At 36.8% G+C, this 111,858-nt stretch overlaps 16 protein-coding genes, 1 long non-coding RNA gene and 1 other non-coding gene across 35 annotated transcripts; 7 read left to right on the top strand and 11 right to left on the bottom strand.

Annotated features, from left to right (window-relative positions):
* Window positions 1–14,851: 14,851 nt before the first annotated feature.
* LOC125191082 (ethylene-responsive transcription factor ERF114-like) lies at window positions 14,852–16,168 on the bottom strand. The gene is made up of 2 exons (XM_048088543.2): window positions 15,802–16,168; window positions 14,852–15,556 (listed from the first exon to the last, which is right to left on the bottom strand). Exons 1-2 carry the CDS (start codon window positions 16,040–16,042, stop codon window positions 14,955–14,957), a joined length of 843 nt encoding a protein of 280 aa, XP_047944500.2. The 5' UTR covers window positions 16,043–16,168; the 3' UTR covers window positions 14,852–14,954.
* A 1,316-nt stretch (window positions 16,169–17,484) lies between these two features.
* On the top strand, window positions 17,485–21,260 carry LOC125187654 (uncharacterized). 9 transcript variants are annotated; one of them, XR_016130962.1, is made up of 9 exons: window positions 17,485–17,809; window positions 18,209–18,274; window positions 18,369–18,448; window positions 18,524–18,599; window positions 19,240–19,349; window positions 19,504–19,569; window positions 19,973–20,048; window positions 20,434–20,476; window positions 20,989–21,260. It is a non-coding gene; the product is annotated as an uncharacterized LOC125187654 (long non-coding RNA). The 9 variants fall into 9 exon arrangements; XR_016130959.1 differs by lacking the exon at window positions 18,524–18,599 and having other exon boundaries at window positions 17,486–17,809; window positions 19,189–19,349; XR_016130960.1 differs by lacking the exon at window positions 18,209–18,274 and having other exon boundaries at window positions 17,487–17,650.
* A 1,729-nt stretch (window positions 21,261–22,989) lies between these two features.
* On the top strand, window positions 22,990–31,048 carry LOC125191235 (ADP-ribosylation factor GTPase-activating protein AGD1-like). Of its 2 annotated transcripts, none has more exons than XM_089059600.1 (19): window positions 22,990–23,049; window positions 23,739–23,815; window positions 24,313–24,413; window positions 24,814–24,884; window positions 25,431–25,490; window positions 25,859–25,903; window positions 27,264–27,329; window positions 27,450–27,497; window positions 27,580–27,675; window positions 27,755–27,796; window positions 27,876–28,079; window positions 28,317–28,445; window positions 28,534–28,767; window positions 28,867–28,947; window positions 29,361–29,672; window positions 29,848–29,993; window positions 30,068–30,158; window positions 30,246–30,640; window positions 30,722–31,048. In XM_089059600.1, exons 1-19 carry the CDS (start codon window positions 22,990–22,992, stop codon window positions 30,834–30,836), a joined length of 2,373 nt encoding a protein of 790 aa, XP_088915726.1. In that variant the 3' UTR covers window positions 30,837–31,048. The 2 variants fall into 2 exon arrangements, with proteins under 2 accessions (XP_088915726.1, XP_088915725.1); XM_089059599.1 differs by having other exon boundaries at window positions 28,492–28,767.
* Window positions 31,049–31,266: 218 nt separating this feature from the next.
* LOC125188435 (uncharacterized) lies at window positions 31,267–32,361 on the top strand. Its single transcript, XM_048085284.2, has 2 exons — window positions 31,267–31,529; window positions 31,626–32,361. The coding sequence occupies exons 1-2, from the start codon at window positions 31,436–31,438 to the stop codon at window positions 32,300–32,302; spliced, it is 771 nt and encodes a 256-aa protein (XP_047941241.2). The 5' UTR covers window positions 31,267–31,435; the 3' UTR covers window positions 32,303–32,361.
* Window positions 32,362–32,573: 212 nt separating this feature from the next.
* LOC125188433 (Pentatricopeptide repeat (PPR) superfamily protein) lies at window positions 32,574–38,169 on the bottom strand. Of its 7 annotated transcripts, none has more exons than XM_048085277.2 (4): window positions 34,939–38,169; window positions 34,389–34,471; window positions 33,786–33,848; window positions 32,574–32,936 (listed from the first exon to the last, which is right to left on the bottom strand). In XM_048085277.2, exon 1 carries the CDS (start codon window positions 38,127–38,129, stop codon window positions 35,055–35,057), a length of 3,075 nt encoding a protein of 1,024 aa, XP_047941234.2. In that variant the 5' UTR covers window positions 38,130–38,169; the 3' UTR covers window positions 32,574–32,936; window positions 33,786–33,848; window positions 34,389–34,471; window positions 34,939–35,054. The 7 variants fall into 7 exon arrangements, with proteins under 7 accessions (XP_047941234.2, XP_047941236.2, XP_047941233.2 ...); XM_048085279.2 differs by having other exon boundaries at window positions 34,396–34,471; XM_048085276.2 differs by having other exon boundaries at window positions 34,389–34,443.
* A 1,603-nt stretch (window positions 38,170–39,772) lies between these two features.
* Window positions 39,773–41,272, top strand: LOC125188877 (GDSL-like Lipase/Acylhydrolase superfamily protein). Its single transcript, XM_048085949.2, has 2 exons — window positions 39,773–40,478; window positions 40,579–41,272. The coding sequence occupies exons 1-2, from the start codon at window positions 39,858–39,860 to the stop codon at window positions 41,086–41,088; spliced, it is 1,131 nt and encodes a 376-aa protein (XP_047941906.2). The 5' UTR covers window positions 39,773–39,857; the 3' UTR covers window positions 41,089–41,272.
* On the bottom strand, window positions 40,576–45,658 carry LOC125188879 (uncharacterized). Its single transcript, XM_048085950.2, has 5 exons — window positions 45,498–45,658; window positions 43,987–44,138; window positions 43,536–43,622; window positions 42,420–42,578; window positions 40,576–41,632 (listed from the first exon to the last, which is right to left on the bottom strand). The coding sequence occupies exons 1-5, from the start codon at window positions 45,604–45,606 to the stop codon at window positions 41,534–41,536; spliced, it is 606 nt and encodes a 201-aa protein (XP_047941907.1). The 5' UTR covers window positions 45,607–45,658; the 3' UTR covers window positions 40,576–41,533.
* A 1,446-nt stretch (window positions 45,659–47,104) lies between these two features.
* Window positions 47,105–53,539, bottom strand: LOC125187388 (glutathione S-transferase T1-like). 2 transcript variants are annotated; one of them, XR_016130263.1, is made up of 8 exons: window positions 53,390–53,539; window positions 53,231–53,304; window positions 53,100–53,160; window positions 50,821–50,874; window positions 50,601–50,680; window positions 50,314–50,519; window positions 50,013–50,239; window positions 47,105–47,481 (listed from the first exon to the last, which is right to left on the bottom strand). XR_016130263.1 is itself a non-coding variant. In XM_048083971.2 (7 exons), the coding sequence occupies exons 1-7, from the start codon at window positions 53,452–53,454 to the stop codon at window positions 50,063–50,065; spliced, it is 717 nt and encodes a 238-aa protein (XP_047939928.1). In that variant the 5' UTR covers window positions 53,455–53,539; the 3' UTR covers window positions 49,924–50,062. The 2 variants fall into 2 exon arrangements, 1 of the variants encoding a protein (XP_047939928.1); XM_048083971.2 differs by lacking the exon at window positions 47,105–47,481 and having other exon boundaries at window positions 49,924–50,239.
* TRNAG-GCC (transfer RNA glycine (anticodon GCC)) lies at window positions 49,374–49,444 on the top strand. The gene has a single exon. It is a non-coding gene; the product is annotated as a tRNA-Gly (tRNA).
* A 401-nt stretch (window positions 53,540–53,940) lies between the features above and the next one.
* On the bottom strand, window positions 53,941–58,040 carry SURF1 (Surfeit locus 1 cytochrome c oxidase biogenesis protein). Of its 2 annotated transcripts, none has more exons than XM_048082767.2 (6): window positions 57,737–58,040; window positions 57,535–57,635; window positions 57,094–57,332; window positions 56,811–56,985; window positions 56,430–56,713; window positions 53,941–54,383 (listed from the first exon to the last, which is right to left on the bottom strand). In XM_048082767.2, the coding sequence occupies exons 1-6, from the start codon at window positions 57,858–57,860 to the stop codon at window positions 54,314–54,316; spliced, it is 993 nt and encodes a 330-aa protein (XP_047938724.1). In that variant the 5' UTR covers window positions 57,861–58,040; the 3' UTR covers window positions 53,941–54,313. The 2 variants fall into 2 exon arrangements, with proteins under 2 accessions (XP_047938724.1, XP_047938725.1); XM_048082768.2 differs by having other exon boundaries at window positions 56,814–56,985; window positions 57,737–58,039.
* A 1,020-nt stretch (window positions 58,041–59,060) lies between these two features.
* REF6 (relative of early flowering 6) lies at window positions 59,061–67,068 on the bottom strand. The gene is made up of 7 exons (XM_048084684.2): window positions 65,924–67,068; window positions 64,515–64,593; window positions 63,582–63,649; window positions 63,302–63,452; window positions 61,981–62,597; window positions 61,032–61,565; window positions 59,061–60,759 (listed from the first exon to the last, which is right to left on the bottom strand). Exons 1-7 carry the CDS (start codon window positions 66,753–66,755, stop codon window positions 59,291–59,293), a joined length of 3,750 nt encoding a protein of 1,249 aa, XP_047940641.1. The 5' UTR covers window positions 66,756–67,068; the 3' UTR covers window positions 59,061–59,290.
* Window positions 67,069–69,439: 2,371 nt separating this feature from the next.
* Window positions 69,440–70,882, bottom strand: LOC125188552 (peptidyl-prolyl cis-trans isomerase FKBP17-2, chloroplastic). Its single transcript, XM_048085482.2, has 3 exons — window positions 70,593–70,882; window positions 70,034–70,078; window positions 69,440–69,920 (listed from the first exon to the last, which is right to left on the bottom strand). The coding sequence occupies exons 1-3, from the start codon at window positions 70,832–70,834 to the stop codon at window positions 69,572–69,574; spliced, it is 636 nt and encodes a 211-aa protein (XP_047941439.1). The 5' UTR covers window positions 70,835–70,882; the 3' UTR covers window positions 69,440–69,571.
* Window positions 70,883–71,109: 227 nt separating this feature from the next.
* On the bottom strand, window positions 71,110–75,687 carry LOC125188551 (zinc finger (Ran-binding) family protein). The gene is made up of 6 exons (XM_048085481.2): window positions 75,162–75,687; window positions 74,953–75,070; window positions 74,477–74,835; window positions 73,212–73,340; window positions 71,544–71,642; window positions 71,110–71,456 (listed from the first exon to the last, which is right to left on the bottom strand). Exons 1-6 carry the CDS (start codon window positions 75,536–75,538, stop codon window positions 71,348–71,350), a joined length of 1,191 nt encoding a protein of 396 aa, XP_047941438.2. The 5' UTR covers window positions 75,539–75,687; the 3' UTR covers window positions 71,110–71,347.
* A 4,337-nt stretch (window positions 75,688–80,024) lies between these two features.
* On the bottom strand, window positions 80,025–81,058 carry LOC148926901 (uncharacterized). Its single transcript, XM_089058017.1, has 2 exons — window positions 80,762–81,058; window positions 80,025–80,615 (listed from the first exon to the last, which is right to left on the bottom strand). The coding sequence occupies exons 1-2, from the start codon at window positions 81,030–81,032 to the stop codon at window positions 80,530–80,532; spliced, it is 357 nt and encodes a 118-aa protein (XP_088914143.1). The 5' UTR covers window positions 81,033–81,058; the 3' UTR covers window positions 80,025–80,529.
* A 5,912-nt stretch (window positions 81,059–86,970) lies between these two features.
* Window positions 86,971–92,525, top strand: LOC125188789 (ERAD-associated E3 ubiquitin-protein ligase component HRD3A-like). The gene is made up of 6 exons (XM_048085844.2): window positions 86,971–87,622; window positions 89,467–89,958; window positions 90,097–90,312; window positions 90,555–90,878; window positions 91,034–91,276; window positions 92,014–92,525. The coding sequence occupies exons 1-6, from the start codon at window positions 87,074–87,076 to the stop codon at window positions 92,227–92,229; spliced, it is 2,040 nt and encodes a 679-aa protein (XP_047941801.1). The 5' UTR covers window positions 86,971–87,073; the 3' UTR covers window positions 92,230–92,525.
* A 1,625-nt stretch (window positions 92,526–94,150) lies between these two features.
* Window positions 94,151–94,858, top strand: LOC125186992 (calcium-binding allergen Ole e 8-like). Its single transcript, XM_048083488.2, has one exon. It carries the CDS (start codon window positions 94,202–94,204, stop codon window positions 94,718–94,720), a length of 519 nt encoding a protein of 172 aa, XP_047939445.1. The 5' UTR covers window positions 94,151–94,201; the 3' UTR covers window positions 94,721–94,858.
* Window positions 94,859–96,900: 2,042 nt separating this feature from the next.
* EMB1345 (Transducin/WD40 repeat-like superfamily protein) lies at window positions 96,901–102,104 on the bottom strand. The gene is made up of 10 exons (XM_048083487.2): window positions 101,717–102,104; window positions 101,361–101,507; window positions 101,008–101,226; window positions 100,815–100,879; window positions 100,095–100,160; window positions 99,873–99,944; window positions 98,982–99,044; window positions 98,756–98,825; window positions 97,997–98,080; window positions 96,901–97,131 (listed from the first exon to the last, which is right to left on the bottom strand). The coding sequence occupies exons 1-10, from the start codon at window positions 101,912–101,914 to the stop codon at window positions 97,042–97,044; spliced, it is 1,074 nt and encodes a 357-aa protein (XP_047939444.1). The 5' UTR covers window positions 101,915–102,104; the 3' UTR covers window positions 96,901–97,041.
* A 509-nt stretch (window positions 102,105–102,613) lies between these two features.
* Window positions 102,614–105,967, bottom strand: LOC148926900 (uncharacterized). Its single transcript, XM_089059285.1, has 7 exons — window positions 105,484–105,967; window positions 105,263–105,442; window positions 105,024–105,202; window positions 104,318–104,785; window positions 104,132–104,265; window positions 103,428–103,874; window positions 102,614–103,310 (listed from the first exon to the last, which is right to left on the bottom strand). The coding sequence occupies exons 1-7, from the start codon at window positions 105,965–105,967 to the stop codon at window positions 102,614–102,616; spliced, it is 2,589 nt and encodes an 862-aa protein (XP_088915411.1).
* Window positions 105,968–111,858: the final 5,891 nt, after the last annotated feature.

The raw sequence follows: 111,858 nt of genomic DNA, 5'->3' as shown, positions 1-111,858 counted from the left end.
TCCAAAAAGACTTATAGTCCAAGAAGAAGAAAAAAAGCCTTTATCCAAACCTTTTTATTTTTGGCGAGTTTTCTCTCAAAATATAGCCTTTATCCAAATTGAAGTAGAGTAACAAAGGGCCTGTTTGATTCATATCATTGGGCTTGAATTTACGCTTTTGGTTCAGCATCTATGGCATATCTTAAAATTAGGGTGGAAATTCAAATATGTACGTGTTGAATGAAGGTCAAAGCATTCATTATGGTAAACGTTTCAAAATTAGTCAAGATTTTTTTTCTACTTCTTATTGTTTCTCAAGGAAGAAGTACTCCCTCAATCCGTCATTTGGATTTCCGTTTCTTGGCGCATGGATTCTAAGAAGTGTTAAGAAAATTTGATGGAAAAAAGTTAGTGGAATATGGATCTCATTTAAGAGTATTAATTTAAAATGAAATGTGGGTGAAATGGATTAGTGGAATGTGAGACCCTTATTATCATTTATGGTAAAAATAAATCGAAACTCCTATTCACGGTCGGACTAAAATGAAAAAAATGAGACTCATATTCGCCGACAGAGAGAGTAAATATTAAGATGATTATATTTTGATAGTTATTGGCCATCAATATGCAAATAGCAACGATTCATGTACTTTGACTGTTTTTAAGAAATGACCGATAATGTGGTCATAGTAGAGTGAAAGCCCCAGCTTATTAGTTGGAAACAAAATGTTTTATTAACTAAATTGTGCTTCGTAGTCTATTTTGAGAGTGTGTTTGAACGTGTAAATAATTAATAGTGTGGACATGATATTGCTGTTAGAGTTTGTATACTAGAAATCACGTTTCGAGTGATTGAATACTGTAAAACTCTTATTTTATTTTCCAATGAATAAAACAGATTATTTTTGTCATAATGTTGTTATGTTTTACATTTAATGGATGTTAATGCATGTTTAAATGTATAAGTTAACTTAACAAAGTCTAAGTCTTTGTTTTAGTAGACCGGTTGTGGGCGTCGTCCACTTTAAGGTAATACGGTCAGTTCTAAACAAAGAAAAATATGAATTTCACAACCTAGATGGAATTAGACTACCCATCGAGAAAGGTTGCAATGTCAGTCCGTATATTTCTAAGCCTTACTGAAATAAGATGACATTGGTGTGGTATAGCACTGAACGGATCTAACAGCAAGACTTGCCTTGGGCTATCTACTGAAAGGCGAGGTCTTGATAAATATTTATTTCTTAATCAATGTAGGTTAGCATTGAGCATACGGTATTGATTATGCATTGCTTTGACTTATCAAATGGTGCGGGTTTTTCGTAGCCCAATTATCCTGATATATTGGGCAGTGGTGATCGATATCTAGCGGTGCTAGGATTGCTATTATATTGAATCGTGCACGAGGTGAGTCTCGTTTGATAATGTCCTCAAGAGGAGCGCGAAACTAAGTTTTATTATTCGGAACCTAGCTAGTTGGAGTATGATTACTCTATGAATAATAAATGAGTGTTTCATGCTAAGTCCACTCTTGGAATTAATAAGAAGTTAATTAATTAAGTCAATAGCAGACATTAATTAATTAATGGACATATTAATCTTAAGCACGGGAAATGAAAGATAAACGGAAACCCGGATTACTTATAATTTCGGATTTGGATGGGGAGAGTTCAATATTACTTCTGTAGTGGCTGCTCGTAATATTCCAATTATAACTTATATTAAATTGTGGGTTCAATTTAATTAGTAAAAAGTAAATTGGATGAGCCCATATCCAAAGCCTTCCATAGATCCCTGTCTGGGCCCAAAAGGAACTTAATATAAATAGGAGAATAAAGGAGACAGAAAATACACAATATCTCATATTGCAATTTTCGAAAATTTCGATCTCTCCCAGCTGTAGGAGATTTCGAATTTGAGTCCTATTCCAAAAAGGATTTCTTCTGTCTTCTTTATTTAAGTCCTAGTATTCTAGTAAGATCAGCCCACACTGATATTAGAGTACAGTTCGGGAACCAGAGAGAAGATTTGTGGTCTAGTACTTAAAGCTACACGTGGAGAAGTCGCTAGCCATCTTCAATTCTTTGGAGAATTAATTAGGTATTATTCTACTCCGTAGAAAAGCATGTTTTAGGTTTTCAATATTCTTAAAGCATGATTAATTCAAGTTATGAGCATGATACATGTGATAATTACGCGAATAGATTTTGTCTAAATAATCTGCTAAATAGATCTGATTATTATGTGATTTATTTACATGCTCTTCCGCTGCGTGCACCAACAATTGGTATCAGAGCCAGTCTTTGGCTCTGATTATTTGGATTTAAATTTCGCGAAATTCATGTATGCATGTCTTGATTGATTACGAAGCATGTTCTTGTGTTTTTATTTTTTTTTGTTTATGCATGTTGAAATCAAGAACATTCGAATCATAGAACTTGAATTATTCGAACGAACTAGATGTGCGATTCGTCGGCGCTTGCGCCGGGACGAATTGCGCTATGATCGATCGAAGAGGGTTGCCAATCGAGTGGGAGCCGAGGGCGACGGGCATGGGGCGACGCGCCGGCGAGCAAGGGCTCGCGCGCGCCACCGGCCAAGCCCGCCAAACCCTAGCCGGCCCCGATCAAACGCGATGCAACGCGACAGGAGCCGAGGACGTGCGATCACGCGGCGACGCGCATGCGAGCAGGGGCTCGCGCGCGCCGCCGATCGAGACCGCGAGCCCAGGCGGCACCAGACGCGTCGGACGGAGGAAGCCTGGCACGGTGGCTCGTCCGAGAACCACCGAGGCGCCGGTCTTCTTCGCAAAACCCTAACCCTAACCCTAATACCGAAACCCTAGCCGACCCAGCCCTAGCGAGGCGCAACCGAGAGCAGCCGCCGGCTGCTGGTGCGCGCGAGCTCGTCGGGCAGTGGGAGATCGCCGGGAGGTCGTGGCTCTGGCTGCGCCTTCTGGCTCGACGACGACGGAGGGTGAAATCTCGGCGGTTGTCCGCCGGGAGGAAGAAGGGAGAAGGAAGAGCGCGCCGTAAGGCGCGGGTTTTCCGGCGGTCGTCGGGGGGCGAACACGCCGTCCCGGCGAGAATCTCCGGGGATATCTTCGTATCTTCGTTGTGTAGATTCGTGCCAACCTCGAATCTCTAGAAATTGACGAAAGATTATTTTAATGATTATTTAATTGTTTAATTAATAGATATCATTAAAAATAATATTATTTAATGAAATAAAACATTTTGGGAAGATTTCCCTAGATTTTAGGAATATTTGGATTATTTTCTATATCTATGAATATTTTATATCCTAGATGATATAGATAAGAATAATTTAATAGTTTCCTAATTATAATATATATCTAGAATCTATTATAAGATATGATATATATAAGAATACATTAAATAATATAATTGATATTCTTCCTAATCTTGAACTTGGAAATTATATGAATTTGATTTTTCATGTCTAATTAAGATTATAAATAATGTATTTTATTTTAGATATATCTTATAGTAAGACATGAATGAGAATTAAATTCTAGATTAATAGTTTCTATATTAAGATATTAAAGATTATAAAAGATTTAATTATCCAGTAAATTAAATACCAACAGAATTTAATTAGTCTTAATCTGCCTTAAGGCTAAAGGATAATTAATTAAAACCATAACCCAAATATCTAAGCGATAATTATGAACTAATGGTTTATATATGGTCTCCATCGGTTGGACTGCCAAATTTTGTGAAGCTGATTTTCTAATATTATCGCCACCTACAGAGTAGGGACAATAATCCTACGAAAACAGTAAGTTCATAAGGGCGGACTTCTCAAATAATGAATAGAGTGAACTAGAAAGTGATTCCTAATATTATCGCCACCTACAGAGTAGGGACAATAATCCTAAGGAATTGCGAGTTTCAGGGTTCAATCGGAATTTATGAGATAGCTTGATTTTGTTATCAACACATGAACATTGTTATGGGAGTGTGTTGTAGAAATAAAATACTGTAATGCTAAACCAGGTGGTCGTGCTTAGGAAGCATTTGACATGTCAACCTCCAGAGGAGGAAGCTATTGATATGCCGGTGTTGTGACCAGTAAATTGTCGAAATTTTAATGCGTATTAACCTCCTGAGGAGGATACAATTTATTAATTTTGCTGTTGTAAGATTTTGAAAAGTTTTATGGTTAATCTACTCAATTTCCTTACATAAGTTTATGACAAATAGTAAAATCTTCTGTTTGCAGTGCAATAAAATTCGTCAAGATGTCTTTTAATCCTCTTTCTGCCATTCTCAAAGAAAACAAACTCGAAGGCCAAAATTACATCGAATGGAAACAAAACTTGGATATCGTTCTCACAGCAGAAGAGTACAAGTTCGTACTCACTACTCCACGCCCAGCTGTCCCGGCTGCTAGTGCCAGCCAAGCATTGCGAGATGCGCATAGACGGTGGCATAAGGCGAATGAGATGGCTAAGTGCTACATGTTGGCTTCTATGTCATCAGTACTCAAGCATCAGCATTCTGCCATGGAAACTGCCGCCGAGATCATGACAAATCTCGCAAATCTTTTTGGTACTCAGAATCGAACGGCTAAGTCTCAAGCCTTTCGGAGTATCATGACGAAGTCTATGAAGGAAGGCTCGTCTGTGAGGCAACACGTCCTCGAGATGATGAGTCACCTCAACCAGATTGAGGTATTGGGAGGGACGATCGATCCCGAGTCCCAGGTTACTATAATCCTTCAGAGTCTTCCCCCTAGCTTCCAGCAGTTCAAGCTCAACTTTGAGATGAACAAACGGAATTATACTTTAGCAGAGTTGCTGACTGAACTTCAGTCGGCGGAGGACCTTATGGTTCAAGCTAAAGTAGCTATGATGAGTATCGCGCCTAATTCCTCTGGCTCTAAGGCTAGAAGAGGAAAGAAAAAGGCACCGAACCAAGTAGCAGTCAACAATGCTAAGGGAAAGAAGAAACAGCGGGGTGACAAGAAGCAAACTGGAAAATGCTTCAAGTGTGGAGAGAAAGGTCATTGGAAGCCAGATTGTCCTAAAAAGGGCAAGGCTACAGGTATGCACCATGCTCTAGTAGTCGAGTCATGTTTGGCTTTGACATCTACTCATACTTGGGTTATTGATACTGGAGCAACTGATCATATATGTTTTGATCCTGACTTGATGCAGGTGACAAGACGGCTACATGATCGTGAGATAGAGGTCCAGCTGGGCGACGCTACGAAAGTGGCGGCCGTTGCAGTGGGAGACGTTTATTTACGTTTTTCTAGTGATAGATTTTTGATTTTGAAGAATGTTTTGTTGATACCCTCTTTTAGAAGAAATTTAATTTCAGTTTCTAAATTGTCTTATGATGGATATTCGATTTCTTTTAATGACAATTGCGTTATTAAGAAAGATGGTTCTTATATCTGTCGCGGTATCATGGAAAACAATCTGTACACGATCACTTCTACACAATTTAATCAACGTAAATCAGAACTCAATGCTACATCGAAAATTTCTAAGAAAAGAAAAGAACCTTCAACTTCAATGAATGAAACGTACTTATGGCACCTTAGACTTGGTCATGCCAACGAAAGAAGGATTCATGCGATGGTTGATCAAGATCTTATTAAAGGTCTTGAGAAGGAACCGTTTTCGAAGTGTGAGTCCTGTCTCGAAGGCAAGATGACTAAGAGATCTTTTAGATCAAAGGGGAATAGGGCCAAAGAAGTACTTGAGCTCATTCATACTGATGTGTGTGGACCAATGTCAACCGAGGCAAGGGGCGGTTTTCGATATTTCGTCACCTTTACAGATGACTACTCGAAAATCGGATACATCTATTCGATGCGCTACAAGTCTGAAACTTTTGACAAGTTCAAGGAGTTTAAGGCTAAAGTAGAGACGCAACATGGTAAGAGTATCAAATGCCTGCGATCTGATCGCGGAGGCGAATACCTAAGTGCCGAGTTTTTGGACTATTTATCGGTAGCTGGGATTGAATCCCAAATGACTGCGCCGGGCACACCCCAGCAGAATGGCGTGGCTGAAAGAAGGAATAGGACCTTATTAAATATGGTCAGATCGATGATGAGTTATGCACGGTTACCTGTTTCGTTTTGGGGTCATGCTTTGCTTTCTGCAAACTATCTCTTAGACGTCTTACCTTCTAAATCTGTTCCTACTACCCCATATGAGTTGTGGAATGGGCGTAAGCCCAATCTAGAACATCTCAGAGTATGGGGGTGTCCGGCTCATGTATTGGAAAAGGATCCAACTAAGCTGGAATCTAGGACTGAGGTTTGCGTGTTTATAGGATACCCTAGAGGAACGAAAGCTTATGAATTCTATAGTCTCAGAGATCAGAAAGTGATTGTGAGCACTCATGCCACATTCTTAGAGGAAGACTATGTAATGAATCATAAGTCCAGCAGTGAGATTGCTCTAGAAGAGCTAACTCAAGTTTCAACTTCCATTAACCAAGAACAATTACCAAGTGTAACAACAATTCCAGAAACTTCAACTAATACTCCAGATATTGTAGTGCCGCGCCGCAGTGGGAGGGTCTCTCATGAGCCCGATAGATACATTGGTTTGGGTGAGTGTATGGATCACTCCTCGGACAGCAATGTACTGGATCCCTGGAATTTTGCAGAGGCGCAGGCTGATGTCGATCATTGCGAATGGGTGAAAGCAATGGATTCGGAACTACAATCTATGTTAGACAAAGACGTCTACGATTTGTCTGTCCTACCCGAAGGCTGTACTGCCATTGGGAGCAAGTGGATATACAAACGTAAACGTGGACCCGATGGACGAGTTAAAGTCTTCAAGGCAAGACTAGTGGCTAAGGGGTATACCCAAAAGGAAGGTATCGATTACGATGAGACCTTCTCCCCAGTGGCCATGCTCAAATCGATCCGTATACTTTTGTCTATAGCAGCTTACATGGATTGGGAAGTATGGCAGATGGACGTTAAGACTGCGTTTCTAAACGGGAGTCTTGAGGAGACCATCTACATGGAACAACCCGAAGGCTATGTAGTGAAGGGCAAGGAACACATGGTTTGGAAGCTTAAGAAGGCCATTTATGGTCTCAAGCAAGCATCTAGATCATGGAACCAGTGTTTCGATCAAACTGTTCAAAAGTTTGGATTCGAAAAATGCCCTAATGAAAGCTGCGTGTATAAGAAGGTTGAAAAAGGAAATGTTGTGTTCTTAGTTTTGTATGTAGATGACATTCTTCTAATTGGAAACAATAAAAAGATGTTGTCATCAGTGCGAACTTGGTTGTCCAGCCAGTTCGAGATGAAAGATATGGGTGATGCGGGACACATTCTCGGTATCAAGGTTCTTAGGAACCGAGGTAAGAAAATGTTGTGCTTATCCCAAGAATCTTACATCGAAACGGTACTTAGACGCTTTAGCATGCAAGATGCCAAGAAAGGTTTCCTACCTTTTAGACATGGCATCCAGTTGTCTCAAGAGATGTGTCCTAAGACAGCATCTGAGATAGCAGAGATGAGAAGAATACCATATGCCTCGGCAGTTGGTAGTCTCATGTATGCTATGCTTTGTACTAGACCCGATATCTGCTTTGCTGTTGGCATGGTAGCAAGATATCAATCAAATCCCGGCCAAGGACATTGGACTGCCGTAAAGAACATACTCAAGTACCTTAATCGGACTAAGGACTATGTTCTAGTTTACAATGCAGCCGAGCTCTGTCCTTTAGGATATACAGATTCAGACTTTCAGGCTGATCTGGATTCGAGAAAATCAACTTCCGGATATGTGTTTACCTTAGGAGGTGGAGCTATAGTTTGGAAGAGTGTAAAGCAGAAATGCATTGCAGACTCTACCATGGAAGCCGAGTATGTAGCCGCTTCGGAGGCTGCAAAGGAGGCTGTATGGCTTAAGAACTTCCTTCTGGACTTAGGTGTGGTTACGAATATGCCCAAGCGCATCACCGTTTATTGTGATAACTCTGGTGCTGTGGCAAATTCGAGGGAACCACGGGCTCATAAGGCGAGCAAGCACATAGAGAGGAAGTATCATATCATTCGAGATATAGTGCAGAGAGGAGACATACAAGTGGTCAAGATTGAGTCAGAAAACAACCTGGCAGATCCTTTCACGAAGGCGTTAGCGGTAAAGCCGTATGAAAGCCATGTTGAAGGAATGGGAGTTCGACTAATTCAAGACCTCAATCCGCTTTCAGTATAAGTGGGAGATTTAGACGTTAGCACATTTTGTATACTCGAAAGTGTTTTGAGTATAAGTGGGAGATTGTTAGAGTTTGTATACTAGAAATCACGTTTCGAGTGATTGAATACTGTAAAACTCTTATTTTATTTTCCAATGAATAAAACAGATTATTTTTGTCATAATGTTGTTATGTTTTACATTTAATGGATGTTAATGCATGTTTAAATGTATAAGTTAACTTAACAAAGTCTAAGTCTTTGTTTTAGTAGACCGGTTGTGGGCGTCGTCCACTTTAAGGTAATACGGTCAGTTCTAAACAAAGAAAAATATGAATTTCACAACCTAGATGGAATTAGACTACCCATCGAGAAAGGTTGCAATGTCAGTCCGTATATTTCTAAGCCTTACTGAAATAAGATGACATTGGTGTGGTATAGCACTGAACGGATCTAACAGCAAGACTTGCCTTGGGCTATCTACTGAAAGGCGAGGTCTTGATAAATATTTATTTCTTAATCAATGTAGGTTAGCATTGAGCATACGGTATTGATTATGCATTGCTTTGACTTATCAAATGGTGCGGGTTTTTCGTAGCCCAATTATCCTGATATATTGGGCAGTGGTGATCGATATCTAGCGGTGCTAGGATTGCTATTATATTGAATCGTGCACGAGGTGAGTCTCGTTTGATAATGTCCTCAAGAGGAGCGCGAAACTAAGTTTTATTATTCGGAACCTAGCTAGTTGGAGTATGATTACTCTATGAATAATAAATGAGTGTTTCATGCTAAGTCCACTCTTGGAATTAATAAGAAGTTAATTAATTAAGTCAATAGCAGACATTAATTAATTAATGGACATATTAATCTTAAGCACGGGAAATGAAAGATAAACGGAAACCCGGATTACTTATAATTTCGGATTTGGATGGGGAGAGTTCAATATTACTTCTGTAGTGGCTGCTCGTAATATTCCAATTATAACTTATATTAAATTGTGGGTTCAATTTAATTAGTAAAAAGTAAATTGGATGAGCCCATATCCAAAGCCTTCCATAGATCCCTGTCTGGGCCCAAAAGGAACTTAATATAAATAGGAGAATAAAGGAGACAGAAAATACACAATATCTCATATTGCAATTTTCGAAAATTTCGATCTCTCCCAGCTGTAGGAGATTTCGAATTTGAGTCCTATTCCAAAAAGGATTTCTTCTGTCTTCTTTATTTAAGTCCTAGTATTCTAGTAAGATCAGCCCACACTGATATTAGAGTACAGTTCGGGAACCAGAGAGAAGATTTGTGGTCTAGTACTTAAAGCTACACGTGGAGAAGTCGCTAGCCATCTTCAATTCTTTGGAGAATTAATTAGGTATTATTCTACTCCGTAGAAAAGCATGTTTTAGGTTTTCAATATTCTTAAAGCATGATTAATTCAAGTTATGAGCATGATACATGTGATAATTACGCGAATAGATTTTGTCTAAATAATCTGCTAAATAGATCTGATTATTATGTGATTTATTTACATGCTCTTCCGCTGCGTGCACCAACAATTGCTACATGGTATAATAATTTCAGAAAAATAATCTTCTTACCCAATACAATTGTGACAATTATATGTCAAATTTTTAGTAGTATTTTATAGTTATGTTGATTGAGTAAGTCAATAGTCAAAGTCTGAAGAGTTATATACAGAAATACATGTTTCTAGTATGCTACGCACGTTGTAGGCAGCGTGAAGAAAAATAGTGAAACTGGAGGACGACAATAACCATATATGATGATGCTGTAAACTGATGGGTCAACAAAAAACACGAAAACGCAGGCAGCAAATTTAGAAATAAAGAAGGGCGGGCCGAATTCGGTGACCTTTTTCCATTTCTTGATTTTCACATTTGCTATATTACGAGTTACTAATCTGCAGAAAACAAAGCAAAAGGCAGCTCTTTCCCTTTCGCTGCAGCAACCATTTTTTCTTCTATAAATCAGTGGATATGATACCGATATCAACTCACCTTTAGACTTTTTCATAACCTCTCTCTCTTTTTTTTCAAACTTTGAAACTGCCGAAAGAGTATCTTAATTGGCTTCCCAGGCAAGTCTCCCTCTCTGCCCATGCTCTTTTATTTTATTTTATTTTATTTTTCTCCTTCAATTCCCTTTTCTTTTTTTAGAAATACAGGACATGCATAAATATACTTTGCTTCGATTGGAAACATAAAAGTATATATATCGTGTTACTTATTTAGATGTTATAACTTATAAAGTAGGTGGGAACGTGCTCTGATCAAAGTGTTCATTGTTTATTTACAGCTTATCTAGCTAAAAAAGATCATTCCAAAAAGCAATATATCTATGTTTTTCCAACAAAAAGTTTACAATAAATTGGAAGCTTCTTTGGTTAAGATTTTATTCCCTTGTTACATAGGATATGAACATTCACTGAAATCTAGAACATCGCTTACTTTTTAAAATGAAATTAGTTTTCTGCCCAGAAACATGCATTTAATGAAATACTGTATGAAATGGTCCGCTATATAATACACATAGGTGAATAATATGCAGTGAGTTATTGTTCATCTACGAAAGTCTAAATAACGTGTGCACACATTTTCCCGGACATTAATTTCAAAAGGAATTAGAGTGGGGCTACTGAACTATAGTTACTTTGTTTCATAATAATAACACCAACAACCAAAATTCAAAATAATTGTAGTTGAATAATAAAACAAGTAATTAAAAGTAATAGTAAAAAGGAGGGGAGTGGGGTAGAGATACCATTCTACTGTATTACAGTGAAATTAATTACTGGGTAGTAGTACTACTAATTAAGGATTTTTTAGCAATACATTTTAAGAGGCGTATTAGCTCACAAGTGAAATGATCATATAGTAATATAGTATTTGATTTTTATGATATTAATTTTACTCAAATAATATACTACTGTACTATCTTGGATTTGAGGTGATCCCTGAAAGGCTGAAATTCTGTGTCAATTCATTCCATTACCGAAAGTGATACTTGAGTTGAGATCCAGTGGACCTATATAATTATATATGAGTTAGTATTTCAATATTTCGCTCTGCTTTCTTCGTTAATTCATCAATTTCAAACATTTATGGAGTACTTTATAGTAAATTGCAATCATCAATCAGGGTTTATTCCACACCGTATACATGATATATAATTATTTTTTAGTAGTATGATTTCATGTTGCTACTATTATTAGTTATTGTAAATATAAAGTTAGGGCATTTATTTTGTCCCATTTTACTATTTTCATTTATCCCATAAAGTCTGTCCCAATTAAAATCTTTCTAAAAATAGACATTAATAATTACATCTCTAATGTGAGACTCTTATTCCACTACACACTTTCATTTAATACAAAGTCAAACAATTTCTTAAAACTGTGTCAAATTAAATTGGGACAAACTTTGTGGGATGGAGGGACTATATACGTATATACGTAGTAGTAAGATATGGTGGCACAAGAAAATTTGTGGAATACAATAATTAATCTCTCATTCCCCAAATGAGAACCAATTAATTGTTTAAACAACCAGTCAAATTTATATAAATTTTAATTCGTGGGACTTTGCGGAAATTTTTCTTAAATGTATGGTTCCAAATTCTATCCGAAATGAATTAGATTCTATCTTTTGGCGTATGAAAGGGTCAATGACGCGTTTAACAAACGAATAATGCTTTTCTGTATTAATTAATTAACACAAAAAAAATTATCTGACCGAATTAAGCTGGTTTGAATTTTTCCATTGGTTGTTTAGTTATGTAATTTAATTTTAAATACAAATTTTAAATTTATATGCATACATTCTCCTTATTTACTTTAAATGCTTTAATTTCATTTAGAATGTTACAAGCCATTCATTCGTATTTATCAAAACTCAAAACATGCATATAGATCGAATAAAGTCCGAGGACAACATAAAGTATAAATTATAAATTACTCCAGTACATTTATACTTAGTTTCAAATTTCTAAAAGTACGTAAATTTAAATACATTTATATATCAAGAAATGTATCTTGGACAAATAAGAGGAAGTTAACTTAATAGTACAACATTTTTAACTCAATTAATACATAGAAATGGAAAAGAGACCTTAAAACACAATGAACGACGTAGTTAAATACACCTGGTCTAGAAAAAACAATCATGTTATTCCATTTTAGATTTCCACTAACAATAATACTTCAATATATTTTGTCTCTATATCTTTTATTTTATCAATTTAATAAAAACTCAATGTAGTAATATATTGGTATTGGTATACATAAATATGTATGCGTTTCCATTTTTTTCCATATTATATGTAATGACGCTTGTATATATGTATATATATATTAGTTATAGAATTTTAATTATATATTGATATTCATGCAGATATTGATAAGTAGTTTCACGAAATTAATACTATGTGGTTGCATATCAATTTCACAAATAAAATGTTCAAATGATTTAGAAAAAAGGTATGTCAATGGTTTCGTGTATTTCATCGCTGTAATTAATTTAATTTCTAATTACCACTAATTGATTTACTTTCGTCGAAATACGGTGGCCCACATACTTACGATATTCGTTTAAACAATTTTTTAGTCAGTTTAATGGGTGGATTAAGTAGACTTATAATTATCAACAAGCCATGACTTCAATTTATTCTCATTAATGTTATTCTTTTTTCATTAATTTACCTATGAACTTTAGCCCGCTTTAGCTTAACTATTCTTAAGAGCGCAATTGGCTGTAATTCTACAACTAATTAAGATCTTATTTCAAAAGATAGTTGGTACGTACGTGTGCTATCCTTGCTTTTCAAAAAGAACCTCATTTTAAGCTTTTAATATCTTTTCTTTTATCAAATAAGATCTTTATCTAGAACATAGTATTATAAATTAGTGTGACATGATGTCATCTCATGGTCAAGATTGTTAAACAATATTTATATACTACTATGGATTCAAGCATATAGATTCAACTTGTTAATTAATTTGCTAGTAAAATTCCAACGTTTGACCCACCCACGCATGGAAAATCACATAAGATTAGCCATTCAGATCAGTGATTTTATTAATTAAGTAATATTTTTTAAAACCTATACGCTCCAGCATAAATGTTTTATACGATATTATTTTAAAAATAAGTTGCTGAAGTAATGCTTGTTGATTGAGATATGAGACTTTGCATATATTGTGACTTGTTTTCTATAAGTGATGTATTCTCTTTAAAAAATGTTGGGGCCCTTCATTTATCTAAAAGATTTTACAATCAAGCTCCTATGATCTATCGAAGTTGGTGGATGCAGATAACAACAAATCATGCATGTGTGTGTTATTCATTTGCTTATGCTTTTTTATATTTTTCATCTACAGTGTTTTGTTTTGGATACAATGTTTGATTTTATCAATATGTTGATTTTGTTGTTTTTTATTTTGAACTGTGTCTATTCTTCTCCTTGTTGCTCACCATTTTCATGGGCATTTGTACAACATAAAATAAATATTTCATCCGTCTCAAGATAAGCGAGTCGCTTCTTTTTCGCATTCGTTTTTGGAAAAATAATAGTATAAAATAGTTAAAGTAAGAGAGATAATAGCTTAGAGAAGACTTTTATCTACATTATTCTCTCTCTTACTTTATTTTTTCTCTAATTTATTTTATATTATTTTTTCAAAGCGAGTGCAAAAAAAGAAGCGTCAGCTCGCTTATCTTGACTAAAATTTGATTAAATAATTTTCGTCATTTTTAGTCTATCCTACAATAAGAGTCCACTTTTACTTTTATATAAATAGTAAGTAGGTCACACATTCCACTAACTCATTCAACTCACATTCATTATGAAACTAATAAATAAAAGTGAGACTCTAACTTTTTCAACTTACTTTTCTTTACATTTCTTAAAACATGTGCGGAGTCAAATGTGGACTCCTATTGTGGGACAGAGATAGTAGAAATTTGTCACTTGAAACCCTCGTTCAAGTTATATATCGCTTGATAATATATACTCCATGTATCTAGGGCCAACATGCATGGGATATTATGGTTACTAACTAGATCTAGCTAAATTCAGCCTACGATACATAGGCTTCTAACTGCTCTATATGCGTAGCTCTACATATCATAACTAAACCTTATAACTTTTCATGGTTACATGGTACATCAGTAAATGATTTAATTAATATAAATATATACTAGTAATCCATATCTTTGAGACTTTTTTTAATTAAAGGTGGTCTCCAAACGGGTCTCATGTGCCTGAACACTGAACCTATACATGAGTCAGCCTTTAAATCGATCCTAAGCCATTATTAATGTAAAAATTTGACACTAAAAGCACGAGGCATAGTAGTTAAAAGTTAAAACACACCTTTGGTTTAAATATTAATGCATACGCAAACTGAAATTCTACGTGTTACATATAACGGACATGTTATGATATTACAAGATATCCCCAAAAACCAAAAACATAAAATAAAAACACAAAAAAGGAATAGCTAAGAGATATCTTGTGAAATACCCTATAACAAACTCGGATACACTGAGAACATTCATCGATGCACACCCGAACTCACATTAGTCGTCACGTTTTGTTCTTGAAACACTTTCAAAAAAAACTTCGGAGTTGATTAGGTACGTAGTCCTTACAATTCTTGTGTGTGGGATGTTGTTTGCAGCCCAACAATTCATTCATTATAAACTTTCGATATCTTTTACATATGAGAAATCAAAATTCGACACACATTAATTCCCTCAAAAGAAATAACTCCTTGTACTCTTGCTTTCATATTCCTCCCAGCTTTCAGCAGAGCCCGAGTTAGACCCAAAGTGCGACTGAAACCCCACACAATCTTGCTCTCTCTGCCCATCTTCCTGACCAGGCGCAAGCGAAGACGAAGAAGCCGCCATCGGCATCGAAACAAAAGGCAGCCCTCCTCCATAAACCCCTTGTGAGGAAGATGATGATGATGAGTTCCCATAGCCATAGCTGCTATTGACATGGCCGCCGCGAAGATATTCTTCATAGTGATGAACGTTGAGGTAGTTCTCTTGGCTCGGATGAGCTCGGGTTTGAGTTTGAGTTTGAGTTTGAGTAGGCATGGTGCCGCGGCTAGTTGTTAGGTAGCCGAATTCAGTCCGGCCTTGAACCCTCTCGGGGAAGTTGAGCTTGGCCTTGTTCCCTTTGAACCTTAGCGCGGCCTCGTCGTAGGCCAGGGCTGCAGCCTCCGCGGAGTCAAATGTGCCGAGCCACACACGCGCGGCCTTCTTCGGGTCGCGAATCTCCGCCGCCCATTTCCCCCAAGGCCGCTGTCGGACCCCTCTGTAGTGTCTCCTCCTTGGATTTTGAGTGCTCCCTTCATCATTTCATGTGCAACAATTATTCAGTGTATGTAGAAAAAAAATGAGGGTTTTGCAGTAGTATATTTATGGGTAAATGAATATAAATTTAAAGGCCGCGCAAGAGTAAATTTGATGGTTTTTGCAGTATTTGTTTAGATGCTTTGAGATTGCATAAGACTTCTCCTGTAAAAACACACAATCACACACTACTAATTACTATTAAATACATATATAATTTGTACATAAAATAGCACCACACCTTGTTCTTGAACTCGTTGAGTTTGGGGTTCGGTTGACGAGTGATGATGAGGAAGTGGTGGAGAAGTGTCGAGGGCGGACTCCGGTGGGTTCTCGCCGGTGTAACCGAGAACCTGAGAGAGGGCGGTGACCATGGCGGACATGTCTAGCTGCGATCTGGCGGATGAGTAAATAGGGAAAAATGGATCGACGTCGTTTTGATCCTCGGATTCATTGGAAGGAAGGGGCCTCTTCCCATGCATCGTTTCTGCCTTCACCTATTCTGCTCAACTGTTATATATAGATGGAAATTAAAGACAAGGCTGAGCTTTACCTCCAAAGTCGTCTGAACATGATTTTTTATCACGACTATTTTTTCTAGGATTTTCGTTTGAATATGTGTGTAACTATAATATAATCTGTCAGCGCCTTTATCATTAGTCTAACAATGTAAAACGCTCTCCTCAAGTATATTTATTTGAGAAATAGAGAATACTCGTCATTTAAGTTCGTATAAAGTTAAATTAATTTATGGTCAGTCTCATAATTTTTTAAATTGTAATTTTAAATTATGAAGTTACAATTTTCCTTATTTGTGAACTAATTGATATTTTTTGGTAATGTTAAAAATAACATTGTTTTAATAAAATAAAAATATAAAGGAAAATATAAAGGAAAATATAAAGGAAAATAAAAGAAACATTAATGTAACATCTCAACCTTATAATGAATGCATATTTTGCCTTTTTGGGTATTCTATAATCATTTGCATTATGCGAATACATTATAAAGTAAACATGAATCAATATATTTATAAAAAATAATTAAATAATGTTTACAAATACATTTTTTTCTAATAGTGTCAAAAAATTTCCTTTAAAATTAGTCACGTAACTTTTGGTATTATATAAACAAATTAAGTCGACTAATTCAACAAATTTTTTTTTGAACAAGAATTCAGCCGAAATGTGCACCTAGTTATACATTGAAATACATATATTTTCTCCAATGTGATTAACGCATGTATAGAAGTAGTTTGAATATATAATTAGCAGACACGGTGCACGTGTGATTGTGTAGAAAAAAAACTTAGATATAAACTTTTGGTTGGCTAATTAACTTACCTTTCAATTTGCAAGGAGAAAAGTTCATTTAAATGCTGGGCCGAATCACGACACTTAATGTAACTTTTACTATTAGTGTCACACATGACACATCACACATGGACACATGAAACACATACCTATAATCAATTCATTAATACGAACATATAGTATAATTATATATTAATTGCATGATAATATTTATAAATCTTCAAAACGTAGATAATTCATAATTAAATTAAACTTAATAAGATGGGTATAGCACTTACTAAACCACTACAAAAAACAAGGTAATTACCAAGGGATTTACTGACGACAATACATCCATCGGCATTTACCGATGGATTACCAAGGGATTAGCCATTGGTAATTTTACCGACATCATTTCCAACGGAGTAGGGACGGAGTTTGGCCAATTATTTTACCAACGGTGAATTCCGTGGGTAAAAATATTATTTTTTAATAATAATTATTATTATTATTATTGTATTATATATATTTCCGAGGGAATTTTGCCGTTGGAAATTTAACTATTTACCTAGGATATGTGCCATTAGTAATCATAATTAAATTAAATAGGCTAATTTCACTTTTTACTCTTCTTTTCAACCCTAGCTCTAATTTTACGGCATTCTTCTCTTTCTCCTCCATTCTACGACGCCGACTGAGTATAGATCTCTCCTCCAATCTGGCGTTCTGTCCTCCAATCCGGCATCCTTTCCTGGAGCATCTCCGGTGGAAGAGATCTCTGGCGGATGATTCGTGGAGGTAAGATATTTTTCCGTAGATTTTTTTGAACTTAGGTTAATGATCTTTGTTGAACACGATTTGGGGAAAATTGGAATCGGAAGCCCCTGTTGGTGCTTATCAAAACTGTTACATAGAGGAAGAAAATGGCACTTCGCAGCTAAGAGAGAGAGAGTTGTGGTGATTGTTCTGTCCTTTTCAATTTTGCTTTATCCCTCTTTTTTGTAGTTAATTAGGAGAGATATGTTAGTATGTTTCGTATTTTGAGATCTGGAATCAGAATTCTCATTTTCTCTCTATCGTATTTTTCACTCCTTGATTATGGAGTTGGTATTTCCATCTTCAACAACTTTTACAAAAACTTTAAGTTATTGCACCACGATTTGTAGATGCGCCTGCTTCAAAACTTTCATTTCCACCATTTCCACTTGGATCTATCAGGCTCAAATGCTGCTATTAAAATCATTTAATCAGTTTACTTGAAGTGCATCAATATTTAATTTTAGATTATTAGAGAACATGTATAATGAATTGAGCTGGAGGAAACTGTGATTTGATTCATTTTCATTTGCACTTTAGTTTGTCTGATATGGAGTGAGTCAATATTTGTGTGCTTCACTTCAGATTGGTTTTTCAAGTTCTCAGGTGTGGTTATTATCTCTGTTTTACTTCATCTGATTTTAGTAGTTCTTGAATGAGTTTGGCTTGATTTGTTGTTTATTTGTCTGATAACTTACAGCACTACCAATAAGACCAAGCTAGATGAAGAACTAACAAGAGCATCCTGCAGAATCCGTGTTAGCTTTGAATCACGATAAGGTATGTGCTGAGCTTAATGCATTTATCACATTACAAGTGTTAACGATGATCTGATGTAGTCTTTGCTTCTTTAAGGACTCTTTCTTTAGCTCCAGTTTTCTCTCTTTCCTTTAGCTCAAGGATCAGGTTTTCAGACCTATGAGATTACTGAGTATGCATCCATATTCCATACTCATGCCAATTATCTGAAAATTTTAAGTTTGGTAGTTTATTACCTTTTCTCTTTAAGTTCCTGACATAGTACAAAGATATATATGCAATGACTTCTACTGCTGGCCATATTCATTTCTAGATATGTTAAGAGTTACAAATTATGGACTGTAACACATAGGAAATGTAAGATATTAACTTATGCACACAAGGAACAGAATTAAGTGCCAAGATATGGATTAAATTTTTTTTCTGTACTTGATGTTCCATTTCATGAATTACTTGGAGAGTTGGAGTAAGTTGCAAGAAAATTATCCGCACACGGACTACTAGTCGATTTCTTTAGCCCAGATCACTCTGTAAACGGCCGCAGTCACATTTTTATTATTTGGGGCTTGCTTGAGTAAGCTGTGATGTGTGTAATTTGTGCTAAAGATTGTTTATCTGTTGCTTCTGATATATGTTGTAATGAGTTTGGGGTAAATTCTAGCTGTTTAGGGAGTCTGCTTGCATGCAAGGAGTCTTTATGGTTTCTTCTGTGAGATGTGAAATCATTTAACTGTTTTTTTTGCAATCTTCTTTTTTCTCAGAAAAAGTGCTTGCGTTATAGTCTGACCCTAAACTCTGTTATCTGGATGAAGGCTATTCTCAATGGCCCAAGGGACGGGTTGGTTGATTTTGCTGAGTCTCGGGCCAGTAGTGATAAAGAAGTTGATCTTGTCCTCAATGAATCTGTGGTAGAAACTATACGGTCAGTATATGGAAAGATCAGAATTGGAATTCCGTTCATAGATGTATATACGAATTGTCGTTGCTTTTTTCATACTCATCCCTCTATTTAGTTTTAATTGAATTTCCCCCTTATTTCACTAAGAATCACCATCTTTTCATTTCTTCCTAATTAGTTTGGAGACGAGGAGTAGGAGAGGGTACAATAAATTATTCTCGAACTTCTTGCTGGTGGAGGAAAGGTTAGTAATATTCGGTTTGCCCAATCAGGCAGAGGAAGAGTTAACTATTCTTGATATTGAACCGTTTCCGTTTTTTTTTTTTTGTTGTTGTGAGCGATGTAAACTAAATTATGAGCAAGTGGAGTACTAATTTTTAAACTACTTGTAACATTAATTTCACATCTCCTTGGTTATCTGTGGAAATTACCAGCACAACCTGCCCATTGTTGGCTCTTGCCTAGCCTTCTGCCCATTAATTTTTTGTTATGCACTGTCAGATGCATCTTCTTTGGTGATATAACTGATAAGAAAAACAATAGTTCATACATACTATCACTTTAGTGGAATACCATGCAAGTACTCATGATCTATTAAAGCAGCTTATGTTACATAAGATAATATAAGTATATTAATTTCAATACAGGGTTGTCACACTTATTTGAGGAGCAAAGTTAAGAGATTTAGAGCTTAAAGTTGAAGTGAAGATATAAACTCTAAAGGTGAATCTCTTTTATTTTTATTTTAGTTATTTTGGGACATGGCCCAATTGTGCCATGATTTCATTATTTAAGAGCATGCCTTAGGGTGTTAGAAATTGGTGGCTAGCTTTGGGGTGGAGCTTTGCTGGCTCCACCGACCTGTTGTGAAGAAGTGGTTTAATAATGTTAATTGCAATTAGTTATCTTTGACGCAATTAGGAATGTGTCTCTAATTGTTTGTACACATCTAGTCTGCAAATAAAATAATAGTAGATGTTTTGAGAGAAACAAGTTTTTTTTTTTTTTTTTAATGTTTCTAGTTTCATGTTTTTATAAATAAACTATTTCTTTATCTGTACTATCGATTTTTTTCCTGCTAATCATTACTTTGCAATTATGTTGGCAGATATTCTTTCAACCTTTTTGGATAAATGCTAGAATCAGAGACTGTAAGTTAATGCTATGACTGTAGTTATATGCAAATTATAAGTTTTGATGTTTTAAATAATCAATATTCTGCAATTTGTTTTACCTCATATACTAAGATTTCTGTCTGGTTACTTAAAATCACAAGTTTTTGGTCATTATCTGTTATATTACATAACCAGAGAGAGCATCCCATAGGTAGATTTCAAACTAACCGTAAAATTACAAGTTTTTGGCAACATGCTAGAACCAGGGACTGAGTAAAAGCTATTACTGTAGCTATATGCAATTATAAGGCTTGATGTTTTAAATGATCAGTCTTTTTGTAATTAATGTAGCTCTTCTCCCTCCTATCTTCCCATTGGGACACAAAGCAGAATCTGCTCATGAAATGAGCACTAGAATTAGTCATTTAAGAGTGAAAAAAGGAAGGTAAAACATGTACTGTTGTTAATTCTTACTTGTGTTAGAGAAAGGAAGGCAAAATGAACACTAGATTTAGTCATTTAGGACTAATTCTTCACCCTTTTTGCAGCAAGAATTATTCGAGCAAAGGCGCGGGAAAAAACGGGAGATGGAAGAGATGATGAAGCAGTTTATGACTAATACTTGTGAGGTTCTATCATGATTCTATCCAAGCAGCCCCAATAATCAAGTCGCGCTCCAGATTGTGATGATGATGTATCTGCATAGAATTGATGTCTCACGAACTAAGTTCAAAACTCGATACTTTATGTTTCTTTTTGCTTTCGTACGTTAGTTGTATATTGACTAATACTTTTGAGGTTTTATCTATCATGTTTCTCATTTTGTTGGCCATTATTTATTGGTTTTTGCTTTAATGGTCTAGTTAGAAATATGATTTTGTGTATAGGTAAGTTGAAAACCAATAGAATGTGGTAATACAGATTCTGGAAGATTACCAACGGTAAAATGCCGTTGGTATTTGAAAATATAAATATCAAGAATTACCAACGGACGATTATCGTTGGTAATTATCCTAAACCCTAATCATAATCACCAACGGATTTGCCGTTGGGAAATTTTCCGACGTCTAAATTCCCTTGGAAAAAAAATTAGCGTCGTGCATTTTACCGACGTCCTATAATCATTGGTGATCCCTTGGTAATGCTGTTTGCCAACGGATAAATTGCTATTACCAACGGATTTTTGCCGTAGGTAATTTGCGTGTTTTTTGTAGTGAACTAATCATACTAAATTATATATTTATATTTAATTATATAGGATCGAAGATTGTAGAGCTCGAATTTCCATAGATTCTCAGCTATAAATCAAGTGTGTACAAATCATACTAATGACATCATGATGTAAAAATTAAAGTTTGCAAGTTCTTGAACAAAATATCAGTCTTGAACATGGTTTACTCACTTATCAGAATTACTCATTAATTTTGAATGTAAAAAGTGTAAACAAAGTTTACAGACTGAGATCATGCGACCATGCATCTCTTAATTAAAATAGCAATTAATTAGTACTTAAACAATTATTTTTTTAATTAATTAATTCCTAATCATCTTAACAACCTCATGTATCATACTATTAAAATGAAGAGTTTTGTCCGCAGTCCGATACTCTACGAGAAAAAATCCAATAGGCCATCCATACCACGATGAGTCGATGGCAATATGAGGTGGTGTGTCCAATCAATGATTCTTTGACAAATTAAAATATATAGGCTCACATTCAGTTTAACAACAAACTAATGGAGTTATTTAAGAAATACTACTACATTATATTTTGTGAAAAATTTTATAATCTTAATTATAAAAATTAACAATATTTTTTCACCTCATATTTATTGCATATTAATATATACACATAATATTAATAATATCTCATATGTACCGTCAATAAAGTATAATCATACAACACTTGTTAGAGCACCTACTTGAATACTCCATATATAACCAAAAAAAATTTCACCTCCTATATATTGCATATTAATATATACACATAATATTAATAATATCTCTCATATGTACCGTCAACAAAAATTACTATAATCATACAACACTTGTTGAGCATCTCCTTGAATACTCCATAAAAATTGTGTATCTTATTTTACTCCGTATACTATAATTTCTGATTTGGTATATATCCGTGTAATATAATAAAACATTGATTATATAATATCGCAAGACTTCCCGCTCACATTATTGTACAAGATTGGAATATTAAAACAAAAATAAAAATATGCTCACAACAATCACACTGTTTTACACACTCCCCTATCCACCACCCATTCATCATTTTCTCCTCCGGAACCATAATCGCTCCTATTTATTGTTCATCATATTTGATTTTCCTGTTTACATTTGTTGTATTAATCTCTATTATTCATTCCAGAATTGATCTGTGAGGCAGTTTTACGTCATGATTTTGCACAGGAACATGATCTTTAATTTAAAATTTGCTGATCGCATTGTGAGGAGATTGTGCCATCCTTTTTTTTTTTTTCCCTCTGAGATGAAGTGATCAATTAGAGTAATTGATATAGTGTTTGAAATAATTCGATATGCAAGAAGAAAACATGTTTTTCGCTCGACTAGACGATTCGCCCATGTTCCGTCAACAGGTTTTTGTTTTTTGTTCTTCTATAAATTTGTTTCTGTACATGGTTATTTTAGATTTTTTTAGCATTTGCTTATTAATGTTTTATAGATTCAACATGTTGAATGAAGTTTCCATTCTGCAATTTGTCTCTGCATTGTATAGAAGCGTGGTTCATTTTTTTCTTCTTATTTGGCGAATGATGCTTTTCAGCCTGGAGAATATAAAAGAGATTTGAAGGATATAATGAACTAATGTTTTGTGCGAATTATATGAAAGGATGTTTAGTCTGTAATATTTGTGTAATAGTGGGAACATTATAGTTGAAAAATGCCCAACCAAAGTTGACAGTAGTTATTGAGTTATCCGATTTTTGTATGGAATTATTGAGTTATTGGATTTAACCTGTGTTCTATGATAATTTATTTAGTAGGGAACACCGATTGTGAATAGCACAGAGTTCAATCAGTTAACAACACTGTATAATACGGAATGGTTCCTAATACAGAGTTCAGTCACCCAAGTTTTAAGTGTTTTATTGAAGTTCAGATTTCCTAATACACAGACTACATTATTTTCCTAAAAATTAAGTGTTTGTCTGATTATTATTGCAATTTTGCATGGAAGATTGTGAATGAATAAATGTTAATAGCACATCTTGTGGTTTAACTATGAGCACTTGATTAACATGGATTATCTTGTTTAACAAAGCAGATCCAGTTGATGGAAGAAAGTGCCGATACAATAAAGGAAAGAAGTCTAAAGTTTCATAAAGGTTGTCGAAAATATGTGTAAGTCCTAAGCCATGCTTTTTACTCATGTATCTAATATTGTTCTTTACTGATATCTAGTTCTTCTAATAGTATAAAATGTGAACATGCATATATCCTATACACATAAAACTGATAACCTATTATGCTCGAGGAAGGAAGAAGCTATGTTTTTCTCTGGCATTGGCATATATTTGTGCTTGTTGGGTTGAATACTATGGCTTCAGATGTTAAGAAGTAGCTTCACTTAATTTCCTTCATATTCGTTTCTTGAAGCCTTAAGCCGATATAAAAAGTACTTCTTAAAAGTGTTAACTGGTGCTGACTGATTAAGCCGTGGTTGTTTTTCTCTGTTGTCCATGCAATCTTTTGACACGATGAGTGATTTTTTAATTACATTGTTTTATTTGGCATCGTTATTGTTAATTATATGTTGATTTGCAGTCGAATCTTAATATTTGTTACTTCTTTGTAGAATTTGCCATTTTTACACTCTTTTTATTTGGTGGGATTCACAGAGATGGCCTTGGAGAAGCATATGATAGAGATATATCGTTTGCAAGCGGCCTTGAAACATTTGCTGGAGGACATAATGATCCTATCTCTGTTGCATTTGGAGGTAGGAAAGATATCTGGGAAAACAGTTTTCTTCCATTTTGATGGGGAAGCTCTGAAGTAGAAATTTTTCATTTTAAAAGTTACTTAATAAATTTGCTCGCAGCTTCTATGCAATAATTGGTTTGATGTAAAGCTTTGAGAAATCATATGTTTTGCCATATGAGCTTAACAAAACTAATTCTGGTTTTATTGTTTTTTTCATCACTTGAGTCATCACCATGACCTTCATAATGTTGTGCTGCTTTGGTTTTGGTGAAAATTTTGCCCCAATTAGAGATACACAATGAAAATTTTCATAACTGAACACAAAGGTTCTCATAGAACGAGGAACTGTTGTTTCTGTTGGTGTAGTAATTTCCAGGCCCATTGTACATCTTAATTAAGTTATGTTGTACTTTTAGGCCCGGATATGGAAAAGTTTGCAATTGTACTGAGGGAAATTGGAACATACAAGGAAACTCTTCGGTCACAGGTAGAGGCTTCTCTCTTTATCATTTCGATGCACCAGCTTTTTGTGAGGTTGAAATAGATTTCTTATCCTTGTGTATCATTTAGAGCTATTCACTTAGTTTGCAGTAGATATCAGTACACCCGGTTATTGCAAATTGTGGGTTCCGTTCCCCTTCTCACCCCAAACATCTGGCTCAAACCAAGTTCGGAGTACAACTGAGTGCATCCATACTTAGTGTCGTTTAAAATTTCTAAGCATGATCTGAGCTTTAGCTTGTCTGTTTGTTTGTTTTTTCATTAAGCATACCATGTCATTACGAGATTGCAACTGCTGAAACCTTTTCATCATCTAAAAGAGATGCATGTCCATCATTTGAGTAGTGGCCTTCTTTTATCCATTAATTTAATCTTCAAATTTCAGCCATCTTATACATTTTCCTTGAGCAATGTGACTGACTCTTCATGTTACCTTAGCTTCTTTAGACAATATATTCTAGTCTGAACTCATTTTACGAAGCAAGTTAAGTGTTTTAGTGCCTTCACTATTTTTTGCTTCCGTATGTATCAGGTAGAGTTTGTGCTGAATGAGAAACTTACGCAATTCGCTAATGTTGTCCAAGACATTAAGGTACTTCCATTTCATTTCAATTCCATGTATATTATGTAAATTCATAGATTTCTGTTATTGTATTCTTTGTTAACCTTCGATGATGATAGGCTTAGGGATTTTGTGCATGCATATGGCCAGCCTTTACTGTATTAAGCATGTCCCTGTCAAGAAATCTAACATTTTTCTGAAGTTTTTTATATGTTTGAGGTCATAAAAACCAGGATTTATGCCAGTTAATAAACCATTAGATTGATCTTTTTATAGTTGACCAAGGTTGCATTGAACTAACTGTTTTCTCACTAATTGCACTCTCTTTAGATTTTTTCTTATTCTTGTTTAAGTTTATGAATTTTGGACCTCACAAATGATATTGTGAAAACACTCAGGATGCCCACAAGCGCTTTGACAAGGCTACTGTTATTTATGATCAGGTATGTGCGATTAAAATTGGATAAAATGTAGCAGTGATGACGCAAGTTGGTGCTTTTCGTCTTTCTACGTATATCATAAGATTTTCTAATTTCATCAAAATTAGTTCAATCTAGTTATTGTGAGCCCATAGAGCTTATATTTTCAATTATTTAAATTTCTTATCTCAGATGAACTACTCATATATGTATTTATGTAATGATCTCATTAATCTATGATCATTTGATACAATTTCAATATAGAGAACATTTTTGCAAAGCCATGCATATCTGAAAATGATCTCTTACAAGAGAAGTTATTTTCATTTTCTTTATAGCTTCAATTGTTGCATGAAAACAAAGTTGCATACATGCATTATTGCTTTCATCTGTATAAGAAGATTTATCAAACTTCTGATATCTCAATAACTTAGAAAGGGCACTGGAGAACATGGACTCTTGATGCATCACATCTTAATAACATTGTGATTTTATTCCCAAGTTATGCAACACTCAAAGTAATAATTGAACAATAAGAATTTTATTTTTTAAAATTTGAGAACATTAACTAAAACACTATAAGTATTGGATAGTTGTCTCCTCTATATAAGTTTGGATAGTTGTCCCCTCTTACAAGGCCTCTTAAGGGAATAAGTGACCCATTTTAACATGGCATTAGGCCCAAGTTCATGGATTTCTTTGTTTCACGTGTGGAAGTCCGATGATCATTCTGGCCACACGTGTGGGGCGTGTTGAGACCCTTATCCCACGTGGACTTGGTAATGATCATGTAACCTCTATATAAGTTTCAATAGCCCTTCCCTCTTATAAGGCCCTTTAAGGGAGTACGTGACTGATTTCTACACAAAATAAAGGAGAGAAAATACTAATCTCACCCTAAAATCAAGATCCTTAAAACATAATACTAGTCAGAATCCCTAGCTTTTTCATTCACAATTTGTTTTCAAAAGAACGATACGAAGCTCAAGCTAGCTGTGAATGTTTGTTAGGCCAGCTGTAAGTTAATCTCCATAAAGCATGTTTCTGGTAGAAATATTATACTCCCTTCGTTTCCTAAAAATAGGAACTTTGGAAACGGCAAGGGTTTTAGTGCAAAATTGGTAAGGTAAGAGAGAGGGGGGAAATGGATAAAGTAAGAGAGAGGATCCATTATAGGAACGAGATCTTGTAAACTACAATCTATACTGATAATATATCCAAGGTCCAACAAGAACGGAAAAAAATATGACAAGAATCATTGAATTTTTTTCATTGGCATGACCTTTTTTTGTGTAGTACTCTGAATTTTAGATTCACCATAATCCAAACTCATGAGTATGTAAGCTATTGAAACATGATGGATGAATTAATAATTACATTTCAGGTTCGAGATAAATTTTTGTCATTGAGAAAAAGTGCAAGGATAGACATAGCTAGCACGCTAGAAGAGGTATATGATCATTTCCCATATTTACAATTGATTACACTTCTCTTAAGTGGCTATAAATGTTCAGATAGTTGTCATGGGTAACCATCAGTTGTTAACTAATTTGGTAGAGAGACGTTCCAGGAACTCCACAATGCAAGATCAATTTTTGAGCAAACACGCTTTAATCTGGTATGTTGATTGTTAATGTAAGTAGTGACCTGGACAGGAAGTAGTAAGATGTTTTGAACAAAATACATGTTTACATTTTTAGGTTGGCGCCCTTTCAGCTGTCGAGGCAAAGAAGAAGTATGAGTTTGTAGAGGCCATTGGCAACACAATGGATGCCCATCTTCGTTATTTCAAGCAAGTATGATGTATAATCGACATCCCCCCATATTGATTGATCATAATGTTTATATTGATGTTGGTGTTGTTTCCATTGTCAGGGGTACGAGCTATTGCATCAAATGGAGCCCTGTATTAATCAGGTTATACATGTTGCATCTCAGATATCATTTCTTCATTTTTCATGGATACAACATTTCCTAATCTGCCGCTCTACTGCAGGTTTTGGCTTCTGCACAAGAGGCAAGGGAAAATTCGAACCATGAGATATCAAATCTCAATGAACGGATGCAAGATTACATAAAGCAAGTTGACGAAGCAGGAAAAAAGCCTACTGAATCTCCACGTGTAGATGCCACACAACCTGTTTTTAGAAGCTCTCAGAAAGTGATAGAAGAAGTGATGCATGCTGCTGCTGGGGGAAAGGTACATGTTATGGAAATATATTTGATATTCTTAGCAGCATTTGGTTTGATAGATGGAAGGATAATAATGATAGAATTGACAGTATTGGAAGATGATTAAATAATCAGCCTAATTTAGGGTGATAAATATTCATCCAAACAATACTTTTGATTAAGTTTGATCATTATATCAATCATACTTTACCGGGCAAACTACTTTTAGTTTTGTCACACTCTAGCTAAGACTTCTGTAGTTTAGGTACAAACCATCAAACAAGGATATCTCTCTAAACGTTCCTCCAATTTGAGAGGAGACTGGAAGAGAAGATTTTTTGTTCTTGACAGCCGGGGAATGTTGTACTATTATCGGAAGCAATGGAATAGGCCAGTAAGTCATAGAATAAGAATTGAATCGCGTTAGCCATTTCTGTTAGCTGAGTGCCGTTTCTTTTTACAACTTAATTGTTGGGCCTCAGTTCTATGGAGGCAGCAGCCAAACTCCCATGCACAAAAATACCCCGTCTGATTCAGGCTCCGGGCTATTGAGTAGGTGGCTTTCTTCTCACTACCATGGCAGTGTAAACGATGAGAAATCTGTAGCACGCCATACGGTGAACTTGCTTACATCAACAATAAAAGTGGATGCGGAGCAGGTTGACCTAAGATTTTGTTTCAGGATTATTTCACCTTCAAAAAACTACACTTTACAGGTAATCTTTTGCCAAACTTTGTTTGTGGCTTTTCCTGATTCAATTATATGGATAAATAGACATGATGTTTATGTTCTTTAAAGTTTTTCACTGATGCAGGCAGAGAATTCAGCAGAGCAAATGGACTGGATCGAAAAAATAACAGGAGTTATTACTTCTTTGCTACAAGCACCCGAAGTGGTAAGAAATTAAACAAAAGATGGATAACTCTTTGTTTTATATATGTTGCGACAATTTTTATGCTATGAGTTGTCACTAGAACAAAATGTTCTATCAGTGACATAATATTTTTGAGATTTCTAAATGTCACTAGACTCACTGCATAATATTATGACATCTTATAAGACTCACTAGATTTGTAAATGTCACTAGACTCACTGCATAATATTTATGTGGTTTGCAAATGCGTAATTTGATTGTGTAGCTAATTTTGATACATACAAATGTTTGTTAATGTTATTTTTATGGCATGTGTAGTTCTTGGAAAAATTTATGTTTTTTAATAATAAAAGTAATAAAATAAAATTTTGTATTTGTGTGGGTCACCTGGACTTTGCATCTGTTTGTACCGTGTTTTATTTGTGGATCGACAGTTCTGTTTCAGTCCAGGTAGTGAGTGCGGTTCAGTAGAAACTCCAGATCATGATTTAAAGACTACCCAAAGCTTTAAAACTAAGAAAGATCGTTCAGCAAGAAGTATAATGCAAGCCACCAGAAGTACTCTAAAGTTTCAAGCTAATTTGAAAAAGGAGAAGCCAATCGACGCATTGAGTAAAGTGCCTGGAAATGATAAATGTGCCGACTGTGGTGCACCTGACCCTGATTGGGCATCCTTGAATCTTGGTGTTCTTATATGCATTGAATGCTCTGGCATTCATCGTAACCTTGGGGTGCATGTATCTAAGGCAAGTAGTTACGAATTAATCTCCCTTTTGTTCTTATCCAAGGCTAGTTAACTATTTCATTATGTCCACCAAATGTATGTTTATGCTCTCACACAATCTCATCTTCATTGGTTCTGGTCCTTGTGGTTCATGGATCTGTTAGGTTCTGATCTTGCAGCCTTTTCTTAACTAACAGATAAGATCCTTAACACTTGATGTGAAAGTCTGGGAACCTTCCGTCATTTCTATGTTTCAAGCGCTGGGTAATGTCTTTGTCAATTCCATATGGGAAGGGTTATTGCGAGCAAATAGAACTATTCAAGCTGATGAACTACCAATACGGTAAAGATTGCAGTGATTGGGGTGTTTGTTTCATAATTTGTTAAGTATAATTATAGTACTATATGTTATGACAGGTCGTTTGAATCTGAGAAATACAGACAGTTTTTCACCAAACCTCATCACGCTGGTCAAACAGCTCTTAAGGAGAAGTACATCACTGCAAAGGTATTAGGCTTTTGTATGTTTTGGTTCTCTTGTCTTCTAAACATGGAAAATCTAGCTACCTAATCTTAGTGTTGTCTCGATCTGCAGTATGTAGAAAAAAGTTTTGTTCCCAAACTAAAGGAGAGTGAGCAACTTGTTTCAGCTGCTGAGCAATTGTGGGAAAGCGTCCGTAAAAATGACAAGAAAGCTGTCTACCGCCTTATTGTTTTGTCAGGAGCAGATGTCAATGCAGGTTATGGTCAAGGAATGAAATCAAACAAGCAGGAAAATCCTGATCCGAATGTCCCTGCTATGGAAGAAGACGAGCTTTTTGATGGTTGTTCGTTGCTTCACCTGGCCTGTCATTCAGCTGATATCAGCATGGTGGAACTGCTCCTCCAGAATGGGGCAAATATCAGTGCTTGTGATTCCAAGGGTCAAACACCATTGCATCATAGCATTTCAAGGGGTGGAAATGCAATCACCAAACTCTTGCTCACAAGGTATAGCCTTTTTATTCTCTAAACTACTAAATTAGTATTTCATTATCTAGTTTTTACTAAAAATTTACCTACATTATGAAGGGGAGCCAACGCAGAAGCTGTCGACAAAAGTGGTAAAACCCCTCTTCAGCTCGTCACAGAATCAGCCATCGATGACGCCGAGATCCTTGCTCTAATGAAAAATGCTGCCAGATAGCACTTTTGCTAAATTAATGAACATCGATGACGTCAAGATCCTTACTACTTTATGTTTACAAGTACAAGAAGACAAAGTAATTGTAGATAATGTAGACTAGTTTATTCTTTGTTGTATATATACTGTCAACTTATATTTGATTAATGAACAATGTAAAGATTTTTATAATCGTTTAGTTTGTAAATCTATAAAGGTCAATTGGTACTTTTCAAGGGATGGGTACTTCGATCCCTACCATTTTAATGCACTTTTCCAGCCAACAATGAAGGGCAAAATGAACACAAAGAATGGCTGGAAAGGAGCCACATACTATCACTGTACATTTACACCAATTATCGGTAAAAATATTGTTTTGTGGTCTACTTAGAGCCTTTACATAAGATGATATATCCACTTCAAAGTATGGGGCATGGAGCCATATGTGGTGTAAATTGAATCTCACTCCACATCTCAGCAAGCACAAAAGTTTCTCTTATCCATAGATATGTAATATTATTATATGCTATGTCCATTTCTTGCATGCATTATATAGTGAGTGATCATATCTAGACATTAGATCATCAATTAAAGCTTGGTTTCTCTCGTCATCAAGCACAACCATGGACCTTGTTTCTCCAATCAGAGGCAGGATTTCCACATTGAAAAAGTGCAGCAACTTTGAAACTAGAAAGTTAATTCCATTTTCTGTAGCATGTAATGTTCTTATTTCTTTCCGATCTTCATTTTCTTGTCCTTTAAATTCAAGAACAAGAACTAATTAAAGTTGCTATCTTTGGGGGGAAAAAACAGGTTGCATGCCGGGTCCAGCCCAATACGAAGAAGGCCCGTCCGTCAGCACGGACTGGCGGGCCTTCCGAGCCAAACTGGTGGCCCAAGAACGAGCTCCGCTGCTGGAGGAGCTCTCCGGTGGCGAACCGACTGCCGGAAACAAATGGGCCCACAGCATCTACAAGCCCGAGAGAGGGTGCCTGCTGATCGCCACGGAGAAGCTAGACGGAGTCCACATCTTCGATCGGACGGTGATCATGCTACTGTCTACGGGCCCACCGGGCCCGACGGGCCTGATACTAAACCGGCCGTCGCTCATGTCGATCAAGGAGATGCGGCCTTCAGCGTCTGGCCTATTCTCAGAGAAACCGATGTTCTTCGGGGGGCCAGTGGAGGAGGCCATGTTCCTGGTGAGCCCTCGAGGAGAAGGCGTGCTGGAGAAGGTGATGGAGGGAGTGTACTACGGGACTAAGGAGAGCGTGGGGTGTGCGGCAGAGATGGTGAAGAGGAACATGGTTGAGGCGGAGGAGCTCAGGTTCTTCCATGGCTACTGCATTTGGGAGAGGGAGCAGCTCAGTGATGAGATTCAGGCCGGATATTGGACTGTCGCAGCCTGTAGCCCTACTGTCATTCAGCAGGCTACCGTCGGGCTTTGGGAGGAGATTTCGGGCCTAATGGGCCCGACGAGAGTTCTGTGAGTAATGCACATGTATACGTGTATGGGGATTATTTGTATTGAGTGAAGATCATTGTTATATATAGGTGTTTAATTACTTGCATATTTTCATTTGAACATGTTAGAAATTGAGTAGTGTATTGGGATTTACTAATTTATAAATCGTTTCCACAATAACATAATTTCAAAGTACAGCTTGATTCTGGTTTTATCCACAGATTAAGAAATAACAATCTCCAAGATCTTGTCTTCACAAAAACAAGTTGGTATAGATTGTAAACGTAAAACTAGAGTTAGGCCAACTCACATATCTATATTTAGCAATCAACGAAGCATATAAAACTCATCAGAGGTGATTCCTCTTGATACATAACTTTTATTCACAGAAACTCAATAAGCCATCAACATAGGTAAAATTAATACCTTGTGATCTCGTCCACTGTAAATTTTATGGAAAAAACTGATTTAGTTCAAGGTGCAGTTCCGTAGATGGCTGGGGTCGAAACCATGGGGAGCGAACAGGATCGAATACCCTCACTCTGGTAGACCATGCCATAAAGGATGACTGTTCACCCTGGGCCTACGCGGATCAGGTCCCAGCTAACGCATGAAACACTCTGCCCGAGCCGAAACTCAAAAGGGGAATTAACTGGGGCCTGCAAAAAAGCAGAGGAATTTGTGGTTTTACTCAATACAACACGCAAAACCTTGCCAGCCCTTGACATATAAACCAGTCTGAAAAAAAAAACTTCAACGCAAAGAACTTTAGACTTGCTTGAAAATGAAGGTAATATTGAAATTCACTTAAATCCAAAACTAAAAATTATCAATATTAATTTTCTACAAGTAGTATTATTAGAGAGAGAAAAACGCTATTTTAACATCATCATCGATAGTTAACAAAGAATCCAATAGTCGAATGTTTATATCACTGAAACCAAATCAAGTATGAAGCAAATAGAGTTTAACAGGATTTCTGGTACACTAACTTATTCTTAATTATAAAGTGATATTCAATTTCGAGGAATGGTAGTTGAGTGTTTGAACTTTGAAAATTAAATTTCTTTAGTGCCTGAGATAAGCACGGGAACTTTTGAATCATTGACAAAACATTGAACATTAAAGTTCCATTAATGGGTTTGGCTTTGTATCAAATACCACTATGAAAGAGGAGTCAGAACAAAAGAGAGATGGCAAAGAGTAGATGAAGAAGATCTGAGAACTGAACATTATAATAAACATGAAATAGATTGAAATGACATAAGAAGTACTCCCTCCGTCCCGGGTTAGTCGCACGTTTACTGTTGGGCACGGAGGTTAAGAAATTATATTAAATAAATAGGAGAGATGAAAAAAGTAGGAAAGATAAGAGAGAGTAAAGTAAATGATAGAATAAAAAAAGAGTGATTAGATGTTTTGTCTTTTGTTAAAAAAGGAAAGAGTGCAAATAACTTGGGACACCCAAAAAGGAAACTAGTGCAAGTAACGCGGGACGGAGGGAGTACCTTAATATCTTGAACATCAACATTAGTGAAGTGCATAAGTTTGTCATTCAGCACAAGCTCTGCCTGATATACAAATGTGAAAAATATTAAATGCAGTAAATTACTTAACTTTCATGCTCAAAGAGTTCAAAATAGAATAAATTAATGGATCATCAATTGATAAAAATGCATCTAGTGATAAAAATGTAGACAGCACTTGCGATTTCAATTCAACCTCACACTAATTGTGATGGAATTCCAAATCCTTAAAGATAAATGCAGCTCAAGGGGATGTTTGGTTAGTAAAGGGAACAACAATGGGAATGGGTGTAGTCCAGGAGAATTAGGACGAATATACTTTGGTTCTTCCAAAATGCGATGATAGAGAATTTCCCAGTTTAGGGATATCAAGCTGATAATACTAATTGAGGAATTGTTCCAAATTATATGAAGCCACAACATTTATCTCCATTCCCACCATATCAAATTATTAATTACCAAGCTCCCTAGGAATACAACAGAAACTTTATCACCAAATATAGCATTGGAGAATAGACTTGTGAAACTATTGCATACGAAAGAAACCGTATGAGAAATAATAATGGTAAAGAGAGAAGCCTCTACCTGTTACCTGTGACAGAAGAGTTTCGTTGTACGTTCCAATTTCTCTCATCAGGGCCTAACAGTACAGCTGAATTTGTAAAGATCTACCAAAGGGAATAAAGTCTAGTAACAAAATATTCTTCTTTTGGTCCAGTTACAGTTATAAGTAGCTTCTTTGTAGCTCATAACAGCTAGAATAATTTAAGTAGTGGAGTTTTTACTAGGTTTGTAACTTGCAATCAGAAAATAAACTAAATTGCTCTTTACTGAGATCCTCTCCTGTTGAACAATAAACCTAAGAAATTGATCTGAGTGCTTTTTCTCAGATATCATGTTGTTTGAATATTATTTTCCAGCCCATTTTTATAATTTCTGTTAAAAAAGCATTGGAATCTGAGAAGATAGTAGCATTTCTCACACACAAAAATATTGCTCTGGTCCTATAGATTTGAAAATTTAGCAAATGTGAAATACTAAATTGTTACTATTTGAAGGATGGGACAAATTTGGGGATCCGGTCAAATATATGTTCTCAAGAACAGTAGTTATGCAAATTGAGAAAGCAGCATACCTCTGGAAGAAAAGTGATGAATACTCAATGCCAATATGGAGAGAACAGCAGCATCAGATGCTTTATGAAGCATCTGATGGTAAAAAATTTTGAAAGCCATATCATCTCAATTAAGATTAAATCTGACAAGCAACTCCAGGTGCTCCTTGCAGGGGATGATCACTTTGGATATCTTCTCGTTGGTATTGGTTGACCAAGTCAACTAAACTCATTGATGGAGGAACCCAACCGTAGCTCACCATAGCATCAATAATGTTATGTAGTTCTTCTTTGTATCCTACTCTTTGCAAACCATAGGTCAAGATACTGCATGTAGTAACACTAGGCTTATACCCTTGCTCACTCATTTTAGCAAGTAATGCTAGTACAGTCGAAATATCTTCATCTCCAGACCATGCTCCTATCAGTATTTCACTAACCTTTCCTTTTAATACACCATTGCCCAAAAGTTCATTCCAGTCTTTTAATGCTTTATCCAAATTCCCACCTTCATAGAATGCATCAAACATCAGTTTGTACACAACTTCATCAGGCTCAACACCCTTTGCCACCAAGTCCTCAAATATGGCTAACATCTTGGATATGTCCCCTACTTTGCTGTAACCATGTAAAAGGGAAGTGTATGTTAGATTTGTTGGCACTATATTCCTCTTCTGCATCTCTGAAAGAAGCTTCTCTGCTTTTTCCATCTCACCTATCTTGCTGCAATGACTGATTAAGATTGTGAAGGTCACATTATTAGGCATAATTTTCTTATCAATCATATCTTTGATCAACTCAAATGCTTTGGTCAAAACTCCTGACTTACAATATCCATCAACCATTGTGTTGAATGTAAGTACGGATGCTATACCTCTCTCTTTCATTTCATTAAATAGAGACAAAGCCTTCTGTGTATCACCATTTTTGCAACATCCATTGAGAAGAGCATTGTAAACAAACCCATCAGCTGGAACAGCCTTGAGTTGCATTTCTTTAAACAAACGAAATGCTTCATCCAAATCTGCAGACTTGCAGTACCCGTCAATCATTGTAGCATATGTAACCTTGTTTGGTATCAAACCTTTATCAGACAGTCCGGCAAATAGCTCCTTGGCTCTCTCTATGTCACCTGACCTAAGCAGCCCAGCCATCAAGGCATTATAAGTGACAATGTTAGGAGTGATACCTTTTTGAGACATCTCATTGAAAAGACTGAAAGCCTTTGACATATCACCTTGCTTACAAAAACCAGAAATGAGCGAAGTGTAAACATATATATCAGGGACAGACCCCTTATCACAGAAGCTGGAGAAGATTCTCATTGCTTCTACCAGTTTCCCATTCTTTGAAAGGCCCATTATAAGCACACTGTAAATGTGTGTATCTGGAAGTAGACGTCGTTCTAGCATAATATTGAATATGGAAAAAGCATGCACTATGTCCCCATTTCTGCAAAGCCCATCAATCAAAGCTGTATAATTATGAAGATCAGGAACGATACCTTGATCAAGCATTTCCACAAAGTACTTCTTTGCAATCTCCATCTCACCAATCTCCAAATATCCTGAAATTAAAGCCCCAAATGTATAGGCATTTGGTATCACTCCCTTCTTCTGCATTGCAATGAGACAAGTTTGTGCCTCACTCATCCTTTTGGATTTGCTAAGACCAATAATAATAGAGTTATAGCAAAAAACATCAGGAACCATTCCTTTCTCCCACATATCATCTAATATCCTCATACCCTCTTCATATTTACCTTCTTTCATGTAACCTTTTATAATGGTAGTGTAGCTAACAATATTAGGTGTGACACCTCTTTCAGTTAGATTGCGCAATAACAGATGAGCTTGTTCGAGATTTCCCGTGTGACTCAATTCATCTATTATAGCATTAAAGGTGTATATTGAAGGTGCCAAGTTTCTTTCATTCATCCAAGCCAGAATTTCCGAGACCTTCTCCATATTACGCACTCGGCTATGCCCATAAATCAGGTAATTGTATGTCTGGATTTCAGGGTTTATTCCTAATTTAATCATCTCAAATACTAGACTTTCTGCCCTCTCCATGTTACCTTTGTTGCAAAGACCATGTATTATAGCATTATAATTTAGCAAATTCAACTTAATTCCTCGCGAAACCATTACATCCTTGATTTGAAAGGCCTCATCCACAGCACCCTCTTTCATGAACCCATTAATCACTGCAGAATATGCAATATGATCAGGGTTTATGCCTGTCTCATACATCTCTTGCAAAATTAACTTTGCCTCAGAAGCTCTCTTATGCTGGCAAAACCAGTCAATAAATATTGAGAAAGTATATTGATCAGGAGCCAACCCCTTCTCAACCATTGCCATCTTCAGCTGCAGAGCATCATCAATGGCACCACTTCTGCATAGCCCTTTGATAACGATGTTATAAGCAATCACGTTCGGATCACACCCATTCTCCTCCATCTCTTTTAGAACCCTTTTAGCTTCTCTTGCATTCCCAACCTTACAATGAGCAGTGATAACACTCACATAAGTGTAAACATCTAACTTGATTCCCATTTCCAACATTCCCCCATAAACCTTCCAAAACAACTCCGTTCTCCCACACCTCAACAAATCCTTCAACAGAGAATTACAACACAATAAACTGATACTAAAACCACCGCCCTTTATCCCCAAAAACACAGCACCAGATTCATTCCACATGCCCTTTTTCCTATAAACATCAATCAACAATTCAAACACAATCCCCCTCGATCGAAACCTCTCAGATTCATTGCAAAGTTTAAGAATTGAGTCGATAATATCGGACACAGGGACCTGGGCCTCAGCCAATTCGGAGAGCAGAGTTATGGCAGGTGCATAAAGGTTAGAAGTGCACAAAATCAATGCAAGAATCGAATAGGAATGGAGACTCTGAGCAGTACCCAGATGATGAGTCGACCAATGGAAGAAATCGAGAAGGCGCCGCGGATTAAGCGAAAAATGGCTTCTTTGCAGCACCGAATGGACCACGTCTGGATTCAAGTCTCGTGGAAAATGCGACGATTCCAACAGAAATTGCCAGTTGTTATGCTTCAATGTCTTGCAGATTTCCGCAACTGCGGCTTCAATCTGTGGAGAGCTGTGAGAATAGTGGTGGGATTGAAAGGAGAGGGAGAGGAGACCAGTTTTCTTGATTATTTGCCTGTGACAACTCATGAGTGTATACATTTTTCGGCAAGAACAATTGCAGAATGTCTACCTTTTCATTCTTGGTGAATATATTCAGGAACGTATTGAAATTGATTGAAAATGGGAAATAGAAGTAAATGGGCCCATATGGGCCTGCCATATTTAAATGGGTTTTCAAGGTACATTGTTTAGCCCATTTAACAATTGTGGCACAACATATTCCATTCAACAATTTTAAGATATAGTAACAAAATTTAAGAATAAGTTAGATTTATTGAGGATCTCATGTTGGTATGGATATAAATTTAATTATTTTTCAATTTTTCATTCTATCTTACATGTTAATAGAGAGATCACAGGTGCATGCATGAAAATCTCATTGGAACATAGGTGAAGCCTTAGTCATAAATGAAAGGGGACAAAATTATATAGTATGAGGAAACTTTGAGGAGTAAATATAAGAAAATTTTAAAAATTATGCAAAATTTTAAGATATTTGAGTAGGGTGGCCTCGCCCTTGTATTGGAGGAACCTAGCCTCCCCACAAGAACTACAAATCTGGTTCATCATACAAGGAAAGACTCAATACCAATGAGAAATTGGTCAGATTTAGAGTTTCAAGAGTAGAAGACAATTGTTGTGTCCTAATTTAGCATAAATAAGTTACCGAGCATAAATTAACCCAAACAAGTTCATGCCTTGGCAAGTGCTCTCTAAGCATGATAGATATACCGAACCATCGATGCTTGTTAAGTTCTCAAAAATTTCCCTCCTCCAGTTCAATTATTTGTGTCCTAATTTCTCTAGTGCAAAGTGCTTGTACGATATATGGGGGACAATAGTTGCATTATTCTCGTGTAGTTGAAACCGTGAATTGCAAAATTGTGGACCGTATATTAGTGCACGGGTTATTTAATTTAATTCAGATCTTGGTAAAAGCTTATGAATATGAGCACATAAATTTAGGTAAAAAGTCGTTGAATCATTAAGTTCCAATGGGACGCCCCAATTTGAGGTTAAGAACTAGTACTCCCCACCGAATAAAGCAGCTACACATTAAGGTACGAATTTGCTTCTCAACTACTCAGATGAATCACCCCATTCAATTCCCACCATTTATTCCCACTCATTAAACCTCGTTCATACGCCTATTAAGTAAACAAAGTAACTTTCATTTTATGTGCATTTTAATAGGACTATATGGAGTAGTTTTTCAATTTAACACAGCTAAGTACTATTATTAAAAAATTAAAAAATATATAATATTAAAATGGTGGGTGAATATGAAAAAAATTGTTCTAATTCTAGTGCTATTTAATATATCAATGGAAACATATTAATTTGTAGCTATTTTTTGATAATGTGAATTGTCTATATAGTTTATTCTTTCTACATTTTTTTTAGTTTCAATTCTTAATAATAATATATGTTTGATTATATTAATAAATATTCAAAATAAAAAAATCTCGTCAATAAAACATATATACGTGACGTGACTCACCAAAATGCAAACAAACGTCTGACTAACAAGGAAATAGGTGAAGTTATAGACTTTCAACTCATTCTTCACAACCAGAAATTAATGAGACGGTTATGACGATCAAAAATAAATAGTAGTACTAAAAAAAGGTAGATGAATCACAAATAAAATCTCCATCACCCAGCATTATTTCCACATGCATTGCTCCCATCACTCATTAATTATGTAAACCTTATAAAACCAACCACACTACCAATTTACACACACACACACAAAAAAAAGGAAAGATGGCGATCGCTCCCATCTTCTTCATCCTCCTAATCTCAACCGTTAGTTACAGCAGCTTAGCTAACGCCGCAGATCGCCCATTCAAGACCATCTACGCCTTCGGGGACTCCTACACCGACACCGGCAACACCCACTCCAACAGCGGCCCCAGCGGCTTCATGTTCGTCTCCAACCTCCCCTACGGCCGCACCTTCTTCCACCGCCCCACCAACCGCTACTCCGACGGCCGCCTCGTCATCGACTTCGTCGCGCAGTCGCTCTCCCTCCCGCTGCTCCCGCCCTACCTCGCCCTCAGGTCTCCCTCGACGACTGGCAGCGTCAACTTCGCGGTGGCTGGCTCGACCGCCATCGTCCACAGCTTCTTCTCGAAGAACAACATGACGCTCAACATCACGCCGCAGTCGATCTCCACGCAGCTGGGCTGGTTCGAGAAGGTTCTGGAAGGAAGAGGGTGCAGAGAGCAGAGCAGCACGCCAAAGGAGTGCGAGGCTGTTTTCGACGACGCGTTGATTTGGGTTGGTGAGATTGGAGCTAATGACTACGCTTACAGCTTTGGATCTTCCGTTACCCCTCAATCCATCCAAAACCTCGCCATCAATAGCGTCACCACTTTTCTTCAGGTAACCACGTTTTTTTATTATGTATAGCTCAATTATACTAGTAGTTGGTCGTAAAATTATGTTAAAAATGATTTGTTGTACCTTGTATAATATTGAACAGGCGTTGATGAAGAAGGGTGCCAAGTATGTCGTAGTTCAAGGGCTACCGCCAACGGGGTGCCTAACGTTGTCCATGTACTTAGCGCCTCCCAACGACAGGGACGGCGCTGGGTGCGTGGGCACTGCCAACAAGCAAAGCTCGAGTCACAACACAGTCCTCAAATCGAAGGTGGATGCGTTGCGGCAACAGTTCCCTCACGCGACGATCGTCTACTTAGACTACTACAACGCCTACCTCAGCGTGATCAGCAAACCCAAGAGCCACGGCATCACAGAGCCTTACAAGGTGTGCTGTGGGCACAGCGGTGGGACCTACAACTTCGACTATCTGAATGCCTGCGGTTCGCCTTCCGCCTCGTCGTGTGGCACGCCTTCTCGGTATATCAACTGGGATGGAGTTCATCTCACTGAGGCCATGAACAGGGCCATGGCTAGCGCGTTTCTCAACGAAACTTATGCTCAGCCGCCTTTCACTCATCTCTTGGCTAAGAAACACAAGTCATCAGCATGAAAAGGAAGCCCTCGTTTTCGGTTTGCAAGTTTGATGAAATTAGATGTTTTCCAACTGAGATGGTTGCTGCGACTTTCCGACGATGAAATCAAGAAATTATCTAATTCACCTGTCTAACTCTTCTGTGCTGGAATTCAATAAATTCGATTATTAATAAAGTGAAACTTGTTGACAAACCTAAAAATTATTTTATTATAGTATATTGTTAGTGGTTCGTTTTTTTATGTAAATATTTATTCTATTTTTAATTTATTATGAACTTCTGTCCCATTTCATAAGGGTATCAGCGTGAAAACACATCAATCTTCTGTAATACTATTCACTACCTTGTGAATACAAAAGTACTTGTAACTCATGAAGATGACTTTATACACAAGTTTCAGTTTGAAGAGGTTTCATGCTGCTCTCATTCTATTTTCATATGCATATAAACTACATGAAACTACTATTTAACCTGTTCTTCGCCTGTCAACCGCTGCTTTTCTTCCTCAACCTGTTGAAGCAATGCTTCTATCTCTGCCTCTGTTAGACTCTCCAATCTTTTCTGCTTGCACAAGAAACTAATGTTTATGCGTGTTATGAAACCTTAAATTTTTGGGAACTTAAGTTCCACATCAAAATAGAAAAAATATATGAATTGATATATGAGACTCCTGTGATAAGAAACTGTTAGTGATACATAAGAAATGTGAAAATTTAGCAAATACTCCCTCCGTCCCAGATAGTTTGTCTCACTTTGACCGGGCACGAGTTTTAAGAAATATAATGAAAAGTGAGTTGAAAAAGTTAGTGGAACGTGGGTCCTACTTTTATATATTAGTTTTATAATAAAATGTGATAGGAATGAGTTAGTGGAATATGAGGTCCACTATCAAAGATGGTAAAGAGTGAAATGGGACAAACTATGTGGGATGGACCGAAATGGAAAAATGGGACAAACTATCTGGACGGAGGGAGTAACAATATTGAAAAGATATTACTATTTGGTAGAATGTTCAGTTGGTCATTCATTTCATATGAAGGTAAGAAGGGGGGAACTGTGTTGTCCCTATCAACTAATTGCGTGTGAAAGTTTTTGTGCTTTGTCGTGGTATCTACGATTTCAGACATCATCAGACTTTGCCACTTACTACTATTCTATGTCCAATATAGTTCGTACACAGGACTCTAAACAATTTCTTTGTGCATGATACTACTTAAATCATTCATGTTGTTAAAGGAGATGATGAAATGTAATATTTATATTTGGTTGATTCATGGCTAGAAGGGAGAGAATGAACATTGATGGAACACCAAAAACAAAAGAAACAAATGAGTTAATATAACTTCACCTGCATCACTTTGTCTTCATAGTCACGTAGCTGTTGGGCATATGTCATTTCCTTGTTTGAGACTCTGAAAATATATGTTGAAATCCATCCTATTGTAAGACCTAAAACCAGAACTAACTGAACAACATTGCCAGCCTGCAAGGGATCAACTCCAACATACTGCACAGAATTCAGAAGGAGATCATGAATTATACTTAACCAAGTTTGTCACACACACAAGGAGTTCAAGAAAATAGAATTTTTTTAATGGGGAGGCAGAGTCCATGACATCCAGGTGAATACTCATAGAGTTTTAATGATATCACTGTTCAAGCTTGGAGCTCTTTATTCAACCTCTTCAATATGATTTATCAGAGTGCTCCAGTCACTATTCGTTAAAGGAGTCGCACCTTTTGCATCATTATCTTCATGATTTCTTTACAGGGGAAGTATTTAGACAAGTGGGGAGAAATGATGAAGGCTGATAAGGATTGTTAGAAATCTGAACCATGCATATCTTCTTGTCTCCTATTAGAATTACATTGCTTTCTTTCTTTACATCCTTAATTTTATGATACCCCAAATATATGGGCTCTGTGTTGTTGTAACCTTGAGTAGGAGTTGAGGGGGGTTTTTGCCTTTTCCTTTATGGGATAGACTATTGTTCTTTGATTACTTAATGTACATTATGTATACATAGAAATAGATTTCTTGAATATAGAATGTCAAAATGAAACAATTTCATACCCCATTCATCCCGATATAGTTGATGTGATCCTTTGGGCGCGAGGTTAAGGAATGAATTGTTAATGAATTAAGTGAAAACACATGGAATTCGCCAACAACACACAGCTTGCGCTGGCAAAAAACTCAACTAAATTTCTGGGCACTTTAAACTGAGAAACATAACCCTATTTATAGACTCTGCTAAAGACTCCAACTTGAAATAAAAAAAAAAAACTAACAAACTAAAGACTCATGTCTCCTAAAATACTAAAATTAGGAAATGATAAACTAGTAACTAAAGACTCCTAATTATACTCCAACTAGGAAAATATAATCTAAGCATACGAAGATAAACTTGATTAGATTTGCAAAGTAGGAACAAGATGTGTATCAATATATAAGCCAGGTTACCTCCAATCCACTTTTCAAGCCAATGCCAAAAACGGTAAGCCCAACTCCTATGAGTATAACATCCTTCCTTGAATATCCAAAAGGTTTCTGCAGTAAGAAAATAAAAAAAATTACCTGACATGAAAATTCCCAAGATAAAGCATTCAGATGATTTCTTAGAGACACCATCTATGATATGGTTGATAGTTAAACCATGATGGGATAAGGTATCATTTCTACTAGACCTTCAACTCTAAGTAACCTGACCCAGTGATTGATGCTTTGTCTATTTTATGTGCAGTTTCTGGAGGAAAATTCTCATCAATCAAAGTGAATAATCTCTCATGGAAATACAATGCTGTAAGCTGAAAATGGTGTTTGGGGAAAATTATGGAATGAAAAATTCTCATACATAAAGAATTTGAAGAGCATAGACAACAGTAAAACTTCAACTCATGGTGTCTAGACATGCCTTCTCCGAGTTTGAGGTTTCATCCTCACTTAAGTTAGAAGAACCACTGCATCTTGGGATTGTAGAAATTGATTTCTTCGACATTGAGGAGAAAGAAGATCTTTTCAGGCAAGGGGAAAGTGCGTGTGAGAAGATTTGAGAGCATATCCTTTCTGTAAATACATTGGACATTTAAAGTCAAACTGAACAAGCAAGTAAAGAGAGCGCTGAAACTGGCAAGGAATCAATCAAACTGTTTTGTCAAATTAACAGTCATGCACACAATACTTACAAAACAAAATAAAATAAAGTAAGCTAAGTATGACGAACATTATTTGACTTCAGTTTATAAAGCCAGAGTAATCTAATATTTGAGTCTCTCTATTGTTTAAGTTGAGAGCAATAATCTCAGTCTTCAGTTTCCAAACTAATTAATTGGTAGATTTTATTTCTATGAGCTCCTCCTTTATTATATTTCCCCCTGACCCAACCTGTTCTTGGGATTTTCTTCCGAGTTTGCATTTCTACCATCTTACGGATGCTTTCAGGCTTTGGTTTATTCATTCTCTTTGCTTTCTTCACAAAGACAGAGAAAACCATAGAGTCTATTAATTGTGAGTCAAGCTTCACTGGTAGCAGTGCTCCTTTTCCCACTCCAGTGTTTCTCCCCTGGGATTTTAGCCAGAAGTGTTTTAATGAGGCTCGGTCTTAAGTGTACTCTAAGATTTCTTTTTCTTCTTTATATCATTACTGTCATTTTCCATCACAGAGGGTAACCATATGCATGTCTTTTGAGAGACTTACAAGCAATGCTCTGTAGTGGAGTTTAAAGTCAGATATGTAGATGATGTGTTAGATGGTGTTCGACTGAGCTTATGAGCTGTTTAGCAAAGTAAGCTCCTAAATAGCTGTGAAAATTAGTTCCAACATCTTACAAGCTCCCCAAAATAAGTACTAGTACTGTACAATCTTATACTAAGCAACAACCAATTTATTAAAATAACCGTGGTTTATATTTCCAACATATACTCTTCCAGTTTCATCTCTTTAAATTTGTTTCTTTAACTAGGATTTTCTTTTTCTGATTAACAATCCTTTCTAGTTTATGAGCTCAATTTCTTTAACCACTTATAAGCTCTCTAAATAAGCTTAGCTTAAGCATAAAGTAGACAAAATTGGACTATTACTGATTTGGTTGAGGGCAAGGACCCCTGACGCACAATTCAAATCAGGCATTTCTCGCCTCAATCTTTAGTAATCAACGGCTCAGTTGTATCAGATTTCTTACTGTGCTACTTTACTGAACAGAGTTATCTAACAAAACACAAGATTCAGCCATCCTTCCTCACTTCAGTGGCAATCAAGCGGTTCAAAGCTAAAGGAAGAAACAGTTACAATTGACGAAACAATCGATACTTAAGACCAATGAAATTAAGTATTAAGTGGAACATAAGCTATCCTAATGCCACAAGAAATTCATCAATCTTCAACTAGATAGAGAGAGCGATTAAGTGAAGTAGCGAAGAACTGACCTTTGGAGAAAAGCAGAGTCCTGGGTTGCAGAAATGGACATGTCAATAAACCCACAACAGAAATCGAGCTGTTGCTGATATAAAGATTTGTGCATGGCGTGGAAGCCATTGCTAAGCTAGAAAAGAGTACTGAGTTTGTTGTGGAAGTCGATATGAGAATGAATGGCGCAAAGAGTTTCAACTTTCAACGGACCCGGCTAGTGGGACCCGTCGAATACAGATGAGAAAAATCAAAGTATAAATATCATCATCAATTTAAGCCACATTTAGTAGGGTAGATGAGTTATCACTCCTACCATAGTTCATCCGGTCCGCAATTTATATTGATATGGATTTTAAAATTTTTGAACGAAAATGATAGGAAAAAAATGAATCTATTTTTATATATTCAATTTATAATAATATAGAGTCTGGGGAGCATTAGGGTGCATCCTTAATTAAAATGCTAACGTACATCCAATCACGTGTTGTCATGTGGCACATAAAATGCAATATTATAAATACAAAAATCCAATCCACATTTGTGAAGTTGTACATGCATTTCCATAGATTGCATTTTAGTTATAGGCAAATTGCATTTTAAATATATTGTTAAGTTTTGCATTTTAACATAAATTATCTATAATGCAAAATAAACTATATATAAATGCAATCCGTCTATATATAAAAGACTAAAGTCCACTTTTGGTCCCCTACATTTGCCATAAAATTCTTTTTGGTCTCTTACATTAAGTTTGTGACCTTTTGGTTTCAAACATATTGTTTTGGTCCAAAGAAGTCCTTTTCAGTTAAAATAAACGGTCAAAGTGTTTGACCAACTTAATAAATTAATTAGTATAATCTAATTAACATACTTAACTATAATTATAAATTAAAAGATTTTTTTTTTAAGAAATAGAGTATACGGGATCCTCTCCATTCATACACCCACTTTCCCCAATTTTAACTTATTAAATTGAAATGGGCAAAATACATTCTTAGGTTCTTATACTTTAGTCAAAATATTTATTAGGTTCTTGCACAATTTTTTGCGTTTTAATAGGTCCTTGTACTTTTCACAATATTTTTATCAGGTCCTTGTACAATTTTTCGTTTTAGTAGGTCCTTATACTTTTATCATAACTTTCATTAGGTCCTTGTACAATCTTTTATTTTAGGGGCTTTTTTACATTTATCTTAGATAATAATCTAAATTTAATAAAACTTAATGAATTTTTTAATATTTCATTATTTAACTTAGCATAGTCTATAAAGATAATATCATCTTGTTATCCAATAATCTCAATAAGTTGTAGAGAATAATAAAAAGATTAGCCGCGATGATTGAAGATTAAAATCGAAGTTTTTTTTTTAGAATAATAACTATCTGAATTTTCAATTGATTATTTATATTTATATTGAAAGATACATCCCTGAATATTAATAATTATAAGATATGTTTAATAATAAAATTAAAAGGTTCATTAAATTTAATTAAATATAAATTATTATCTAAGATAAAAGTAAAAGAATATCTTAGAATAAAAAATTGTAGAAGGGCCTATTAAAAGTTATAATCAAATTATAAGGACCTACTAAAACAAAAAAAATTGTACGAGGATGTGATGAAATTTATGAGAAAGGTATAAGGACCTATTAAAACAAAGAAAATTGTACGAGGATCTAATGAACATTTTGATTAAAGTATAAGGACCTAAGAATGTGTTTTGCCATTGAAATTTCACCCAAATTCATAAAATCCCTACCATCGTCTTATCCACGACGATGAATATGGAGGGCTGGTTTAACTGTAGCGGTGGCAGCGAACGAGACCTCCGTATAGCATATGATACAGGAAAGGCGAAAGATGGAAGCGTCGAACCTCTTCCTCCGCCGCGAAATCCTTCTCCTCCACCACGAAATCGTTCTCCGCCCGTGAAAGCCTCCTCCTCTGCGAAATCCTCCTCCGCCGAGATATCGGCCTCCCTCGCCAAATCTTCCACAGCTGCTGAACACATGTTAGTTCAGTATAATACTATCAAGTAAATTTGTAACGATTTGTGGAAAGCTTTGTGACTATTTGTGGAAAGCTAATTAGTTTGTATATTTTATTATTTATAATAGAAAAAATGAGCAAAGTAAATTTTCTTTTAATCTGATTAATTTTTATTTGAAGTAAGAGAATATTTTATAAAATTTAATATTAAATTAATTAAGTTAATTAGGTTAATTAGATTATAATTAAGTTATTAAGTTGGTCAAACACTTTGACCATTTATTTTAACTGAAAGGACTTTTTGGACCGAAACAATATGTTTAGGACCAAAAGGTCACAAACTTAATGTAAGAAACCAAAAAAAATTTTAGAGCAAATGTAAGGGACCAAAAGTGGACTTTAGTCTATATAAAATGCAAATTAAAAGTTAATATCTAAAATGCAAAACTCAACAATGAAAATTGCACGTGATTGATTGGATGTACGTTAGCACTTTAAAATTAATTAGCATATTAGTATATCTCCATAGAGTAGGGCTTAATTATTTAGTAAAGTGTGTAGTCTATTCACTCAAAAATAAAAGTAAAGAGGATTGAGATATTATTTTAGGGACGGATAAGTCCTAAATATAATATAATGAATATTCCATCCACCCTCGTCTACCATATAATGAATATTTTATTATTTCAATATGTCCACAATTTAAAATTTCAATTAGCTTTTATCAAGTTGGATTAGGAGAGGGGAAAATAGAGACTATCAAAGATCATTGTTCCACACAAATAAAATATCATACTCGTTTTGTCCCACAAAAAATGTCACACTTTTTTTTTAGTTTGTTTCATAAAAGATGTCACATTTTCCTTTTTGGAAAAAGTTCTCTCTCACATGAATATAAAAAAACTATTTTCTCTTTCCATTTAACACACAAAATAAAACTTTCTAAAATCTCGTGCCGTCCTACAAGTGTGACATCTTTTGTGGGACGGAGTGAGTACCATTTTGGACTGATTAATTAATTGTAGAGAACGATGAAATTGGAGGGTCCTAGAACACGAACTATGGTGAAACACATGTTGCATGAAAAGATATTCAATAGTAGCACATGGATCAACTCACCGAGCTAACCCATCGAATTTTGGATCAGGCCTCATCAAATTGCAAACTTGAGTGAGTGTGGGCTAATTAGATCAAAATTTTATCCGGTTATAAATTTTTCTAAATCTAATAAACTATATAGATCCACTCGTGGGTTTCAGACTTTCAAGACATCCCTAATGAAAGTACGTTAATTCCCCATCATATTCTATGTCAAAATTTATATTCTTTTATTACTTTTATAAAACTTCGTCAGGTTCATATTTTATACTTACAAAACGGAATCTCTATTCCCTCATTTATAAATAAATTTAACTGAAAATAATAGTAGTTCAGATTAATACGAGTTGAATTGTACCACTAGTTTAATTAGATCAAATTAAATTACTTAAATGAAGCATTTACATAAAAGATGCATACATACTAAATTTAACACCCTATTATAATGATATATGGTTCACCTCGTCCGGGAATTTCTCTTGAATTTTCAAAACTTATGTTGTTCCATTCCGTAGAGGTAAAGAACCCATTACTCATAGTTGTGTCAATTGTGCTAACGGAAGCTATAAGAAAAAAATCGATCTAAAAGAGCGTTCATATTTACTCCTTGTTTATACTTGCTTATTTATTGTGCATATTTATATTCTTTATCATTATCATATCATGGAAAATTGATAATTGACAATCATTTTAAAAATCAGACTCAAACCCGATGCTCGACTACGAGCCACTAATCATATTCCAGTTAGAACAGCCATGTCTGTAAGTTTGAAATAACACATATATCCTCTTTTAAACATGAGGCACCAGTGGTCTAGTGGTAGAATAGTACCCTGCCACGGTACAGACCCGGGTTCGATTCCCGGCTGGTGCAAAAAGTACTATGATGAATATTGCAAAGTGGTTATTGGGTTAACCCTCTTATCCGACTCTTGTGAAGATATGCAATTTCTCTGAGTACTTTAATTTTTTGAATTTCGTAATCAAGTTTTTCTTTTTTGGTTAATTAAGTGATTTTTATGTTTAGCTAGCCTGTAATCGTTTGAAAATCATAGAGTGGAATAGTTTTTCATTTACTTTATACTCTACTCCTACAATATTCTATGCATAACTCTCTATTTTTAGATGATGTATCACTTGAGAAATTGATAAATTATTATGTTCGCACTTGCTACTTTCCTGGCCTAATCAAACACGCTCAAATAGTCATATTTTGTTGTGTTAATTTAACTCATCAAATAGGTGGATTAATTTATTGTATAGAAAATTCTGAATTTAACTATTATCAAGATTGTACTGTGTGTATGTATGTATGTATATGTATATAAATAGGAGATGCAAACGAGGCGAAAATAGGGAAAGACGCAGCTCAATTTGGCATCTCCAAATGAGTAACAAATTGTTTGGTGTTCAAGTGGTTGAAGAAAGTGTTATTGTCATACCTCGTTTATTATTTGATCACACCCCTTAGGAAGTTAACTACATTTTCAGATCACTCTGACTTTTCAATAGCTTGGATCTTCAATTGCTTTAGTTTGTCTCTCACCGGACCCATTATCGCATGAACTTCCTCAAAATGAGGTGCACTTGCAATCTTCACATCCTCCATCCACTTCACTACCCTCTTGTGGGGACTCAGAATACGATCTCGATCATCCTTGTCTCCAGCCTGAATCATTATCCATATCACAAAAACTAAACTAAACTAAACACCCCTGAATTAATGATCACACATTTACTCACCTCAAGTTGCATGATCTCACATACTAAAGCCAAATCAGCAATTGTGGGCTTTGCATTTCCAAGCAAAAATGGTCCATCTTCTTGGAGCCAAAATGACTCAATTCTTGCAAGAGATGCTGAGAGAAGTTTTTCGCCTTTCGCTGCTGCTACAGGGTTCACAGGGATTCCAAACGCCAAACATACAGTGTTGTTGAAGATAAATCCAACTGAAAAGAATAATAGTACTCCATGAGACAATATATATTGATATGAATCACTTGAGACAATAGATATAGATGTAAACTCACTAGAGCCACGGCGCAGGTTTGTGTGATGCCAATCTAGCACTGCGTGGACCTTTGCTCTCTCGCGTATATCTGCCGGGTACCTGCTCAGAAATCACTGGCTCCGTATAATGGATTGTAGTTTATGCTCAGATCTTGTAAACCGATGTTGAGTATAGTGCTTCCAAACATTCCTAGATAGTGTGGAGTACAAATTTAGACAAGAGAGAAGAGGTGAGCATACCAATGATGAGCAACTCCAGGAAATGCAGAAGCCAGATAGATAAGTATTGCATGACTGCACAGCACAAGAAAAAAAAGATTGAATAGATATACCAAAAACGACAATTAATTAAGGTGGTGTTCGGTTTGCAAGATTGTATCCGGGATTAAATTTGTAATGGGTTTAGTTCATTACATTCAATCCCACAACTCAATCCTAGATGGATAATCAGTCATAACTAATCCCCTATGACTAAAATAATCTCACAACTCAATCCTAGATTATATCTTGATACTCCCTCCGTCCCATTAAATATGCAACATTTGAGAATTGACACATGTTTTTATGTAGTGTTGTATTGTGAGTTAATGAAGAAAGAGTAAAGTAAGAGAGATGAAAAAGTAGAGAGAGATGTTTCCATTTTTAATAGAACAAACTAAAAAGGAAAACGTTTCATTTCTAATGGGACAGAGGGAATATTATTTTATCTTGTAAACCGAATACCACCTTAAGTGCATGTGAGACTTGACTTTAATAGGGAGTACCTAATTTAGTAGGTTTGGTTTTTCTTATCTTATATAGGAGTAGCAGCAGCCATAATTGATTTATACAGATATGAATGTTGAATTCTGGATAACTAATTCAATAGGGAGTACCTAATTTAGTAGGTTTGGTTTTTCTTATCTTATATAGGAGTAGCAGCAGCCATAATTGATTTATACAGATATGAATGTTGAATTATGGATAACTAATTTAATAGGGAGTACCTAATTTAGTAGGTTTGGTTTTTCTTATCTTATATAGGAGTAGCAGCAGCCATAATTGATTTATACAGATATGAATGTTGAATTCTGGATAACTAATTTAATAGGGAGTACCTAATTTAGTAGGTTTGGTTTTTCTTATCTTATATAGGAGTAGCAGCAGCCATAATTGATTTATACAGATATGAATGTTGAATTCTGGATAACTAATTTAATAGGGAGTACCTAATTTAGTAGGTTTGGTTTTTCTTATCTTATATAGGAGTAGCTAGGCCTGCTTAACCGGTTCTCCGGTTCTCGGGTACCCGGAATCGGAACCGGAACCGATCGGGTAATTGAAGAACCGGAACCGAAGAATCCGGTTCCAGTTCCGGTACCGGTTCTAATGTTTTTATAAATTCCGGTTCCGATTCTACCCGGAACCGACCGGTTCCTACCCGAAACCGAATAATATATATTAAATTTAATTTTTTTTTACTAAAATTGAAGTATAGTAATTAACGGTAATTCATTTATTATTATCAAGATTGGTTTTGATTCTTTAGTATTACTGAATGTATTCCTTTGCTACTTTGATATTGCTTAAAATAAATGCTACTCTTGGTTTGACAATATAATTTTCCAATTTATGTGTTTGGATCATTATTTACCATTATACTTTGAGTTCTTTAAACAAAAATAATTTTAACAGATCATGAAAGCTCTTAGAGGAGTCAAGGTGGAGGTTACCAATTGAGGAAACATGCGAAAGAATATACCGTAATTCTGGTTTGATATCACAGACAACTCGTGGGCTAACGTGAGAATCATATTTCTTGATACTAAGTGGAGATAATGTAATTGTTGTTATATATAAGTTAAATCTAGTTTGGTGTCAGATTAAAAATAGCTAAATAATAAACAACTTTTCGTTAATTAGTATACTTAAATTAAAATTAAAACTACAAATCGGTTCCGGTTCGAAACCGGTACCGGCCGGTTCTTACCCGGTCGGTTCCAAACCGGAACCGGACGATTCTGGATCCGGTTCCGGTTCCGAGATTCATGAGATTTTGCAACCGGGTACCCGGTCAACCGGACCGGGTAGAACCGGAACCGGCCGAATAAGCAGGCCTAGGAGTAGCAGCAGCCATAATTGATTTATACAGATATGAATGTTGAATTCTGGATAACTAATTTAATAGGGAGTACCTAATTTAGTAGGTTTGGTTTTTCTTATCTTATATAGGAGTAGCAGCAGCCATACTTGATTTATACAGATATGAATGTTGAATTCTGGATAACTAATTTAATAGGGAGTATCTAATTTAGGAGGTTTGGTTTTTGTTATCTTATATAGGAGTAGTAGCAGCCATAATTGATTTATAATTGATTTATAAAGATATGAATGTTGAATTCTGGATAACTAATCCAATTAAAAATAGAGTCAGTCAACCACTTACTATATATATAAAATAATATATTTGCTTCAGTGGTAAGCAAATTAAGAGGAATATTCGTTAGACAAACTAAACAAATTAAAATTGACTAGTGTACCTCTCAAAAAGCTTGAAATCACCATGTACAATAGCTGGAACTTGTTTCATGGGATTGAGTGCTGTAATAAGAAAGCACAAATTTAAGTGAAATCGAAAAACAGAAGGTAATTAATTGCAAATAGAAGGAACCTGCATATTCAGCAGAGAGGTGCTGGCCTTTGCCAAGATCAATCTTAACCTCCTCAAACTCTATCCCATTTGCTCTACCATAACAAATACATGAAAAGAAAATATGTTCATCTCATGAATAGACAAGAAGAAAGGGTATTACAGAAGAGTAAATATTACTTGCAGAAGATGAGGATTGTGCGTGATGGCTGAGACAGGCGATCGCTGTAGACTTTCAGTTCCATTTTCTTCCTCCCTCTATACTATGTCTATACACACACAGAGCAAGAGACAGATTTTCGTTGATTCTGTATATGATTATTAGTTATTTAGTTTGTGTGTGTATATATAGTACTTATTATGTTTCTCTGCCACTGCCACGTGTTTCTCTAACTAATAACATTTCTTTAATTAAGCTATATATATTCCCTAAGTAGAGTCGTAAAGATTGAATATAAAAGATATTTAAAATAAGATAAGAAATGCATAATTCGTATAAATAAGAACTTTTCGATATTATTTGATAGAAAAGAAATTATCTAAATTTATATAGTTGTGTGACAATTGCTTAACTTGATAAATTAATGGGTTATATAATGATTAAAGTTATAAATTTGCAATATTGAAGCAGAAGGGTCGGCTTTGAGCTAAGGTTACATGCAATATCAAACAATTAGAAATGTCCATATTGCTCTAAGGCAAACCAAATGGCTTGACTGCAATCAACCAAATAATGCAAACTCGCTGTTTAGTCATGCTGGACTTTTCTAAATTTAAAAATAAAGAATTTGTGGTAATACAACAATTCGATCTCGAAAAATAGCAGTTTACCAAAAGATTAAAACTATTATGTTAGTGATGTATTAAGACTGGAAACATCCATGGCAAAGCTTTTATCAGCCAATTAACAATGGAAACAAAATTTGCAACTTAAATCTTGCAGGAGCTTTATCGCCTATTTGCTGCTTCTCAAATTTATTCCACCAACTGCAGCAAGCAGCAGCAATATCATATCATACTGGTGTTTCTATTGTGCTTGGGCAACAAAGTACAAAGCACCATTTGCCGAGGTTTGAGGGTGCGGATAATAATGAAAATGGTGCGCTATCTTCTGCTTCTCCTTGGTTTGACTCTCTGAATAGCCATGATAGTTACTGCAGCTGAAAGAGTGTACCTGCACACACATCTGTATTAGGGCGATAGAGATATAGTGCAGTTCGGCAGTCATTTCATAAAGTCGAGGGCTCTTTACTATGACAAATACATAGCAGTTTCATACCATATAGCAAGATAAATCCACCAATATCACCTACAAGTAAATTTCTATTTCAACTTCAGAGACATTTCGTTCTTCCTTTTTATTCCTATTCTTCCACTGACCTTGTTAAGATGCATGATAATCATGACCAGAAAAAGAAGCGACAAGGAAGTTCGTAAGAGGCAACATGAGTAAACAGGGAGTGTCATAACAGTGAATTTTGTAGCAACTAGCATGTCACCTATATGAATAGCAAATGCACTTGTTTAAAGAGAAAAAGCTAGATATCAGCCCACTGCATGCCTTAAATACATGCTTAACAGAATCAACTATAGCAATCCTATGAACATAAGTAGCTAAGAACATCTTGTGCGTCATGGAATTCATGGAAGGAAGAGTGCTGCATAAAGGACACCACGAGCATCCCCAAAAGGTATACACGGATCAATTATTGCTTCAACGAATCCAATTCAAACAAAACTAACGTAAGATTGGTCATGAACTATTTCATCAAACTGAAGTTATAGGAGATACCACTACAATGATCATGACATCTCCAAATAAACAACTAGCTGGTGACTTCAATCCCTATTTTTGGACTGCTCTTTGCACTTAAGTCTAAAACTGTGGTGAAAATGACAAAATGACAAAAAATGACGACAAGTTACGAATATGTATAATTACATATTCCCAGTTGTAACATACTTCAATCAATAAAAATATTGAAATGTTTATAAATAATCATTTATTTTTTGTTGAGCTGAATATTTCTATTTTTTAAATAAACTATATGACTATAAATGTTAACATTTTCTTATAATACGCTTACATGTGGTTTATTTCTATAGAGATACACTATATAGATATTTGTACCTAATGGAGAATTGTAAACATTTTTAAGCTTCAAAGTCACATAGATATGAGATGTTAGTAGGCACATGAACATCATGATCTGTAACACTCTATGATTTTTATAGGCCAAATGCTCAAATAAGTTCCAAATATCACACATTTTTGAATTATCTCCTAAACTATACTTTAACCAATGAATTACCCAAAGTACAAGAAACTATGTAAACATATACCCAGAAATTTTTTTCGGGCTTGCTAGGATCATTGTGAATTTAATGTGGAAATACATGTGTACAAAATAATATTTAAAGGCTATGTGGGCTCAAATTTTCATACTTTTTCATTACAGCCTCTAAGCAACATCATTTAAACTTACCTAATGATAAGAAAGTTCATTTTGCGCATGTACTCCATATCCAAGCCAAATGCGCAACGATTATAATCAACATTCAAACTATTGAAAATTTGACTGTACATAGTTTCAATTTGGATATTAATTGGTCCTAGTTGATAGTTCAAGATAGATTTTCTAAAAAGGGTGATAATTTAGCATATATGAGCATTCGGCCATTTTTATGCAACAAATACCAATGTGTAATGGGGCAATTTAATTCATTATATGACAACATTTTTTTTGAATATATCACGACTAATATGATTAAACTTCATTCAATAAAAAAACATTCTAAAAACCAAGGATAATCTAGACTTACGGTACACAGTGAAAGTGCTTTTACTCCTTCAATTGGAAAAAACATCTATTTAACTTCTACTACTTCACAATTTTGCAACTCTTTTTCTACAATAAGCACTTTTCCAAAGAGTGGCTGGACATTCCCTCAATTTTTATGCTTACATACACACCACCAAGACTAGGTAAAGCGTATTTTTACAATCAGGTGCGATTAGACACAAAATATGATGAAAACAAGCTATGAACTGGGTTTGGCAAACATTAAAAGAGTTGCTGACTGACTCTATTTAAAATAAGTGAGCAAGATACTAAAACGGCAATCGATCAAAACTAATGAAAAGACAGTCATCATGATGCAGCAAGTAGATAGTGATCTGCATGCAGATATTTTTAAATACAGGAGGGATGATAAATACCATGTCAGTACGTAATTAAGATGGTCTTGCGGCATCCTAGAGGTTTGAATTAGCATATTATGATCCTTTTGTATGGGATATGGACTTCGGGGATTAACATGTTCATTGATCTCTTCAATATAGAGTGTTCTTTCTGGAAGCCCACAAGCATCAGCAAGCGCTGGAACATCCACATAAAACCACTGGGCGGCATTAGGATCATTAGAGGGAACAAAATTGCTCGGCTTCTCACTGCCACGTATAACACCAATGACTTCAACAGGGATGACAGATGGAACACGCTCCTATCAGATTAAATATACTTTGATGTGATACATGGACATCGTCCAATGACATTGATAGTAAAAGGTGAGGGAAGTGTAGTTAGTAGTTACAACTTACAACCTCAAGATCTTTACGCTTAACAGACCCAAAACGCCACCAGGAAGTGGTAGGACTCTCTTCAGTTGAGGTGGGTGTGCTACTATTCTGAGGTTCATCTTCTAAAGAGTTTAAAGCCTTGTCCCTCCAACTCCGCGGAACCCATCCTCTATTTACCAGTATAGGTGATTGTATACTGCAAAAGGTTTAACCAGAGCTAAAGAAGCAGAGCATAATGTATAGTTAACCCATCAAAGAACAACTGATAATCACCATACAATCAACAAAGCATGGGCAATGCTACCTTTCAGGATCACCAGGGACTGGAATAAGAGGAGTTATCACATAGTATCCATTTTCAGTCACACCAGAAATGCTCCTGGAACGTGGGCCTACGTAGATAGACTTCTTCTCATCAAAAACCCCTTTACACTGCACTTTCCTGAACTCCAGTGAATCCGTGCTCTGAGTAGAAGCCACGATCTCATTGGCCTTAAGAGGTTCATTTGCAAGTCTACTCTGCCTATAATCTAGCAACTTTATCTGTACAAGGCAACCAAAATAACTAAGAGAATACCTATAGCAGATCCATAAGAGAAGCTAATTGCAACACCGGGAAACTCAAAAACCATGATCAACAAAAATCATTGCCTTCATTGCAGTCAAACAATTGCATCATACAGTACGATTATGAGAATTTTGAACAAGAAATAGTCGAAAGAGACATTCAAACAAAGAAATTAACCTTGTCTTGTCTTCTGAAGATTTGCCAACTGCCAAGACCAAAAGTGATGGCTCCCGGTATGAAAAGGAACAGCTTTGACCATGTCGACCTGCTTATTTCCTCTGAAATAGATATAAATCAAAGAACAAATCTCCGTAGAATAAGTGGTTTTCGCAAAATGGGAGCATAATTGGAAGAATAAAGTAGAAGATAAATGTAGAACCTTGGTCTCTTAGAGGGAGGGTGGAGAAGGCAGGTGCAGAGGTGGAGATTAGGGATGAGTGCGGGATCCTCTTTGAGGGGATTACGCGCTGCCGAAGATTCCTACAGATGGAAGCCGCTGCCATGTCGGAGATGGTGCGGTTAGCATCAAAGTTTCTACAGCCTTACTACAAGGGTTTTTGCCTGCTGAGTATTGAGCAGAAGGGGCGCTCTGACTGGTCGGCTTGCGACGCTGGAAGGCGGTATGCGGCGAGGCAGGCAGGCTGGGTATCAGTCTCACTGTTTTGGGGTATTTTTTTTGTTTATACAAATAGAATGGGTAATTTTTTTCTTTTCTATTTCTTAAAGAATTGTTGCATAATATAACTTAGAAAAAAGGATTTATGTTCAAATTTTATTGGAGGTTGGCAAAGAACAATTTAGAAAAAAAGATAAACATGAAACAAATAAAATTAATATAAGGTTAACGATGCATAAATATGTTCAAATTTTTAATGGTCATTTTACAATTATAAGAAATAGTCAATTATTGTAATCTTGAATTTTTTCTTGTCGCGTGAAAAAATTCGGGCGTGCTATGTGTCAGAATTTAATTACGTACATGTGTAAAAATTAAACACACATCTGACTAAGTATGTTAACGACATTGTTATCGTTTAAGTAATCCATATTTTGTCCACGTAGTATTTTTCCATTTGCCACATCATACATAATTTCCTTCAATCTGAGTTTATGGGATAATAATATGTTTTGTTGTTTGCTATAAAGAAAAATAACGCAACTAATTTAAAATCTCGAATATAAATACAACTCAACTAAGTTATTATGGAGGAGGTACATAACCACATATCTTCATCTAGTCTATCAGTGTATCAAATGCATAATCGTTGATCTATAAATGCATAATCGAATAGAGTCGTTGGAGAGCTCGATGTGGATCGTAGTCTGCATGCGTGGTATTCTTCTCACACAACCAGCTACATCAATCTCGACTTAAGATTTTAAATAAAATTTATAAATTATTACTTCCGTATTTGAAAAATAGAAACATTTGTAATGATACGGGTTTTAATGTACAATTGGTAAAGTAAGAGAGAAAAATGTGTTAGTGGATTGTGTGTCTACATCCAAAAATAGAAAGATTCTAAAGTCTGTATTTTTAAGAGACGGACTAAAATGAAAAGACTTGTTATTTTTAAAATACGGAGGTAGTTAGATAAAATTTGACTAAATCACTAAAATTTGGAACAGATTCCCTTATAATCCTAAAACTAACTAAAAACAAACAGGCAAAGTATTTTAAAGGTAAGAACAAGTTATGGGACTGTTAAAAGGTGAAAACTACACTGGGGAGATGAATAAACAGTTGCACAAGAACGACTGCAGACGCAATGCTACAATTTCTGCTTTTGCAGAGAATAAAAATACTTTTTTGACATCAAAGCAATGGCCTAAGTAAGCTGATAAATCGGCCCGAAAATCATCCGAACCCCCAATAATTAAAAGAAACGAAATAAGAGTTACAAAGTCTAGACCTACCATCTGTTAATGAGAATTACCCCCTGGCTTTCTTGGGAGCATGGCCTGTCTTACGCTTGTGGCGGCTAAAATCAGACACAAAACGAAAGGTCTGACCACACCCAGTCTCGGTGCAGACATACGGACGAGCCCCTGTATGAACACGGATGTGTTCCGTACGTGCCCACGCCCACTTGAATGTCATCTTGCATCCTTTCCACGGACATTTCAGAGGGCGATCCTCCATGTGAACGCGCCTGTGCTGCACAAGATACTTGTGAGAGAAGAATTTTTTTCCACATCCTTTCATAGGGCAGATGTTTTTCTTATGTAAAACGAGCTCCTGTTTCGAGCAGAAACTCATTGCGCATCCCTCAAAGTCGCATGCGTACTCTGCTTCCTCATCCCTCATTTTGCCTTTGTTAGAGCTGGTCGGTGCTTTTCCTGCTGGAGTGTTCTTTGTTGTCGTATCTCTTTGCTGCTTCTTCACCACTGGTTTTGGTTTGGTCGTTCTGGCTCCTGAATCTTTGGAAGGTTTTTTGGTTCTTTTCCTGAGTCGTGTGCTAGGCCCGCCTTCCATCTCATCTGCGTTGTGTGAGTTGGACTCTTCTGTCTTGCCTTTCTTTTGATTTTTTGCGGAATCAGAAGTCTCCTTTTCCTTTTGCCTCGCTCTCAGATTGCTCTTAATCTGCTTCCAGGATTTACTCAGAGGATACTCTTCTTCTAAAGAGTCATATTCATCTTCAAGATTCTCCTGCTTCAATCTCTTGGTTCCATGCTGGAGTTGAGATTCTTCAGATGATTCATCTTGATTTTCTACCTCAGGAGTATCTTCTTTTGGCATTCTGGATCCATGTTTTCTCTTAACCTTCTTGTGGCAATAAAAACTTCTAGTTTTATCCGATTTTTCAGCTTCCGTAGATTTTTCTTCCATGAATGAGCAGCTTTCAGCAATACTCGTCTTCTTTCTACTAGTTTTACGGACTCCAGACAATTTTCCAGCAGCTAGGCTGCTACTTTCTGATCGTCTGACATATTTCACATCAGGTTTGGTCCAGGAAGCAATGGCCGGCTCCTGCTCCTGCTCTTGTGAATCCTTGTTGACCAGCAGTGGATGAGCCTGATTCGACATCCAGACTTTTCCACACCATTTTCCAGCAACAATTATCTTCCTTTGCCTGCCCAAAACCCTTCCTTCCAGCTCATCCTCAGACGTGGATCTATCAGTTGTCGAACTGCGCCCAAAGGCATTGTATATAATAGAGTTGTAATGCATTTGCTTGCTGTAAAGAGGAGAGCGGCTAAGATTGGCACTGTAGAATAGGTTGAGGCCCATCTTCACAGCCCAGTCTCCATTGCCGTGTATTGCATTCTCACTTTCTAGAGCTCGTCGTACAATTTCTTCATCCTCATCTGTTGCCTCCCGAAACGAAACTTCATTCCAGATGTAATCACTATTTAGTTCTTCTGCAACTTTCTTGGCCTGTGATTCCAACTTTGGATAGTCTGTATATTGGGAAAAGACTAACAAATCAGGGGATGCTCGTAAAGACTGATCAAAATAAATTGGGAATAATCTTAAATGATAGTCTGTATCTAATTATCCTTTTTAGCCACCATAATCATCACGAGAACTAATTATAAAGGATAAAATTTCTTATTCATATATGACCACTTGTGTGATAGAAGCATATCCAGACCCGTTTATTTTAATTCGTACAAGCAGAGCATATGAAAATATTTAGGCATCACTTCACATGTGATCTGCAAAACCTCACCTGGATGGCAGACAAGAAACACATCAGCTCCACCAAGCTGACTGAGCCGCTTGCACACTTGCATAGCATGCTGAAGACAGAAGACATGCAAACGAGAAGAGTCTTCATCTAGTCTTGGAACAAAAGGCATAGTTGCGGGCTGCCGTGGTGCTAAACCACTTCTAGGTGTTCCTACAGCTTTACAAGTTAAAGAATCCGGGATGTCAAATTGAGGTTCCGTCTGATGTCTACTAAACCTATTGGTTAAAGAATTTGACTCGATCATTGAAGAATTGTTTCTATCAAACTCATAAGAAATTTCTTTCCTGCAGTTGATCTTTGCTTCAGTTTTCTCACAGGCATCTCCATATCTAAAGTCATCAGATTTACTAGTTCCACAGCCTTCAATGGGATCATTTTTAACCTCACAATCTTCGTCCTCAGAGTCCAAGGAGTCACCATACGCCAAAGCTAATAGGCCCAGTGAAGAGGGCTCATTACGAACGTCACTATCAGAAGCAGAATGATTATTTTGGCTATTCATATGCATCAATCCTGCAAATGAACATAAAAAATATACAGGAAACAATAAGTTGCTTCTATATTAATTTCAAAATAAAAACAAGAAATCCTGCATATTAATAAATTACTTGGTCTTCTTACCTTTCCTTCTCAATATTATTTTTTCAAATCAAATGCAGTACAAAGCATACAAAGCCTTCAGATCTATTTAAAGAAAGATAATTGGCAGTGCATTGTTATGTAACAAAGCACATATGCATGGAATAAAGTTTTAAATATGTTCTGATATTTCCACGTATATGATCATAGAAATCCTGTAAACAGGTAAAGAAAATTGACCACACTCCTGTACTAACAATGAGATAAGGAAAAAGAATTCAGCTGATATCTGTAAGCGAAATAAAACATTAAAGTAAAGAACATTCTACTAAAATTTTCATATACATACCTAAAGAAAGATTTGTGTTAGCACCCTCGTTATCACTTTCTCCCAAATTCTGAAGTATGCTGTAATCAGCTGACATTAGGTACTGCGCAGTTACTTCCTTCGGTTGAACAATGGCCACACATGCAAAACATAAAATCCCACAAGTGACACATGAAAAAAGTCCTTGCTGACATTGTGAGGCTTTCTTTGATGCAGAGTATTGTTGCTCTGCATCTGGAGCTGGTGAAGGAATGTTAATACCAAACAAAGAAGAAAATGTTCTTTTATTAGCCACAGAACTCCTCGCTTGTTTTGGGCTCTGATTCCTCTCTAGTGTAGATTCATCATGAGAACTGAAGCCTGTATTCCTTAACTCCAGATCGGGACTGCATAAGCTGGGGAACAACTTGGTTTTGGTTGTTGACTGAAACCCAACCATCGTCTTGGAACGAAATGAGTAACTCAGAGCATTTTGGGGAAGAAGCACAACGGATGATCCTTGCCCAAGAGATCTGAGCATATCATTGTTCTGTATCATGTCCTGAAAAAATTGTTCTTTGATCAATGTTTCACCTTCACCTCTTTTCCTATCCCTTAGGCGGGAACTCCTCGGTTCCACTGCAATGCTCTTTGGCACACTGCGTAACATATGTACAAAATGAAGAAGGAATTAAATTCACACTTCGTATTGAACAACTAATGGAACTTTGCTACATGATGTAATAAGAGAACAAGTAATAAACCATCTTTCCCAAGACAAAAGGATCTTAAAACAAGTAATGAAAATGCATACTCTACCTCAATATATTCAACTTGCTATTTAAAAGTGGCTGCAGAAATTGAAAAACCATCTAAGACTAAACAAGACAAAGTTGTGTGATCTATAATGATGACTGACATAATGCTGCCCTGTAGTTGGTATCATACCTAGATCCCAAAGTGCCTATAGACACATTCATGATAGAACATTTTATACAACAGAAGTGAAGGTGAAAATAATAAGCTTGTAAGGTAAATATGATGATGATGATGATGATGATGGACCGGCTGGGGAGTTAAAAGGACCTAGACACAAATATGCTGAAAATAAAACCCAGTTGACCATAGAAAACAGGTTGTAACTTATAAGTACAAAAGCACTACAATCTCAACATGCACAAACACACACACATGATTGGTACAATAAGTCAGAAATATTTTAAACAATTAATCAAAAACTAAAAACTATGAACTTAAAATTTCCAGGACAGAAATTAACGACCAAGCCTGTAAGTAATAAACATTCAGGACAAAATAGCTAAACTCAAACAAAAAAGCATTCAATTTCAAGGAGAAAACAAACCTTGAGCATAATGAAAGTGCTAGGTCATAGAGTAACTGAAAATGAGAAACCATTGGAGGACAATTTATAGCTGCCCTACGAATTGCGGCTTCTTTTGCAACCCTCAACCATTCTGGAGTAGCAATATTAGCAGCTTCTCCACAATTGAATCCTAGAATTGATATATCAAATAGGCAAGTTAAGCATGTCTCTATAATCATGAATATATTTATGTACAGCAAAATGAGCAAACTTGATGGATTTAATACTGGAACAGGACAAACTCTGATGAGTGCCTTACCGTGACTGAACCCTGAGTGATAAGCCCTTGGGAAAGTGACTACAAACTCTCCGGCATTTTGAACCAGCCTAAATCCACAAGCAAACATGCATAAGTATGACTCCAATGTAACCACTGACTGGAGGAGTAAAGATATCATGACCAGTAATTGGTAGTAAACAGCCATACAATTGAGTTATTACTGTTTAATTATTTATCTTTTGGGGAAACTAATTAATTTACTGAAGTGTTATTCAAGTAGTGAACATTCCTTCAGCTGGAGGTATTAGGCAGTATATAACTTCCCCCTCCTTTCCATCATAAGTGATTTGTAGTAGGAGTATTAATTTTTGTGACGTCCCATCTAAACTGAGTCATTTCCTTTTTTGGCAAAAAATAACATCTTCCTTCCCTCTTACTTTATTCTCTCTCCCCTTTATTCACTCTTTACTTCTCTACTTTATTCTCTCTCTTCTTAACTCTTTCACATCACTTTCTTAAATCTCGTGCCCAATGTTGAATTAGTGGGCTACCAGTAAGGCTCTGTTAGCTAGGCTGTTTGGTTTAGTTTTTAGGTTCCCCAGAGCTGCTGGCAAGGTGTTATGCATGATATAAATAAAATTGAAGGTCTTGTTAGTAAGCTAAGTCCTCAAGAGTACTTGCATTCTTTTATCACACACCTATGTTCAATATATTCTACAAATAAAATAGTAGTACTATAATCTAATTTAAGAAAAACACATACCTAAGCGCCAGGGGTTAACAAACTAAATCCTTCTCCTCAAATAAGAACACAAATCATACTCCCTAAACAGTAAGGAAATAAAAACATGGAAGGCTAGACATGCCATTGCCTATTCACTGTCATTGTTTTTCTTTGTAAGATCTAGGAATATCGAATATTCTTCTATTAACATTAAATGATACACGGGAATACAGAGCAAATACAGTTACCTGCAGCACGGAACTCCAGCATTAAGAAGCACTTCTGGGGACATGACTGTGGTCTTCTCACCAAGAGTAGCAAAAGTAACTGAAAGAAAATGCACTTGTAAACTTTATATGGAGAGTTAAACCAAGCTCCAAATACAAAACAATCTGATTTTTAAGAAAAGATATTGTCAGTTGAAAATTTAATTGACCTTCAGAGAAAAATCAAAAGGGAAAATAGCAGTTAAAAATTTGTAACATTTATGAATATGCTTCATGAGTGTCATCTCTCATTCATTCGTTAACCATAACAGCTAGAACTATCTTTCTAAACCACTTTCCTTCAGGCCCACTTAAGTGGACGACAAACCTAACAGTTAAAGGTGTCAATATGTTGTAATGTAGAGCACCAACAACTATAAATGAAGAAGCAGCTACTACCATACTATTAGGTGGCTACTACAGTGGCCAGCAAAAGACCATTCATTGATCAACGTTCTTTTTGGGACAAATGCAAAAGTGCTTCTTTCCATTCTACAAGCCATTGGAGGGGGGGGGGGGGGGTTTATGGTGCTTAAGAAACTGAGGCTGAGATAGATAGTAATTCATAGTTAGTGGTGCTTAAGAAACTTGGGAAGTGATTTGTTTCCATTCCACTCGATTATCCATTTATCATTTCTCAGAACATATGGCACAATTCATAGTTCACATATAGTAATCAATAAAGATTAAAGATACTTGCAGATAAGGAAAAAATCGCTCTAAAATGGCCTCATTATCACTTTAGTATATAGAGCAAGTAATCTAAGTTTATAAATCCTAAAACATTTCCCAAAAGAGGTGTGACTACATATTCTAAATTTAGAATACAATGAATAGTTTTAACCTGGCTAAACATAAAACAATGAAAAGAAGGAGCCTAGTCAGTAACTGTCATTTACCTTTTAAGGAACAAAAATTAACTAATTGACAAATGAAACTGGAACTAGATATAAATTTATTCAGGTTCTACCAAACCAAGCTGGTTAAGCCTTAGTGCCTTACCATCAACTTTTTTAACACAAAACCTACCAATTGAGCATTATTAAGAAAGTGACATGACTGACATCTAATATGTAACATCCTGTAGTAACTGAATGAATATTAAGTTATCTGTCAAACACCTGGACACATCATTCTAAGATATGTAACATGCATAGGTTCGAAATTGACTACAAGAAAACTATTATGCCATATCATATGTTCTTACTGCAAGAATACAAGATTATATGCCGACACTGTTGTCAGCTGATGCACCTATTTTGTAGTTACTATCTCAAGAACTTTACCTAATTTGAGCAGAATATGGTGATTTTGTGCGACCAAAAGCATATATCAAATTATAGCAGCCTTAAGTCTGCATGAAGGGGTAAAAGTTAAAACCATGTTGTTACCTAGAGGATTGATCTCTCCACCATATCCATGCTCCCTAATTACTTCCTCAAACGCAACAGCAGCCTCCTTGGGCACGCCATACCATGTCTTACCAGAGCCAAGATGCAAATAGTTCATGCTATGCAAGTCATGATCCTCAACATGCCAGGCAAACCAACTAAACATCATAGCTACATACACCATAGGCGAAGTCACCCCCGGTATCTCCTCCTTCATAAACCTCAACAGCGACAAATTCTCCCTCGGCAATTTCCTCATATTCCACTCAGTCTCCCCAACCGTCATCGCCCCCTCGCTCTTCTTCCCTCCGCCCTTGTTCACCACAAAAGCCGACCCGGGCATGTCATTAGCGTACTCCACCGAAAGGGGCTTATCAACCATTGCGTTCCAGTAGAGGGTCTCAATGTCCAGAGCACTCAACACCTTCTTCGCATACTTTTTCAGATGATTTTTCTCGAAATTTCTCGCCTTGGCTTCGAATTCAGCTAGGGTGTACCTTTCCCCACTCTGCCACACGGGTTTCTGGGCAGGGCGGTGCTTCCTAGGGCAGAATCCGACTTGCTGCTGCCGTGTGGTGAAAGTGGGGCCCGATTCGGAGCGGGCGAGGAGGGATTTGTTCAAATTGGAGACAACCGTTTTCCTCGGAGCAGCAGGGACAGGGGGAACTATCTTGCAAATACCATACTTGGAGGCCTCCTTCTCAATTTTAAAAATGTAGGCGATTGGATCTTGAAACTCAGCGAGAGAGGGATGGTACTCTGGAGCCACCGCCATCGATTTCAGCCATGGAGAAACCTCAATATTACCAGCAGCACTCGACTCCACAGCCATTGTAAAACCGACCCGCACAAAAGAGGGAAGAAGTTGCTTCGACAATCACACAAACTCACCCAGAAGCAAGTAATCGCTCAACATTTGCATATGCATATGAGTAGAAGAGAGATCTGAAGGGTTCATGAAGGAAAAGAGGAATAAAAAAGAGAGGATAGAGCAGTGAAATGATACTTGTTGAGAATCTCTAGTGCTCTATTTTTCCATTTTTCTGAGGTGGGGTTTCGTTTTTGTAGCGGTTTTTTTATTTTTTTGGGAGTTTTATTTTTTTTCGCCTCTGTTTTTGGCTTTGGGGTTTCCTCTTTTCCTCTGTTTTGAGGGTGAGAAATGAACAGAGGAGAGAAGGAGTGGTAAAAGGGTGGGAAGCGGAGGGAGTTAAATGAGTCAAATACCGTTTTACTATTTACCCCTTTTTATTACTCTTTTCTTTTTTTTCTCAGTCTTATTCAATTTAATCCGGTGTAGTTTATTTATGATAAAAATGCATCTTGAAATGCAAGTACTTTATGTTTTTCTCAACGTAAATATGCCCTAGCATATGTAATTGATATAATAAATATGTTCTGACTTAAATTATAGTATTGAAATAAATATAAATGATACTTTCTCCGTCAAACAATAGAAGTCATCTTTGACGTGGACACGAGTTTTACGTAATGTAAAGAATAGTAGGTTGGAAAAGTTAGTAGAATATGGAGCCGACTATTTTATATTGGTTTTACAATAAAATGGACTCCCTCCATCCACAGTAATAGAGACATTTCATTTTCTACACTTATTTTAAAAAAATAATATTAAATAGTTAAAGTGGAGAGAGAGTAATGTAAGAGAGAGAATAATATAGAGAAGAGTCTTATCTAAGAGAGGGAATAATGTAGAAAAGAGTTTTATCTACAATATTCTCTCTCTTACTTTACTTTTTTTTCCACTTTAACTATTTATAATTATTTTTCCAAAGTGAGTGCGCAAAATGAAATGTCTCTATTACTGTGGAATGGAGGGAGTAAGTGAAGTGAGTTATTGGAATGTGAGATCTACTTACCATTTATGTGTTTCTTATTATGGGACGATCCGAAATGGCAAAATGTGACTCCTATTGTGGGACGAATGGAGTAATTAGTTTTTGAAATACATATACATATGGATGTTTAGCGTATTTGGTGTTTTTGTGCTTTGTTTCGTGCTCTATGTCGCAAGCAAATGCATTTCTTTTGAGCACGAGATTTGAAAAATTGATATTTAAAGGTTAAATAAGAGAGAATAAAGTAAGAGAAAGAGAGATAAATATAGTTTTTGCTAAAAAATTACTCCCTCTGTTCCAGATAATTCGTCCCAGTTTTCCATTTCGGTCCGTCCCATATAATTTGTCCCACTTCACTTTTACCATTTTTGGTAGTGGACCCCATATTCCACTAACTTATTCCTACTCACATTTTATTATAAAACTAATATATAAAGGTAAGACCCACATTCCACTAACTTTTTCAACTCACTTTTCATTATAATTTTTAAAACTCGTGCCCGGTCAAAGTGACCCAAATTATCCGGGACGGAGGGAGTAAAAAACTAGAACATGTAGTTTAGGATAATAAGAAATGGAATATGGAGCAAGTAGCTTGGAACAGGGGAGTATTTATTTATTATTATTTCATAAACAAATTACTTAGTACTTTATTTTAAGTATATATTGCTTGGGCACATTTACATTAATAAGAAGATAAATAAACAAAATATGATAAGAACAAACTCTAAAATAGATGAATTATCTACCTTGAAACGGATCCTAAAATAAACTGGTCGTTGGTCTCTTGCAAGGGTTAGTGCAATATACACAATTTGAAACCTTTTGAAAAGGATTTGACTCTTCCTGTTATAATAGTAGTCGGATATTTGACAGTATATCGGTAATAAAATTTAGTACTGAAAAATCAATTTCAATTTTCAACACTTGGTCAAATTATCACTTATCAATGAGAGGATTCATTCAGTAATAAATGACTATTGAAATGTTAAATATTGTCTTACTAAAAATCAATTTGAGCACTTAGTTGAATTATTGCTTAGTCAGTAGTATTAAATTCTTCAATAGTAAACGCTTACAGAAAATATTTTAAAGCAATGATGTGTAAGTGTGCTGAAGATGATGACAGCTCAATATTACAATATATTTGGATAGGATAAAAGCACATACGGAGTACATGATATTTACGTGGTTTGAGTTATGTTATGTCTCGGCAAATGAAATTAAAATAATTATAACAATATCTCATATTAATATAAAGCGAGAATTGAAATTATTATATAAATTTCATGGATTTATCCTCTATCACCAAAGGATTTTAAGATGGATATCTATGGACTTCTATCATTGTATTAGTGCAAGTCACCAACTATAGGTCAAATTTAACTAACTGTATATCTAGATTGAAACTAAAAAAAATGATTGATCCAAACAACAACATATCATGCCCTTTTAAAAATTATTGACCCAAGAAATAAGTTTCAAGTTTGAGGGATATAAGTCTTATAGACCAATTGAATTTAAGATGGAACCATATGAACTTCAATTCAGCAAGCCTAGCACGCAACAATATATCCAGACTAAGGTTTGAACTTTGACGGATATTAGTCAAGTTTTAAGGATATTAGTCTCATAGGCTAATTGATTTTAGGATGGAACAATATGAACATCAATTATGTTTGTCATATTTTACTTGTTGACATACCCTTGTTTCAATGTACAAAAACAAACAAACAAATAGCATTGCCCCTCTTGAACAAGTACAAGAAATGTAGATATATGTATGAGTTGTATATCAGGCCGGTGCACTCAAAACATTGTGAAGTTCAACGACATATTCAAGGGTGGCTGAGGGAGGAATTTGGAGAGCTTCACCCATATCGGCACCTTCTTCTCCGAACCCCAGATTTGGTGGAACGATCACTCTCCTTTTCCCGCCTACTTTCATGTCTCTGAATGCATATTCCAAACCTTCACACATGCCTCTACCATAAGGCCTTGACCCCAACACAACACCCATTGCTCTATTTTCACATCTGTCCATAAACACCTCTCCGCTGCCTTGCACCCTTCCCTTCGCATTGATCACCACCAACTCCCCTCTCCGCGGACTAGAACCGCCTCCCACTCTCACGTCATAATACCTAACTTATCAAAAACGTCTTCGTTGAGTGTCAAAATGTATATGTCTCTAATGTCATGTCTAAGTTTTATTGATCAAGGAATCATAACATTAACACAAGAAAATATTGTGTACCTTATGCCGTTTGGCAATACGACCTCTTCTTCCTTCTCAACATCTCTGCAAAATGACCCAAAACAAATTGAACCATCAATTACCAAAGTGTTCTAGTTTCTCTCCCGTGAAAAAAAAAATCCCTTTACGAGAGATGGCTAATTAACAAGTGAATTTCTTGGTTGAATCGAAATTGATTTAAAAAATTATCTTAATTTGAGTACTACTGAACTGCATTACTATTACCAAATTTTTACTTCTTTCTTGTTTTGCATATCTATTTATTGGAATATATAGTCGAAACAGAAACATGACATAATTGGCCATAAATAAAATGACTCCGCATGTTCCATCCCTTTCCACATTAATTTTTCATCAGAACACACACATTCTGCAAAATAAAATAAAATAAAATAGAGTAATTTATACGTTAATTTGTAAGTTGGCACGTACAATAAGAAAATAGTAGGAAAAGTTAAATAAATTAGTGTAAATAACCGTAAATGCAGTGTTGTGAATGTATAGACGGTTATCAAATGCAGTGTTGTGAAGTGTTGAATTAAGAAAACTGGAATCATACCTTGTGCGTTGTGATTGTTGAGAAACGACTCCAGCAGCGAGAAAAGCAAGACCCGCGCCGATGCCGGACCGCCTCGTCAACGTCGAAGCAATCCATTCAGTTGGCTCCGCGGGCTCTGCTGAGTTTGCACAGATGACATGCTGAGTTGGGGAGGGAAGTACTGATTGTGAAGTTGTAGAGTAGTAATTGCCTCTTGTTTTTGGGAGTGATAGAAATGGTGGACACGAAAAGTAGGAAGCCATTTTTTACCTTCGCAAAATTTTGGATATGAAATGAATGATGAATATTTATGTAACTTGGGAGTCTATATATATGGCCCTGCCTTATCTTAATATCATGAGGATTTTTGGACTATTGAGTATTGAGGCTTTTGTGAAACCAAATAGCACGAAACTAATAGTACTAACATAGTATTTTTATATAAATACGAATTTGGGTTAAATAATGATATAACTTAATAGCTCAACTATTAAAACAAAGGGTACTCGAAAACCCTCAGCGTAAGGAAGGGCAGAGCAAACAGAAGCTGGTCGTTCCATTTCAGTAGCTTCTCTTTCAACTATAGTACTAGTATTTCTTTTGGGAAAGACTAATCTGTTGTTACATCACATAATAAATCCATAGAAGAAAATATGGTGATTAAGACTATCTGAAGACCACCAACGTAAACCTTGCAGGAATATATATCACCTTGGAACCAAGAACACAAACCATCTTCAGCAGTTGTATTCTGCTTTGGCAATTCTAAACTAGACTTAGTAAGGCTTCCTTGTGTATAAATCATCTTCCATTGCAGAACCCAGGGGGCGTTCACGCCTGCATGACTTGCAGACGGTGTTACGGCTAAAATTCATGAAATCGCAGCTGCACATAGGAAAGCAACGCATTACAAATCAACCTCATCGATCAAAACACTAGGCTAAATATGCACTTGCAATAGACTGGACTTACTTGGAGCACTCCCAGTCCCCAGGTTTTAGTTGCCTCGGGGGACGTGGTCCTTGACAACGGAAACACTGCCTGTTGCTTGCGAAGTTCATAAAGGAACATCTGAATCACAGGAAGACAGAAAATTAAACCACCAGCCAAAAGAGTGATACCCAAGCACCCAAAAATTGACTAGCAAGATAACAATGTAATGCACTGTAAAGCTTATTCCAGGGGCAGCAAATCTGGTTGGGGTAGGCTGACGCATTATTCACAAAGGCATCCCAAACCTGACCTATTCAATTATTCTTGTCGAAAACATGACCATTAACCAGAATCCACCATCATCTATTGGAGGACGGGGTTTAACTCTCAGCCCAAGATGCCAAGAATCTTTAACAACCAAGACTAGATTCCCTTAAATCAAGATTTTTGTGTGAAGTATCATAGTCAGCGCCAATAATTAAACCTTTCAGTAGTGACATCACCTTTGCCTTGTCAATCAATCTATTCGGAACATCAATTAAAGTAATTCAGGAGGGATCCCCTTGCCATTTGCCAACCAAGCACCACATATGAATTTAACTCCGGCTTAAATTTATCTTTTAGAACCCTTCACCAAATCTATCATTTTTAAATTTCTATAAATTAAAACCATCTAATTTCTGCATCGAACCAAATCTACCATATCTTATTGGCCCCAAGGCCCCCATGCAGAGCAGCAAGCACTATAACTTTTAAATCAATTTAGTGCAATTGGAAGGCATAGAAGGCATCGGAATACAAAAAGTTAATGCATGAGCCATATGACGAGATCATCCCGTCGACATACCAAAACATCGATTGCATGAAAACTACCATATAATGATACAAAACATTAAGACAATCCAGACACCATAATGGGTATCCCAACTGAGCTTTTTGCTGCATAAAAAGTGTCAATACATAATACCCGTGAAACAGGGCAGCTTCCATAAAGGCCCTTGCCTTAATATTTCTGATTCATACTAACGATTCAGCTAAACATTTGGTTTTACTGGATTAGTTCATAACCATAGTATTGCGGTAAGGTTTTAGCCAAATTGAGCCAAGCCAAGCCAAGTAGCTTGGCTGAACTCATTATTAAGCCAAGTCCAAACTCAGCTGAGCTTAATACATAACATACTAAATTAAAATATTCATCAATCATTCAAAAAATTAACTATACAGTTTAGGTAAGAATAAATACAAAATCAGTTCTCTTTGTAAGGTATATCTACAAAAACTATAATTTAATTCTAATAGTGCTTACCTACATATATTGCTCAATCTCAAGCAGACTGACGAACCAGCTCTAAGCTTGACGAGCCAAATCTTGTGAATACAGAGTTTGTTAATCTTGTTATGCCTCATTAAATAAGTTTTACAGGGTCAAGCTTCGCATAGCTAATGCGAGTTTCATTCATTTGCATCCCAATTCGGGCACATGCATGACTCCACATATAATTACCACTCCAAATCATTGCACATTGTCTTTTATGATGACAGATATGCACAACGTATGATGTACAAACTACAAACATAATACATAGTTCACAATTTCTAGCAGAAACAGTAGTCAAGTTTGTAAGATTATAAAATATAACCAGTATGGCCAAATTAGATAATCAAATCATCAATTTGGAATCAAGGAAGCAGAAACTTAGGACTTACTGAGCGCAATTCCAATCACCCTTTTTCATTTCAACACCACCTCTACCTGTAGACATGCTGCTGCCCTTGGGTCCAATTGCTTTACACTTGAGACAGCGTATATTTCTAGCAAAGTTCATGAAATTGCACCTGAAATTGATAGGTATGTACAATGATGTTATGCTAGGGATTTCAATATTTTTGAAGAATTAGTGAGAATAGCTGTTGGTAGATTGTGGTAAATGCAATCAGAATTGCCAAAGTAAACTCAAATGCTTCCGGACAGGAAGTTCACCAACCAAAACACATAGAGAACAGCAGGAAGAATATATCAATGTATCACTTAGTTGAAACTTTAAGAATACACAGCAGAAGAGAACTGTTAGACATTACAAATGACCTATTTACAACTGACCCCACCGAAAGATGAACTCATAACGATGTCAACATTCCAAACTCCAAACACATAAGAGACTAATATGGTGACAAGAAGAACCTTTAGCCACCAATAGATTGGAATAGAACAAAAAACTGAAACTATGTTAAAACCAGAAGAAGTATTATATAAAAAGAACTTTTTGGTTTTGCATACTTTAAAATCTGCTTGTAAATTATTCAACCATTGCATTCATCTGATTTTGCAACCATAAAAGATTCTGGTTGATGGTTGTGCTGACATGGATAGACAGAAAATTGGCATGGAATGATCAATGATAAATAAAATGACGCCACTGCATCGGATACTTTCCCACGTCAATTTCCGAGCTATCCATGTTGGCATGAACGTTGACCAGAGTCTTCTATGGTTGCAAATTAAGATAAAATCAATAGTTGTGTAACCTACAGGCAGATTTTAAACTAGGTATGAAAAAAAAAAAAGTGTTGAAAGTTCAGTAGGTTATAAGCAAATTAACTTAACACAAATAACTCAATAATCTACATCGGCACTAGTTTCATCAGAAGAACAGGAACTAATCAGTGTAGTCTCTAATGTATGATAGCGATTGTAGTATCAAGAGCATACAGAAAAACCACATCAGAGAGGTTCAACCAGTTCTTTTGAAAGTAGTTAACAAAACTGGTACAGTTCTAGAAATTTTATGGTATCATCGGCTAGTACTAATACTTGACTTGACAAATATGTGCAACAAAGAATGTCTACACTTGGATAAATTTATCAGTTAATGCAAACTGAGACACAAGAAACCAAACAGTTAAAAAATTATTATACTAAGCAAAAGTGATTAAAAAAAATTCAGAATATAACGTTTCTCCTTAGTTCTTACTCAGTGCACACCCAATCTCCTGGTTTCATATCTATACTTTTAGAGCTTCCAGTATCTGGTGAATCATCAAACTGCAACTGCTTCTTTTTTTGATGGACTACAGAGGCAGGCTTTGGAAGTTCAGGGTCAGCAGGTGTTTCGCTAAGCTCGACCAACTCTGAGAGCAATCTCCTAGCTGATGATTCGACAAGCTCCCTACCTGCGGGTTTATCTTCTACTTCTCCAGAAACAACAAGTGGGTCTAATGCAAAACTCATTAACATACGAACTACATCTACTGTACGTGCAGAAGCTTCAGTTTCAGTTAGCAAAACATATGCTCTATCACATGAACTGCGAAGACTGCAGGAACTGCACACCTGCAATCATCCATATTCCAGACCAAAACATAAATGATAAATCCTCTTTAAAAGTACTGATTCCCTCAATTTTTTCCCGAATAAACAAAAACTTACATATCACAAGTATAAACTTACATCTCCTTCATCAATTTGTAGATGTGCCCTCAACCTTTTAGCGGAGTTAACCGGTTTTCTGAAGACACTAGGACATCCTTGCTCTACTATCGCTTGAATATCTGAAGTCCGCAACAACCTGAAAAGTGAAAACCATAACGAAATATACTCTTCAACACACTACTTACATAGCCATAACGAATTGATAGGCCAAGGAAAAAAGGAGCTACTTGAAAATGTCGAAACGGTCACGCGCAAAGCTCATACACGCGTCCTTGACCAACGTCAACTCCTTGTAGACAGCAGCACTCTCTTCATCTGTACTGCCGCCGTTTTCCGAAGCTCCGGCGTTCTGAGTAATGTATCCTTTGACCTTCAATTGGTCGATAAAATTAACCCATTCCGGCCACGGGTGGGCAGAAATCGCATCATCGGAGAGAGCAGGAGTCTCGGATTCGAGCGTGACAGCGGAGGAGATGCAGCGCTTGATGCGGAGGGAATGGGGAAGGCATGGTATGTTCAATTTCAGGAGTGGGGGTTGTGAAAAACTGCGAGGATGGCGGAGGATTGAGTTGCCTAGAAAGATAAATAATCTTGAAGCCGCCATTTTTTGTTCTTCTTAATCCGTCTGTTGTTCTTAGAATGTATGGTTGCGAATCATGAGATTTTGTTAGGGTTTTAGTCTTAAGATTTTGATGGAGTTTCTGGCGGAAGAATACAGAGGATGTTGTTTGGGGGCTAAGGGTTTTAGTTTAACGTTTGAAATGAGGGTTTTAAGAGCATCCACATGGGGGAGCCTGGGCGGCAGCCGACTCCGCGGCGGCTCCCTATTGAGGTGGACACATCAGCAGGCCACCGGTGGGTAGTCGGCTGGGGTAGGGCCCCGGCTTTGCCCGCGGCTCCCTATTGTGGGGCGCCGGCGGCTGCGGTGGCCGGAAAACTAATTTTTTTCGATTTTTTGTGATAAAATATTCTGAATTGTGATAATATAATGTGATTTGTGTCAATAATTGATAAAATAATGTGATTTATGGCTTGGGCGTGTCCACTATTGCTATGGACAAGTTTTTTTTTTTTTTGATGTGGACAATTTTTTGTGGCTGTGAAAAAAAAAAGAGGCTTGTCCACCGAAGTGTCCTCTAAGCTTTCGAATTTTTCACGAGTGATAATTAATCCATGATAACAAAGGGTTATTATTTTTTTAATACCAGTATCTTTCCTTAGTACTAATTTTTTTATTATTAGGCCAAGGGTATTCACTAGCAGACTTGAGACAATTCTCTGTTTTGATTTGCAAGTACTTCGAAAGATAAAACAGTTGACCCAAGGATTTAAGGTTATTTATTGGTGGCCCAATGACAATTCTATGTGTTGATTTGTAAATACTTCGAAAGATGTGACAGTTGACCCAATGATTTAAGACTATTTTATATCCAAAGATAGAGATCGATCCCTTATAATTTTGATTAATAAAGAACTGAGCTTCATGTCACTCAACCACACTAGGTTTAATATACAAGTAATTGTATGTAAAAATGTCTCCATTATTTTTTACAGGTATGGATCTAAATGCTCTTGACTTTTTTGCCGATATATCCTTCTACGTATTTTGCGTCGTTGGTCTTAACTAATCCTTGTACTTCTAGGTTTTGTATCACTAGAAGTGGGGGGTCCGGATTTTTGTTGTTTAGAATGTCGTAAATAACTTAAAGCTTTGAAATCCAATCAATCCTGTTTCTTATCTCTTTTTTTTGTTTCATCACAAGTGTTATGAACCCGCCCTTAATACGATTAATTCTGCTCGATTGGGATTGCGTAATAAGGCCGAAAGTATTCCAACGGATGGTGTAGTTTGCACTCGTGGTCTCAAAGTCACCACAACTCCGCGTCGTCTACTGTGCTATAATCCATTGGTGGATAGCTTTCTAATGTTGCCGCTTAGGGTATGTTTGATAGCCTATAATAGAAGCTGAAAAGTTAGAATATATTTATGAAAAGAATCCATATTTTTTAGAGTATGTTTATATACACACGTTTGATACAATTCTGAATATATTTCAGAATTGCTAACATGCGTTTGATACAAGTGGGAGAATTTATTCATGATAGTATATTCCCTAATTTACACTCGCTTTTTTGTTGTGGCTCCAATTTACCCTTCACAACCCTAGATCAACATAAGCGGGAGACAAAATAAGCACAGCCGACATTCCCAACTCTTCACTCCAGCGGCGGACAAATCTGAGAAATCAAGAGGTTTACCAACAGGTATTTCACTCTTCTCTTCTTCCTACAAGTTTTGCTGAATATTTTCTTGAATATTGAAGTAACTCATCTAAACTAGATGTCAAAAATTGGTTAGGGAAAAAATTGAGAAGTATGAAGAAATATTGGAGTATATACAATGTACAATTTTTCGAAGCTTGATGTCACACGAGTAAAATATAATTTGGTTAAATTTTGACCAAAGCTTGATGTCACTTGAGTAAAATATGTTTTTGTGTATAGTTTGTTAAGCTGACACACCTTGTAATATTTTGGTTGAATTGTGACTGAATTAATGGAGTTTGATTTGTATCGGACTTGTATGTCTCTTTCACCTTCTGATATGTATTGCACTTGTATGTCTCTTCTAGTTGTTATGTTAATATCTCTATCGTATTTCTATCAAATTCTCACTAATGTATACATTCTTTCATCCATCTCAAAGAGTCAAAGTATAACAACATTCAGAAAAAGTTGTGTTTGTGCAATAAAATAAAACCAAGTATGACCCTCAACATTTTAACTTTCTTGTAAGTTCGTTAACCATGGAAGACTCCTACATATCCTGTGACAATGACGATCCAGATCAGACTCAAAATGGTTAGTTAGTTTTGAACTTCCCTTTTATACATGATTTGGTTAGTAGCATGCCTGGGGCTTCGATGTGTTATGATTATAATTGATGTAGGCCTAAACAAGGGGAGGGCGGCACTCAAACTGACGATTGATCGTACTCGTAGAAGCTGGTCTCCTCGTGAAGAAGAGGTGCTGCTGTCACGTTGTCAATGGATGGAAAGCGGATAACGGTTCCGTGGTGGCTACCTGTCTCGTATTATAGAGGCGTTGAAGCGTGAATTCCCTCGAACTGACTTGAAGGCAAGCCCCCATATCACATCCAAGATTTCCCAATGGAAAAAAAGCTACAACTCTCTTTGTGGAATCCTCGGGCGAAGCGGTGTAGGCTTCAACCTGCATAATGACTACAAGTTTGACTGTGACAATGACCAGTGGGAACAAATCATTAGGGTATGTATCGTGATGGTTATGTGAATGCTATATTTTTTCGTTGAAATTATAACATGGACAGTAAATAACATTTGATCAAATTTCGTTGTTTACTATTGTGGTGTTAGGCGGATAAGGAAACCTGCAACATGCGTTTCAAGTCATGGCCTATGTGGGATGCATGGAAGGAGATCTTTGGAAAAGATCGTGCTATAGGCACTACTGCAACAGGGCTAATATGTCTAAAGAAGTTGCCCCGAATGGTATCCCAAACCATGAAAGTGGAGACAGTGAGTATGTTGCAAGTACTGGTGCACCTTCTGGTGCTAATCCACAAAATAAGAACTCTCCTCAAGACCTGGATCAAAGTGCAAGTGGCACTAATCACGAAACCGAAACTCAGTCAGCTAAGAAAAAGAACAAGAAGCGTAAGGTCATTGATAGGTCTGATATCCTTCTGGAGATGCTTGCTAAAAGTAATGAAGACATTAACTCAAGGCTTGATAAGTTAACCAATAGGATTGGCTATGAGTTTGATGTTAGCAAATCAAGGAAGGAAGTTTTTGCAATTTTCAGAGATATTCAAGGCCTCACTCTTGGGCAGCAGCTCGATGGCGCTGGGATAATTCTTCAGAAGGTGCAACGCTTGGACTTGTTCATGTCTCTTCCTAAAGCTTTTCGTCATACGTATGTGGTGCGTATGTTGGAGAAGCACACTTGATCAAGGATGTAGGTGATGATCAAATATTGTTTTGTGTGATAAGAATGTGTTCTGGTAATGGTAATTTGCTTTTTATGTGTAATCCTAAAACTATTTGGTGGGTAGGAATCTGTAATCCTCTAACTCCATTGTCTATGTAGATGTATGTTTAGCTTTTGGTGTGTAAGCCTAAAACATTGGCATTCAATTTTTGTTGGAGTTGATATAATTACATAATTTAGATCTGTAATCCTCCAACTCCAATTATTTTGGGTAATATATGATCTGTATTTAGCATCTACTATTTTTGGTGTTCAGCATTTAACATCTACTATAATCTGAAAATTATTGATGACATTGTAGATAGTTGATCACATTACTTGTTTGCAACTTGCAGCAGTGGCTTTTTGCCATAGATACAATCACTAGAGAGAAGAGTATTTGCTAGGAAACATTTATAAGCATCATGAATGTTATTTGGCATTTACCTGAGCTTCTTTTCTAATGGCATCAAGATCTTATTGTAACTTGCTCATGTTCATGCTCCCACCATAGAGGATTGCAAGTTTGGACTCATAATCAGTAGCTTTTCTATGCGTTCTGTCAGTGGCTCGGACTTTTTCAGCTGTTCGAAGCTTGTGATAGCTTAAAGAGTTCATCCTCCCTTATTTTGAGGAACAACACAAACATGTTACTAACTCTAGGTATAGCAATATACGGAATCTATGAGATAAAGTAAAACTTGAACTATGTGTTGCACTAGAGATAGAAGCATAAGGAATCATCTTAGTGGTAGAGATTGAAAACAACTGTTCCAATAGTTTAACATGGGAAATCAGCCTAAGCAAACCAGCTGGTATCTGTGAGGATAATTTAAGAAAAACATCATTTACAACACTTTCCAGCCATAAGCAGACCAGCATATTTGGCTCAAATGAAAGCAATAATCATGTGGCATTAAGACATTATTTTACGAAATTAAATCATGCCTTCAACACCCAGCAAAGTGATGTAAATTAAAGAATACACAAACTTCTTTCAAAGGAATATATAAAGCCATGATCTTCTCTTAGGTGAATTCAACTCAAGTTGCTGCAGGAGAGAACATAGGAGCATAAATGGTACTAGTTACAAAGATGTAAGAAGCACTAAGAATAGTCATTATAGTGGAATTGCTTACATTCTACTTTTAGAAGTTCATGAGTCCAGAAATCTTACATTCAAATACGAGTACATATCTTACAACATCCACATTACACACATATGCATAAGAAAATAGCATGTCATAGTGACTTATTATCCAAATGGATATCCTAATATTACATATGGAAAGTTGCATGTTGGACATTGATTTCATTCATACGAAAGACGCCAAGGTGCATTCGGGCTAGATGAAGCACACGAAGTAGCTGATGATCTAGTTGTTCCTTTGCCATTAGTAGATTCGCGGTCAGAGGCATTTCCGACACCGTCGAAAAGCTTGCGTGGATTCATCTTACCCTTTTGTTTACCAGCTGCTGAAGAAGATTGCCCACGAAGGTGTGCTTTACCCAAACGGGTTGTGTCATCAAAATCAGCTTCCAAAGTGGTGTCGGAAATGGTGATGACTTCTTCATTATTTTCCAGCTTTAAACCTTCACCACCAAACCACATTTGCATTTGCTCGTATTCGGGTTCGCCATCAATAGTGTATGCTCCAAGAAATTCGTCAGCCAAAAGATATAACAAAGGTCATATGACAAAAACTAATACATTATAATGTGAGATGGTTCAAACACAAAAAGTAATTGTATTGCACCTTCAAAATAGCAGTCCATGTTTTCTCTGAAGCAAAGACCTTATTCGTTGGCTTATCTCACCTTGTACCTGCATGCTCAACAAGTCCTTTGAAGGCCCGATAACGACGTTCCAGAAATAGCATACGATTGTAGATGTCATCCCTATTGACTTGCACACCAATATCCTCTTCAAGAGTTGCCTCAGCCTCGTACAAGAACTCCACATGAGGGACAGTGCCCACAAAATTATGCGCTTGCTTCTCTCTCGGAATACTACTGAGTATTATGCTATCCATTTCAGGTGTCCACCCACCATGGTAGAAATACTCATGTTGAGCTTTAGTGGGATCCATACCAAGTAGGAGCTAATATTTTTCTTTGAATTTGGATGAGTGTATATCGAATAATTGACAAACATTACTCCATATTTATATATCTAAAAGGATGAAATTAAGTACAGAATAATTCAACATGAAAATTATTCTAACTTTGATTTTAAATCACTAATTATTGGCATGGATAAATATTGTGCTTCAAAACCATGTCTGAGGATATGCTGACACCTAGCTATAGAAAAGCCAAGTATTACACAGTTAAAGTTTCTTTACTTTCATGCTTTTTACTTCATAAAATATTACTCTCTCCGTCCCATTAAATATGCAACATTTGTTTTTTGGCACGAAATTTTATGTAGTGTTGTTTTGTGAGTTAATGAAGAGAGAGTAAAGTAAGAGAGAAGAAAAAGTAGAGAGAGTATTGTTTCCATTTTTAGAAACATTTCATTTTTAATGGGATAGACCAAAAAGGAAAACGTTTCATTTTTAATGGGACAGAGGGAGTATAAGAATTTTTTAGAAACACTTTAATAAAGCTTATGTAAAATTGTCATTTATCACTTCAAAGGTACACTGATTTTCTTATTATTCAAAACATGGACATCATTGATAAACTTTGGATTGAGGGACAACTCTATGGATTTGTTGAGACTCGACTTGACGAATCAATGTAATTTTTGTGAAATATGACTTGCCTAGTTTTGGATGTATCCGTAGAGTAGTCTTTAACTTGAAAAGGCTTCACAACTGGAGGAAAAAGACGCCACAATACAAAACTCACGGTAGAGTAGCTACATGTGCTAATAGATGACAAGTCATGAATGATGGAAAGGCTACAAAGCTGATAATTCAAGCCAAGGTGATTGTATTCTTATATATGGCACTGCACAATTTGAAGGTACTATCCCACATTCTACAATATCCATCAAGAATTCAATCATCATCTCAGCATAGCTTTACTGGAATGAAGAGGAGAAAATCAAGTTCATATCAAAACAACAAGTTTTGAAATCATGCAAATACTTTTTTTATCCGGAGACTGAACATAAATAGCCACAATCTGGAAGTTATCGCTATGAGTGTGTGAATAAATTTTGAAAGCTGAAACAGGAAATAATAAATCTATGATGGTCAATTCATCTTTTTCTGAAAACAAGAACACTCATATGGAGAGATGAAGTGTTAAGACTGCCAAAACATCAACACAAACCAAAATTGAGTGTGAAACCAGAATTCTAAAACTGTGAGTCGAGCTATACTAACCATCCAATTGCATAACATATGCAATACAATGACAAAGTTTTAGCATCAAAACTAATACAAATATGATAAATAAAGCTGCTGAAGCTGTCAAAAATAGCTTTAATGTTTGTGGATCAACATCACTTAGATACATAAGTTAGTAGAAACTAAAATGCAAAAGCCAATATGCAAAGTAACGGCCAGGGTTATTGGAAAATTTCCCGCTACATCGAACCACCATCTTCCCTTGCCCACATCGGCACTGTGGGGCATCATGCCGATCATGAACTCCGTGGGACTTCATCCTGTATCGAATACGATATACAATATATTTGTCACAAATTGATTTAAAGATGGACATTGGTAGCAAATGTGTATATATTGTGCATGTAAAAAAACAGGGGATATGCTTATCAACACTACAAATAAATATGCCCCACGCACCCACATTTCAGCAGCAATTTGATCCCGTAGGTCATTCCATAGAGGCGTTGGTTCAATAGAATCTACATACACTGAATTGTCATGCTCCTCTTGCAATCCAATGTCGTTCACATTGTTGTCAACTAACTCCTCGATTGGATCTACAGTCATCTCACCTCGAATGTAATTATGTAGCAGAAAACAAGCCATAATCATCCTAATTTGTATTTTTATCGGGTAGAATGATGAGCTGCGGAGAATCCCCCAGCGCATTTTAAGTACCGCAAATGCCCTTTCAATAACATTTCTTGCACTCGTATGCCGCATGTTAAATATGATGGAACTGGCAGCGGAAGCGTTCGCATAAATAACAATCACATAATAATCAGATCTATTTAGCAGATTATTTAGACAAAACCTATTCGCGTAATTATCACATGTATCATGCTCATAACTTGAATTAATCATGCTTTAAGAATATTGAAACCTAAAACATGCTTTTCTACGGAGCAGAAAATACCTAAATAATTCTCCAAAGAATTGAAGATGGCTAGCTTCTTCTCCACGTGATGCTTTGAGTACTAGACCACAAATCTTCTCTCTGGTTCCCGAACTGTATCCCAATATCAGTGTGGGTTGATCTTACTAGAATACTAGGACTTAAATAAAGAAGACAGAAGAAATCCTTTTTGGAATAGGAGAGGAATTCGAAAATTCCTACAGCTGAAGGGGCTGAAATTTTTGAAAAATACAATAATGAAAATTGTGTTATTTCTGTCTCCTTTATTCTCCTATTTATATTAAGTTCCTTTTGGGCACAGACAGGGATCTATGGAAGGTTTTGGATATAGGCTAATCCAATTTACTTTTTACTAATTAAATTGAACCCACAATTTAATATAAGTTATAATTGGAATACTACGAGCAGCCACTACAGAAGTAATATTGAACTCTCCCCATCCAAATCCGAAATTACAAGTAATCCGGGTTTCCGTTTAACTTTCATTTCCTGCGCTTAAGATTAAAATGTCCATTAATTAATTATTGTCTGTTATTGACTTAATTAATTAACTTCTTATTAATTCCAAGAGTGGACTTAGCATGAAACGCTTATTTATTATTCATAGAGTAATCACACTCCAACTAGCTAGGTTCCGAATAATAAAACCTTGTTTCGCGCTCCTCTTGAGGACATTATCAAACGAGACTCAGCTCGCGCACGGTTCAATATAATAGCAATCCTAGCACCGCTAGATATTGATCACCACTACCCAATATATCAAGATAATTGGGTTACGAAAAACCCGCACCATTTGATAAGTCAAAGCAGTGCATAATCAATACCGTATGCTCAATGCTAACCTACATTGATTAAGAAATAAATATTTATCAAGACCTCGCCTTTCAGTAGATAGCCTAAGGCAAGTCTTGCTGTTAGATCCGTTCAGTGCTATACCACACCAATGCCATCTTATTTCAGTAAGGCTTAGAAATACGCGGACTGCCATTGCAACCTTTCTCGTTGGATAGTCAAATTCCAACTAGGTTGTGAAATTCATATTTTTCTTTGTTTAGAACTGACCGTATTACCTTAATGTGGACGACGCCCACAACCGGTCTACTAAAACAAAGACTTAGACTTTGTTAAGTTAACTTATACATTTAAACATGCATTAACATCTATTAAATGTAAAACATAACAACATTATGACAAAAAATAATCTGTTTTATTTATTGGAAAATAAAATAAGAGTTTTACAGTATTCAATCACTCGAAACGTGATTTCTAGTATACAAACTCTAACAAAATATTTCACGAGGATTGTTGGGCCTCTCAGTGTTTGGACCCCATTCTTTTAGGTGGTATGTAACTCCTTTATAGGGTGTTAAAAATCCTTCACTATTCGCATATCCATTGTCATATAGATAATAGTTATCTACAAGTAAATTTGAAATGGTTAGTAGAATGTATACCCTTGTTTAGGAAGTACTATGTGATAAACACAAGTGAAAACTAGAATTATTTTTAACTGACTAGAAGTGATACATCTAGGTACTTTAAGTCCAGAGTCGCATGTCACAGCGTCACGTAGGACTCGTGCATCACCAGCCGACTCCTCCCACCCCGACAATACATATGTAAAACGCATGTCTCTAGTGCATGCATCCAGAGTGTTTGTCGCTATATGCCCTTTACTAGTTCGATATCTTGGTTTTTCAGCCATGTCTACCCGCACAGAGATATATGTGCCATCTAAAGCACCAAACAGCCCTACAAGACACACAGAACAAACACATAGAAAGGATTAATACAATTATAAGGTGGGTATGTGCAAGATTAATAATCCTAATTGCATGTACCATTTCCACCTATTGTCGACACAATCAGCTGGTACTGGAGTAGGCTTCACAACAAATAGAGCATGAATCTTTATGATGGCGTTGAGGACTACATGTACATAGTGTGAAACCGTATGCCCGGAGCGCCAAAATTCAAACCTAACTACCCTGTTTTTTTATGGTGTGCTAGTACGCATAAGAAAATTACTACTTGCTCTTCCACTTTAACAAACGCTCCATCTTCCAACCCAGCTCGTTCTCTAAAAAGTATACAAAGCCTCCCAAAACAATTACGATCCATACGCAAATTATCTAAGCAAGAACGGGCAGTGACACCTACTAATCTATTTAAACGCTTCACTTGGGTGGGGATGCGGTCTAAACGAGAAAACAAACGTCGTGGATTGCTTGAGCTCGACCGCCTACTGACATTGTTTAGTTGGAAAAACTCATGGAGAATGATAGAGGTTTGTTGTTGGTGTGTACGAATGATGTCCTGAATCAACAAAAATAATTCCTCGTTCGACAAGAACTGTGTACTCATTGCAAGTAACTAAGATTCTTTTTATCACACAGCTATTTCAAACTCAACTGCACAAATAGAAGAAACATTCATATATGGATATTTCATGACTACACATTATAACAATTGAGAAAATTCCTCTGCCTAAAATTGAGAAATTGAGAAAATTCATCTGCCTAAAAATGAGAAACAAAAAAACAATTGTCGATTCATTGCTATCAATGAACCGTGCAAAAAATAGTAGACCTCAGAGAGAGCACCGCTCCTCTCTTCTGGAGATAGAGAGCACAGATAAGGCCATACAAAAAAAAAATTGTCGTTGAAAATTAGGGCTGAAGTTGATTTCTCCTCAGAGAGGTAAATTATAGCACAAAGAAGGCCATACAAAATCGTGTAGGGAATTATTATGAACACATACTCAGAAATTGTAAGAATTGACAGGAAGTGAAGCTTTTACCTATGCAACTCAGAACGTTGCAGAAGGCGACAAGAAGAAAGAAACTTCTTCCAACTTGTAGCTTCGTCCTTGAAAATTAGGGCTGAAGTTAATTTCCTTTCAGAGTTCGTGTTCTATGGTGTGAATCTGCTAAACAAAAATTAGGGCAAGAAGCTTCGCATCAAATCTCTCGTGCAAAAATTGAGGTCTAACAGAGCTGAATTTAGATAGAATCCAACCTCGTGTTTTCGTCCAGTGTTGTTTGTTGCTTTCATCCAACAAAAGAGCTTGAATTTTGGGAACCAGAAGCAGCTTGAGAAGAGATGAAAGTGGCGTAGAGAAGAAGAAGGTTCTTTTTGGAAAGATGAATTTTTTATAGCAAATATTTTGAATGCAGAATATAATCATAGCATTTTTTTTGGAAAAGTTATCGGGTGAAAGCTATTATTGTTCATCGGGCTTTTTGCTGGCCGAGTGTAGTTTAGTGGGCTTTGAGAAAAAGCAAATTGGTATCAAACATTGGAATAATTAAGAAATGAAGCTCTTTTCAGGGCTATTGAATGGCATCAAACGTACCCTTAATGGGATTCAAACTTGTTAACATAAGTGGTGCAAATGAAATGAAGTGTAACGAGTCGTATATATAGAGTTGGAATTAAAAAAAAGGGAAAAATGAGCTCGCCGATCGCGAACGCACAATAGCGGACAAGCGATCGGCTAACGCCCTCCAACCGCGGGCGACCGCTCGTCCACTACGCATTCGTCCGTCCCGTTTGCCGACTCCAATAGCGGACGAACGCGACACCCGAGCCGCTAGACTATGGCTAAGGGTGCGTTCGTCCACTACTGCGGATGCTATTGCTGTGAGTAATCTTTATCTCCTTCATCGGCTAAAGAATCTAAACTTTCCAAGAATATGGAGCTGCAAAAATTAGGGCGTGACTGTGTTTGATGACATGTCACATCCTTATTGGCGGACAGAAACAACATTGACGTGGAAAACCTCTACATAAATTTTTCTCCATATTCCATCGACATCCAAAACAGAGAATAGGAACAATTCGCAAAGCCCAAAGTACTACTTGGTGTTCGGAAATGTTCTACCGGAAAACCCAGCATCTGAGCTGCGCTCTTCTGCTTCTCAGCCTCCTGCCCGCCGCCACTCTCGCCCGCCCATTCGTCCTCGTCCTCTCTCAGGACGATCTATCGGACCCCGCCGCGGCGGCGGCGGCGGCGAATCTGCCCGACGACGTTTCCGATTTCGATGAATTCTCCGATTCCGAATCTATGCCAGACTGGGTCCTCGATCCCGGCTCCTGGTCCCCGCTTTTCGAGCCTGATCCCAACTCCAAAATCCCCAGCCCTAATGATGGCGACGAGGTAATTTACTATAGCGGGGTGAGCAAATTGGTAGAGGCGGCGAGCAGAGGGGATTTTAGGGTTATTGAGGAGGCGGTGGCAGAGATCGAGACGGCTTCTACTATGGGGCATCCGCATGGCCAGTCGGTGATGGGGTTTTTGTATAGCATGGGGATTGGGAGGGAGAGGAGCGACGCTAAAGCATTCTTGCAGCACTATTTTGCTGCGCAGGGCGGAAATATGCAGTCTAAGATGGCATTGGCATACACTTACTATCGCCAAGAAGTAAGATGTCCATTCTGTTTTTAATTTTTACGTAATTTGTTGAAATATTGCTTCCAGAGCTATGGATGATTGTTGTAGTCATGATAAGATTATTGTGTTTTTGCCCTGCTGGTAAGTTATGGAGTAGTAAATCTTATGAAGGACGAGTAGAAACTTCTTTGTCTGTTGATGACTTTATGCATAAAAGATCAGGCTTAGATATCGAGGGATGACCTGGAAGTTAGCCTTTACTTTGTAAACATCATATATTCATTTGGGAGAAGCTCTATTGGAATGTAGTGATGTAAGAATCAATGTCTTGTCAGAGAGAAGCCTCTAGACCAGAATGAGATGAGATAGTTCCAACCTTTCATTTCCTGATATCCAGTGGGCAATAATCGGTGTAATGCATAAGTATTAAGTCAACAAGAAACATTAATAGTTTGACCACTTGTAGAGGTTAGGAGGTTGGAGATGTTGGGATGGTATATACACCTATATATTTGGTAGATGAATAGAAGGGGTATATGTAGGGGCATGTAAAAAATGCACCTCATCTTGTGTATGTACGAAAGTACTCTAGTCGGGAGGAATCGGGAATGTTTAATTGAACATTTCAAATATGTCTGTTTCCTGTCATTTTTTTACTTGTACAACTGAAGAAACTGGAATTTATCTTCTCGGTCTCCTATTAAATGACATAGATGATAATCTGCTTATAATGTACTCGCTTACAGTTTGTAAGGATTAAAAACCTGATCCCTCTACCTGAGCAAGAAAGTTGCTCGAGTCCATATTGACCTAGTCATGTACTATTGCAGGTGTTTAGACCAGTAGTATTAAATTATGTTATAAGATGTTAAGTGGTTAAGTTGAGACCACTTAAATTGGAGATGTACTTACTATCTATAGAGAGTTCATTGTGTACAATGTGTAGCAAAACTACCTGATGTATCCATGCTGGTTACGTATTGACAACTTAATGACTGCGGAATTACATCTTGCCTGAATTTCAGGTGTCTATAGTTTATCCTTGTAGTATAGAGCTTCAGTGCTATTAATTGACATATTATTGGTAATAGGGAAGTAGTTCTTGAAGTCTAGGAAGATATTTATATCCAGACCCAGAATGGTTACAGACAGGTCAAAGAAGGGTTGCTCAGTTGGAAATTGGAATAGTTAATATTCCATAGATGAAATAATTAAAGACTGCTGGAGTATTCTTGATGTGTTGAGTTTTTTTTATTTTCCCAATAATTTTACTTGATGATGACACAATGACATTGCAGAATGTAAATAGAGGTGATGGCATGATGTACGCTTCTATAAGTCCTGATGTTTCAATTGCAGAAATGATATTGTATTTTTTTAATTTAAACATTTTAGTTTCAATAAAAAACAGGGACAATTGTGATTCATGATTATCCTCTTTTGATAGTATTTCAACTGCTTTCTGCTTTAGTTTCAACTTGTGGACTAAAGAATTTTAATTTTTTAGGCACAAAGCAGAAAGTATGTTCCTTTAGGATTTTAGAATTGGTTGTCTTAAAGTTTTGTGCTTTGTACTTTATTCTAGGATAACAATTCAAAGTATAATTGAACTCAGAAGTGATTGGACCATATCTTTTTGTTCGAAATTTTGACAAATAAGCTTTGAGACTTGTCAAACCAAGTCATGGAAAGAGTAATCCATTCCAGAAATCATGAGTTGTCTTGGAGGAAGATATATAATGATTAATGAATTAAAAAGAGAACCTTTTTTTCTCAATAAAGAACAAACCAGAAATGAGGTAGAAAAAAAAATTAATGGAAGTCATAGTGTAAACTTTATGTTGTTGTTTTAATCCATGTTTATTTTGTTGCAGATGCATGAAAAAGCAGTTAAACTGTATGCTGAACTGGCTGAGGTAGCAGTGAATAGTTTTCTTATTTCAAAGGATTCACCTGTTATTGAACCTGTCAGAATCCACACTGGCGCTGAGGAAAATAAAGAAGCTCTCAGAAAGTCCAGAGGAGAGGATGATGAAGATTTCCAGATTTTGGAATATCAGGCTCAAAAAGGCAATGCAGGTGCTATGTACAAAATTGGAATATTTTACTACTTTGGGTTGAGGGGTGTGAGGCGTGATCATGCTAAGGCATTACGGTGGTTCTCAAAGGCGGTAGAGAAGGGAGAGCCTAGGTCAATGGAACTTCTTGGGGAGATATATGCCAGAGGTGCTGGGGTTGAACGTAACTATACTAAGGCTTTAGAATGGCTAACCCTGGCATCAAGACAACAACTTTATTCAGCTTACAATGGCATGGGGTATTTATATGTAAAGGGTTATGGAGTGGAGAAAAAGAACTACACCAAGGTATTGTGTAATTGTAGTTCACTGTTTCTCCTGTTTGCCTTCTGTTCATATTTAGGTCATTCTTCCAATCTTTCCCTGTCTATCACGCAGTCACAGAGAGCTCTGACATGTTATTTATGTTCCAAACTTCTGTCACAGGCAAAAGAATACTTTGATAAAGCTGCTGAGAATGATGAACCTTGTGGGTTCTACAACCTTGGTGTGATGTATTTAAAAGGACTTGGGGTTAAGCGGGACTTGAAGATAGCAACCAAGTACTTTGCACTGGCTGCTAATGCTGGTCAGCCGAAAGCATTCTACCAATTAGCAAAGATGTTTCATACTGGTGTGGGTCTCAAGAAGAATCTTCATATGGTAAGAATTAAGAATATGCTTCCTCTCATCCTAATCTAAAGTATGGTTATCTTTCTTGGATCACCTTATGACAATATTGAAGAAACTTTTAGTGCCTGATTTGCAGTAGTTCTTCAATTTCTACATTATCCTTCGTGGTGGACTACATCTCCCTTCCACTTCTTGAGTGCATCGTCTTTTTCTTTTCACACGTACCAAGTTCTTTTGGTGCCTATAGTAATTATATTCTGCACTTATTTCAGGCAACAGCTCTGTACAAACTAGTTGCAGAGCGTGGGCCATGGAGTTCGTTGTCTAGATGGGCACTGGAATCATATCTGAAAGGTGATATTGGCAAAGCATTCCTTTTGTATTCAAGAATGGCAGAGATAGGGTATGAGGTCGCACAAAGTAATGCTGCTTGGATTTTGGACAAGTATGGGGAACGCAGTATGTGCATGGGTGTGTCTGGGCACTGCACGGATGCTGAAAGGCATCAACGTGCTCATGTTCTATGGTGGCGAGCTTCCGAGCAGGGGAATGAACACGCTGCTTTGCTGATAGGGGATGCATATTACTATGGCCGAGTATGTAATGGCATTTGACATTCTATATATGTCGATAATAAGTGATTATTGGTTAATGTTGTGATACTCCTTGGACATCTTATTTCTTAAGATATATGCATCTGTGGGGCTTTCGAGAGGTCATTGACACTTTTCCTCACTCTTGTACACTATAGGGTACAGAACGGGATTTTGATCGTGCTGCTGAAGCTTATATGCATGCTAAATCTCAGTCCAACGCACAGGCCATGTTCAACCTCGGATACATGCATGAGCATGGGTTGGGACTACCGCTGGATCTTCACCTTGCCAAGCGTTACTATGATCAAGCCTTAGAAGTTGATCCTGCTGCAAAGTTACCTGTATCCCTTGCCCTTGCTGGTCTGTGGATTAGAAGAAATCATGCCAACAGTTTCCTAGTGAGTCTTATCAACTTTTATCTCTCCTTGTTTCATATTGGCCTGTGATGTGGAAGTGGAACTGAACTTGGCTTCATGTCTTCTAGTTACATACAGATCGATTTATAATGACATCAATTTGAGTACCCCCCCTCTTTTCCTAATTATTCTTTTCTGGTTGTACCATGGATATATAAGTTATGGTTTTGGTAAAAACTATTTTTTCTTGCATGATTTTTTGTGCTGTCGTTAGTGCAAGGTGATCTTGGCAGTTCAATCTCGGAAAATACAAAATTCTTCTTTTTTTGGTTTATCATGGATAACTAAGTTTTGATTTCGGCAAAAAGTGAGTATTTTGTAATATGATTAAATGTTGGTTAATATCAGTAAGCAGCATTGGTTACATAATGAGCATGCATAACTTTCCGTTGCCAATATCCTTGGATTGTGTTGTTTTACTGGATTTACTCTTTACTGCCTGCATTTATTTTTTGAATTTAAAACTTTTAGTTCCGTAATCCAGTGAGGCTTATGAGTCAAGTGTACTTATGTCGGCTCTTCTGTTTTGTGCATGGATGCGCTGTTTTGTATACATATCTTTTCCTTTCTAGAATTAGATTATATGTGATCATAGCTTTTGATTCTATTGGGAAGAGAAATGAAGTATTGGTTTTATTTTTATATATTTCTTTAATGAAAAGAATGATGGATATTCTTTAATGTGCCTAATTTTTTGTTTGGCGACTGTGTTTCTTCAGGTTGGTATGATTGATTCTCTCCCGGAATTTTATCCAAAAGTGGAGGCTTGGGTGGAGAACGTGATCATGGAGGAAGGCAATGCAACAATTCTGACGCTCTTCGTCTGCCTCCTTACAGTTCTTTACTTAAGGGAGCGGCAAAGGAGACATGCTGCTGTCGGTGACATACCCCCACATCAGCAGCCCGGTGAACAGGCTGCACCTCTAATCAATTGAACTTGTTACACGAGATCTCGTGTGTGTAAAAAAAGGAAGGGTGGGATGTGTTTTTTTTTCTGGCCCAGAAGTGCCTGATTCTTTTGCAGGAAAATGTATAGGAGTTTGATTGTGCATGAGCTTGGTCACAGAGGAATTTCTTTTTCTTGTGCTTTGTTGTAAAATAGAGGAGAGGTGGGTGGAAACGAACATAGAATCTAGCTTTAGAAGAATATAACCCAGCAGATAGATATTCTTATTTAAGGTCACTATCAATAAATTACCAAGAAAAAGGAAAGAAATGAGATATTTTGCTATGCATTGTTTGTCGCGTTACTCTTTGAACTCGATGAAAAATATTCATTCCGTAATTGTGTATTGCCATAAGTTCCTTTGAATAATTGGCTTGTTTTTGCTTTACGGTTTTGCCTTTTGCAGTTTTACCTTTAAGCTAACGAGGGTTGGGACATTACTCATTAGGTAAGATTATTTAGGCCAGGATTCTTAACTTCTTCTTAACTTCTGTTGATATTATTAAGTTAGTGAGAATTTGTTATGGGTGAGGTGTGTAGAAGCTCTGTTTGTTGCATATTGTGAATAAGTTGATAATTTATTTTGTTGCATCTACGGAAGGGTGTTTTAAACTTCATTTGCTACACAGTATCAGTTTTTAAAGATCTTGTAGTCCTAGTTAATGTTTAAATAAAATAACATAAAATGTATAAATTGGATAACCCTTTTGGGGATGAAAGATGTCATTCTAAGCTTTCTATGTTTCTGTTTAACGATACTCTCTTCGTCCCCCATTACTTGACACAGTTTGTCCGTTCCCCATTACTTGACACACTTCACTTTTTCCATTTTTGGTAGTGGACCTCATATTCCACTAACTCATTCCTACTCACATTTATTATAAAACTAATACTTTAAAAGTAGGATCCACGTCCCACCAATTTTTTCAACACACTTTCCATTACATTTCTTAAAACTCGTGCCGGGTCAAACCATGTTAAGTAATAGGGGACGGAGGGAGTATATTTTACTATATATTTCCAGTAGATTTCTTATTTTTGTCGCAACTTATGGCGTTGAAAATGGTTTCATGCGTGTTTTCTAGTTCATACTAGTATCATATAATTATATACCATGTACCATACAAAATGTCATTTTTGTTCATTGAATTTATCTCTAGATGAATTATCTATCCTACCAAATATGCTTTAGTACACAAATAGGTCGAGCATTCTTCATGGAAGAGGAGGTAATCGAGTACTATCATTTACTGTGGTTTCTACTTTATAATGATATTACATCGACAATCATTCCAAATTTTAATTACCACTTATTTTCTTCACAATGTCACTACCATACTTTTAATAATTTGATGAATCAAATTATGGTAATACTACCTTTTCCGATATTTACACAAATATGGAATGTATAAATACATATACCCTCATACCTTTTTTGACACAGTGAAAAAATGCCAACATTTGTTTTGGGATATTGTATTTAACTTTGTATGAGAGTAAACATGTAAGGCATGTTTAGTTTTTGTGTAAATAAATTTGATTGAGTGAGTAAAATAAAAGGAGTTAATAATAGTGGACAAGTTTCAAAAGGTGAAAAATCAAAAATTTGTTATGGGATGTTGTATTTAACTATGTATGTAAGTCATGCTTAGTTTTTGTGTAAATAAGTTAAATTTAGGCACACTTTTAATGAAGTTATACTATTCCGATGCATGATTTTGTTTTTGTATATTCAGTTTTAGTAGTATTAAAATACTACTATTCCGATGCATGATTCAAGTAGACCCACGACGCGTAACACTTGATATCTTAGAATAAAAATGAATTGGTAGTCACTGTCATTGAATAGTATAGAACGCGTAACAGAAGAAAATACCACCGCCTATAAATACACACAAATCCCCAAATCATCTCTCAGTCTTGGGTCTTCACAATAAACAAAATATCAACCGACTGCAGAAATGGCCTCCAATAATAGTAATGCCCCAACCTCCAGCCCCTCAATGTACCTCGAAGACATGAGCGAGGTCGGCAAAGTCTTCGCGCGCTTCGACACCAACAGCGACGGCAAGATCTCCGCCGAGGAGCTCGCCGGCGTCCTCAAAGCCCTCGGATCCTCCACCTCCCCCGACGAGGTCGACCGGATGATGCAGGAGATCGACACCGACCACGACGGCCACATCAGCCTCCACGAATTCGCCGCTTTCTGCAACGCCAGCGCAGATCCGTACAAGTCCGCCGATAAGGAGCTGCGCGAGGCCTTCAACCTCTACGACCAGGACAGCGACGGCAAGATATCCGTCGCCGAGCTCCACCAGATCCTCTCTCGCCTCGGGGAGCGCTTCTCCGAGGAAGAATGCGCCGGTATGATCAAGTCTGTGGATTCCGATGGCGACGGCTTCGTCAATTTCGAGGAGTTCACGAAGATGATGACTACCACCACCAACACCAACACCAATGGCGCTAATGCTGCGCCTTAGTGTTAATGGATTTCTCGGTTTATAATTAGTTGTAATTTGAATTTAATGTTTGCGTTGCTCGGTTAAACGGCGTCGTCTTCTGGAATAGTACTCCCTTGCCGATTTTAATGGAAATTTTATGAAAATTAGAGACGAAAATGCATGAACGTGAACGGAAAATTCTTAACGATTGGTGAGTTTTCAAGGCCAAGGGTTAGTTTTTTTATTTTTTATTTTATGAGTATATAATCTTAGCCTACAACATGATAACTCTTAAGTTTTTTTATTTTTTATTTTATGAGTATAATATTGTCAACTGTAATCGAGGGATGATGAATCAGTCATATTTCGTAGTAGTATTTTATTTGTACATTAATCAATGATCCAAGCCTAGAAGATGATGAACTTATACTTTTTAAGTCTTTTTAGTAAATTTCAACTAGGTTTAATAAATAATACTACTCCATGTAGGAATCTTGACTTCAATATAATCCTAGAGCCGTGCAACTAGTTCTAGTGTATCGTTGAATTAGTTTTGAGTAATCGTTTTAATCGTTTACGTGTAAAGTTAAATGATTTTTGGCGAATGAACTTAAATAGAAAGCCAGTCGACTTTATTAGGCATTCGTTGATTATTATTGTTAATTTTAATTTCTCAATAGGAGTATGTTATTGCGGTCTCATTCAAAGTGAGTAATTTTTTTTGAATCGTCCAATCAAATTACCTCTTTGCTTTATTTTCTAGTCGAAATGCATTTAATGGCAAAGCGCAGCAGATGCCTCTTTCGTCAAAGTTATCCAGGTTTGAAACCCAGCGCCATCAATGCTTTTTACTAGGAGTACTTTTTTTTGGTTCTCTTTTTCACTTTTCTCGCTATTTCGATTCTACTACTATTATTTTTATCATTTTCTTGTTTCATTTTTTTTGGATTAATTTAAAGAAGAGTCAAATCAATATGGATATTTATACATATACGTAAGGCACGTAAGTAGACGACGATTGTATTATAAAATCAAGTGACGCTACTGACGTATATGACGGGTGTAATAAGACTATAGATCTTGAATGCTGATAGAGAAAATAAAAGTTACGAGAAAGTATAGGATATAGATTGGGAGTATTGATTACGTATACTTCATTCCAATTGCGTCTCACAATTGCATTTCAGCTCCCAAGTATCTATTGTTTATATGTGTTCCTCTGAACTCAAATTGATTTAGGTGATTTAAGCTCTTAACAAAGCATAGACCTATGTATTGAAATCGGTGATTTAAGCTTTTAACAAAACATACATAACCTTATTTAGGACTACGCATTTAACACTTCATACCTAACTTTATTAAGGGCTCGTTTTGTATCATGGGTCAGATATAACAAGATAATTAGCTTTGGATAAAATTTTCAAAAAGAAAATAAGATAGTGCTTGAATAAAATTTTTATAATGTTATTTTTTACATAATTTTTCAAATTATTGTATACCTATGATGTAGAATGACGAACACATCGGAGGAGCGAGAGAGAGAAGTGCCAAAAGTTGGATTGAAATCTTAGCACTCAGAAGAGAGACGCAGGGGTTGAGAAATGAGAGGGGTAGAGACGGATAACTACATGGGACAATGGATAATCCCATAACTTTTGTTGGATTGTATTTCTAAGCACTATTCACAACGGGTTGAGATAGTTTTCCTAGGCCCGACCGGGCTTTGGCAAAAATGTTCCAAACATACAAAACATCGATAATAGGTATGATTATTGGGCCAATCCATATAGTAATTCTTATCTACAAGCCTAAGGCTTAATAGAGTATGTCCACCTTATGTTTACATGACTTGTAATCTTGTATACTCAAATGTCAAATTCGGTCTAACAGCCGAAGTACTATTTGACAACATCTTCTCCTTATAATTTTGAATATAGATAATACTTGGACATTATTTGAGTGAAGAGAGGATCCGATCCCATTACAAACTAAAATGTTATATGATATGCACTTGATAAATACCAACTTATGTATAACACTTCAAAATTGTAAAGTATGCACTAGAAAGTAAGTGTATAGTAGAGTAGAAGAATAAGACAAATCGATAGCAAACTGCATTTCCAACTGGTAGCACGAAAGATTGGATTTCAACTGCATCGAAACAAGGCAAGTATAATACTATCAAGAATATTCACCTGCAATGGCCAACGGCGTTGGTGTTTATTCACAAAATTGGATATCATATCATATTGATAAAGTCATAAACACATTATCTATTCCAACCATTAAATATCAATATCGGAAGAAAGAAGTTAGAATTGTGTTATCTTCTACAAGAAAAATAACACACAAACATGGACCTATAAATGCATCTTCTTCCCAAGTGCAGACATAAATTCCCATATCTTAATTGTTCCATCATCACTTGCAGAGGCAAGCCGATTGTTTTCCTGAAACATTAAGGGCCAAGAAAGTTAGATGTGTCTGCAAAATATATAGAAACAAGCAATTAGTAGAAATTCTAAGATTTCTCAATTGTTGCACCTTTACATAAGAATAAAAAGATCACAGAAGTATCAGGGAACATTTCTCTCCTTAACATATGCTAATGTACAACGTACTTAAGTAGATTGACAATTTTAAAATCTTGTTGGACGATGGATCGTGTTATCTTTCAAATAATTTTATACGGAGTGCTATATTGTTAAAACAACCGATGACCCAGTAAAAGCCCCTCTTACTGAAGAGCTCAGATAGTAAATAATCTAACTACAGGGCTACAAGCCTACAACCCTGTTCAATGCAACTGATAGTAGGAAAGGGAAACAACACCATATAGATGGAATCATGCCACAATGATGTATAGCTTACACAGAAGTATTGAGTGGGACTACAACATTACTTTCATTGATTAATATATTTATAATCCGTTTTGCATTATCAGAGTATTATCAAGCAAGTAACTTATGTCATCCCAGTATTGAGATACTGCTTACATTGTTGCATCCATCTATGGGCGTTGAAATCGAGGTCCAAAGATATCTTAATTTACCATATTGAGGTATACCTTAGACACAAAAACCATATACTTTTTGCAAGTATCCATATTAAGAATTAACATGCTGTTGGCAGGAAATAGATTCATTGGCAGAAAAGAACATAGTTGTCTTAGATGCATTGTTTGTTTGATATAATGCATTTCCAGATGAGTACCTCATCTGTACCCTCATCCCCAGTTCCCACGGTTCTTGTAACAAGCTATACATAAAGTAAGTATTGCTGCATAACAGATATGTTTGTCATCAAAATATTTACCATGGAACTCCATTGCACGGCATTGATATCCATCTCATGAGCTTTCTCTTTCTTATAAATCAATTTGTAAGAAGGTCCATCAACCTGCCATGACACACAAAAACAGAAACAAAGTTAAGACGCTAAAGGTAAATGAGCTCTCAACCACTAGAACTAGTTTATTAAGCCATCCCAAATGCACTTCAAATGGAATGCTATGATGCAACAAGCATAACGATTATGAGGGCAGTGCTGAAGTTTGTTGGCTTATGCCTATTTTAAGACACTTTTTCCTGTAAAATTGAAAATATGTGCACATGGATTTGTTGAATTCGGACATTGACTACTACTAATTCTCTAACCTGATACTCTTTCCTTTAGTGAGTTAGTAGATATATTTTCTTCAACAAAAACGAATAACTATTTCCTCACCTTATACTTTATTCATATTTAGAGAATAGATTCTTTCAGGACCTACAATGTCTTCAGAAAGGAAATTGCAAAGGGAAAAAGTTTGTGTTGATTATTGTCAGCAATGCTCATGGTAGGTGCTAACAAAATAATGGGACATTGGTGTTTTCATACTTTGATATTTAAGTGTATATGCATAGATGAGATAGAATGTGTCTGTCTGAGTGAGTAGTAATTAACAGAATAAAAAAGAAAGCACAACTCCTTTCAGCTTAGATATGGTGTCTATTTTGGCTATTTGGTCATCTGGCTGGTGTAAATAATGGGAAACGAAAAGATGGGGAAAATAAAGAACTTAATGACATATACCAAATCATCTTTGTTCTCTATGAAAAAGCGTATAGCATCATCAGCTGCTCCAGAGCAGATTATTCCATCCCTACCACATTATACCTCAAAATAAGTACACAGAATATCTGGTAAATCAGACAAAATAAAACACAAACACGGTCCAAGAATTATGATTAACAACTTTGGATACACCTGAAACTCAGAAAAGAAAAAGATCAAGGAAAGATCAGGAACGTCTTCCTACCGTGACCAATGGATGGAAAATATAGTGCGGTCATGATAACCAGAGAGTGTAGATATATGGCTCCTGACAACAAAGGAAAATGGAGTCAACCTCATAAGAGATGTGAAGTATATGAGAAACTATATCTACTGAAAACATGTTCATGAGTAAATAGTACCATGTCATCCCAGTCTCAGAAAAATAATAATAAGTGAGAGGTGCAAGTAACTGGGCAAGAAAAAGTACAAATAGATCCACGACAATGATGATTGTCAAAGAAGCATTTATCCAAGAAAATGGTCTTGATTGGATTTCCAGACTGAAAACTGAATAATTTCAGAGGATATGAGAAATCGAGACAAGCCAAATAAAAAACCTTATTATGCCAAATTGCCAATGCAATCATAGTGTCTCCGTGGGATATCAAATGAAATTTATATATACACCATAACGAACATTGTTTAGAGTGTGGCATAATATCATGCCTATAGTCTTTTTATGCACTTACTAAAAATTTGGAAGAAGTGACCAGCGACCACATGCCATTTCTACAGTGAGTGCTTAAAAGAAGAGGGATGGTCTTGTTTCATCGATGAACATTGATCTGCCTACTTTGATTTTTGAATAAGACATACTGAACACACTGAGTAATTAGTTACTTTGTTGAAGATTGTTAAATTCTTAGTTTCCTTTTTCCCGTTGAAAATTAGTAACTAGCAGTAAGTTGAACAAGTGTTGGTCACTGCACATATACTTAAAAAATATGACCAGTTGACAATAAGATTTCAATGTTATTTCTAATCTTCCTATATTTCATTGAGTTCCATCAGGCAAAACTAGAAAACAAACAAAAAAGATATGTGGAGCTTTCATATAAGAAAAATTCCTACACACATCAGCAATGATGCTTACCAAGGTGCATTTCCATCTCCTGACTGCATTCTTATAATGTCACAACCCCATATTTTGATGGTAAGATCATCACTGCAAAATGAAGCTAACTGAATTAGCCTTAGAAGTTAGAATCACAACAATCTTTATAGCTATATAAATGTATATCACTGAGATACTCTGTAAACTGAAACTTGGAATATCTCAAGACTAGAATAGAAACAATATGGATGTTGTAAATACCTGCAAGTTACCATCTTGTCTCCACTGGCATTAAAAGATAAAGCCCAGACAGTAGATGTGTGGCCACTTCATTAAACAAGAGAAATGGAAATATTAACAGCATAATACTGGACAATCTCCCTCTTAAATCTTAATAAATGGAAATGTAACAGCATAATCCTAGTCAACATTAAGTCTGTGTATGAAAGGCCTTATTAGGCTGGATAGATAATTATCTCGCCTTCTCAACCATATAGATATAAATTAACAATGTTACCTATCTCATACGTACTATATATATTAGTTTGACTAATTTCCCTTTATCTCACTTGGATACCAAACACGCCCTAAAGTTTAAAATCTAGTAAAGCAAGTAATTGTGTTATTAACAAAACATAGAATAGCTACACCTGTTCAAATGGATTTATGTTTGGGGGCAATGGGGTAGTTAAACATGATGGACCCATATGCAATGTAGATGTAAAGTACTCCATCTATCCCATTAAAAATGAAACGTTTCCTAAAATGGAAACAATCTCCCATTAGAAATGAAACATATGCTTTTTCATATCTCTTACTTTAATCTCTCCTAATTAACTCACAAAACAACACTACATAAAATCCGGTGCAGAAAAGCATATGTTTCATTTCTAATGGGACGGAGGAGTAAGTGTTTAATCAATGCTGCTAGTATTGGCATACTGTGAATAGCTCAAATATAAAAGTTGGAGCACAAACTACCTGTTGGATTGATTTAAGGTTTGAACACAATGCCAATCATCATTATCCCCATCCTCTGCCCACACCTATACGAATTAAAATGTACAGTCAAGGTAAATATTGATCCTTGATTTCAGTACTAAGCACATAACAATCAGAAAATACTCAACTATCTAAACTGTTTGTAGCATTAGTCTTTCATTCTTAAAATTACCTTGATAGAATTGTCGTAGCTACATGAGATCAGAATATTCACTGACGGATGCCACTGTACCATTTTAACATCTTGTGTATGTCCTTGCAACACCGAGATACACTCAAACTCATTATGTGGCAATACTTCCCAAATCCAAACTGATTTGTCTCGCCCACATGTGGCTAGCAACGATCCAGAGGCATTCCAAGACACACTTTTAACTTCATTCTCGTGGCCCTAGATGAAATTTTACATTAAGTCCGCATTCTTAAACAAAATACTATCTAGACACAAGACAGTGAACCATTATCAAATCATTTGATGGCCGAAACCATGAACATGAAAAAACAGGATTAAAAGTAATAGATCACCTCTAGAGTGGCAACACATGAAAAATCACCACCAGCATCCTCCCAGATAGCAGTGGTGGCATCAAAACTTGCCGTTGCCAAATATTTCCCAGACGGTGACCATGCACAGGATCTAACAGTCCTAGTATGAGTGTCCTCCAAGACTGCCTGCACAGTAACATCATCAAACACCCCAATTTTACATCTACATCCAACCAAACAACAAAATCACTATAAATTCGCACAAGCAATTTAATCAGGAGCTGTCCAACTATGTCAATAGATAAGCCACACACATACACAAGCCCCAAATCTGACAAGCTTAAAAGCGAAACACAAGCAACAAATTAAAGCATATGAGAAGTGAGAGGTGGAACCTTGCACTGGAAACAGCCGGTAGCAGGGCTCTGTTCCCAGATTCGGACGGTTTTGTCTCCACTGCAGGAGGCGAGTACGGCGGGGACACCGTCGATGCCGGTAGCTGGTTTCCAGGCGAGGCCCCAAACCCTATCGGTGTGACCTTCGAGTTTCTGAACTTCATTCAGCTCGAAATTCTCATCCACGAAATTCTTCATCCCGATATCGAATATCTGATTTTATATGAGTAAAGTTAGGGATTCAACTAGCCGCGATTGGTGGTGATAAAACAAAGCTTTCGTTTGGGCTGGAGCTTGCAGGCGGCGCAGCTGAGGACGACGGCGTTTCGGGCTCACTTTGTTTGTGCCTTCATTTTCTATACGGAGAGTTGGAGATTGAGGCAATTGGAATTTAACCAAATCAAGCTTAGACTAAATATTCTTTTAGGTAAGTATTTTACTTTTTTTTTTTTATGAATAAATAATGGAATTAAAAATGCGTAAAAAAAAGGACAAGCAAACTCGGGCATACCCGAGAGGGAAACATGCCAACTAGCCGAAGCTAGAGGGCCGATGTGGGGGGGGGGGGGGGGGGGGGGGGGGCTATGGGGGCAAACCCCAAGATAGAGAGTACAACATACATCAAAATATGCCTAACTAGTACACGATTCAACGAAGATCAGCCACAAACAGTACTGCATCAGCTCCATCAAAGTAAATCAATATCAACTATCCATCTCTTAAACCGTGTGTCTTCGTGGTCCCCCAAAAATATGATGCTTGTTTCTTCGCTCACTCCCACCCCATTTACCTCCAAGTGGAGAGAGGTAGGGCCTCGTTAAAACCTCTTAGGGATAAAATCCAATGGGAAAAACTCCCCAAGAGGAAAAAGAGTACCCATGGGGTAAAGAGTAAGCCCTAGACTCCGAGATGCTCTTGAACGAGCTCGTGCGGGAACAAAGAGTACAGCGTAGAGTACGTAATCCTCTTCACCTCAAAAATGATGTGCTTTGGTTCAAAAGGTGCCCGGTCAAAGATAAGTGCGTTCCGAGCTCTCCACATAAGGCTAATCATAGTGATAAGTGCCAAGCTCCTCGCCTTTCGGATAACTGCCACACCACTTCGCTCCTTGAGTATCCACTTAATAGCGCTCGGTATGGTCGTGATAATTCTCCTCAAACCCAGCCATGTCTTGATTTCCCTCCAAACCTCCCTCGTTTTGTCACACTTAAAGAATAGATGTTCCACGGACTCCGTGTATGACAAACAAAGTGGGCATCGCTGGTCAATGTTCTTGAACCCAAGTCTGTCCCTCGTCAGTAGTCGGCCCTTGAGGGCCTGCCATGTCATGAATGAGTATTTTGGAGGGACGAAGTCCTTCCACACGAATCTCTGCCAAAGTTTCCTTTCTCCCTTCGGTCTAAACCAATCATACGCTTCAACAGCCCCTTTGGATGAATACCATTTCTCCCACAATGTGATTACCTTCCTTCTAGGAAGATCGGCAAGCATCGTGTCTCGAATCTCAAGCAGCCTCTTGAAGAGTGGAGATTCCCGTGACTTGGGTCTCCAATCCCAAATTGTCCTATTGATGAGAAACTCACTGTGGATCCATCTAATCCATAGAGAGTCCTTCTTCACATGGATATTCCAGAGATAGCGCGCCAAGAGGGCTTTGTTCCATGCTCCAAGGTCCCTAAATCCAAGTCCTCATTCTTCCTTTGGCAGACACAGTTCAATCCATTTAATCGGGCCATATTTCGTTCCCCAAAGGAACTCCCGGCAGATAGAGATAATGCGGTCCCGTACATTTGCCGGCAGCGGGAAAACCTGAAGCCAATAGCACTCGACCCCCTGCAAAACAGATCGCACAAGTTCAGATTTTCCGGCATAAGAAAGGTTTTTACCCGTCCACTTCTTTGTGAGAAATGCAATCTTCTCAATCAGTGGGGAGTAGTGCACAATGTTCAGCTTCTTTGAGTCCAATGGCACTCCAAGGTATCTCACTGGGAGCGTCCCGAGTGGAAAGCCAAAGGTGGACTTGATTTCATCCAAGTCTCGCAGTGGCAGCTTTCCCCCTGCAAAAATGTTAGATTTATCCTTATTAATCTCCAATCCCGAGCACTCTGAAAATTCCTCCATAGTGTTTGCCAAAATCTCCATGGACATATAGTCACCCCTGCCAAACAACATAAGATCGTCAGCAAAAGCAAGGTGCGTAATCTTTTCCCTCTCACACTTAGAATGATAATTAAAGTTAGAACCCATTGTGCGAGCAGCCAACAATCGAGATAAATATTCCATCCAGAAAATAAAGAGAGTGGGGGACATGGGGTCTCCAGACCCCTCTTGCCCTGGAAGAAACCGTGAGGACTCCCATTGATGGAAATCGAGAACCGCGGGGTCGTGACACATTGCATCACCCAGAAGACGAACTTCGGATGAAGATTGAGTCCATGTAGGATGGACCTATGGAAGTCCCAATCCACTGTGTCGTACGCCTTGCGGAGGTCGATCTTCACGGCACATTTTGGAGCATTCTTCTTGTTCTCATAGCCTCGCATCAGCTCCTGGGCCAAGAGTATGTTGTCCATGATGCTCCTCTCAGGAATGAAAGCTGACTGGGCTATGTCTACCAGTTTTCCCAGCAACGGGGACATTCTCGCCGATAGGATCTTCGTGATGATCTTGTAGATGACGTTGCAGCATGAGATGGGTCGAAAGTCTCCTACTTTCGGGTTGATGGCTGTCTTTGGGATCAATGACATCACCGTGGTGTTGAAGCTCTTCAACAATTTGGCTGGTATCAAAGAATTCCTTGACTGCTCTAGTAATGTCGATGCCCACTCTGTCCCAGTGCTTCTTGTAGAACGCCGAGGAATACCCGTCAGGTCCCGGCGCCTTATCATTTCCAATATCAAAGAGGGCTGTCTTGATTTCTTCGTCTGTGATGGGTCGCACCAGATCTTTACAGTCCTCGTTGTTCACGAGGGCACCTCTTCGAAGAATGCCAAGGTCAATGGGGGCTGCCTGTTTTTTGGTGCCAAGTAGTGCTGAAAAATAGTCCACGAAGTCCTTGATAATTACCTCCTGATCCCATGTAATAGAACCATCACTCTTGTGCAAAAAGGCAATGTAGTTCTATGAGTTGTTCCTATTAACAAGGGAATGGAAAAAGGAAGTACACCTATCACTCAAAAGTGAGTGTTTGAACTTAGCCTTTTGAATATAATATTCTCTTTCAGAATTCAGTAGGTAGGCCGTCTTCTTCTTCTGTTTTTGTGATTTGGTTCCTCAATGCCAAGTTAGCCGTGTCGGTGTCAGCCACCTTTTGCATAGCATCAAGCTCGTCCGCTGCCTCCTTGGCTCGCTTAGATAGCTCGCTGAATTCCTTGAAGTTAAAGTCTTTGAGGTGGACTTTGAACTTCTTCCCCCGCTCTGCCAGTACGAACTGAGCGGTGCCTTGGACTTTAGCTGCCCAATTCTCATCCACAAGCTTCTTGAACCCTGCATGCTTTAGCAAAAAATTGAAGAATTTAAAGGGTTTAAGGAAGGACACAACATTACCAAAGAGGGAGGTCACTGCGGGTGAGTGATCTGTATACGCTCCAGACGGTAAGAATTCTGTACTTGCTATATAACCCTTTGCATACCACGCCTCGTTTATCATGGCTCGATCAATCTTACTCGATATATTTTGGTTGGTCCAGGTGAATTTGCAGCCGGTCGACATGATATCTTCCAAGCCTAGCAATGCACAAGTGTCAACCATGTTCTTGATCTCATACTCTTTTGGGACACCCCCCCCCCCCCCATGGCCCATACTCTCTCATCCTCTGCAAGAACATTGTTAAAGTCTCCACTAACAAGAGCGGGTTTGTCCTGCACGACATGATCAATCAAAGAGTCCCACAGCGGACGTCTGTCCGGGATAGTGTGTAAACCATAAACTAAAGTGAAATTAAAAGAATTATTGGAAGTCAAGCATCTGATTTTTGCATAGATGGCTTGCTCCTCCACAAGTGTCGGTATCAGCTCCACTTTAGTCGGGTTCCATAGCAGAAGGATCCTACTATTCTCGTTTTGATCAAAGTTATCCACCACTTTCCATTCTCTGAAGTTATTCTTTATAAAGAATTTGTAGTTGTCGCTCGTCAACTTAGTCTCCAAAAGCCCTATGACGTCGATCTTGTGTTGTCTTACAAAATCGACTACTGCAGCTTGAGTGGGGAGTTGCTGCAATCCCCGTATATTCCATGTTGCTATAATCATTGATCCGAACCAGGGTCATCTTCGACACCATCCTCCCAATCGGATGGGATATCTCTGTTCCCCTCATTCTTCTTACTTCTGGACCTAGATCTTGATTTTGAACTCTTCTTCTTGCTGGAGTCTCCAACCCTTTCGACTCGGCTCAAACGTCCACTTGCTTCCATGTTTGGTTCAGTGGGTACCTGATCAATGGACGATACAGTGGCAACGGCCGCTGCATTGGTACTCAAAGTTGGGTCAGGTCCGTAGTTCCCCGCCTTTTGGGGTCCTCCCGTTGTGTGGTTCTTGTGCTTCTTCTTTTTCCCCGTACCTCCTAGGGTGGCAACCTCCTTTTCCACAGTCACCATGGTTTCGGTTGCTGGTTCACCTGAGGTCCCAGCCCCATCACTCTTATCTCCACCCTGCTGTTTCCTTGGGTCTCGGCTTCTGCTACGATGGCGTCTGCCGGCATTCACATAGGGTGTCGAATTTTGAGCGGGGCCGCTGTCTTGTTGGTCGGCAAGGAGCCGACGGATCACAGCTATAATATCCTTGACTAACTCCTTGTGCGCCTCAAGAGCTCCATCACTATATTGCTTCGGTTCTGTCCCATCCTCAGTTAGCATCTCGAACCTGTTAGGAGATCTAGGGATCTCGGGGATATCCCCTTCATTTTCCCCAGATATGTGCTGATCTTCTTCTAGTCTTGGAGACTTAGGGATCTCCTCAGTTCTCGTAGCGTTAGGATCGGGCCTGCTGCCCCCATTCTTTTCCTTTGTGGTTGTAATGGAGATCGGGGTTGCGTATAGGTAACCGGTGGGCTTCCACTGCTGCCTCTGTCCCAGCCTTGAGCGGGACCTTGCTCTCGGTTGCTGCCACTCTTTTCCTTTTGCCTGGGCAGCCCCAGCACCTTGTTGAAAATGGGGTCGCAACCTGCTCCTTCGCCCATCCTTACTTTTAGCACGGTTGAACTCATTCTGAATATACTCATCGTGGCGCCCACGACAATCATCCACGAAATGGCCGTACATCTTACATGCATTACAGAACTTGGGGAAGGCCTCATACTCAATCTTTTGCTCAATCACCCCAGAAGGTAGTTGAATATGAATACTGGTTTTCGGCGGCCTGGCCGTGTTCACAATAATCTGCACTCGTGGGCCATCAAGGGTCTCCCTTCTCAGTGTGGCAAAGTCGGTGGTGAGAGGCGTGCCAATGCACGACGCAATCTTGCTGACTGCCATTAGGTTCCATAGCTTCATAGGGAGGTCGACCAACCTGACCCATAGTGGGATGTTCATCTCCGGCTCCATGTTTGGGTTGAATTCAGGCATAGGTTGTAGCACAAGTGGGATCCCGAAAATGTTGAAAGGCCCCTTTTGATGTACGGTCTCCCGGTCTTCTTCACATCCAAACTGGAAGCAAAGCCAGCCCTTCCGGTGGAGAGTGACTCTAGCTTTGCATGGCCATCTTCTTATAACGTCGTTGATGGCTTCCTTTCCCGGGAATCTCCCCGCGAATATGCCCAAGAGGCAAGATCCCCAACCTTGGGTCACCGGTGTTATGTCTTGTTCATCGAGGAGCAACCGGTCTTTTGTCAAGATATCGAATTTTATGAGTTCAAGATCATTTTTGTGGTACCTTGGATCTATCTCAAACTCCTGTCTCTCCTGAGCCATGCCTTATATGCTACCAATTCTTTAACACCCGGTTCAGCAATCACAGGGGCGACGGCAACATTCTCCGAGACCAGGGGCTCGGGCTCATTTCCCAGTTCTGGTGGGGTCTCGGGAACATACCCCACATCGTCATCAAAGTCGCTGATGTCGTCAGAGCCGTCATACTTTGTATGCAGATAGTCAGCATATTGTTGTTTCATCATCTCGTGCGACTCCCGCTCTTTGGTCTTCTTGATAAAATTCTTAGACTTAGCCATGTTCCATCCCTGTTCCTGAGAAGCCATGGGGAAACGTCAAACAAAACGGGAATGGACGGGGGAAGTAGTTACCTCTAAGCAACTGACTGGGTGCGAAATGCTGACTATGCTGCTGACACTTCAGCTGACTGGGCGCTGGTGTGCTGCTGACTGTGCTGCTGTGCAGTTGGTTGTGTTGCTGACTGGGCATTGACTGTGCTGCTGACTGTGCAGTTGATTGTACTGCTGTGCAGCTGACTGGGCGCTGATTGGCCTCCACGTCAGCTTGGATTTTAGATAAGGCTTTGACTACTAATTAGCTGTTGGGATTTAATTCCCTATGCACCGCCAACTTAAACCTTCTTCACTTTCCAAGAGAGCCTCTTAGTTAATTGTGATTAGCAAATTCCAATCACTAATTATGAATTTTTTTTAGGTAAGTATTTTACTAGTAACTAGTGTTAGCACCCGTGCTATGCACGGATAAAATAATTTTCGGCTAATGAACACAAATTGTAAATAATAAATTTTTTTTTATCATTATATATACTTTATAAAAAAAATGATCATATAGTCCTATTCTAAAAAAAAGATTTTTTATTTGAAACAAAATTTAATACATTTGTGATTTGTGAGAAGAAATCAAAATTGCTCAAACAACTTAGATCGGAAGAAATTGGGAGTGTGAGAAATGAAGATAAAATATTTTTATAGAGTGGAAAATAGTAAAAAAACAAAAAAAAGAAAAAAGAAAATCGTACAATGACAAATTGTAGTTCGGACTATACATAGGGCAGGTGTATGGGGCGAGGCTTAGGACGGCAATGGTGGACTATAGCCCGAAGTGTGCATAGTCCGGGCAATAGTCCGCCCCATTGCATGCCTGCATAGTCTGGGCTATTTTCCACTCCATTGTTGGTGCCCTTACTATTTAAATTTTCAAATATATTTCATTTTATCCAGAAGTATCTAAGATACTACAACTACAATTTTACATACCACATGGTAAATATCAAAATCTTATCACTAAAATAAATGACCTTAAATAAAGTATTTCATCGAATCATAATATACTTTTTAAAATATTTATATCGTAATTAAATAAGGTATTTCATCTAATGATTTCCTCCAAATAAATTATGTTTATTTTTAAGAGTGAACTGCATAAAAGGATCCTAACTTTTCGGCTTATTGCACTGGAGACCCCTAACAAAAAAAATCTCATGACAGGTATTTAACAAAATACATAATCACAGGCCTTGTGTTTTTTGCCAATTTTCAGACGAAAATGCCCAAATGGATTGAAGGGCAATTTAGCCTCATTATCCCTCAAACCTAAACAACCCTGCACACTACTCTATCCGTACTACACTATCTATAAGTGATTTGTCAAATCATAGAGGATTTTGTTCCCACTTTTCTATGATGAGTACCTACAGCTATAAAATAACCAATACTCAATAAATTGTTTAATAAATTATATCACAAATCACACAAAATAAATAATTAATAACTAATAATTTATATAAAATAAACTAAATGTCAACTAACTTTTTGAACTAATTATTTGATAAAACTATGCATCATTACATTTATGCATATAATAATTGATTAGCCTATACCATTAACTTTTATTTAGTTTAATTAGCCCATTCCATTAATTAGCCCATACCATTAAATATTTAGCCCATGTCATTAAATATATTTTAAATCTAATTTACTCTCTCTCTCCCAGCGCGCCGTATCTTCTTCTTCCCCTTCTCTGATTTTTCGTTCTTTGCTCTGCATCTCAAATTTCCTCCACAACTTCTTCAACCATTTATAACTCTCAAAAATCACAACTTCCATTCGATAATACAAAGGATGAGGGGGCCAATTGCAATTTCCAGGAACTTCAAAAAGTGAAATGCAGTAGCTACAGTGCTACTGCATCTCTGCCGTAACACTGTTCCAAAAACGCAAAAAAGAACGATTTGGGATGCGTTTTGGAGTATGATTGGAGGTGTTTTCCACTACAACTTTCCGTTTTTCAGCATCGTTGGAGATTCCCTTAGCCAGCAGATCGAAGTAATCTCGGGCAAACATATTATGATTGATGGTGTCAGCAGCCTCAGAAATTCTATCAAGAGTCGAGTTGGATGGGAGCAGCGAAGCACTCGCAACAGAGTTCTTCATAGCCGCTTTACTCTCTATAGAAAGAGGAAGAGACGAGTCAGGTGGGGGCAGCGAAGCACTAGTAGTAGAGTTCTCCATAACCGCCTTACTCTCCACAGGAAAGAGGTAGAAATTGAATAAGGAGTGAAAACCATGAAAATGGAGTGATGGAGTGGAGTGAGATGAGAGAGAGAAAAGAGTAAAAGTGAATTAGAGGGAAGAGAAAGAGAAGTCTTTTAATGTTTATAAAATAACAATGCAAGTGAATTGGATGGAAGAGAAAGAGAAGACATGACATTTTGGGTCATATCATTAGTAGGCTGCTTCGCCACAGTGCATGCTGGAGCAATTAGACGAGAATGCCCTTTAAGGGCCTAAGGGTGTTATCGTCCGAAAAAATGTGGTTTGTGATTGTATGTTTTGTTAGATCCCTGTGGTGAGATTTTTTTTTTTGTTAGGGATCTCCGGTGCAACAAGCCGAAAAGTTAGGGCCCTTTTATGTAGTTCACTCTATTTTTAATCGTTAGTCTCACACGATGCCATATTATCATTTTTGTCCACCTCAATTATGCAAGTAAAATCATCATTTACATTGATATAAATCTTAAAGCGAGAATAAATTATTCTTCCATCGAACAATAATAATGAAGCTGCATGTCATCGATTTACATAGTAATTTTTATATCTAATAGTATAAATTTCATGTTTGACGCCTTAGCAAAAGAAAAAAGATACAAAAATCATACACAAAAATAAATTTAATGTGATTGCAAGTAAAATCATCATTTTCATTGATATAAATCTTAAAGTGAGAATAAATTATTTTGCCATCAGACAATAATAATGAAGCTGCATGTCATCGATTTACATAACAGTAAATTTTTATATCTAATATAAATTTTATGTTTGACGCCAGAAAAAAGATACAAAAATCATACACAAAAATAAATTCAATGTGATTCTCCTTGTAATAAGTTGAAAATAAATTTGAACTAAGAAATTTCTTACCATTTCAAAATATGGTTGGTTTCAAAATACACCTCTATTTTTTTTGTCTATATTAGGATTTTCAAATCAATTTGTTGGATAATTTTGACAAAACAATGTATACATCATTTATAACAACTATTCTAATTTTAATATTTAAAAATATACTATATTGTAATAATAGTTTATGTTTTCAATATGAAACTACAAACTATAGAAAGCAAGATTATCTACAATATATATAGTTTTGCATACAAAAATAAATTTTACTACTACTTCTACTGCAGAAATACTATAATACTATATTTTATTTTCAATATTTCGATAAACAAATCAACAAATAATGAAAACCCAAAATTTAAGAGTTTACACCATATACACACAATGAGAACACAGTACTCCATATATCTTGAATATTAATTATAAACTAGTATCACACCCGTGCTATGCACGGCAAATTGTATTTCATTTTATAATGTTTATTTAAATGATTAGTTTAAATTTTTTTAGAAAATAAGTAACATCTCTATGCCAAAACTATAATATATGTAATAGAAGGGGTGTGATCAATTGCTAACTCATCCCTTAATTGCTGACTACAACTAATTTTAGAACATAATATTTTAGAAATCTAATAGTGTAGAAATTGTCATGTGTTATTTCGTTTTATTATTAAAATTTAAAAAATTAAAAGAACTATTAAATATAGAGTTTTTGATCAAAATATTAACATAGTGTATTAAACATATAAATGCGATGCTTGGAATATGTCAACATAATTTCGAATTGACATTTTATATGTACTATGTAGACATATTTTATTAGCTATGCTTACATTAATCTGGCACTACAAAAA

This window comes from Salvia hispanica, chromosome 5 (assembly GCF_029641045.1).
Source record: "Salvia hispanica isolate PSC_SH4W2 chromosome 5, Shi_PSC_v1, whole genome shotgun sequence".
Taxonomy (NCBI): domain Eukaryota; kingdom Viridiplantae; phylum Streptophyta; class Magnoliopsida; order Lamiales; family Lamiaceae; genus Salvia; species Salvia hispanica.
This window is presented reverse-complemented; position numbering and strand designations above follow the sequence as displayed.

Coding starts and splice junctions, on each gene's coding strand:
- LOC125191082 (XM_048088543.2), bottom strand. CDS start 16,042: ATGCATGGGAAGAGGCCCCTTCCTTCCAATGAATCCGAGGATCAAAAC. Junction 15,557..15,801: donor TCAACGAGTTCAAGAACAAG/GTGTGGTGCTAT, acceptor GAAATGATGAAG/GGAGCACTCAAAATCCAAGG.
- LOC125191235 (XM_089059599.1), top strand. CDS start 22,990: ATGCAAGAAGAAAACATGTTTTTCGCTCGACTAGACGATTCGCCCATG. Junction 29,673..29,847: donor TTGGGGTGCATGTATCTAAG/GCAAGTAGTTAC, acceptor CTTAACTAACAG/ATAAGATCCTTAACACTTGA. Junction 30,159..30,245: donor AGAAGTACATCACTGCAAAG/GTATTAGGCTTT, acceptor CTCGATCTGCAG/TATGTAGAAAAAAGTTTTGT.
- LOC125188435 (XM_048085284.2), top strand. CDS start 31,436: ATGGACCTTGTTTCTCCAATCAGAGGCAGGATTTCCACATTGAAAAAG. Junction 31,530..31,625: donor AATTCCATTTTCTGTAGCAT/GTAATGTTCTTA, acceptor GGGAAAAAACAG/GTTGCATGCCGGGTCCAGCC.
- LOC125188433 (XM_089058815.1), bottom strand. CDS start 38,129: ATGTATACACTCATGAGTTGTCACAGGCAAATAATCAAGAAAACTGGT.
- LOC125188877 (XM_048085949.2), top strand. CDS start 39,858: ATGGCGATCGCTCCCATCTTCTTCATCCTCCTAATCTCAACCGTTAGT. Junction 40,479..40,578: donor GCGTCACCACTTTTCTTCAG/GTAACCACGTTT, acceptor AATATTGAACAG/GCGTTGATGAAGAAGGGTGC.
- LOC125188879 (XM_048085950.2), bottom strand. CDS start 45,606: ATGGCTTCCACGCCATGCACAAATCTTTATATCAGCAACAGCTCGATT. Junction 42,579..43,535: donor GCTTGAAAAGTGGATTGGAG/GTAACCTGGCTT, acceptor AATTCTGTGCAG/TATGTTGGAGTTGATCCCTT. Junction 41,633..42,419: donor ATGAAGACAAAGTGATGCAG/GTGAAGTTATAT, acceptor TTGTGCAAGCAG/AAAAGATTGGAGAGTCTAAC.
- LOC125187388 (XM_048083971.2), bottom strand. CDS start 53,454: ATGGAACTGAAAGTCTACAGCGATCGCCTGTCTCAGCCATCACGCACA. Junction 50,681..50,820: donor CCTGGAGTTGCTCATCATTG/GTATGCTCACCT, acceptor ATTTCTGAGCAG/GTACCCGGCAGATATACGCG. Junction 50,240..50,313: donor GTGAGATCATGCAACTTGAG/GTGAGTAAATGT, acceptor ATAATGATTCAG/GCTGGAGACAAGGATGATCG.
- SURF1 (XM_048082767.2), bottom strand. CDS start 57,860: ATGGCAGCGGCTTCCATCTGTAGGAATCTTCGGCAGCGCGTAATCCCC. Junction 57,636..57,736: donor CCTCCCTCTAAGAGACCAAG/GTTCTACATTTA, acceptor TATCTATTTCAG/AGGAAATAAGCAGGTCGACA. Junction 57,333..57,534: donor TCTTCAGAAGACAAGACAAG/GTTAATTTCTTT, acceptor TGCCTTGTACAG/ATAAAGTTGCTAGATTATAG.
- REF6 (XM_048084684.2), bottom strand. CDS start 66,755: ATGGCTGTGGAGTCGAGTGCTGCTGGTAATATTGAGGTTTCTCCATGG. Junction 64,594..65,923: donor TGGAGAGATCAATCCTCTAG/GTAACAACATGG, acceptor ATTTTCTTTCAG/TTACTTTTGCTACTCTTGGT. Junction 61,566..61,980: donor TAACACAAATCTTTCTTTAG/GTATGTATATGA, acceptor GTTCATTTGCAG/GATTGATGCATATGAATAGC.
- LOC125188552 (XM_048085482.2), bottom strand. CDS start 70,834: ATGGCTTCCTACTTTTCGTGTCCACCATTTCTATCACTCCCAAAAACA. Junction 70,079..70,592: donor CAACAATCACAACGCACAAG/GTATGATTCCAG, acceptor GTCATTTTGCAG/AGATGTTGAGAAGGAAGAAG. Junction 69,921..70,033: donor GTATTGCCAAACGGCATAAG/GTACACAATATT, acceptor TTGATAAGTTAG/GTATTATGACGTGAGAGTGG.
- LOC125188551 (XM_048085481.2), bottom strand. CDS start 75,538: ATGGCGGCTTCAAGATTATTTATCTTTCTAGGCAACTCAATCCTCCGC. Junction 74,836..74,952: donor TACAAATTGATGAAGGAGAT/GTAAGTTTATAC, acceptor GGATGATTGCAG/GTGTGCAGTTCCTGCAGTCT. Junction 73,341..74,476: donor GGAGATTGGGTGTGCACTGA/GTAAGAACTAAG, acceptor TATCAATTTCAG/GTGCAATTTCATGAACTTTG.
- LOC148926901 (XM_089058017.1), bottom strand. CDS start 81,032: ATGGATCCCACTAAAGCTCAACATGAGTATTTCTACCATGGTGGGTGG. Junction 80,616..80,761: donor TGTTGAGCATGCAGGTACAA/GGTGAGATAAGC, acceptor GTTATATCTTTT/GGCTGACGAATTTCTTGGAG.
- LOC125188789 (XM_048085844.2), top strand. CDS start 87,074: ATGTTCTACCGGAAAACCCAGCATCTGAGCTGCGCTCTTCTGCTTCTC. Junction 87,623..89,466: donor ACACTTACTATCGCCAAGAA/GTAAGATGTCCA, acceptor ATTTTGTTGCAG/ATGCATGAAAAAGCAGTTAA. Junction 90,313..90,554: donor TCAAGAAGAATCTTCATATG/GTAAGAATTAAG, acceptor CACTTATTTCAG/GCAACAGCTCTGTACAAACT.
- LOC125186992 (XM_048083488.2), top strand. CDS start 94,202: ATGGCCTCCAATAATAGTAATGCCCCAACCTCCAGCCCCTCAATGTAC.
- EMB1345 (XM_048083487.2), bottom strand. CDS start 101,914: ATGAAGAATTTCGTGGATGAGAATTTCGAGCTGAATGAAGTTCAGAAA. Junction 98,826..98,981: donor TTTTCCATCCATTGGTCACG/GTAGGAAGACGT, acceptor ATAATGTGGTAG/GGATGGAATAATCTGCTCTG. Junction 98,081..98,755: donor TAGAGAACAAAGATGATTTG/GTATATGTCATT, acceptor GTGTCATGGCAG/GTTGATGGACCTTCTTACAA.
- LOC148926900 (XM_089059285.1), bottom strand. CDS start 105,967: ATGATTATAGCAACATGGAATATACGGGGATTGCAGCAACTCCCCACT. Junction 104,786..105,023: donor AGCTTGATGCTATGCAAAAG/GTGGCTGACACC, acceptor ACATGGGATCAG/GAGGTAATTATCAAGGACTT. Junction 104,266..104,317: donor AAACTGGTAGACATAGCCCA/GTCAGCTTTCAT, acceptor CTCTTGGCCCAG/GAGCTGATGCGAGGCTATGA.